General features: G+C 40.4%; 2 protein-coding genes and 1 long non-coding RNA gene across 10 annotated transcripts; 1 reads left to right on the top strand and 2 right to left on the bottom strand.

Annotated features, from left to right (window-relative positions):
• Positions 1 to 38,852: 38,852 nt before the first annotated feature.
• On the bottom strand, positions 38,853 to 70,382 carry LOC142845385 (signal-regulatory protein beta-1-like). 2 transcript variants are annotated; one of them, XM_075963999.1, is made up of 6 exons: positions 70,008 to 70,382; positions 63,151 to 63,501; positions 57,381 to 57,698; positions 56,635 to 56,946; positions 51,154 to 51,268; positions 38,853 to 38,949 (listed from the first exon to the last, which is right to left on the bottom strand). In XM_075963999.1, exons 1-5 carry the CDS (start codon positions 70,078 to 70,080, stop codon positions 51,156 to 51,158), a joined length of 1,167 nt encoding a protein of 388 aa, XP_075820114.1. In that variant the 5' UTR covers positions 70,081 to 70,382; the 3' UTR covers positions 38,853 to 38,949; positions 51,154 to 51,155. The 2 variants fall into 2 exon arrangements, with proteins under 2 accessions (XP_075820114.1, XP_075820115.1); XM_075964000.1 differs by lacking the exon at positions 51,154 to 51,268 and having other exon boundaries at positions 38,864 to 38,949.
• LOC142845386 (signal-regulatory protein beta-1-like) lies at positions 38,860 to 82,907 on the bottom strand. 5 transcript variants are annotated; one of them, XM_075964002.1, is made up of 4 exons: positions 82,746 to 82,907; positions 75,566 to 75,916; positions 74,357 to 74,471; positions 38,860 to 38,949 (listed from the first exon to the last, which is right to left on the bottom strand). In XM_075964002.1, exons 1-3 carry the CDS (start codon positions 82,840 to 82,842, stop codon positions 74,359 to 74,361), a joined length of 561 nt encoding a protein of 186 aa, XP_075820117.1. In that variant the 5' UTR covers positions 82,843 to 82,907; the 3' UTR covers positions 38,860 to 38,949; positions 74,357 to 74,358. The 5 variants fall into 5 exon arrangements, with proteins under 5 accessions (XP_075820117.1, XP_075820121.1, XP_075820119.1 ...); XM_075964006.1 differs by lacking the exon at positions 38,860 to 38,949 and adding an exon at positions 63,044 to 63,110; XM_075964004.1 differs by lacking the exon at positions 38,860 to 38,949 and adding an exon at positions 63,422 to 63,501.
• Positions 82,908 to 84,441: 1,534 nt separating this feature from the next.
• Positions 84,442 to 105,370, top strand: LOC142846907 (uncharacterized). Of its 3 annotated transcripts, none has more exons than XR_012910090.1 (5): positions 84,442 to 84,573; positions 101,531 to 101,704; positions 101,820 to 101,873; positions 103,416 to 103,509; positions 103,806 to 105,370. It is a non-coding gene; the product is annotated as an uncharacterized LOC142846907 (long non-coding RNA). The 3 variants fall into 3 exon arrangements; XR_012910089.1 differs by adding an exon at positions 86,057 to 86,284 and having other exon boundaries at positions 103,416 to 105,370; XR_012910088.1 differs by having other exon boundaries at positions 103,416 to 105,370.
• Positions 105,371 to 144,179: the final 38,809 nt, after the last annotated feature.

Genomic DNA, 144,179 nt, shown 5'->3' with positions numbered 1-144,179 from the left:
TTGGAACTCTGAGGGAATAGGTTTTGGCGGGGCCAGGCATGAGTCTGGGTCCTCAGAGGGATTAGGCCAGAACCAGGACTCTGTGGGTCCAGGTATTGGTCTGGGACATCAAAGGAAATAGGCAGGAGCCTGGAATATCTATGGGTCTGAACGTGAGTCTGGGACCTCTGAGGGAGTAAGCTGGTCCTCTGTAGGTCCGGGCGCACCTGAGCCTGGGACCTCCGAGGCAGTAGACTAGAACCAGAAACCTTTCCAAGTCCAACTCCAACCCAGGGACTTCTGCAGGAGGGAATCCAGATGAGGATTTACATATACAGGTCAAAGCCAGTAACCTAGGCCACATTTGCCCTGAGGCAAGGAACTCCACCTTGGGCAACAAATTCCACAGAACTTGCCCTGAACAAGCTACCTAGAACAGAAAGGGCCTGAGGAAACAAGCTCCACTGGGAGCAGAAGCTGGGAGCAAATCCAGTCCCAGTCCATTTTCTTTAGATTTTCCAATTTTGTGGAGTACACATTTTTGATGTATGGCCTAATGATTTTTTTTTTTGGATTTCCTTGGTGTTACTTGTGATGCCCCCTGTTGGGACCAATTGGACTCCTGGCCTTCAGCTGCTCTTTCCTGCTAGAGTCTTCTGATTGGAGTTACTAAAAGCTGTGCCTTACCTAGAGGATCTAGAGGATGGGATTTTCACCTGTTGGCCATTGACTGCTAGGTATTTAAGCCTCCATGGTGCTATTAAAGAAAGGGCTTTTTTTTTTTTACCAGTGATTAGACGTCCATGTGTCTGTCTGTCTCTGTGTGTGTTTGTGTTTCTCAACCTCCATCCCCTTGCCCAAAGCTTGTGAACTGTATTGTAGCGCATAGAGCGCAGAAGGGGGCGCAGTGCACTGCAGCCTCCTTTTATTTCTTATTTTGTTAATTTTGATCTTTTTTCTCTATCTCCTAGTTAGTTTGGATAAGGGTTTGTCTATCTTGTTGATTTTTTGCATAGAACTCTTTGTTTCATTGATTCTTTGTTTTCTTAATTAACCCAATTAAAAAATGGGGCACTAATCTGAACAGAGAATTCTCAACAGAAGAAATTCAAATGGCCAAAAGACACTTAAGGTCATGCTCAACCTCCTTGGCGATCAGGGAAATGCAAATTAAAACTACTTTGAGATACCATCTTACACCTGTCAGAATGGCTAAAATCAAAAACACCAATGATAGCCTTTGCTGGAGAGGTTGTGGAGTAAGGGGCACACTCATCCATTGCTGGTGGGAATGCAAACTTGTGCAACCACTTTGGAAAGCAGTGTGGCGGTTTCTCAGGAAATTCGGGATCAACCTACCCCAAGATTCAGTAATACCACTCTTGGGAATATACCCAAGAGATGCCCTAGCATATGACAAAAGCATTTGTTCAACTATGTTCATAGCAGCATTATTTGTAATAGCCAGAACCTGGAAACAACCTAGTTGTCCTTCAATGGAAGAATGGATGAAGAAAGTGTGGAATATATACATATTAGAGTACTACTCAGCGGTAAAAAACAATGACTTCGTGAATTTTGCATGCAAATGGATGGAAATAGAAAACACTATCCTGAGTGAGCTATCCCAGACCCAAAAAGATGAACATGGGATGTACTCACTCATAATTGGTTTCTAGCCATAAATAGAGGACATTGAGCATATAATTTGTGATCCTAGAGAAGATAAATAAGAAGGTGAACCCAAAGAAAAACATATAGTCATCTGCCTGGATATGGGAAGTAGACAAGATTGACCAGGCAAAAACTGGAAACTTGGGGGTGAGGTGGCATGGGGCTAAGGGGAAATGGGGTGAGAAACATGAGAAGGGGAGGATGGGGGGATCTTGGAGGAATGGGATGGTTGGGATAAAGGAAGGGTGGATACGGGAGCAGAGAGATATATATCCTAATTAAGGGAGCCATCTTAGGGTTGGCAAGAGACTTGACTCTAGAGGGGCTCGCAGGTGTCCAGGGAGATGTTCCCAGCTAGTACCTTGGGCAACTGAGGAGAGGGATCCTGAAATGACCCTATCCTATAGCCATACTGATGAATATCTTGCATATCACCATAGAACCTTCATCTGGCGATGGATGGAGATAGAGACAGAGACCCACACTGGAGCATGGGACTGAGCTCCCAAGGTCCCAATGAGGAGCAGAAGGAGGGAGAACATGAGCAAAGAAGTCAGGACACAAGGGGTGCACCCACCCACGGAGATAGTGGGGCTGATCTATTGGGAGCTCACCAAGCCCAGCTGGACTGTGACTGAAAAAGCATGGGATAAAACCGGACTCTCTGAATATGGCGGACAATGAGGGCTGCAGAGAAGCCAAGGACAATGGCACTGGGTTTTGATCCTACTTCATGTTCTGGCTTTGTGGGAGCCTAGCCAGTTTGGATGTTCACCTTCCTAGACCAGGATGGAGGGGGGAGGACTTTGGACTTTACACAGGGCAGGGAACAGGGAACCCTTACTGCTCTCCAGACTGGAGAGGGAGGGGGAGAGGAGTGGGGGGAGGGGGGAGTAGGAGGAGGGGGAGGGAAATGGGAGGCTGGGAGGAGGCGGAAATTTTTTTCAATAAAAAAAATAAATAAACAAAAATTAAACTAACAGCTAATATACTTGTAGGAATGCATTCTATAAATTAATAAAAATTGAATATGTTCAAATTACTGAACCACTAGTTCTATAAGACCACACAAATTACAGGACTACTTACTCAATCAAGTTTCTACTTGGAACCAACTATAACCTGCAGACATCAACATCACTGCAGCCATCAGCATTCCATCTATTCTGTGTCAGATGTAGCTTTCCCATTGATGTAGTGTGACTGTGAAATGTACACCCCCAGGCTCAGAGTTTGAACACGTGGCTCATGTAATGATGTGGTGAGCCATTAAGAAGAGAATCTTTCAGAGGTGAGGGCTGGTTCATGGAAGTATGGCACTAGGAGCAGATCTTGGGAGGTAATGCCAGCTTCTGGTACTAGTCTGCCTGAACCCTCTACTTTCTAGACAGACAAGAAGCCACCTGAGAATCTCCCACAGCCACAGGTTTTAGCTGCTCTAGTTTCCATGCCATCCCTGCCACAAGGGATTGCTTCACCTGAGACAGTGAGCCAAAATAAACTTTTTCTGCCAAGTTGTATTTTGTACAGAATGAGAAAAGGAACTAGCACACCTGTAGTTTCTCTTCCCTGCCTCAGTGGTACCCACCTTTGCTTCAAAATTTGCCCCCATTTTTTTTCTCAGCAGTTTCAGGAAACACTGCCTTTGGCCAGCATGTTTACAAGTCATAAAAGGGTTGGACTGAGATGAGTAGATCTGGACTGCACAGTGAGTCTAGACACACACAACTCTGAAACCTTAGGGATACTCAAATTGCTATTCAGACCAAATCTAGTCAAATACTGTAGGATTGTTTTGAAAGGATAAAACTTTATACAGAGTTTCATTATTACTGTTTTATTACTCTGAAATCCTCAGTTTAATTCCCTCCCCAGTCTTCTGTGGGCAAATTGACTGACTTGATTTAGAAAAATGGAGTAATAAGATGATTAAAGGAGTTGTGGATGCAGCTCCGAGGTAGAATGCACACTAAGTGTGCTCTGGTCCCCAGTTTTGATCATTTGCACCAAAAAAAAAAAAAAAAAGCAGAGCAACAGAGAAGAGGGTAATTATCCAACTGTTCTCAAATCAATTGAATTTATGCATGATAAGTTCATGTCCTAAAAACAAAGCAAGTTCTCAATTCAAGTGCTTAAGTGGTTACATAAAAAATATTAAAAGTATAAAATAAAAGTCAGTACAGAAACAATCTAGATAGTCTCAAATATTCTCGATGCAAGCTGTGACTTGGTGCATTGTAATTAATAGTATAATTTGCTAATACAGAATTATTGATATATGGTAATTGTTGATAATATTTGAGTTTTTAGGAAAGTTCAAATATCTATTCTTTCAAATAGATATTTTAAATAAAGTATTTGAGTAGGAAGTAGAATTTTTCCTCAAAAATAATAAATTTTAATAATCCTAGTAATCCCAACACTGAGGCAGGAGAAGCACTAGGCATGAGTTTGAGACCCGTCCAAGACATGTAGACTCTGCCTCAAAATATTTCCCCTGATGCTGATCCTCTGGCTTGGATTTTCTTTCCTTTTTAAATGTACCTGCACAATTGTTACATACTATGACTTAAGCCTTATAGCTAAATTTTATGAAATATGCCCAAAGAGGTTAGCAGAGCACATCAGATCCCCTGGAGCTGTAGCGCACACTTTGGTGAGCCATGCAATGCAGGCAGGTCTGGAAACCTAATCAGGGTCTCTCCAATGTCTTCCATTTCTTTATCAACCAGGAAAATGCTGTGACTTATTTATTTACTTATTTGAGGCAGGGTCATATTATGTAGTCCTGTCTGGCCTAGAACTCAGAAATCTGCCTGCTTCTGAATCGTGAGTGCTATACCTGAACAAAATACTGTAATTTAAAGAAGTAGTGTTTACATTTTGTGAGTACTTACCATTTATTGAAGGACCAGGTATTTAAAAAGAGTTCTCCATTTTCTCCAGGTTCAAAAAGTGACCAAAATAAGCAGCTCAGCTTCTGAACTCCAAGTCAACAGCTTTTTCACTCTTCTATGTGTAGCATGCATTGAGAACTAGTTCCTTAACAGAAGTCTCAGATGCCTCAACCCAGATGCTTCTAGGCCTCTAAAGATGTCCTGCAGACAGTCCTCAACTCCATGAATTGCCCTGATAATAACAGGGAGTGCTTTGTTCAGGAAGTGGGCAGCACGGCTGTTTTTGTACTCCCATTATCAACATTTAAAAACAACATCTACACCATCAAAATGAAGAATATTACCACCATTGTTTCCTATGAAAACACTTGGTGCTTGTGTCAGGGCTTAAGGATTTACATGGGCTCCATTTTAGCTCAGCCAGATGAGATGGAGAAAGTGACGGAACAGAAAATGAAGACCATTTATGAGAGAATTTAAACCCATGAAAATACTTTCCATAAATGTCTTTTTAAATAAAGCATGTTATTAGAAACTACTGAGAATCTACTTTTAAGTGTTTAGGCACTGAACCACAGGAATATGAACCCAATTACAGGAACTATAGCTTAAGCATACCTAATTAACAATGCTATAATAGTCATTAGCAGAATTCTACTCAGAATAGAGAGAGCAAGTGGGAATGAAAATACTGAATTTTCTGCTCTCCTTTTCTGGATGAAGAATAACTATGGCAAATGCAGGATGACAGAATTGATGATGATAAAAAAAACAGAAAGAAATTAGGCCATGGTTAATAAACATGAGCACTCTTTGTCATACACATTAGAAGGATATACAATAAGCCCTTTCCCTAATGGTATACAAACCATAGGTGAATTTAAACAGATGAAGAACATTTTCTATCAATGGCACTGAGTTGTAGGAAAAGTATATATTTGAAATTAAGGGAAATTTTTGTTTGTTTATGTACCACAGCACCAAGAGGTCAGAAGACAACCTTGTGGGATTGGTTCTCCACCTTAACCCTTGCCTTTTATATGACTTCTGGAGATCAATCTCAAGTCAGCAGGTTTGGGAGAATGGATTTTCCCTGCCTGCTTATCTTGCTGGTGTTTTTTCTCCCACTTTTTAAGGAACACCTTCGCATATCTGTCTGGTTGCCAGTGTCAGTGTGATGATAAAAAAACATAAAAACTCATGGTGCTGACAGTAGGTGAAGGGTGCATCCTGCAGACAGCAACAACGTATCCTGTGTATTCTCCATGCATTCCTCATGCCAGATGTTACACTCAGCTCTGGGGTCCCACATGGAAAATGCTCAGCATCCCTACTCTTAGAGGTTTAGTCTTCTTGACTGAGATGCCATATAATACAGTTGACCTCTAAGTGTGACTACTTTAATAAATAAAGTTGGTGTCAGGTATAAACAAAGAATAAGTAATAAATATTTAATTAAAATAAGTAAACACACACACTACCACCACCACCACCTCAACAAAATAAAAGGAATTAACAATCATTGGTTATTAATATCTCTCAATATCAATGGATCCAATTCCCAAATTAAAAGATACAGGATAACAGAATGGAAACAAAAGCAGGATCCATCCTTCTGCTACATATAAGAAACATACCTCTCCATCAAAGGTAGACACTCAAAGCAAAGGGTTGGAAAAATATATTCCAAGCAAATGGACCCAAAATGAAAGTTGAGGTATCTATTCTAATATCTACCAAAATAGACTTTAAATAAAATCAAAAGAGACAGAGGACATTTCATACTCATCAAAGGTAAAATGCACCAAGATGATGTTTCATTTCTTAACATCTAGGCCCCAAATATAAGGGCACATACATTTATTTTTTAAAAAAGTTACTGAAGCCTAAATCACACATCAAACCTCACATATTAATAGTGAGAAACTTCAAATTCCATACTCCTCAATTGACAGATCATCCAGACAGAAACTAAACAAATGAACAACGGAACTAACAGACATTATGGCTCAAGTGGACCCAACAGATATCTACAGAACATTTCATCCAAACGCAAAAGAATATTCTTTCTTCTCAGCACCTTGCTGAGCTCTCCAATGCTGATGATATACTCCATCCTAAAGCAAGTCTAATCAGATACAAGGAAATTGAAATAGCCTCCTGTATCCTATCAGGCCACCACTGATTAAAGCTGGATTTCAAAACAATAGAAGCAATAGAAAGCCTACAAACTCAAGGAAATTGAAAAACTCCGTTGAATGACCAATGGGTCAAGGAAATTAAAGATTCCTAGAATTCAATGAAAATGAATGTATAACACACCCAAATTTATGGGACATGTTGAAAGAGGTGCTAAGAAAAAAGTTAATAGTACTAAGAGCCAAAATAAAGAAATTGGGAAATCTCATAATAGCAACTTATTAACATATTTAAAAGCTCTAGGGGGGAAAAAGCAAACACACTCAAGGAGATTAGATGGCAGGGAATAATCAAACTCAGGGCTGAAATCAATAAAATTAAAAACAAAGTGAACTAAGCTCTTTGAATGTGGGTGACAGTTATGTGGCTTGATCTATTGGGGGGGTGCTAGCAGTGGGGCCAGGACTTATCCTGGGTGCATGAACTGTTTTTGGAGCTCATTCCATATGGTGGGATACCTTTCTCAACCTTGATGCAGGGGCAATGAATTTGGTGTTGCCTCAAGTTTGTATACCAGACTTGTTGACTCCCCAAGGGAGGCCTTGGATAGGGGAAGGTGGAGGTGGGAGAAGGAGAGGGAGGGTAAACTGGGGCTAGTATGTAATTTTTTTAATTAAATTAAAAAAGAAAAGATCTTAAGAGCTCAGTCCGGTGCTCCAATTTGGGTCTCTGTCTCTATCTCCATCCATCGCCAAATGAAGGCTCTAAGGAGGGGGAGAAGAGTGGGAGGAGGGGGAGAAGAGTGGGAGGAGGGGGAGGGAAATGGGAGGCTGGGAGGAGGTGGAAATTTGTTTTTTTTTTTATTCTCCTTTTACCAATAAAAAAAAAAGGAAGAAAAAAAAAACTGTTCTTGAGCACCCATCCTAGCATACAGCAGGGCAGGGTTGGGGGGGGTGCTGGGGGGCTGGGTCATGCATAAGACAGCCCTGCAGAAGGAGCTGGGGGAGGGGGGTTTGTGCTCTCTTCCGGGACAATCCGCCCCTGGATAGCACACACTCACCCGTCCAGATGGAACTCCTCAGCCTTATTTTGTTTTTTAATTTTTTTTCCTCTGCCTCCTCCCAGCCTCCCATTTCCCTCCCCCTCCTCCCACTCCTCTCCCCCTCCCCCCACTCCTCTCCCCCTCCCTCTCCAGTCTGAAGAGCAGTCAGGGTTCCCTGCCCTGTGTAAAGTCCAAAGTCCTCCCCCCTCCATCCTGGTCTAGGAAGGTGAACATCCAAACTGGCTAGGCTCCCACAAAGCCAGAACATGAAGTAGGATCAAAACCCAGTGCCATTGTCCTTGGCTTCTCTGCAGCCCTCATTGTCCGCCATATTCAGAGAGTCCGGTTTTATCCCATGCTTTTTCAGTCACAGTCCAGCTGGCCTTGGTGATCTTGGGGGTGGGGTGGGAGGGGGTAAGGGGAGATGGGGAGAGAAAAGTGAGAAGGGGAGGATAGGGGGAACTTGGGGAAATGGGATGATTGGGATAAAGGAAGGTTGGATAGGGGATCAGGGAAGCACATATCTTAATTAAGGGAGCCATCTTAGGGTTGGCAAGAGACATGGACCTAGAGGGGCTCCCAGGTGCCCAGGGCGATGTCCCCAGTTAGTTCCTGGGGCAGCTGAGGATAGGGAACCTGAAATGACCCTATCCTATAGCCATACTGATGAATATCTTGCATATCACCATAGAACCTTCATCTGGCGATGGATGGAGATAGAGACAGAGACCCACACTGGAGCACCAGACTGAGCTCCCAATGTCCCAATGAGGAGCAGAAGGAGGGAGAACATGAGCAAAGAAGTCAGGACACAAGGGGTGCACCCACCCACAGAGACAGTGGGGCTGGTCTATTAATTTTTGTTTATTAAGCATAGACAAAACATTTTTGTAACAGAGAAAGTAAAAATAAAATAGAAGTTAATTTTCTTCCTTTCTCTGCCTTCCCTTTTATAATATATATTGTGACACTGACTTATAGATACTCTCTGATTGTTCTCTATGGCTCAGGATGTTTGTAATTTATAACTCATGTTTGAATAACAAGCTGTGGCTGACTAATTTTTCCAGTGTGCTATTTGCTTATTTTCTGAAAATGCAGTTTTAACGTACATTCATTTATTGATGTTTTAATGAATTCCCCATAAACCTGGATGCACAAATTTTATGGTATTTCCAGAAAGATTCAGTTGCTTGTCTTTAATGTTATCTTCAAGTTGTCTTATTTGGCTTTCATTTAAGTAGCTTTGATATTAGATAAATGTGTCTGGATCCAGGGCCAAATAGATGTCTAATCAAAAAATTGGAGGACACATTTTATGTTATCCCCAGCTGGGTATTGTCTAGCCTTTCATGTTTAAGTAGTTAACAAATACATCCATTTTATTTAGACTGGGACTACGAAAAGACCATTTGTATTATGTGTCTGTAGAGAACAGCAGAAGCAACCATTTAGGAAGATTTATGAAATTTTATCCTTCTGGAAATTTGATATACCAATAAGTCCATTAACTTTTGCTTGAGACATTTTCCCCCCTGGATTTGTTCATTTTCTTCAGATATCTCACTTGCCCAGTGCTCTTTAGATTCCTTAGCTGAATACCTTTATTCTCCTGAAAAGGCAGAACAAACCCCTTCTCCAACCCTAGTTTCTGGGGGATTCTCTTTGGAAAGTTATATCTGATCAAATGAAAAGTGTTTATTAGTTTTTCTAGGTTAGTTTAGCTTAAGCAGCCATGCTGTTTGATGAACTATCATCTCTTGTAATTAAGAGGTGTCTCTTGTTCAAATTGAATTTTTATCAGTTTTGATGGTATCCATAGCTTTTCTTCTCCTGTGGAAACAAAAGTAAAACCCCTTCCCCAGTATAGCACATGTCCTGGTTTCCATTCTGATCTCAGTACATCTTTAAAGCATATTGGCTGATTTGATTCTGCAATTTTTTCTACTATCCAATATCTCTCCACAGCTATTGTTTCTTTCTCATTAGTATTTAGATAATTCAAAGTTAATAAAGCATTATGCAGTCTCTTTCTGGGAATACTTATCATTCTTTTCTGTTTGTTTAGCATATCCTTTCCCTGTCGCACAGCTTCCAGGTTGTGCTTCTTGCTGCTGAATTCTGGGCTCCTTGCTCTGTGTATGGAATTCATTGCTTTTAATTTGTCAAGCAAGACATATTTGTCAGTATTTAACAAGGCACCAAGGCAGCAAACCAAAGCGATTCATGCCACCCCTGGTTATGGCACTGCCAGTTTGACTCTTCACCATGTGCTACAACTCTGACACCTGCTGGACAATAAAGATTATTACACCTAAAACAATTTACCAAAATATAACAAAGGTAACTATTTCATTAAGAAACAAATCAATAAACTTGAAAGTTATATAATTGCAGACAATATTACCATGCAGAATTTTAATAACCTTTTTGCTGATACTATGGTTTGTATTTTCAAGGCTTATATGGTTATTGTGATACATTTATTGGATAATGGGATTCAGTTTTCTTCTGCATATTATATCCTTAAGAAAATAGTTTGATAACAGAGCCAAGAATGAGGCACTTTTAGAAATGATACAGTCTTTACAGACTAATAATGAACAGCTATCTGGCAGGATTAATACCATCAAAAATCAAAATTTACCTGAAAAATTAATATTATTGAAAAGGATGACATTAATTTCACAGATAAAATTTAATCTATGTCAAAGTGTACTGAGAAATTATCAGAAAGAATTTATCTGTTGAATTTGACAATCAAAATCTGTTAAAAAGTTATGATAGGTTAGCAGATAGAGTATCTCTCCAGGAAGGCAATCTACACACTACTTGATGTCCAAGGATGAGATGTTATCTTTAAAGGAAAAACTTCAGAATCACATGTGCAGGATGAGGACCAGAGGCTATGTGCCTCAATAACATCACTAGAAATATATACAGGCCAGGAAATCCAGCCTTTATGAATGACAGTAGTAAAAAGTTTTGAAACAACTGAAGAAATTATTGGAGCTGATGGACAGGAATTAATATCACCAGTACTCATCAGAGATGACATACCCAGGGTTTTAGTTTATTACCAAGTAACTCTGAAAAAGCATCAAGTTTTAAGTGTCCAAAGGGATCCAAAGAAGGTAGATGGATACCTATAGAAATGAATGAGCTAAAAGAAATTAAGCAAGCAGTAGTATCTTATAGTTACCATTCAGCATTTGTTAGGGAGATGGTAAAGACATGGGCTTCTAGCAATGCAGCTATCCTACATGACTGGCTTCAATTAGTTTTAGCAGTCCTGGATGATGGGCCACAATTACTGTGGAAATGTTATTTGTGAGAAAAGGCAAAAATTATAGAACAACAAAGAAAAGTAAAATGACTTGAGACTTCCTAAGATCAATTTCTTGGTGAGGGCACTTATGCTGGCCAACAGGCTCAAGCTGTTTACAATGAACAAATTTTGTTCCTATGCCACAAAGCAGCCTTAAATGCTTGGGATGGGATTCAAGAACTAGGAAAATGCATTGAATCATATACCAGGGTTAAACAGGGCCTGAGAGAACTCTTTAGTGACTTTTTATAAAGATTAACTAAGGCTGTACAAATAGGAGTAACAGACCCAGATGCTAGATGAGTACTTATTGACTATCTGGCTTTTAAAAATGCCAACTTAGAATGCAAAATGATACTTGTGCTTTTAAAGGTTAGATCAGCACCAGTGGATGAATGAATCCTGCATACAGTGAACATTGAGACATTTGACTACAATACTGAATCTTAGGAGAATCAATTTCCAAAGGAATGAGGAGACAGCAAAATGCCAAATGTTTTAATGGTTGTAGAATAGGGTACCTGAGAAGGGATTGTAGACAAGTAATTTCTAGAAATAGTGTCTCCTTTGGGAATGGCAAAAACAAAAGGTATCAGCCTTCTGGATTATGTAGGAGGTATGCCAAATGGTGACATTGGACCACTGAATGCAGATCAACAAAAGACAGACAAGGCAACCCAATACCATCAGGAAACTCCTTGAGGGCCTTTCACAGGCCCCCAAGTCAAAAGTCATTCCCAGTCACTCTGGAGGACATCTAAAAATTTCAGTACCTGCTGTAGAAGACCATACTGTTCTGGATGAAGGAATAAACATGGAGAATGGATACAAAATTCCAATAGGAAATAAGAAAAGTATATTTTGGCAGACTTCTATAAATTATCAAAGACCAATGCTAAGAATACATATAAATGGCCTTGTAATGGTGGGTTTGACAGACACGGGTACAGATGTGAGTATCATTACTCCAGAATCTTGGCATCTGAATTGGCCTCTTCAAGAGGCAGATGTTCAATTCCTACAAACAGGAACCCTATGTCAAGTGAAACAAAGCATGAGATGGGTTGAATGCATAGGACTAAAAGGACAGAGATGAAGCCTGAGGCCATATGTGGCTAATATCACAGTGAATTTATGGGGTCATGACCTGTGGCAGCAACGGAATACCCAGATTAACATTCCTGCAGTCCTCAAAACTCATATTTCTGGGAAGGATATTATAAGGTACTATAAAAATGGTCACCAGCCATACAGGATATACAAGAACACAAAGCAACTAGCAAATCTTTAGAGGTACCAATGGCCCTACCTTTAAAATGGCTAATTGAGAAACCAAAGAATTCCAAAGAAATAATAGAACTAACAGATGTAATGAATCAAACAGACTTAACAGATACCTATAGAACATTTCATCCAAACAGGAAAGAATGCACCTTCTTCTCAGCAACTCATGGAACCTTCTCAAAAATGGATCACATACTCGGGTAACAAAGCAAACATTCACAGATACAAAAAAAATTGGAGTAATCCCCTTGTCTTATTGGATCACCGTGGAGTAAAGTTAGAATTTAACAACAATACTACCCCCAGAAAGCCTACATACTCATGGAAACTGAACAGTCAACTACTTAACACCCCTGGGTCAAGGAAGAAATAAAGAAATTAAAGTCTTCCTTGAATTCAACAAAAATGAAGAGACAACATACCCAAATAAAATATTAATTTTATTAATTAAACATTAATTTTATTAATTAATTAAATGTTAATTTTATCGATTAATTAAATATTATTTTATTGATTAATTAAAAATTAATATTGACAAAAATATTAATTGAAAAGACATCACAACATCAAGGGCCATGGGGATGCCCAGGATCTGGAGTGCCACCTTTGGCCATTTTGGTGGCCCTGCCCCTCATTTGATGTAGCATTAGAGAGAAATAGCCCTGTTTCACACCAACTTTCAGCACTTGGGAGAGTGGGTCCTGTGCCTCACCTGGGCAGCACAGCAGAGCTGACCTGTTGTTGTGGGGGGGAGCAGTGAATCAGCCCTGAAGGCATAAGAGTGAGAGAGCTAACTTCACTATCTGTCTGTTATTCAGTGATGATGCCCGCCCCCCTTTCCTTGCCACATACTACAGGTGGGAGAGTTGGTCCCTGAGTCATGAGAGTGAGAGAGTTGACTCTGTCTCTCACCAACCGCAGCACTTAGGAGTGTTTGTCTGGGCGACACAATAGAGCTGACCTTATTAGCGGGGATACACAGGTGAGCTGGCCCTGTGAATGTATGTTAGAGATCAGGCTCCACCCCTCATCTGCCATATATGCAGTGGGCAAGGGAGAGATGCCCTCCTCTATCATCCACCTCTTGCTGTCTTTGGTGGTTGAGTGAGCTGGCCCTGAGGTCACAAGAGAGGGAGAGCTGGTCCTTCTCCTCACGAGCTGCAGCATATGGGAGAGTGATTTCTACTCTCCCTCATCTGCCATGTGGTGGCATAGGTAAGGGAAAGGTGTCGTCTCCCCTCCCCTTGTCATCTGTGGTGGGTGGGAGAGTTGGCCATGGGGCTATGAGATCAGGAGAGCTGGCCATGCACCTCACCAACTACAGCACTGGGGAGAGTAGTCCCCACATCTCACCTGGGCAAAACAGTACAGCTGGCCCTGGTGGTGTGAGAGTGGGTGAGGTAGCCTTTAGGGCATGAGTGCAGTCCCTGCTCCTCACTATCTGCTGCAGTGGGTGAGCTAGTCCTGGCAATCCTGGAGCACTTGCCCTGGTGATATCCATGGGGGATAACTGGTGGGCTGACCAACCCAGCTACCACCTAGGGCAAGAACCAGGGCTATGAGTTGGCCCACCCCAACATCCACCTCGTCTATGAACTGTTAGAGCATGTGAAGGAGCTGAACCTGGAAATTTAAAACTGCAGGATCTTCATGACACAAGGCAACAGTAGGATATCCAAGAGGAGTCCCATGAGGGCTTAGGATTGAAGGTGTAGCAAAAACCAGAGGTCTTGAACCAGACCAATGACTCATTGCAGTGAACATTTACAAGTAAAGATGAACTATAGGATATACTGTGTGACTCACTGTGTCACACTACAGACTTTTTGTTGTTTTGTTTGTTAAATTGTTTGTTTTTCTTTTAAATTTTATTTTTTGGGGGGAGATTGCAGGGGCAGAGGGCAGATATGAAGATATGGTGAGATAAATGGGATTAGGATGCATGATGGGAAATCCACAATGAATCAATAAAAAAGTCTAAAACAAAACAACAACAAACAAAACCCACTTAGTTCCTCTATCTTTTCTGAGTCTCCATCACCTCTCCATTTGTCATATACCTCTATATTTGTCATATACATTTGTTACTATAACCTTTTCTCCAAATAGCTTTACTGTCAGTAATTCATTATAATGAGTTGGTCTGATTCAAGACCTCTGGCTTTTGTTACACAATCAATACTGAACCCTCACTGAAACTCCTTTCAGGTATCCTGCTATTGCCTCAAGTCATGGAGATTCTGAAGCTTTGGTTCCGTAGGTCCTGTCCCTTCCTGGTCATAGAAGTTAGGGCAGGCCAACTCAAAACACTGAATGTGTGCCTGGGTGGTAACTGAGTTGGTCAGTTTCGGCCTCTACTAGGATGGCCCCTCTCAGGAGAGGGACTGAGTCAGTTCTTCTGTGACCACACCTTTGGAGTTGTCTCTCCAGTCCTTGTGGTGAGGGCTAGGACTAGCTTTCTCAGAGCCTGGGTCATTGGAACCAGCTCTCTAATGGGGTGGGACCACCTCTCCCACTGCAGCAGCCAGTGAGGTGCAGAGCCAGATCTTTCAGAGCCAGATCTAGGTGGTGCTGGTTCATCATGGTCCTTGGATTTTAATTTCTCCAATGAAATTTAAATGGCATGGTTTGAAAGGCCCCTGGTGGTAACTCAGGGTCATAGATATTAACACAGATCCCAGTCGTAGCAAGATCATGGACCCAGACATGACCCTTGGCAGCAGTTCAGCCTAAACTTCACCATGGAGTTGGGTAGCAGCACAGGCCACTGAGATCAGTACGGCCACAGTGGTGGTATGGCTCTTGGATACCAACATGGCCCCATGCACACAGCATTAGCTAGTAACCGGAGTCATGGACATGCTCACAGATCTTAGCTGTGCTGCTGTGGCCTGTGGCATCAGCTTGGTCCAGGATGTCATCATAGTCCAAGGTGACTGCACAGGCCACTCAAATCAGAGTCTTCCTCACTGCCTTTGCTTATTCTCAGCACATTAACCACTCTGGTTCTCTTTCTCCCCCATTTGTCCACCATATAGTTGCTCATTATAATGGTGCCTGCTCACCCTGTGCCTTAATGGCCTGTGGATGTCTTCTGCCTGCTCAGGTAGGGCAGGGCCAGATAGACTGGTGAATATCTTCAGCCATTCCAGGCCTCTGATGTCCTTTTTTTTTTTTTAATTTTCGAGACAGGGTTTCTCTGTAGCTTTTGGTTCCTGTCCTGGAACTAGCTCTTGTAGACCAGGCTGGCCTCAAACTCACAGGGATCCGCCTGCCTCTGCCTCCCAAGTGCTGGGATTAAAGGTGTGCGCCACCACAGCCCCGCTTCTGATGTCCATTTTAAACTGAAGATTTAAGTGGAAATCAACAAAAAGTCGAGTTTCTCAAGTAAATAGCATTGTAAAAGGGAAGCTATTTGCCTGTAAAGAGGAAGTGGAACAGCCAGGAGAGGAAGGTCAAAACCATTGTTCTTGTTCCACCCTTTCCCACAATCATTGGCTGTCACTGCAGGAAGCTCATGGGAGAGCTCAAACTCTCTGAGTGATGGTGAATCCCATGCACAACTCTTTCACTTGCCCTTAAGGGACCTTGGAGATCTTTGTGCTTCTGTTTCTTTATCCGTGACAGGAGTAACTGGGATGTATGCTCACATGAGGTAAAGCCAGGAGTATTTCCAACACTCTCTGAGAGGACAAGAGTTTATGATATTTAAAACATGTTTCTTAGCATATTTCCTAAAACACAGTGGCTTCCATGAACACTGGATAATCTGTAGAAACAAGAAGATGGGTACAGGATGTGGAACTGGATTTAGAAGTAGATGTATAGCTTTAGATGGATATGGATAGGATACAAATGTTGGAGTAATGATAGGTTATTGTGCCAGATTTCTGTTGCTGCTGCAAATACTTGTGGGAAAACATTTGAAAAAGAACTGACTCTTTAGGCTTGTGGTTCCCGAAGATTCTGCCCACAGTCACTTGGCCTCACTGCAGTGAACGCATGCTGAAGCAGAGCTTCTTGCAGTAAGAACATGTGAGGGACTGATGTTGCTCATCCCATGGTAACAGAAAAAAATGAAGGAATGGATGAGAAACCCACAGAATCTTCAAAGACATGTCCAAAGAGGCACAGTTTTTCTACTGAGGCCCTTTCCCCTAAACTTTGGATCACCTCCTAAAATCATGCCACCACCTCAGGACCAGACCTTTACACATGAGTTTTGGGATATGCTAGACTTGAAGTATAACCTTTGTGTTGAACAACTCCCCAGTACAGAAGCAAATCTCTGAGATAAATCAACTAGCGAAGGGAGAAGCTTTATTACAGTTCTCCACTTTAGAGGCTTCAATCCCTTGGCAGTCTAATAGCTTTGGGTCTGTGTGAGGGTGTTCATCAGAGAGAGTGGTAAAACAAAGCACACTGGGTCATAAACAAGAGAAAGGAGAGAGCAGGGGCTCACAATCTCCCTTAAGAGTCTGCCTCCAACTAAGACCACTCACTTTCCCCTTTCAAGATTTGACAACATTCTACTCTAGGGACCAAGCCTCCATCTCATGACCATTGAGTAACACCCCGGACACCAACTATAACATGACTATTCTTAGTGTTTATTTCTTTATTTCATCTCCTGGACAAGAGGGAACTCCAAGGCACCCGTGGACAGAATGGGTTCTCAAATTTTATTTTGTCAAGAGAGAAGTTTGCTTCCTATAAGAGACTGCAAATAATGAAGCAGTGAGATAGTAAGTGCTGTCCTATGTGAATGTTATGTAGTTTAAAGCATTATTTTGTATAATAGAGAAAGACATTTTAAAACATATCTCTGTGTATGCATCAATATTCATACATAAACACAGATATGGGTATGTACAATCAAGATGAGCAGAAGTAGGTTCTGTCTTTGTAATAGAGAAAGTTATTTTAAGGATTCATTGCCATTTTAAAACAAACATCTCAGGAAAATACTGGGCAAAATGAGAGTATCAGATATACCATTGACAGTGTCTGAATATCTTGGTTGTTCATTAGAGAGAGCTGAAAATTCACGTTGAAGATTAGTGAAGCCCAGATCTCTGAGGACTGTTCCAGAGATCATTGACATGTTGGGTAGCAAATGTGAGGCAGCATTCGACTTTCCTCCTTGAAGAAGTTTTTTTGGGGAAGGGGGTGTTCCTCATAGATTGAGAAGCCTGAGATGTAGTAATAAGGGCGGCGGCAGGACTGCGTCCCCAAAACACCCCAGCCGCCTGCCCGGCTCGGCTAGCTTATGCCCCGAAATAATTACACGGACACTGTATTCATTTAATCACTGCTTGGCCCTTAGCTCTAGCCCTTACTGGCTAATTCTGATATCCCAATCAACCGATCTCTAACAATCTGTGAGCACCGGTCTTACCGGGAAGATTCTAGCCTAAGTCCATCCTGGGTCGGAGCTTCATAGCGTGCGTCTTCCCTGGAGCAGGTAGCATGGCGTCTCTCTGAAGGCGTCTGCTCTGGAGAGGAGAGCTGTCGAGTCTGACCTCACTTCCTCTTCCTCCCGGCATTCTGTTCTGTTTACTCCTCCCACCTAAGGGTGGGCCTATCCAATGGGCCTAGCAGTTTCTTTATTGCTTAGCCAATGAAATCAACAGATTGATATGACACTCCCACATCACTGAGAGAGTGTGTCCTTCACTAAATTTTCTGCATCTTTTTGAGATTATTCTATAGTTGTAAGCTTGATGATCAAATGTGGTTTTTTTTAAAGATAAAAAAAAGAAGAAAAAGAAATTGGAGTTGCACTGGTGGTATTAACTCAATGATAAGTATAAATTTAGTATTTATGAGGTAGTGAATTCAATCCCAGCTCCAGGAAGGAGGTAAAATATAAAGGAAAGAGGGGAAAATAGGAAGGAAAGCACAAGCCTCAAGGTAGCTGGTTTATATTTAAATCTTATCTTTTATACTAAGGTGAGTGATAACAAGAAATTATTCTCTTTGCCTCAGTTTTTCCTCTGGATCAGATTAGTAAGAGCATCTATGATGCAGGGGGCAGTCGCTTGCTTGTCCTAGCTACCCAGAACCGAAATAACCACACAGAAACTGTATTAATTAAATCACTGCTTGGCTCATTATCTTTAGCATCTTATTGACTAACTCTTATATCTTAATTTAACCCATTTCTACTAATCTGTGTATCACCATGTGGCAGTGGTTTACCAGCAAAAATTCAGCATGTCTCTCTGACTCTGACTTTCTCTCTCCCAGCATTCAATCCAATCCTTCCCACCTATCTAAGTTTTGCCCTATCAACAGGCCAAGACAGTTTCTTTATTCATTAACCAAGAAAAGCAACACATAGCCAAAAACCATACCACATCTATAATATTATTTTGGAGAAAATTCACCAAGTTAAAAGCTGTAAGTGCTAAGAGCCTTGTGTGTGTGTGTGTGTGTGTGTGTGTGTGTGTGTGTGTGTGTGTGTGTGGTGGGGCGGGTGGATGGCTCATCTTGTATTGCTGGCACTGGGTGCTGTGTAAGTATGATTTGAATGCTAAAAGTGAGACCCTAACCCTCTAGGTGATATAACAGGCCTCATTGTCACAGAAATTTAAATGCAATTCTCTAAATTTTAAAACTTGGTTTGTTATAAAATCATAAAAAACAATTAGTGCTGTTTGAAGCATCTACCAGCTGCTTCTGGTGCCTTTCTGCAGGTAAAGTTCCCACAGAGAACTCTGGCTCTCAGTTTTCAGATAAGACACTAATCTTCCTGTCTAATCTCCTGTGTTTACCTGGAGCCCATGAATTCTGTGAGCAAGGTTGGATGAAGACAGGGAGAGAGGATTCTATTCCCTGGACATGCACACCTGTGAGATCCAACAGGAAGGGCAGCAACAGGATACTGTGAGGAGTCTGGGTCCAGAAGGAAGGGTCTGGTATTATGGTGACTGAGGGCATCTTCTCTGTAAAGTGTCTATGCTGGTGAGTATTGCAGAGTATTTGTATACTGTGAAGATGCATCTTTGCCAAAGCAACTTCTGATTGAATTAATAAAGAGCTGAAAGGCCAATAACAAGGCAGGAAGAGGTTAAATGGGATTTCAGGGGTGGGAGGGGGAGAGGAGGAGGAGAAATCTAGGTGTGGGAATTTTGACAGTAAACTCAAAAGTGGAATATGCCACACTGAGAAAAGGTAAAAGCCACATGCCAGAATGTAGGTTAATAGAAACTGGTTAATTCAAGTCACAAGAGCTACTTAGGTTTATAGTTTAAGTTATAAGAACAAGTTGGGCCTAAGCTAAGGCAAAGCTTTTCAAATTAATAACAAGCCTCCATGTCATTATTTGCAGGCTGGTGATCCCAATGAGAAATACTGCTATAGGTTAGATCCTATAATATGCTCTGTGGAGAGAAAAAATGATTCCCACCTCATAGAGAGGCTATGTAAGAGGAAAACCACACAGGATACATGGTTGTGCAACAGAAACTAGACAGTGAAGTCAGCTCGAGGGAGAAACTCCTCATGGTGCATTTTCAGATGGACTCAGATGAATGCAGCAAGAAAAGGTCTTTCTCTTTGGAGCCTACCTTAGTCCTACAGGGTTCCTCATTACATCTTGAGGTTTTAGTGTCTCACCATCTGGGACCTAAGTTTAGTAAGTGTGCTTCAAACCCTCAACTCTGAAATCCAAGATGAAGCAGATTTCTGACTTCTTCCATCTCTGTTAAATCCTCAACTGACTCCAGAGTAGTGCTCTGAGGTCAACCTAACACTGGAGTGGGATAATCTCTGATCTTGAAATGATTCTTACTGCTATCTTCTACTGATATAGTAGTAAACAGTACAAATACTGTTTTATGGAACACTTAGTAGTAAATTTATCTGTACCTAACAAAAAATAATTTCCCGATTTCCCTAGGAGAGCAGTTCAGTGAATTTAATAAGCATCTGCTCAACTGTGGGGGTTGTATTTTGTTGGTTATACTGAAGGGGGAATAAGGTAGACAGTTTGTTGAGCATGGAAGATACCATCAGATTGATGACCACCTCTGTTCAGCATGGAAAGCATCTATTCATCTCCCTTGTGTACAAAGGGAATGAGAGAGAGAGAGAGAGAGAGAGAGAGAGAGAGAGAGAGAGAGAGAGAGAGGATAAATGAATGTTTTTATCTACCAAGAGTGTGAGCTGAAGATTAGCACAGGTCAGCCATCCCCCTCAAACTTTGTTTTTTTTTTTTCTCTCCTAGCCTTGCAGGGCTGCTTCTCTGAACCAGGCCTTTAGTTTGATGTTGAAAACATGGACAGTCCTGTGTTGAGAAAGCCAGAGATAATTAATTTCCCAGTTGTTAACTAATCATAAGAGGCACAGACACAGGCGTCCTGTGCAGGCAGAAGTGCTTGTTGGTCCTGAAGTTATGCAGATAGACAGATTAGAGGAAGGAGGGCAAATGTCCATTGTGCAGAGTTCACCATTTGTCTTGTGTGGCTGCTCATTATTAGTGAGCACCTGTGTGACAGACACTGGGCAGCACACAGATCACACATACTGTAATTGTGAATATGTAACTTCCTCCCAAACATTCATCAAACCTTTGAGTATAGAAGGAAGAACGGTCATTTGTAGCTATTTCCCACTCCCATAAGGATTGGTGAGTATTCTCATTTCAAAGATAAGGAAACTGAGGTTGAGGGAAACATGAATCCCTTCCTCCGACATTGTTTTCTAGAGTTCATTTTCTGAGTCCTTGAGCTTCCTTTCCCTTCAACAGAGAGTCTCCCCATTTCTGAAGCACCACCTCTTATCACTCCCATACATTCAGTAAACCCGACTTTGGAATTTTACAGGAATAAAAACTCTTTGGAGCCCAGAAGACAGAAAGAGGTTCCTGTTTTTAGAGGTCTCAGGTTCTCTCCAGGAGCTGCAGAACTCCTCCTGCCTGGAGAGATGCGTGCATGGCAGAACTGCTCTATGGCTGATCTCAGAGAAGACTCACCATAGTGCTGGGAAAGCAGCCTATAGGCCACTGAGTATTGAGGCAGGTCCCTTGGGAGTTGCAGAGAGACATTCTGTGACAGTCACAGAAATGTTTTAATTTGGTGTAAAGCTCCACAATAGACTTTGACCAGTCTATTGTGTTTTCCATGCTTATTCCTGGAGTATACACAGCACGAGGTGTCAGGAGAGGGCTGAGCATGCCTACATTTTGACAAGAATGGTGTGAGGGACAGAGAGTAGGACTGTGAGTCCCACAGCTGGGGTTGAACTGCTCACAAATCAGCATCTCTTTGAGCACCAGTGCCATTCACTGTAGACGGCATCATGCAGTGGGTGCTGATGGTGTCAGTGCTGGCTACCTTGATGCTGTGGTTACTGCCATTCATCTTTGGAACAACCTCAAACACTTAGTGGTTAAACACTGCTTTCCTCTCTGTGTGCCTCAAATTTAACTTCAGGTATTCTGGACATAACTAAAGTTGGAAAGTGGTGTGGTAAGTCCTTCTGTATATGTGTTGCTTTTATTGGTTAATGAATAAAGAAGCTGGCTTGGCCTATGATAGGGCAGAGTACAGCTAGGTGGGGAAAACTAAACTGAATGCTGGGAGAAAGAAGGCAGAGGTGTGAGATGCCATGTAGTCACCCAGGACAGACCAGTCGGAACCTTGCCGGTAAGCCATAGCCATGTGGCAATACACAGATGAATAGAAATGGATTAAATTAGGATGTAAGAGCTAGCCAATAAGAAGCTAGAACTAATAGGCCAAGCAGCAAATTAATACAGTTTCTGTGTGGTTATTTCTGGAGTCTGGGTGGCCAGGAAATGAGCAAGCAGCCTCCTACTACAGGGAAGTATTAATATTTTTAGAATACTAGCACAGCAGATCCTCTCATGCAACCCAAATATTAGATAATGTAATCCAGCATCCAATTCTTGGCATTCTAATTGACAGATTACTATGATCAATTTAAAAAATACATATTTGTCCTTAATCTTTTCTTTTATCATTCAAAATATTTCTCCTAGAATTTACAATGATTACTGTTTGTTTTTACTGAATAACTGCATAAGTTGTATATTGTCAGAATCAATTGAAATTTATTTCCTGCCTTATATCTCTTAAAGGATAGCAAAAATACATTTAAAATGTTCAAAACTGTTAGTTGGACATGAACATTCACCTTTTTAAATAAATGTGTATTTGAAGCACAATTAGAACTTGAAGCCTGCCTCTAGGACAATACTTACCCATTGTGATTTGGAAATATTTACTTACATATCTTCTCTTAAATGGTGATTGAATAATCAGGTATTATTTTTGTTTTATTTTGTTTCTATTTTTGATATCACTCATAATCTGACATACAAGCACTCAATATCATTTTCTGTATAGTAACAGTAAATGGAGGGGCACCAAGGGACCCATTTCCCCACAATCATAAGTTAAACATATTTCATATCCTCCTTCTCTGTCCCTCCTTTCTCATCTCCTGACCCACCTGGGGTTCCCGAGAATGCGCTGTCAACCTGGGAACCTTAGTGTCCTTAGAGTTGATACTTCAAAGTTAGAATGAAGCCATTCCCCCTGTCTCAGTTAAAGGCAAGGAAGGACTTTTCTACAATCAGGATTTAAAAAAACCTGTAAATCTCTCTAAACTGAAATAATCCACCCTCTGACCCAGCTGTTCTCCAGAGTGCTTGTGACGTCTGGACCAGGTGATGGTTGTACAAGGTCACTGATTCTAGCACTGTTTCAGCAGCTAAAATGGAAACAAATGGTGTATTTCCTATCAAAGACCTTATTGTAATAATCTTTCTACTAAAATATGGATCTGTGTTTACCTAGAGGGAAGGGCCAAAACTCTAACTTTCTAATGTTAATGATGCTAAATCACCTTGAATTCGCTGGCTTGTCATAACAGAAATCCATTATAGTTTAGTTTTGAAGATCAAGAATCCAAATTCTGTTTCACTAGTGTGGCAAACTGTATATAACTGACCCCCATAAGGTCACAGGGAGTGGCATTTTTAGGAGATGTGGCTTTGTTGGAGTCAGTGTGGCCTTGTTAAAGGAAGTGTGTCAGTGTGGAGGCAGAATTTGAGGTCTCATATATGCTCAGGTCACACCCAGTGTCTCAGTTCTCTTTCTTATGACTGCAGGATCAAGATATAGCTCCTTCTCCACTGTCTTCTCATTCTCCAGCACCATGTTTGCCTTCACACTGCCATTTCCCAACATGATGCTGATTGACTAAGCCTCTGAAACTGTAAGCCAGACATTAAATGTTTCTTTTATAAGAGTTGCCGTGGTCATAGTGTCTCTTTACAGCAATAGGAACCCTAGCTAAAACAACTAGGAAACCATATAGGAATCATAGAGGTTTGCTGCTCAGGAGCCTTCTGTCTTTTCTTATATTTTTAAGAGCTTGCCTGGCATTCAGCCCCATTTTCTTCTGTCAACTCATCACTCCAGCCCTGAACTTTCTCTATTAAACACTTTTCCCTACTCTTGCTCTTCTACCTCCTTTTTATCCAGATCCTTGTCAGGTATGGGGTCTATACTATGCTATGTTATGCTGTGCTGTAAGAGTTTAGAGGCAGTAGGCCACATTGTTTGTGCAGTCAGGAAGATGAAAAATAAAGGCTGGTGCTCAATTTTCTTTCCTTTTTCCAGCCTGTGACTGTACCTCTCCAATGGCTTTGCTCAACTGAAGGTTGTAATTTTCCTCTGTATTTAAAATCCTTCTGGCAAAACACTAACATATCCTTATTTGTATTTCCATGGTGATTCTGAATCTAATCAAGTTGAAAATGAATATTAATTAAAGAAGACTTTAATATCCTTTTTCTTCAATAGTGCATTCATTCAGAACAAAAACTTGTAAGAGAAGCATCAGATTTAAGAAAAGATTTTACTAATTTAAAGAATACTTCTTTTACTGCAGCTGCAGAACAGACAGCAGAATTCTTTTTTTTACATATATATGTGTGTGATGTATTTACATTTTGTTTGCACATGTGGGATTGCATGTGCACATATATACATGTGCGTGTAGAAGCTAGAGATAGACATTGTATGTATGGGATTGCATGTGCACATATATACATGTGCATGTAGAAGCTAGAGATAAACATTGTGTGTATGGGATTGCATGTGCACATATATACATGTGCGTGTAGAACCTAGAGATAGACATTGTGTGTATGGGATTGCATGTGCACATATATACATGTGCGTGTAGAAGCTAGAGATAGACATTGTATGTATGGGATTGCATGTGCACATATATACATGTGCGTGTAGAAGCTAGAGATAGACATTGTATGTATGGGATTGCATGTGCACATATATACATGTGCGTGTAGAAGCTAGAGATAGACATTGTATGTATGGGATTGCATGTGCACATGTACACATGTGCATGTAGAAGCTAGAGATAGACACTGGCATTTTCCTCAATCACACTCTACATTATTTACTGAGCCACACGGTCTCTTGATAAGCCCAGGGCTTATCTAGCTAGCCAATTTTCCCATGGATTACCTGTCCCTACCTCTTATGAGCTGCCACAGCAGGCTGGTCACCAAACACATACAGCATTTATATAAATTTTGGAGAACCAAATTCTGGTTTCATTTTTGCATGGCAAATGGTTCATCCACTGAAGAATCTACCCAATATTTCATTTCTTTTGGAAATAATCTCTAACTCTTTTGTCCAGCCTAGTCTTGAACTAGTCATCCCCTGTTTTAACTCTGCTAGTGATAAGATTTAGAAGCACATGTCCTTATACTTAGCTATATATTTACCCCTTTAATTCTGTAGCTTAGACATTATAAAATCACAAGCAAGCTTTAGACATTTAGAGTCACTGAAATAATATCATGTACCTCTTTGACTATTATGAAACCAAACTTAAAGTTGAGAATAATCACTACAACAACAAAATATTCAGAGAAAAAGGCAAGCAGATCTCTGTAAATTCAAGGTTAGCCTGATCACTTTCTAACGAACACCTAGGATTGCACAGTGAGGCCTTGTTTCCAAAACCAAACCAAACCAAATAAAACATAACAAAACAAACAAATCTTCAGAAAATTCATGGAGATTTACCAAACTGCTACTGAATACATAATGGGAAATTGAGAGAATATATAAATTTATCGACATTAAAGGACGTGGAAATGAAACAGCCCGACTATTAGGAGACATGGTGAAAGCAGCACTAAAAGGGAAGTTTGGATCAATAAACTTCTCCATAACAAAAACAGAGGCAGGAATTAATCCATAATGACTGGCTGAATTGCAAGAAGAAGACATACATGGAGATAGGCAGAGGAAGGAGTATATGTGAACACAGAGGGAAAGATGTTACCTACAAGGCAGGAAGAGATGCCTAAGAAGACAACCCAGCCAGCATCACCTTCCTAGGATTCCAGGCTAAAGAACTGGGAGGTCAAGGACATGTTTAACCATTGCTTTAGCTCTTAGCCTATGGAACATTACTATGGCAACCCTAGCAACACAGGTACCATTAAACTGAAAATGTGGAACCTTTCACTGTGGTAAGACTCATTGTGGAAAGGGAGGGAGCAGGATAGAGTGCACAGGGAAGAACCACACTGAGGGAAGATGGACCTGAGCAGCTCTAAAGACAATAGATCATTGCCCAGATCTAACACTTATGTCTCAGACCTCACAGCCTAAGTGGGTGAGCATAGAGTGCTGAGGATGGGGTACAGCAGCCCCATCAGTTGCTTCTCAGACAGCTCAGCCTCTGAGGGGGGTTCAGATGTGAGGGATTTTAATATAATTCCTCTGAAAAGGATTTTTTCAAATGAAGCTTTAAAATGTCATTCCTGCTTGAAGCATGATCTTGTTGGATACTTCTGGCTGCCTGCTGTAGCTGAGGAACTTATGGAACCAGTGCTCACAAGGTTCACACAGAGTGCCCTTGCCTCCCCTTCTGCTGAATTGTATGGACAGGATTGTGCTACAGGTAAGGAGGATGAATACTAAAGGGACATGTGTTGTGCCTGAGTCCTAGGACCCCCAAGAAAACCACGTGGAGTCATACTTCCTAATGAAAAAGAAAGGTTTCATTTATTAAGTACGGGCTAGCATGGGTACTCTGCCTCACAGCCCGACACAGCAAATGGAGGGAGAAGGACTCTGTCTATTTTTGTAATGAGTTTATAAAGACAAAAAAATCACAAAACAATCACAAGGTTATAGGCTCAAAACACAAAATTACTTATTGTATATCACAATTGACTAAAGGTGAGGTTAAGATCAGCTGTTAGTTCCTGATAGGCTATTAGTATCTAAGGGGAAAGCGACAGCCCCCCCCCTCTCCTGGTTACATTCTCCAGACATCTGCTGAACCTGTGATAACTACAGGGGCTTCTTGAAATATTGCCCAGCTGATAGGGGAAGTTGAATGGGGGAATAAACTGCAGTCAGCAACTTTATGTAACATAGGTTTCTCTATTATCTAATACTTCCCATAAAGTGGGATCCTACAGCCTTTATTTTATTCCGGGGGCTGGCAGTGGGCTTCAGCTCTTCTGCAGCCTTCAGCTTATCCTGGGGACTGGGGTGTAGTTCACGGTCCCAAAAGGGCCCCGCACAGAAATGGAATCTTTCTCAGCCTTCCACATGCTCACCTGTGAACATCAGGAGTCAGCAGCAGGACACCGTGAGGAGTCTCAGGCCAGGAGTCAGGGTCAGACATCCTGAGATCTGAGGAGTCTGCTCTGTCTGAAGTCTGTGCAGGTAAGAGAACCTATTCTCTTCTGAAGAAAAGAGATGTCTTGGTTCTCTCTGCACACAGTGAATTTGTTGGTGTGAAACAGGAACCAAGTTCATTATTTAGGAGTATTAATGAGGTGGTGTTTGGCCATGACCCAAGCATTCCAAACTTATATAAAATACATGATATCAAATGGCTAATTCTTTATTTTACAAGATGTACTCAATAACTTACATATGAACTTGACACAAGCTAGTGTTGTCTGGGAAAAAAGAATCTCAGCTGGAAAAGTCTCTGTAATATTTTCTTGTTGATAAGACTGTATTGCATTTTCTTGATTGATAGTTGATGCGAGAGGGTCCAGCTCTTTGTGGACAGGTTGCCAAGAAATAAGCCTGAGCAAGTGATAGGCAGCAAGCCAGTAAGCAGCACTTTTTCTTGGCTTCTTCTTCAGTTCCTGTAGTTCTAGGCTTTTGCTTTGAATATTTTCCACAGTTTCCACTGATGACAAGCTGCAATATAGAGGTGTAAGCCAAATAATGTACTTTACAAATGGGTTTTGTCATTATGTTCATGTAATGACAATTCATTCACATCTCCACTTGAAACTGTTAAAAGCCATTTGTCAATTCTACTGCACCCTTGTTAATAAAATCACCCTCTATGTCTATTGTCCCAGTTTAAATTCTGTTTCTGTGATAAAATTACCTGATAACAACAACGTAGCAAAGAAATAGTCTCTTTTGTTTCTCTGTTCCACCTTACAATCTGTCACTGCAGGGAAGCCAAAGTGGCAGGCATTTGAAACAACTCGTCACATAGTGTCATAGTCAAGTGCAGAGAGATAATGAATGCATATCTGGCACATCTCAGCCTACTTTCTATATTCTTCTTATGCCTTCCAGGACCCAAGCATGGGATGGTGAACTCCACAGTGGGATGGATCTTCCCACATCAAAACAGTCTCCCACAGACAACCTGATCTAGAAACTCCTTGTGATTCCTCAGGTGATTCAAGATAGTTTCACATTTACAATGAACACCATCGCATCTCACTTATGCCCTGAAATAATTACACAGAAATTGTATTCTTTTAAACACTGCTTGGCCCATTAGTTTTAACCTCTTATTGGCTAGCTCTTACATATTGATCTAACCCATTTCTAATATTCTGTGTAGCACCACGAGCTGGCTTACCAGGAAAGATCTTAACCTGTGTCTGTCTGGAGTGGGAGAATCATGGCGACTGCCTGACTCGGCTTCTTTCTCCCAGCATTCTGTTCTGTTTACTCTGCCTACCTAATTTTCTGTCCTATCAGGCCAAGCAGTTTTCTTGTTAGTTAACCAATGAGAGCAACAAATAAGATACAAGACCCACCTCCATCAGCCTTTCCTCCAACTCAGAATCTTTACTCCTTTGTGAAAGATTAGCTGTTTGTGTTTCTGAAGTCTAGATTCTGTTCTATTGATCCAGTGGTTCTCAACCTTCCTAATGCTGCAACCCATTAATACAGTTCCTCATTTGTGGAGATTCTAATCATAAAATCATTTTGTTGCTTCTTCATAACTGTAATTTTATTAGTGTTATGAACCATGATGTAAATATCTGAAATACAAAATGTATTTTCATTGTTACAAATTGACCCAAGAGGGTCAATTTTAATGTGAATTTTAATAATTGATCTCTGTTTTTCTTTTCTTACTACTATGATGCTTTTTCTTTTTTATTGTTTTTATTGCACTATACATTTTTCTCTGCTCCCCTCTCTCCCTCCCCTCTCCCCTTCTATCCTCTCCCATGATCTAATTTACTCAGGAGATCTTGTCTTTTTTCTTCTTAGTTAGATCCATGTACATCTCTCTTAAGAGTCCTTCTTGTTGTCTAGGTTCTCTAGGTGGGGTTGTGGATTGTAGGTTGGTTTTTCTTTGCTTTATATCTAAAAGTTACTTATGAGTGAGTAAATATTATATTTGTATTTCTGGGTCTGGGTTACCTCACTCAATATGTTTTTTTTAGATTTATTCATTTGCCTGCAAATTTCAAGATGTTATTATTATTATTATTACTGCTGAGAAGTAATCCATTATGTAAAAGTACCACATTTTCTTTATCCATTCTTTGGTTGAGGGACATCTAGATTGTTTCCAGGTTCTGGCTGTTATGAATAATGCTGCTGTGAACATAGCTAAGCACATGTCCTTGTGGTATGATTGAACTTCTTTTCAGTATATACCCAAAAATGGCATTGCTGGGTCTTGAGGTAGATTGTTTCTTAATTTTCTGGAGAAACACCATACTGATCTCCAAAGCAATTATACAAGCTTTCACTCCCACCAAAAATGCAGGAGTGTTCCCTCTACCACACATCTTTTCCAGCACAAGCTGTCATCAGTACTTTTGATCTTGGCCATTCTTACAGGTGTAAGATGGAATTTCAGAGTTGTTTTGATTTGCATTTCTCTGATGATTAAGGATGTTGAGAATTTCCTTAGGTGCCTTTCAGACATTTGGGATTTGTCTGTTGATAGTTCTCTGTTTAGGTTTGTAACCCATTTTTAAAATTATATTATTTATGGGTTTTTAATGTAAAGTTTCTTTGTATATTTTGGAGATCATTCCTCTGTCCAATGTGGGGTTGATGAAGATAATTGCCCATTCTGTAGGCTGCTGTTTTGTCTTGTTAACAAACTTTACAGAAACTTCTCAGTTTCAGGAGGTGCCATTTATTAATTGTTTTTCTGTGTCTGTGCTACTGTGGTTATATTTAGAAGTGGTCTCCTGTACCAAGGCATTTAAGTGTACTTCCCACTTTCTCTTCTATGAGGTTCAGTGTGGTTGGTTTTATGTTGAGATCTTTGATCCATTTGGACTTGAGTTTTGTGCATGGGGATAGATATGGATCTATTTTCTTTCTTCTACATGTTGATATTCAGTCATGCCAGCACAATTTATTGAATATGCTTTCGTTTTTCCATTTTATATTTTTTTGCTTCTTTGTCAAAAATCAGGCATTCGTAGGTGTGTGGATTGATATCTGAGTATTTGATTTTATTTTATTGGTCCTCCTGTCTGTTTTTATGTCAAAAGAAGGCTATTTTCATTTCTGTAGCTCTGTAGTAAAATTTGAAGTCAGGAATGGTAAAGCCTCCAGAAGTTCCTTTATTGTACAAGATTGTTTTGACTATTCTGGGTTTTTGTTTTCTCATGTGAAGTTGAGAATTTTTCTTTTGAGGTGTGTGAAGAATTTTTCTGGAATTTTTATGGGCATTGCTTTGAATCTGTAGATTGTTTTTGGTAAGACTCTCATTTTATTATGTTAATTCTATCTACCCAAGAGCATTTTCGGATGATCTGGCTGAGATATCTGTGACCCCATTGATTGCCAAGGTTGATTTGGCTGATCTGGCTGACTAGGTGTGTTTCCTCTTCCTCCTTCACCACCTGAAAAAAAGGATGAACTTACCACAATAGAGGACTGGTCTTTAGTCAAGGGGATATGAGTAGCTGTACTCTCCTGCTAGAACCTCCAAACAAGTTCTCCAGGATGCTAACTTTTAAACAAGAATCAAAGTCAGGTAATGTCAAGTCCCAGACTTTGTTCTTCTTTGTATTGCTTTGGATATTGAGGGCTTTTGTTATTTCTCTTGTGAATGTTGAAATCAGCTCATTAATTTTCAACAAATAACTCATTTGGATATTGATTGGGAAACTACAAGGCATCGTATCAATTTCTGTGGTTTACTTCTTATAGTTCAAGTGACTTATTTCATACACTTAGATCTAAATATTTCATTTAAGGCATCAGTGGTACCATTAATATTTACACAGAATACAAATAAAGCTGATTTTTGTAAATCCATCTCTACCCACTTGTTGAACTAATTGTTTCTTAATCTCTAAGACTTGCTTTCTGATAGATTATTTAGAATTTCATGAGAGAAAATCATCTTTAAATGCACAGAGTTTTCTTTCTTTCTTTCTAAACTAAATGTCCTCCCAAACTTTCACCTTTCTCTCTCAATGTCTTCTAGAACCTTGTGGAGTGAGATTAAAGGAAGGAAATTGATAAGTGCTGCATTAAAGAAAAAGACTTGTCTTGGAATTGTTTAAACTAAGAGGGAGTTTGGATTTCAATTCTCTACTTCTCTTACCCATGTCCTCTGACTGTCTCCAGCAATAAATATAACCTACCTTAGATTTATTGACCCGCACAAAAAACATGGTATGGAAAAGAACTGAGATTTTTTTAATTAATTATTTTTACTAGCCTTATAAGACAAAATTACTGAACTCTACTGACTTGGAAAATAACTCAAAATCATTCAGATGTTATCTACATATATCAATATATCACTTCCAAAATTTATGGTGAGTATTTGTTTTCTTTATAGTTGCTTCCAATCTATTGGTTGTTTTCAGCTACTGATTATAACAACAATAACACACACACATCCCCCTCCTCTCTTACAGGTCAGGGATATGGAAATGTACCTAAGATTAAAGTTTGCCTTTAGATTAAATTGTAAAAGGTGATTATACAGAAAGTTCTAGGCATAGTAAAGTTGTTTATAGTGTTTCTTTAAAGCAAGTTAAATGGGCTGAAAAAGTTCAAGGCATAGTAAAGTTGTTTATAGTGTTTCTTTAAAGCAAGTTAAATGGGCTGAAAAAGTTCAAGGCATAGTAAAGTTGTTTATAGTGTTTCTTTAAAGCAAGTTGAATGGGCTGAATACACAGTTGAATTTTGTGGTATTCTTTTTCTGCACAAATAGACATGATGTATGGTCCTCTTAACATGATGGATTACAGAGACTGACCGAAATCTTGAAATCATATCTATTGAAAACAAACACGATTGTCTATGGTGTATAACTTTATATGTTATTAGGTAATACTCATTAATAATTTCCTGTTTTTTAGATAAATAATAAGAAAAAATATTGTGCTCATTTTCTTATCTTTTATACTGTCTTGACTTTCCTATCATGGAAGTAAAATCCCCATACTTAGATATTCTCAGAAAAATTCTATGGAACCATGTTGGGAAAGTTAATGAATGGCAGACCCTGCTATAAACATCCCTGGGGATCTTATCATTAAATAAAACACATGAGGTATGCCAACTTTAAAAAGAGAAGTTTGTGTAACTCACATTTTCAGTGGTTGAAAGTCCAGGACCATGCTGTGAGTTCCTTCTTTGCTATGTAACACATGGCATGCTGAGGTGCATGCAGAGGGAAGTGAATGGATCATTAAATATGAAGCCAGGCAGAGGAAGCTCAGGGACAGTCTTAGGATTTTCTAATAACACTCTTAAGATTCAATTGGTGTCACTCAAGACACAACATGTGATCAGTTCCAAGGGCCTAACGGACTTCATAATAGTATTTCAAAAGGCCCACAATCTCCTCCCACCACCCACGAAACAAGAATGAAGATTCTAGTACAGGAACCTGAGCATCAAGGGATAGGTTAGGTCTATAGCAAGGCCGCACTCACTTATGTGCCACCAACGGTATAATCTAAGAAAGAATTACGAAGACTTTTTTCCTTCGTATGATTCTTTCTACCTCAGGTTCTCCCAAGACTATTTGCCTTTCTCACCTAGGAGCCTCAGGGACAGGGGGTTGGGTCAGGAACTACCAAAATATTGGAGATGCCAGATTTTCTATTTGCCATTCTCCAACTTTTGCTTTATTTCCTTATGTCCTGTTGTACCTTATTTAATGACAACAGTGGAATTTGTCAAACTTTACACATTATTTGGATTCCTTTGTTTTTATCTCATTCTTTTTTTTTATTTTTTATTAAAAATTTCTGCCTCCTCCCCACCTCCACCTCCCATTTCCCTCCCCCTCTCTCGCTCCCCTCCCCCTCCCTTTCCAGCGGGAAGAGCAGTCAGGGTTCCCTGCCCTGTGTGAAGTCCAAGGTCCTTCCCCACTCCATCCAGGTCTAGGAAGGTGAGCATCCAAATAGCCTAGGCTCCCACAAAGCCAGTACATGAAGTAGGATCAAAACCCAGTGCCATTGTCCTTGGCTTCTCAGCAGCCCTCATTGTCCTCCATGTTCAGAGAGTCCGGTTTTATCCCATGCTTTTTTAGACCCAGTCCAGCTGGCCTTGGTGAGTTCCCAATAGATTAGCCCCATTGTCTCAGTGTGTGGTTGCACCCCTCGTGGTCCTGACTTCCTTGCTCATGTTCTCCCTCCTTCTGCTCCTCATTTGGATCTTGGAAGCTCAGTCCGGTGCTCCAATATGGGTCTCTGTCTCTATCTCCTTCCATCCCCAGATGAAGGTTCTATGATGATATGCAAGGTATTCATCAGTATGACTATAGGATAGGGCCATTTCAGGGTCCCTCTCCTCAATGCAACAAATGGTGCTGGCATAACTGGATGTCAATCTGTAGAAGAATGAAAATAGATCCATATCTATCACCATGCACAAAACTCAAGTCCAAATGGATTAAAGACCTCAATATCAGTCTGAGCACACTGAATCTGATAGAAGAGAAAATGGGAAGTACTCTACAACACATGGGCACGGGAGACTACTTTCTACGTATAACCCCAGCAGCACAGACATTAAGGGCAACATTGAATAAATGGGACCTCCTGAAACTGAGAAGTTTCTGTAAAGCAAAGGACACTATCACTAAGACATAAAGGCAACCCACTGACTGGGAGAAGATTATCTCATTCTTAATATTCTTGTTCTGTTTTGCAATACAACCTAGGATGCCATGTTACCTTAACTTGATGTACTTGTTGAGGCTTCTGGTCAGAATTTTCTTAATTTAGATGACTGATAGTTTTGAGAAGTTAAGCAGGTATACAAGAGCATGTTCTTTTAGAATCTCCTCTATGTTTTCTTCATGACTAGAATGAGGTTGTGGTTCATGGTAGCAGAGGAAATCTACCAGATCTCAGACAACAAAACAAAGGTGAATGTGACTGACATAATTTCACATGTTGGTGCTAACTGTGATTGTTGATGAACTGTTGATCACTTAATTCCTTGTAAGTTTTAACCATTATAAAATAATATAACTCCTCTACAACCATCTTAATATTCCTTCCATGCTGCATTTTTGAATCAAGTCACAGTGAGCTCCCAGTACTTAAGAGTGGGGAGCTGTGTTCCTTCAATTCAGGGAGGAGTATGTGCATAAATAATCTGGAACTCTTTTGCAAAAAGGCATTTGTTTCCTCTTGTTTGCTAATTTATTTAACCACTCATATGTATCAGTATTGACTTTTACATGTATTTGATGTTATATTGCTGATTTATTTTGCTTTGTTGCTGAACATTGGCTGCTGAGAACTCTAACTGTTGCTTCTTAGGCTCCCTTTTATTTAGTTAAATCAGTAAGTGTTTCCTTTTTAAAAGCACTTCCTTAGTGCTATACATTGCATATTGTTTTCCTCCCAGAATTCACCTGCTTCAGGCATGAACCCCTTTGAAATAATCATGAAGTGGTGAGAACTTTAAGAGATGAGGTCTAGTAGCTGGTATTTATGTATTCCCAGAATGCCCTGAAGGACCCAATAGATCTTCTCTTTTACACTCTGTTTGCGCTCTGATATCATGAACTGAGTAGCTACCCCTGCTCCATGATCTCCCTATTAAATGCTGCTTTACCATGGGACTATGAGTTCAAAGGAAGGAAGGCCCACTTGACCGTGACCTGAAACATCCAAAGTCTAAGTCCAAAATTAATCTTTCTTCATTATAAGTTCATTATTTCAAGTATTTTGTTATGATGATGGAAATCTGACTGACTCTTAGTTACTGGAAAATATAGACATTTTATGAGATAGAATGCCCTATACTGAACTAGCTGGAGAATACAAGAGATGTGAAGAAATGTCTTATATTTAAGTGCAACATTTAAGAAATTCCAGTAGAGTTAATGACATACTCGTTTATTTATTTACAGGATCACCTAATGTTTATTATATGGGTACCTGTGTTCTGGCCACTGAGGTAGGGTAGCTCTATCTTGAGGAATGACATAAAGCACACATGTCATTGTTGACTTAGTCCACAGACCAACATGTCTATTGAAAGTGTTCAGTGCCATTAATGACCAATCATAACCCTTCTTTCAGGATTTTCTGGCCAAGAGCTGACCACTTTAGATTTGTTAATACTAATACTAACACTGATTATCAATTTGACCTGTTCTATAATAACCTAGGAAATGATTCTCTGGGTATGTTTCTGAAGAATTCTGCAGATTAGGTTACTGCTTGGGCATGCCCATGAAAGATAATTTGATTAGGTTAGTTGAGGTGGAAAGATTAATTCTAAAAGTAGTTGGTAGCATTACCTTGAATACACAATTAATAAAACAGAGGAAGATGAACAGGTATACTTACCCTCTCTTCTTTCTGACCATAGACATGATGTGATCAGGTTCTTCAAGCTATCGCCACCTTGACATTCCCAACAGAATGGACTGAAACTGTGATATACAGGTAAAGTAAACCCTTTCATCCTTAAAATTATTTTGTTGGGGTATTCTATCAGACCATCAGTGAATGGAACTAAGATATTATTTATTTCCAGAAACATAGCAAAATCACAATGCATTGCCTCTTTGTTGCCCAAATTTATATATTGTGGTGTAAGGAAAGATTGGTGACAATGTGGCATTGAGATTAAAAAAAAAGAATAGAGAAAATGAACTATTAAAATATATTGGAAGAAGCAGAAGGGTCATTATATTTAACTTAGTTTTCCAACACATTCTGATAGCTAGAATGAAGCTGGTAGATGATGTAGAATCTGTCACTGATCCTATGACTAGGGCTGAGGGGCAGAGGAGTTGAGTCATGTTCATATTATACAAACAATACAGTGTGTGGCTGCAGGTTGTCCCTGTCTGTGAGAAATTATCATGACTTTCTATCCAGAGTTTAAAATGCTGATTACTTGAGACTGACCTTGATGAGAGTCATTATCTGATGGAATGGCACAAGTACTATAAATCAACACTTTCTCCTCTTTTCAGAGACAAATTTTTAATATTTATCATCTTAAGATAGTCATGCTTATTTAAACTCATTATTGTATGTGGGTAAGTGAAGAAAAAATGACTCAAACTCTGAAATTTCACAGTGTTTGTATGATAAACAGTAGGAATAAGAAAAAAGGTGATTGAGATTCTATGTTGACTTCAGAAAGCATATTTTTATTTTCATGTTTTTGATTGAGGCTATGTGAGGACACTTGGCCAAATAGGAAAAAGAACAAATTTTATTCAGAAATTTAGGATGTAGAAAATAATAGTAAGGTTAAGGGTTTAGTTATAGTGGAATCCAGGAGACAGAAATTGTATAGTGAGGGCCAACCCATGACAATGGATTCCCGACGCCCAGATGCACTCAGAAAGGGACTCTTCATTTGTCAAGAGGAGATCAAAACAATTTCCAAACCTGAGATTAAGACCATGTCATAAGAATAAGTGGTTGACAGTCTGGGCTGGCTGAAGTCATCTACAGACCTGCTTGATGCCATGAAACTAATCTGGGTAAAAGATAACCATGGGCAGCTTGGGTTCTCACAGTTCAGGCTGTCTGAAGGCACCTTCATGTTATGCCATACATGGAGGTGTTAGTTTAGTAAGCAAAGGTATGATGGGAAAATAGAAGAGAAAGAAAAGCAGAACAATACATGTGCTGTAGAAAGAAGCAGATTGAAGAAGCAAAGACCACATGAGGAACTAATGATGTGGGCTGCTTGCTACCTGGGATCAGGGTGATTCAGGGCCCAGACTGTGTTGAGGATCATGTCTGGGTCCTGTGGTCTTACTGCAGCCAGCCAGTGTCTGTGTTGACACCCATGACTCATATTGCCACAAAAGGCCACAAGAATGCGAAAAGTCTTTTCTGCCACCTGTGGCCATTTTAGTGCCCAAAGACCATTCTGTCAATGTGGTCATGCCGATCTGAATGAACTGTACTGTCACCCAGTGCCATATAGGCCCAGGCTGTGGTATAGGGCCATGTCTAGGTCTGTGGCCCCATTGCAGTCAGAGTCTGTGTTGATGTCTGTGGCTCCTGAATCCACTGAAGGCCATGCCAATGCCTGGGATTCTGAGATGCTACCTGGGGCCATGTTTGTGTCAAAGGGCCATACAACCACTTGGGTGATACCTTTCTGCACTGACTTTTGGGGCTATGGTGATATCCAGGCTCAGACTGCTGCCAAGGACAATGTCTGGGTCCATGTTATTACCACAGCCAGGGTCTATGTTGGTATGCATGGCTCATGGATGCCTGAGTATACAAGCCACAACCTATGGCTGTGTTGGTGTCTGGGGCTGTGCTGCCATAGGGATCATGCTGATCTGAGTGGCTTGTACTGCCACATGGGGCCATGGTTGCCCAACTCTGGGCTGCTGTCAAGAGCCATGTCTGACTCCCTGGCTCTACAGCAGCCAGAGTCTGAATTGATGTGTGTAGCTCCTGTTACCACCTAGGGCTATGAGGATGAGACCATGTTGGGCAAACCTACTGTTATGGTTACATTGATTTGGGTGGTGTGTAGTTAACTAATATTTTGCAGGGTTTTCTTCTCAGGATGGGGGAGTTCTGCAAGGGTGATGAGCGGATATGGAAATACTGAGAAGTGAGCAGGATTAAGGTGCATGATGTGAAATTCTTATATAATCAATCATGAGTAATGCTAAAAAAGAAAAAAGGTTGAAACTGAACAGGATGTTTAGGGCAAAAAGACCTCTAAGAAATAACTAGTTTCTTCTTTGTCTAGAAGCTCCAAATGGCCTTGAATCTCTTGGAAGCCTTGCTCTTTTCAAAGGTCAGAGATAATAAAAGTGTTTAGAGGCTCTGATGCTTACTTCATTCCAAAGTAATTTTAGGGTTACAATTTCAGGAAGATGTTAGAGTAGCTATAAAGACTTACTAAAGAAAACTCATGGTTAAGAGAACAGAAACTGTGGCCTGGGTGGAGACCCAGTGTTCAAGGTGGGAAGGGTCCATCACCTAAGCATAGAACCCTCTAAAACCACACCAAAGGGATAAGGAGAATAATTTTTCCTTGAGAGGCATGATGGTGCAGCACACATTCAATTCCTGGACTCTCAAAGCAGAGACAAGAAGATCTTAATGAGCCTTGTATACACAGTAATATATAGGACTGTCAAGGCTATTTAATAAGATTCTATGTCAAAACTTTTCCTCATTAGTTTATATACTACCCATTTCATTCCTAGAATTCTCCCTACCCAGTGCAGTCCCTATATGATATGTTGAGGTCCAGTTGGGTCTGTGTATCTCACGGTGGCCAGATCAGACAGGAACAACTTTTCATTTTTTTCTTTTTTCTTTTGTCTCTTTCATTTGGATTTTGGATGCTCACTGAATCTAAGTATAACTTTTCTGGTACTTTAGGCTCCTTTACTTTTCCTAGAAATGCCCCCTTTACACCATGTGGCAGTTTGTTCATCATATGTCTGACCTCCATGGCTTCTTAAACAGTTTGAGTATATTTCTCCCTTTACTCCTCCATTGTCCTCCTCTGTGAGATTGCTGAGATGTATACTTGCCTGAACTTGGGACATTCCCTCATAACTTGAACAAATTATCTTTGGTCTTTAACTTGAGTACATTTTAAATTTCTTTTATTAATGAGATTAAGAACCCCCCCCCAATAGAATCCAATAACCAAAGCATTACAGCTCTGAGCTATCAATGCTAATGCAGAGGAACAATAGGGAATTCTGAGTTGGAGGTGTCCCCATAATGAAGACATTTGTGCAGATTTCCGCAGCTTTTTACCAAGTCTCAGTCTCTCTAAGAAAGGTGATGTCAGATATTCAGAGTCCAATGTGGCAGAAGATGAAGAGAAGATCTGTGGAAAATGACATATTATTCATTACTCCTTTTACCACTTAGGCATTGTATCTTAGTGCTGCAATATCCCTGGTACTGCTCTTCTCCTGTCCTGAGTGGATGAGATGCCCATGTCACAAAAGTGTCATCCAAGCCCAGTCTCTGAGTTGTATGGTCCTTTTGAGTCTATTCCTTATGATCACGGAGAGAACAAAGCAGAAACAGTCCTTGTTACAGGTATCTGGACCTTCTAAAAATTTATCCATAACGTAGATTATTGTTTCCCATGGACCTTTCCTTCTGCTTTCTATGGTGACCACCAACAGGAGCAGTGAGACCAATACCCCACATCCTACCTCAGGGCCCATGTCATTCACATCCTTTAGGCCTCTTTGGACACCTTTATTGACCCTGAGTAAATCCTTACTGTAGGAGCTTGGGATGTCTCAAAGGGTTCTAAGAGTCTCCTGGGAATCCTCAGCAACATGTCATCAGCACAGATCCTAAATTCGTTTGAAAAATATCTTGGCATTCCTACTGATCCTGCCTCTTCTATGTTAGTTCATAAACTGATATTACCCTGGTGCTTTGAATAAAAAATATTCTTGCAGAATGCTGGGAGGAAAAGGTGAGCAGTAGTGAGGGTGTCCACACCATCCTGCTGAGAGGAAATGCTTAAACAGCAATGCTACAGGCCAAATAAGACCAGACCACAGGGAGGAGAAGTGTGAGCAGCAACTAGGTGAGCCAGGCTAGGCTGCTGGGAGGAGAAATATAAGCAGCAGTGCAACAGGCCAGTCCAGGCCAGATGTCTTGGAGGAGAAGCATAAGTATCAGCATGAAGGGGCAGACTGGGTCAGGCTGCTGGAAGGAGAAGCAGGATCAGTAGTGTGTTGAACTGGGACAGACCACTGGGAAGAAAAGCAGGAGCAGCAATGCAGCAGGCCATGATGGTAGCAGTGGCCTCCAGACATTATCTGATCACCGGTGCTTCAGCTTCAACCCTGCCAACACCAGGAGGTATGACCATCTGAGCCTCAGGCCCATAGACACCTGGAGGAGCAATGACCAAAGGCTCTCCTCTGCCTATACCTGAAGAAGAAATAATGGAGCCACAGCCCCCAATTGGAGGAAAATGGACCCTCCTGAAACACAGGCTCTATCTATTCTGATTGGAGAAAGAGATGGGTAGACAACAGGGTAAGAATACACTCAGCAGCATAAAGACTAAGAGAGCACCACCAGAAACTGGTGGTTCTACAACTGCAAGGCCTGAACATCCCAGCACAGATGTAGCAGAAGAAAATGACCTTAAAAATAACTTTATGAAGATGATTGAGGTACATAAAAAGGGAATAAAAATGGCCTTAAATATATGGAGGAAAAGACAAACAAAAAATTGGAAGAAATCAACAAATTCCTTAAAGAAAACCAAGAAAAAGCAGTCAAACAAGTGAAAAAAAAAAACAGTTCATGACTTGGAAACTGGAATAGAGAGAAAACTAAAATAAACACAAACCAAGGGAAATTGGGAGATGGGAAATCTAGATAAATGATCAGGAACTACAGATGCAAGCATAAACAACAGAATACAAGAGACAAAAGAAAGCATCTCATGCCATGAAGACATGATAGAGGAAATAGATTCATCAGTCAAAGAAAATGCTAAATCCAACAAATTCTTAACACAAAATGTTCAGGAAATATTGGACACTATGAAAAGACTAAACCTAATAATAATAGGAATTAAAGGAGAAGTCAAGCTCAAAGGCACAGAAAATATATTCAACAAAATCACAGGAGAAAACTTTCCCAACCTAAAGAAGGTCATGCCTATAAAAATACAAGAAGCTTACAGAACACCAAATAGACTGGACTAAAAAGAAAGTCCCCTCATCACTCATAATAATCAAAACACTAAAATACAGATTAAGGAAAGAATATTAAGAGCTGCAAATAAAAAAACTAACATATAAAAGCAGACCTATGAGAATTACAGTTAACTGCTCAATAGAAACAATAAAAGTCAGAAGGTCAGAGTCAGGCTTATGCAGACACTAAGAGACCATGGGTGCCAGTCCAGACTACAATATCCAGCAAAGCTTTAATCAACATAGATGGAGAAAACAAGATATTCCATCACAAAATCAGATTAAGCAATATCTATCCACAAATTCAGCCCTACAGAAAGTACTAAATGGTAAACTCCAATCCAAGGAAGTTAGCTACACCCACAAAACACAGGCACTAGATAACCTCACACCAGCAAATTCCAAAGAAGAGAAACACACACTACCACCACCACCAACAACAACAAAAATAAAAATAACAGAAACTAACAATCCCTGATCATTGATATTTCTTAATTTTAATGGACTCAACTCACTATAAAAGGATACATACTACCAGATTAGATACAAAAACAGAATTCATCCTTCTGCTGCATATAAGAAACATGCATCAACTACAAAGAAAGACATTACCTCAGAATAAAGCATTGGGAAAAGATTTTCCAAACAAATGGACCTAAGAAAGAAGCTGTCCTAATATCTAACAAAATAGACTTCAAACTAAAACTAGTCAAATGAGATGAAGAAGGTCTTTTCATATACAACTCAGGAAAAATCCATCAATATGAAGTTTCAATTCTGAACAGTTATACCCCAAATACAAGGGCACCCTTATTTTTAAAAGGAACATTACTAATGCTTAAATCACACATCTAACTTCACACACTAATAATGGGAGACTTCAATATACCACTCTTACCACTGGACAGGTCTGCCAGATAGAAATTTGACAGAGAAATAAAGGATCTAACATATGTCATGACTCAAATGGGCTTAACAGACATCTATAGAACATTTCACCAAAACATTAAAGAATATACCTTCTTCTCAGAACCTCATGAATCTTTCTCTAAAATTGACCACATTCTCAGTAACAAAGCAAATCTCAACAGATACAAAAAAGAAAAAAGAAATAACCTACTGTGTCTTATTGGGCCATCATGGCTTAAAGTTGGAATTCAACAGAAATACTAATTGCAGAAGGCACACAAACTCATGGAAACTTAACAACACTCAACTGAATCACCACTGGATCAATAAAGAAATAAAGAAATTAAAGACTCTCTAAAATTCAATGAAAATGATCATACAATATATCCAAACTTATGTGACACAGTGAAATGTAGGGATAAGTCCCGCCCCTTAGGGGGCGTGTTCGCCTCGGGCTAATGTCTGCCTATAAATTTGGCGAGCGTGCTCCGAGCTGTCGCTTCTACTTTCCTGGTCTCCGCGGGAACGGTGGTTCTGTAAGTCTATTTCTACATTAAAACTATATATATTTTTACAAACTGTATGCATTCGTTTACGCCGCTACATTTTGGCACCCAACATGGGGCTCGAACCCATGACCCTGAGATTAAGAGTCTCATGCTCTACCGACTGAGCTAGCTGGGCAGGCGGCTGGGGTGTTGGGGACGCAGCCCCGCCGCCGCTCATATTACTACAGTGAAAACAGTGCTAAGAGGAGAATTCATAGCAATAAATGTCTACATAAAGAAGCTGGAAAAATCCCACATTAGTGAATTAACAGAACACCTGAAAGCCCTAGAACAAAAAGATGCAAACTCACCCAGAACTACTAGATGACAGGAAATAATCAAACCGAGAGCTAAAATCAACGAAATAGAAACAACAAAAACAATATAAAGAATCAATGAGACAAAGAGTTGGATCTTCAAAAAAATTAACATAATAGACAAAGCTTTATCCAAACTAATGAAAAGGCAGAGAGAGAATACCCAAATTAACAAAATCAGAAATTAAAAGGGGAACATAACAGCAGACATGGAGGAAATCCAGAGAATCATCAGGTCATACTTCATAAACCTGTACTCCACAAAATTGGAAAACTTGAAGGAAATGGAAACTTTTTGGATAAATATCACATACCAAAATTAAATCAAGACTAGTTAAGCAAACTAAATAGACTTATAACCACTAAGGAAATAGAATCAGTTATCAAAAGTCTCCCAAACAAAAAAAGCTCAGGACCAGATGAGTTCAGCAAAAAATTCTACCAGATTTTCAAAGAAGAACTGATATCAACATGTTATAGAATTTAGCTGGTAAACTAAGCTATGAGTCTCATAACTCCCATAACTTTTAATGGCATGCTCTTGTTGTGCCTTGTCAATAGTTCATTTGCAGGACAATTTTTAAAGCTTAGGCTGGCAACAATTGTTCCTTTGGCTTCAGGACATTTCCATAAACACTATACAAGTTCATTTAATAAATGTCTTCAATATTTTGCTTAAAACCGGTAATGAAACCTCAATATTAGAAACAGCTTAACCTATTATATCAAGAGTTACTGCAGGTGTCTCCAATGATTGTTGGCCGTTACTTAAGTAGGGCTTTCAAAAATACACCTTGGCAGCTTCACTCTTCTTCAAGGGTGAGCTTCATTAGAGCTCAGCACTCATCATCCCTTGCAGTTATTTCCTCTTTTAAGATGACTCAAAGCCCCATTTATTAGAACTTTAATGAGAGCAATTCTCTGCTAGTACTACTCTTTGTTGCCATGACTCTGACAAGCACTGCCACTTTAGACTCTTCTTTTTTTAGTATGTAGACTGATGTTATTTCAGATGACACGTTATCCTCAGCCTAGTAGGTAATATAGGGTGCACAAAAATTGAAGAAGCTAAACTGTACAAATAGATGAGCTTTTCCAGGATGCAATGTGTTCTGATATTTGCTGACTCCTTCTAAGCATGAATATAGGTCTATCCCAAGAACTCAATAGTTTATTCTCTAATCCAGTGGTTCTCAGTTTGTGGGGTATGGCCCCTTTTGGGGTCACATATCAATTATCCTGCAATCAGATATTTGAATTACAATTCATAACAGTAGAAAAATGACAATTTATGAAGTAGCAACAAAAATAGTTTTATGATTGGGGTCACCACAACATGAGGAAATGTATTAAAGGGTCACAGTGTTAGGAAGGTTGAGAACCCCTGCTCTTACATGTTTACCGTCTAAGTCTCCATATTCTAAGAACATATTAAAACCAAAGCCACTTATACCTGCAAACTGCTAAAAGCTGCAAGCATTCTTTTCAAATAAGAAAACTTCTGAGATGCAAAGATAAACCTCATTTACAAAATTACTAGAAACCATAAGCTTATTTTATTCTTCACAGTCGATAAAAATACATGCTACCTTAAAGTGAATGTTTTCACTAGAATAACCATGGGGCTATAGTTTCCTTCATTTATTGATTCACAGAAGAAATAATTGCTGAAAAGCTAATGTGTGGTCACTAGGAAGAGCATAGTCTTGGCTCCCAAGAATCTTTCAAATGAATAACCAAGTACAAAATTACAAATCTAAATAAGGAGTATGAATAAGAATAAGAGGTTCTTCTGGGAATTCAAAACATAGATCTCCTATAAGAAGAGAGTAGAGTTAAGAATAGGCTAGAGAAGGTATGGGGAGGGAAAGCAGGGTGCAGACTGACTGAGGGATATACTGGCATAGTTTGATGGGAGATGAAAGTTCTGTAGAATGTGAACAGTTAATGGAATCTATTGTATATTTCTAGGTAGCTGGAGGGGAGCATATTGAATGTTCTTACTACAAATAATTTATACATATTTAGTGATGGGTGTACTAATTGTTCTGATTTGATCATTTCAAAGTGTATATGCATAACACCATATTATGCTACATAAATATATACTTGTATAGAATGCAAATAGAAATAAAAAGTATTCACAAAAAAAGAACTGACACCAATACTCAAATTTTCCAAACAATAGAAACAGAAGGAACATTGCAAAACTCTTTTTACAAGGTGACAGTTATCTTGATACCCAAACCACACAAAGATATAACTAAGAAAAAAATTACAGACCAATCTCCCTCATGAACATTGTTGCAAAAATACTCAATAAAATACTGGCAAATCGAATATGAGAACACATCAGAAAAATTATCCACCATGACCAAGTAGGCTTCAACCTAGAGATGCAGGGATGGTTCAACAAATGAAGATCCCTCAATATAACCCACCATATAAACAAAATGAGAGGCAGGCAGATCTCTGTGAGTTTAAGGCCAGCCTGGTCTACAGAGTGAGTGCTAGGACAAGCTCCAAAGCTACAGAGAAACCCTGTCTAAATAAATAAATAAACAAACAAGCAAGCAAAGTGAAAAAAACTATATGATCATCTTATTTGATGCTGAAAAAGCCTTGGACAAAATTCAACACCCCGTTATGATAAAGGTCTTGGAAAGAGCTGGGATACAAGGAATATACCTGAACATAATAAAGGCAACATAAAAAAAAGTTAAGAGCTAACTTCAAACTGAATGGAGAGAAACTCAAAGTGATCCTACTGAAGCCAGGAGCAAGACAAGGCCATCTATTCTCTTTATATCTTCTCAATATAGTACTTGAAGTTCTGGCTAGAACAATAAGGCAAAAATGGAGATAAAGGGAACTCAAATTAGAAACAAAGTCAAACTTTCACTCTTAGCTGATGATATGATAGTACACATAAGTGACCCCAAAAATACAACCAAGGAACTCCTACAATTAATAAACAACTTTAGTAGTATATCATGATATAAGATTAGCTTAATAAAAATCAATAGCCCTCCTATACACAGATGATAAGTTGTCTGAGAAAGAAATTAGAGAAATGTCACCTTTTACAATAGCCACAAATGACATAAAGTATCTTGGGGTAACTGTAACAAAACAAGTGAAAGACCTGTATAAAAAAAAACTTTAAATCTTATTTGTAGAAGACATCAAAAAATGGAAAAATCTCCCAAGCTCTTGTATAGGTAGGGTTAACATAAATAAAATGGCAATCTTACCAAGACCAGTCTACAGATTCAATGAAATGCCCATCAAATCCCATAAAATTCTACACAGACCTCAAAAACAATACTCTACTTCATATGGAAAAACAAAACACCCAGAATAGCCAAAACAATTTTGTATAATAAAGAAACTTCTGGAGGCATCAACCATCCTTGACTTCAAACTTTAGTATAGAGCTACAGTAATAAAAACAGCTTGATATTGACATAAAAACAGACAGGAGGACCAATGGAATTAAATTGAAGGCCCGGATATCAATCTACACATGTATAAACATCTGATTTTTTGACAAAGAAGCTAAAATTATAAAATGAAAAAAAGAAAGCATCTTCAACAAATGATACTGGCATGACTGGATAGCGACATGTAGAAGAATGAAAGTAGACCCATGTTTATCTCCATGCACAAAACTCAAGTCCAAATGGATCAAAAAACTCAATGTTAAACCAACCACACTGAACCTCACAGAAGAGAAAGTGGGAAGTAACCTGGAACACATAGACACAGGAGACCACTTCCTAAATATAACTCCAGTAGCACAGATACTGAGAGAAATAATTAATTAATGGGACCTCTTGAAACTGAGAAGCTTCTGTACTGCAAAGGACATGGTCAATAAGAAAAAATGGTAGCCTACAGAATGGAAAAGGATCTTTTCCAACCTCACATCTGATGGAGGATTGATCTCCAAAATATACATCTCAAGAAACTAGATGTTAAAAGAACAAAAAAACCAATTAAAAAATTAGACTACATACCTAAATAGAGAACTCTTAACAGAGGAATCTCAAAAAGCCAAAAGCCACTTAAGGAAATGCTCAATATCCTTAGCCATCAGAGAAATGCACATCAAAACAACTCTGATATACCATCTTATACCTGTCAGAATGGCCAAGATCCAAAATGACTGATAAAAACTTGTGCTGGAGAGGATGTGGAGTAAGGGCAATACTCCCTCATTGCTGGTGGGAGTGCAAGCTTGTACAATTTCTTTGGAAATCAGTATGGCAATCTCTCAGAAAATTAGGAATTGTTCTATTTCAGAAATACCACTCTTAGGCATATACCCAAAGGATGCTCAATCATACTACAACGACATTTTCTTAACCATGTTCATCACATGATTTGTAATATTATTTGTAATAGCCAGACCTGGAAACAATCTTGATGCTTCTCAACTGAAGAATGGATAAGGAAAATGTGGTACATTTACACAATGGAGTACTACTCAGTAGTTAAAAAAATGACATTTTGAAATTTGCAGACACATAGATAGAATTATAAAAAAACATACTGAGTGAGATAATCCAGACCCAGAAAGACAAATATAATATGTACTCACTCATAAGTGGCTTTTAGATATAAAGCAAAGAATAACCAGCCTACAGTCTACAACCTCAGTGAACCTAGACAACAAAGAAAACTCTAAGAGAGAAATACATGAATCTGCCTAGAATGGAGAAAAAGACAAGATTTCCTAAGTCAACTGGGAGCATGGGTAGGGGCAGAGGGTGAGAGTGAAAGGGGAGAAAGGAGGAAGGAAGGGGAGTGGGGAATATATATATATATATATATATATGTGTGTGTGTGTGTGTGTGTGTGTGTGTGTGTGTGTATCAATTAAAAGCAATAAAATATAAAAATATTTCAAAGTCAAGTGCCTATGAGCCTGAGATAGATAGTAAAGGAACAGATAACTCCAAGGTTACTATTAGGAAAAATGGTAGAATGATACAAATTGAAAGAGTTCATGTAAAAAAAATCTATTGGAATATGATCTAGTGGTGTAGGAGGGTCTTCTTCCTATGTGTTTTTTTCATTGGTTAAATGAAAAGACTGCCTTGGCTTTTTGATAGGACAGCAGCTTAGATAGGCAGAGTAGACAAAACAGAATGCTGGGAGAAAGAAGGCAGAGGCAGAGAGCTGCCTGCTATGAAGCTGCCAGGTCAGACATGCTGAATCTTTCACAGTAAGCCACGAGCTTGTGGTGACATGCAGAGTATTAGAAATGGGTTGAATCAAGATGTGAGAGTTAGCCAGTAAGAGGCTAGAACTAATGGGCCAGGCAGTGTTTAAATGAATACAATTTGTGTGTTGTTATTTTGGGGTATAAGCTAGCCAGGGAGCTAGGTGGTGGGAAGTAACCCACCGCTCCTTTTACTACAGAGTGGTAACGAACTCCATGTAAAGCCTGAGAGGGCTTGAAAAGAAATTCTAAACACACACACACACACACACACACACACACACACACACACACACAGAGAGAGTTTAATACAGCTTTTTGCTGCTTGCTAGGATGTGCTGCAGAGAGATTTCCTAACTCAGCAACTGTACCAAAAAAAACATCCATGCAGTTTTAAAACACTGCTTCCTGGGCCCTGCCTGAGCCCTGACGCTGGTGCAAACTCTGGCTATGGTGTATTTGTGGGCCTGGGTGTTTGTGTGTCCGCTCAGGATTGGGAGGAAAGTAGCTGAGACCATGCCCGTGGCTCAGCTCTTCCTGCCTAGGCAGACTACAAAATCAGGGTTGGGCAGGCGGGAGAGCATGGTGGATTCCTGCTGCCATAGAGAGATGTTTCCAGGCTGCGCAGTGCTCTGTGTGGCAGATTTGGCTGTAACTCAGAAAGAAAGAGTTTATGTGTTACACACTCAGTCTCAGAGTTAAAGTGCTGAGTGTGACTCCTACCTGGCGGCCTCAGAGCTAGCATAAATGGTATGTCCACCATTTTGAAATTGGAGAGATGTAGAGCCAACATCCAGAACAGCCTGCCACTCCATGGCTCAGAGGCACAACTGACTCAGAGGTACACGTGGCTCTGCCATGTTGGACTGGGCGGGACAAGCCCACAGTACCTGTTTTTGACCAAGGAATGTCACAGATTAGATTCTTAAGCACATAGCAATTTAAAAGTGCAAAGCAAAATTGTTCCTGGACATTAAGAATTACAGACAATGCAATAGGACAGATTCAGACGTAAAAGACCTCTAAATGGATCATAGTGTAAGACATACATAGGCTTGGGAGAGAGAAGAAAAAGAACATAGAGAATAAAATTAACGCCTTAAAAAGGGGGTAAAGTCTTTAAAGGGACAGAGTACAGATAGTTATAGATTAAAAGAAATAAAGAAAAATAAACCACGTAATGGTGGAGAATAAACAGAGAGTCTGGATTATGTATATTGTGTTTTCTTTGATTTTTTTTTGACTGTGAAAGAGCTAAGTACAGAGAGCTATTTCATTGTATGGGCTGCTAGGCTAAACCACCATGAATATTATTATTAAAGTATTATGACTTCAGAATTTGGGTCTAAGGATATGATCCTTTAGAAAAGAGGTTCTTTTGTTTTCACAGAAGATGAGACCCTGTGGATTCCTTCTAGACCAATATGGTATGGTAGACCATGCCTTTCTGAAAGATCACTGTGAACACCTTCAGAAAATTACTTCACTCAACTGCCAGCTGAGATGAACCTAGCACACAGGTTATACCATGAAAGACCTAAATAACAGTGACTCCATACAGCACGAAGCAGTTTGGAGAGAAAAAATAATGCCCATATTCCCAAATATTGTTTATAAATGTTCTTTTACATTTAAAGGGGGATATGATATAGATATGAATAATTTACATTGGTATAAAGTTTGCTTTGTTGATATAAATTTAAGGTCAATCTTGTTATATGCATATTTCTAATCTTGATTAAGGTATTGTGATTGAGTAGTTCATTTAAAAATGTAATGTATAATTAGAAAATATAGGTTGTTAATGGATAATCATCTATGATAGTCAAGTTTGTAGTCATGTTAGATTTTCTAGATGTGCATAGATATATTTCAGATAGGCATTCTTCATATCTTTCAAAGACTACAGAATATGGCACTTAATGTTTTAATAAATTAGGGCTTTTCATGACAATGAGACATGTCTGCTCCTGGCAGCACCAATCTATTTCAAGAGGAAGATGGGCATCGAAGAGGCTCCTTATGGAGTTGGTTAGCCATTTGGGCAAGAAACTGTTCTTGCCTGGACTGTTGCATAAACTGGACACAAAGAACCTGCAGAGAGATGACTGCTAAACTTGCCTAAAGGTGAGATGATCTTTCGGGGTTCCTGATTCATGAAAGAGTCTGCAAAGACATTCTGCAGGATTCAAAAGAAAGTGACTGGACTGTCTTTGAAATGTCCTGCTTCATGGAAGAGTCTGCTGGATACTACGGACCTGAAGACCGAAGATGGATGCCTCTATGGTACAAAAGAACTTTGGGTGACTGTCCAAACAGTGAGATGTCTCTGTCATTTCTAGAGTTTTGGAAATTGCTCACTTCTTGTTTACTTAGGTAATATTATATCTTTCTGGAGTCTTTGATGGAGTTGAAGAATAAATAGATGGTTATAGTTTTCCATTGTTATGATAAAAGATATAATAAATCTAAATATTGTAATTGTAATTTTTGCTTGATAACTTTTGTTATATGTAATTTTACTATGTTTTAGTGAAATCCTTTCTTTTAACTGAAAAAGGAGAAATGGTGTAGAAGGGTCGTTTTCATTGGTTAAATAAAAAGATTGCCTTGGCCTTTTGATAGGACAGCAGCTTAGGCGGAGTAGACAGAACAGAATGCTGGGAGAAAGGAGGCAGATGCAGAGAGCCATCTGCCATGAAGCTGCCATGTCAGACATGCTGACTCTTTCCCAGTAAGCCATGAGCTCGTGGTGACATACAGATTATTAGAAATGGGTTGAATCAAGATGTGAGAATTAGCCAGGCTAGACCTAATGGGCCAGGCAGTGTTTAAATGAATACAATTTGTGTGTTGTTATTTTGGGGTATAAGCTAGCCAGGGAGCCGGGTGGCAGGAAGCAGCCAACCGCTCCTTTTACTATAATCTAGTACACAGGGGGAGCTTAAAATGTACTGTTAGTAAGTATGTTATTAAAATTTTCTTTCCCTCAAAAAATAAATACTCTCTATATTCTAGGATATATTAATACTTCTTTTCCAGTCAGTGTTACTTTTTGGTGAGGTTTAGGTAGTACAGCCCTTTCAGAGAAAGTATGTCAAGAAGGTGAGCTTTGATATTAAAAAGACTTGTCACACTTCCAGTTTATTTTCTATATTTCATGCTCTCCATCAAGGATGTGAGCTCTTAGCTCCCTGATCTGCCTTCCAAGCTTCTCAGACTTGATGGACTCATATGCTGCTGGAACAGTAAGACCATATTACCCCCTTTTTTCTATATATTGTTTTCATCGTGCTATGTTGTCATGTTAACAGATAGTAACAAATACCCACTCCATCCCTCCTAACTTACTCTTAGGCCTTCTGCTTCTTGTGTATGTAGATGGCAGAGGCACCAATTGCCAGTAGCAGCTTGGGTCCAAGAAGCACCGCTACAATGATTTTAGCAGTATCTGATGTCTTCAGTTCTGGAAATCAAGTGGTAGGAGGAACAGAGAGGGCACAAGGAGTTTATCATCAGAGACCTTTACCTGAGCCATTTGTGCACTCCCAAGCCCATCAAAATTCTGAGGAGTTTGAATCTCTGCCCTATCCCAGCTTCAATACTTCAAAGAAGAAGATGCAGTAAAGAGATTTCTAGTTTTCCAATGGTTCTACCACAGGTCACCAAGTTGCCCTTCTAGAAAGATTGGGTAAGAATTTGTACTCAATGCCACATATCACTTATTTTTATGAACAAAAGTTTCCAAAAAGAAGCTGAACTTCAAACTATACCTTTTGTAATTATTATTAACTGTTTGGAATTTAATGAATTGGAGAGTTTGGCATGTTGAAAGTCCAGAGCCAAATTATCTGGGGCCATATTCAACCCTCTTAATAGCCATATCTTTCTTTCCTCTGTACTTGACATAACAGCTTTGTGAGAATTCAATTAATTTGAATGTACAAGCAGAATATTAGTTTTCCTTTATAATGTGTTAACTTAGCAAATTCCACCAGCCAAGATACCAAGGGTGTCATTAGATGACGTCTGAAACCTCTACCAGGGTTCTCTGCTGTATTGTAACCCACCTCTTCCGTGTTTCTATCAATGCAATGCAAAAGTGTCTTAACTTATGGCTTTCTGTTTTGTTCCTGAAAAAATTGCTTAAAACGTTCTTTTACAGTGACCTTTAAGGTGACCTAAATCTGTGTTCCTGGACCTTGATCATTCATATTTTGGTCTAGAATGAACTATTGTGGTTTAAGGATTACTATTTACTCTTCATTGTGGAAGCTGATCTGTAGGTAGGCTCACAAGGTTAGTGGGATTCAGAGAAGCTTTTCACTGCTGGTATTTAGGATGATCCCTGGAACACTGTCCTTGGACAAAACAGGCTCAGTCTCTCAGTTGCTCAGCAATAGCTTTGACAGTACATGCACACAAAGATGGTCCATTGGAAGAAAGATACCTTGTTTATATAAAAGCATCCTGAAAGAAATCCAGATTTGTGTCATAATGGAGCCTGGTGAATTGGCAAACAGCCTGATCAAAGCACTTGCTGAAAACATGCAGATGAAGGATCAAGACTCTATAGATGAGTCTATGAGAATAGATGTCATGGTTTGGTGCCTCAGCCATTATACAGCCCATGTCCACCCCGGTGTAGATGCCTTCTAAAATTTTTCTCTTGTTCAGGAAGTGGTGTTTGTAATTTAGAAATTAATCAAAGGTTAAAATTTAGTTTTAGGAATAGAAATAGGCTGACTAGGTTGTGCATTGGTTATAGTAATTGCCTAACATGTAAGGTTAGTTGGATTCCTAGGTTCAATCCTTAGCACAACAGCTACTACAACAACAACAATAACAATAACAACAACAGCAACAACAAACACTTTAGTAACCATTGCCTATAATATTAATACTAGCAAGATGTAAATAAAAGAATCATATGTGTGAGTATTACTAGCCCAGGTTTCCTGTGACACTCTCTATAATAGGTAGTTGTAAATGTCCACTACCTCAAGCTAAACTTTCTTAGGAAGAATATTTCTGCTAAGGAATTGTATAGATATGGCTGACCTGTTAGTGTTATCTGTGGCAGATTACCTTGATTGTTACTTGAGATGGTAAAGACCACTATGAGTGTGTGTGTGTGGCACCATTTCATTAGACATAGGGTTCTACACCATGTAAGAAGAGTAAAGAAAGTTAGGTGAACATCACACAGCAAACAGATAATTATGGTTACATTTGTTTTTCTGCTTTCGACTGTGGGTATGATGTTTGAGTTCTTGAATCGAGTTTCCTTGTGTATCCTGGAATTACAAAATAAACAACACATTTCTTTACCTGAGTTTAAAATAAAACTATAACATTTCCTGAAAACACAAACAAACAAACAACAACAAAAATAACACAAACAAGAATGAAATGGTTTTAATGGGGCCGTAGGAAGAAGCAGATACCCAACTTGATGCAACAGAGTTTAGTTATGAATTCTATTGCCTCTTTCCTCCTCTTCATCCTGAAAGAATTCTCAGTGGCCATCCCATGACTCAGCTCTCTGAGGAGTTGCTGTGTCTTTTCTTGTCTATGCATGGTGTAGGAGGTCCTTCTGTCTATGTGTTGCTTTCATTGGTTGAATAAAGAAAGTGCCTTGTCATTTTGATAGGGCAGAATTTAGGAAGGTGGAGAAGACAGAATTGAATTCTGGGAGAAAGAAAGCAGAGCGAGAAAACCGCCATGGAACTGCCAGAATCAGACATGCTGAATCTTTTCTGGTAAGTCACGACCTCATGGTAATATACAGATTACTAGAAATGGGTTAAATCAAGATGTGAGAGTTAGTCAATAAGAGGCTAGAGATAATGGGCCAGGCAGTGTTTAAATTAATATACTTTCTGTGTGATTATTTCAGGTGTAAGCTAGCAGGGCAGCAGGGATGACAAGCAGCCCACTGCTCCTGTTACACTTGCTCTATGATCTCGTGGATCTCTCAGCTACACCTCCTGTTTCACACCTGGTTTGATATCCACAGTGTTCTGGAAATGTCTGCCTTCCTACATTCACCATAGAATATTTCCTTGGAATTCTGACATGGAAGAGTTGTCTGGATAATACACTTAAATAAGAGAATTTGGAATTTGATTACTAAACTGTCTGGCACTGAAGATCCCAACTCTATTGGCCATTGTTCCCAGGGCTTGTGGTAGAGGTATAATTATTTAAATTAAACTGGCAGAAAATAGTTATTCATAGAAAGATAAATTCTTTTGCTCCAAGCATTGAAGTGAATTGCCTCATCCCTCAATGAAACCAAAAAGACCAAATTAAATCAGGAACAAGCAGAATGAAGTAAATACTATCCTTAGAATAGCAAGAAATGACTAAGTAAATGTCACATCAAGAGAATAGAATCTCAGCTGCGTGGTGGTGGTGCAAGCCTTTAATCCCAGCACTTGTGAGGTAGAGGCAGGTGGATCTCTGTGAGTCAAGGCCAGCCTGGTCTACAAGAGCTAGTTCCAGGACAGACTTCAAAGCTACAGAGAACCCCTGTCTCAAAAAAAAGAAAACAAAAAAAAAGAAGAAGAAGAATAGAAACTCAACCTGGGCTCTAGGAGGGCAAGTTAAATAAAAGCATTCTTTTCTACAATACAGTTTTTCCTAGCTGAGCAGCAATGTAGTTCACCTTTCTGAGGCTTGACTAAGAAGGAACCACTTTTTCTATTCCTGTTTTCTTCTTTTTTTCAGTGCTTGCCAGAACCCAAGCTTGCTTTATCTGATACTATTGACTTCACTACTATTTTTCTATAGCTTTCTCCCCATTTATTGTTCACCATGTGATTAAATTTTTTGCTGGCTAGAATAGCATGGGAATTTTTTTGTTTGATTGTTTAATTGTTTCTGGTTTTGTTTTCCCATTCTTTTTTTTTTTTTTGGTTTTTTCGAGACAGGGTTTCTCTGTGGCTTTGGAGCCTGTCCTGGAACTCTCTCTGTAGACCAGGCTGGTCTCGAACTCACAGAGATCCGCCTGCCTCTGCCTCCCGAGTGCTGGGATTAAAGGCGTGCGCCACCATTGCCCGGCATTGTTTTCCCATTCTTTTCTACATTACCAAACTCTGAGAATCTGATGAGATTTAGAGTTTACCTGCACAAGGAATGTGTTTTTATTTTTAAACTGTAATTAAATTCTCAATGGACTTCCCATCCTTTGAGTCCATTCTTAAATGAATGGCACTAAGAATCCCATGACAGGATCCCATTTCCTATAGATCATTTGTAGACTCATAAGGCATTTTCCCAAATTTTTGTAGCAATTTTGAAGAGAGAACAGTAGCAAATCAATGAAATATAAACTGAAAAAGTAGATATAATTACTGAATGAATTTTGTTTTTGTAAAAGGTAAATATTGGAAATCTTCCAGAAAGACTGATGAAATAAAAGGGATATGACAAATTTTCCACATCAGTACTGAGAAAGGAGCATTATCATCATTACACACACACTTAGACTTTAAAAGGACAATATGATCATCTAATAAATTTTATAGTAAAAGTTTGAAAACTCACATAAAATAAACAAAAAGTTCTAAACTTATTTGTTATTGGGCAAACTGTGGAAAGTGATATTTTTTTGAAGAACCTAAGTGTTGCAAACAAAAAAGTCTATAAAGTAATTTTGAAAAGACAGTTCATTTGAAATATTGTTGGGATTTATAGTTAATTTCATTGAATATGATGATGGTACTGGATTTGAATGAAGATATTATTACTTACCTGAACACCCACTGTGACTTGCACTTGCAAGTGTATGAGCATACATGACAGATCCATCAGAAGGTATAATTATATAGCTCATATTTTCTGAACTTTGCTGTTCTAACAATGATATAATGGTTATTTGGTTGACCTATCATTTATCCATCAGATAAAGCTCACAACAAAGGCTGTATGACAAGGAACCTGAGGTTTTAAAAAGTCGAGGGAGTTGATGGCCATGCCTGGTGTTTAATGACTGGGAAATAAGACATACTTATATAAAGGGTCCTCAAACTCTAAGTCCTAGGATAGTAACAAGTCAATGAGAAATACTTAACTATAAAAATTTGCCTTAAGCACTCTTGATGACCTTGCTTCCAGGGGCCTTAGATTTCCCCTCATTATGTTAGACCAGATTACATGGTCTCCGGGTAAGAATTCAACATCCCTATTGCTTCTCCACCCCTAAATTCACTGTCTATAAAACTGATGGCTCATTAGGTAATTAATGAAGGGCAAGAAATGACAGCAAAATCGAAAGCTTCATGTAGTATGTGTGGATTCACTGTCTGTATAGATAGATATTTGTCCATTATAACAAAACAGGAGAAAATGAGGCCCCTGGCATGAGCACTCACCATCAAATGAGTTGCCAATCTACAGTAAAACCAGAGATCCTCAGGAGATCTGTTGGAATTACATTCAAGAGGTAGCATAGGACACTGAGCAAGGACCCAGATATTCATAGGAAAGTGTAAAATAGAATGGAGACAGGGAAGGTACTGAAAAGGAAGAAGAAGATGAACATGATATAACAAATGTTAGGGAAAAAAGGCAACAGGTAAGATTCTAGAGTAGGATGATGCCTTCCTGTCTCACTTAATATCTGTGAATGTTAGCACATAAATGGAAAAATGCATGAGACCCATGAGAAGTTGGCAATGATAATTCACTTTAATTTCTACTTAGTTTGTAGATATTAGGATTATCACACAATAATCAAAATGCTACCTTTGGTATTCAAAATACAGGAAAAATTTACAAACAGCCAAGAAGTTTGGGTAGAGACCTTACCAGACATGGTGCTAATACCTTGTTCCCTCTGATATGCACTGACCATCACAGTATGAGTTATTTCTTGTGGCTGTTGATCATGCTCAACTTGGCAGGTGAGTATTATGTTCTCTTCATGGGCAGACAAATTCACTACGTGCCAGCTGGACCAGCTGTAGGTTCCATCCTTGTTTACAGTGAATGTAGAAGGGTCTTCTATATGGGATATATTTCCATTCTCTATCCAGGTCAACCGAAGCTTCGAAGGATAGAACTTATTCACCTGGCAGGTGACACCTATCAGATTCCATACCATTGATGGCTGCTCATTGATCTCCAGTGTGGGTGAAACTGAAACAGTATAATCAAAAGCTGAAACTTCAAAGCCTAAGTAGAGAAAGACCCTAGAAGAGAAGCTGAAGTATGGAGGAACCGTTCTCATTGCAAGTTCATCATGGGGACAGGTTGATTATTTGTGCCAGAGGAGAGCCCCCAAACATAGCTCCTGTCACACAGGTGCACAGGGTGTCACAATAAGTGAAGTAAATTAGCACAACTCCCAGGTGCACTGAGAAAGCAATAACAAAAGTAAAATGGATGAAAATGCCAGGAATTAGTATGTGGCTCCTAATCAGTACAACCGAAATTAAAATAAATACAGTTTCTGTTATGTGATGGTTGCAGTCTATGATTCTCCTGTGTGGTATGCATGAATGCTTCCTGGGAACTATGGTCCAAACTATTCTAAAAGAATGAGAGCGTGAGCTCGTTTCAGAGTCATTTACCTCGAACGATGTCAGATAATTTGGCAGTTTCACGAAGCTGGCCTCCTTGCAAGGTGACATGGGCCACCTCACAGGTGATCTGAGAGTGGACATCCCCAGCACTCAGCACCACATGGGTTGTGCTGGAGATACTGTAGGAGATGCTTTCTCCTTTGGGGTTCACAGTAGTTTGGAAGTGAGAGAGCTCATTTCTGTCTTTGAACCACTTCAATGTGATGTTCCGAGGGTAGAAACCATGGGACTTGCATGTGTAGTTTACTGTCTGCCCAGGAGCAACTTTGGCTGCAGGGCCCAAGACCACAGGAGGAGACGGTTTAGCTGCAAAGGAGCATATAGACGAGGGTGTGATTGTGATGGCCACCACTGTTGACATAACATTGTGAGGAACCTTCATATACATTATCCCCATTGTCATTGTTTGTTGTGGTGCCTGGGATCAATACCAGAGCTTCAGCCATACTAAGAACCTGCTCTGCTCCGTGGTGATAACTGTGACACAGACACAGACATTAACTATTTATCCTTTTTTCTTCATTTTTTTGTTTGTTTGTTTGTTTTTTGGACAGGATTTGTCCTTCTGTTGTGTCCTGTGTTCTTTGGTCTCCATAGTTTAGCAAAGATCCCCACCAGTAAATGAGGAAGGGCAAAGCCTGGTGGAATTCTCAGTCTGGACAAAGGAAGGCAATTATCAATGTATTTTATATTCTCTATCATCTGTTCTATCGGCTTACTCTGGAAATCTAGGGAAAGTATTTTTTAGATTTACGTTTGTAGTAACTCAGGAAATAACATGACAGAAGGGCCACAAAGCTGGAACCCTTCCTGTTTCTCCCAGTCATTTGTTTTTTCTTCTTTTACCTACACACTAATAGATCTCATCTGTGCCAAGCCTGAATTTAACATTGAGAGCTCACTAGTCTGTATCTCTAAATGGGCTTCAGTCAGACTTAGTTTGAGGTTGAAAACAGTGATTACCATCTGCAGAAAAAGCTAAAGGTGGTTCATGTCCTCATTGTTAATCATAAAAGACACAGACAGAAGCTTGTTGAACAGACAGTAACACTTCCTGGTTGAAAACATACATGTGAGTGGACTAGTGGGAGGAAGGCAGTGTGCTGTGCAGATGTCCTGTGCTGAGGTTAGTATGTGTGACAGACTGTATTTGGAAATATCATACACATTTGTATTTCTACATATGTGGCTCCTCAAATGTGCATCAAACCAGGAATGTAATCAAGTGTCTTTAAAGTCAGTCTACCTAAGCATGAGCATGCCTGATGTCCCTCTAGGTTTGAGGGGCCAGTCACTATTTATCAGGAGTTTCTGCCCATCTTGACATTGTTCAGTTTCCAGTGACCAACCCTTTGGTGGGATTAATACCAAATTGCATATGGGTGGACAATTTACACAGGCCAAATGACAAAACTCATCTCACCCCAATAGGTGATTAATTTGAATCTCAATCTTTATCTAATGAATGAGCATCAATGTCCCCTTCCATAAAAACTGAACAAAAATATCACCATAAAAATGAAAATAGAATCCTTTGCGTAAGTATATGTTTGCAAATCCTACGTATCAAGGCAGTTGTTACTAGATGTGAGATCATATATTTATTCTTTGCCACTGTAAGCTGTAGCAAAATCCATAAAGACATAAAATGGCATGCCTCTAGATTGTTCCTGCCTCTACTCTGAAAAACCTATGTAAGGAGCAGAGCCTCTATACTAGTAATTCTCAACCTTTCTAACACTGTAACTTTTAACACAGTTCCTCATGCGGTGGTGATCATCAACCATAAAATTATTTTTGTTACTGCTTCATAACTGTAATTTTACTACTTTTGTAAATCATAATGTAAATATCTGATATGAGACTGTTGTAAAAGTTCTTTTCAACCAGCAGACGGTTTGTGAACCATAGGCTGAGAAACGCTGTTCTGTACCCTGACATCCTCCTCTTTCTTAGGGATCTTCTTACTAAGTTGGCCAGTGACTTTTACAGCACATTCAGGACTGCAAGTACTTCCTCCAGAAGGATTAGTTATATAAAGCAGACGGCCAGGAGATAGTTGAAGGACACAGCTCAGCAACATACTGTGTCATTAAGGCAGAGTTCTCAGTGAAAGAGAGAAAATCAGACCTCAGAAATTGTTTTTCAGTAGTCCTGTGCAATATATGAGAGTTGTGCCCTGAGATTAGAGTTGAACAGCATTCTTCCCTGGTTGGATCTCCTCCCTGAGAAATATCCCAGGCACGTTACGTGGGCTTTAGGGTATTGTGAGCAGTGTGGTGGGCACTGCTATTCTGAAGCATGAGGGATGGTTCTGCCTCAGCTTGGTGATGTAACAGGTCCATTAAGGGACTAATCACAAATATCTCCTGTTGTTTTTAAAAATGTATTTGAGGAAATTTTAAACCCAAGCTGCATATTAGAACATTCTGGAGACACTTAATACTTCAGATGGTCCCATATCGGGCTAAATAAAGAAACACGGATCTTAGATTTATCTGTTTCCCACATTATTCCAAAGACAAATTGTGATGCACCATGCCTGTCTACTCTCTATGCGCCGCCATACCATTCCCGAGCCGGGCAAGGGGCTGGAGATTGAGACACACAAAGACAGACAGAGAGATGAGAGACAGAGACACGGGTCATCCTTGAAGCCAGAATGCCCCAAGAATGCCCCCTTTATTGTGTTCAGGGGCAGTTTATATAGAGATAGCCACGCCCCAGCCAAACGCACCAGAAACCATTTTCCTGCCATCAGGAACTCCTGAGGGTCTGGTGCCCAGAGCAGCTGCAGGCACTCACATCAGGGGAAAACAAGTTGTTTCAGGATCTGGGAATTCACAGCTCCCAACAAGAAAAGTGAAGCCAAGTTGAGAATCACTAACCCCCTACCCCCAAATTAATTGGTAACTAAGGCCTGGAGAGGGAAAGTAAGAATTCAAGGTCACATGACTTCTGAGTAATAAAGCTCACATTGACAAAACATTTCCTACAAGTCAGGAGTTTCTCTTAGTGTGTTATATGACTTCACTCCTTCAATATAGCAGGCCTATATACTGTGCTAGTTGGGAGAGTCTGCCAAGTGAGTCCCCCCTGTGGAGTGTTGACTTCACTCCTTCAGTATAGCAGGTTTCTATACTGTGCTATTTGGGAGAGTCTGCTAAGTGAGCCCCTCTCTGTGGAGAGTTGCCCTGGGCACACATGAGAGAGGAGAGTGCTGGGATGCATATTGGGATGCCTATGCAGACACTGTCTCAGTCCTCTCCCCTGCAGACCACTGCACTCTAGCTGCCTTGGGATGTCACTGATATCACCATCTAGAATGTGTCCATAACATTGACCAGGGAACATAGCTGTTGTCATCACAGAAAGTGATGACATTACCTCCTGATGCTAGTTTCTCAGTAATTTTCGGGGTAGTCATAGAACCCTGGAAAAGTGGGTGTAGGTATCCATGTTCTACAGAAGGGTAAACTGCCATTCAAATCCAGTAAGTTTTCCAAGTTGTACAATGATGATGCCACATGGATTCTGTGGTGCTGCTTTGCCGTGTGATATACAGTGGGCTCAGCATCTCCCTCTAAAGGATCTGTGATCATCACCATGCCACAGATGAGGACCTGCTGTGTCTCAGAGGTCATTTCTGTGTCTCACTTTCATTTACCACAACAAAGTAACTGTTCCCATTTCTGTAATTCTGTCTCTACCTCTTCATCTCTAAAAATCCTACTTGAGGAATTCTTCATCTCTAAGAATCCTACATGAGGAATTCTAGCCAAAATCCCTGTTCCAGATAACTCCAGAAAGGAGGCTCTTTTCCAAGTGACTCCTATACAACCTGCTTTTCTCCTTATTTCATGGATAGACCACATTTTCAAGACTGGACACAAGAGGCAGCTATGTACTATGCTTCTGCTGTTCAGAAAGAATAAGCTATGTAGGAGGAATGCCATGTGTCCTGTGTTACTCTATGAGGCAGGGTAATTTAGTCAAACTTGACTCTTTCTCACCTGCTCACCACTAATGAGACCTCTTTGAACCTCAGAGCTTTCTTCTCTAAAGGGAAGAAGTGACCTGTCCCCTATAGTACATGTTTAGGTAGAAAACAAAATCACAGACATGCAACACATAGCACACTCTGCTATTTCATTTCCCTCTTTTCATCTACTTTCTCATCAAGGGAGTCCTGAGGGACAATGACATGTCAGATAAATCTAGTATCAGTGGAAGTCTGTGGATTGTACATTGACTGAGCCACTTGCTGGTTGTAGTTGTCCAGGCATTGCATTACCTAGAACATTAGTGTCTTTATTTATGGCATCTATAGTGTCAGGATAGTCACTCCTCTTGTCTCTCTCTATTGAGGGGTTGTGAGAAGACTTCCTATACCATACCCAGGTAGGAAAATGGTAGCATCCTTATGAACTAATTCACCTTCAAATGCAGCAGGTCTCCTTCAGAGAGCATGACCTTGTTGCCTGGACTGTTGGTATATAAGTTCCTTCACTGTAGCATTGCTTTAGTGGCAATGAATTGAGACAAATGAAGCATTCATGATCTGGGATCTTTATTAGTTTGTCTCTAGCTGCTGGACTGTGAAGCTTTGTTTACACAGGGAACAGTTCTCACTTTAATATGGAGTGATAGTATGGCCACATTGGTGTAACTTTTCTACCACTACTATTAGCATCTGATGTGAGGAACATTTTGAAACCTTGGGGAACCAATGATAAATGGAAATTATAGTTGAGTTTGAAATATTCTGACTCAGCCTCTCATATGTACCATGCTGCTAAATGGAGATGGCATTCCTTGCTTAGACTGTAAGAATCTGGTCTGGAGTCAGATGTACATTCAAGGCCAGATCCCAGCATCAGCTGGCTATGTAATCATGGACAGGGCACTGGCAAACTGGGTTCACATCTCCAACAGGGATGGACTGAATGATCTTCATGCTATAAAATTGCCAGAATCAAGACTAAGAAATAAGACTTCAGGCTTCTGTCAGGAAGTTCAAAGTGAATGCCCTGATGCCTATGCTGGTGATTGGAGATCGTCTACATGGAGATCAACTCCAGGACTTAACTCTACATTGCATAGAACCTTCAGTGCCTGTGCAAGTAGAATTCAAAATGTTTCCAGAGAGACCCAAGACAAAGATGTAAACCAGGGGTGAGACATTCCACAGTGAATGTGGGCACAACCAATAGATCTCAGTGTGCTGTGGACAAAGAACAAGACAACCATACTGTGCCCTGGGCGTGTCCCTTTTTGCCTTGATTTTATTTTCCTCTTGGGAGGGAGGAGACACACATCTTGGGGAAAGAGCTCATGCTTGCCTGCTTCTTGCTATCTGTTTGACATCTAGAATGGAACCTGGCATACACTAAACCCAGGTTGTTTGGCAGAAAGAAAAGACTTAATTGGGTGAGGTAAGACTCTCTGGAGGCAGTAGGCCAGGTTTGTCGCTGTCCCTGAACAAGGCACCAGCTGTCTTTTTGTAGCCACTAGATAGGGACAGATCGAGAAGCGTAGGTATTGTGAGGCAGACAAGGGTATGGGTTTACCCCAATTTACCAGAAATGGCACTGCTAGCCCATAGCATGTCCTCTCCTCAGTTTCCTTGGCCCACAGCTGGGTAAAGTCACCCTATGAGCATGAGGGTCACAGGCTTGATTCTTCATTGTGATCACAGAATCTTGGACACATTTTGACCTGTTGGAGATATGAGGGAGAAGGACAATGCAGTACTTACCAAGGACATACAGCACTGTGCCTCCCCCAGACAGAAACTCCTTGTCAGAGTCTGCTTTCTGGAACTTCACACAGTAGTAGGTACCAGCATCATCAGTTGTGACATTACTGATGCGGATGGCAAAGTCCAGGTTGTTTCTCTTTGAAGTATCTGTAACACTTGTGACTCTGGGAAACTTCTCTCCTTTGAAACTATATATTAGTTGTCGACTCTGTCCTGTGCCACTGAACCACAAAATGGGCCCCACAGGTAGCTGGGAGGTCACAGTGCAGTTCAGAGTGGCTGACTCTCCAGCACGGACAGAAACTGATTTCTCAGGCTGAATTACTTTCAGTTCCACTGTAGCTGCTCCTGCAGGAAACATCATTTAGTGCTCATCATGATGAGAACCCACAGGCTCCTCTAGTTTGTCATCAAATACTGCTACTTCCTAGACCTCAGCATGAGTTGATCACAGTTCCCCTCACTTGGGCCTCTTAGCAAACGAATGTAACAGATGAGGAAATCAGTCATAGAGACACTGAGTCTTTGACAGTATTTTCATGAATCCCCAGTTCTGTTTGAGATTCTCATGCCACTATCAGCTTGGTTTTCATTTTCTGTACATATGGCATGTTGCACTTATACAATAGTATTGGATGTGATTACATGACTCTTTGAGACCAGTGGGATGTAAACATTAAGTGTGAGTTACAGTTGGTGAGATGTATATTTGATTACCAGATTCAAGGTGAGGCCCCAGGTCAGAGGAGTTGCTTTACCAGGTGGAGTGATAATGCCATAGATATTTCTCAACATGCAATAACATGCACATTAATTAGAGAAATAAAACCCCTGTTTAAGTTATCAGTTTGGTGTCACAGACTTTGGAACTGAAGTTATACATAGTTATAAGTCACCATGTGGGTGTTCAGACTTAAACCTGGGTCCCATGGAAGAATAGCAAGTGGTCTTAAGCCCCAAACCAGCTCTCTGTGGCCCCAACACTATATTAACTTCAAGGATGACATAACAGATTCCTACAAAGTTAATGGCTTGACACAACAGAAAAGTTTTATTTCATGCTTTGGTCAGAAGTTCTAGTTTGGTGTGACGTGGCAGCTACCAAGGGGTCACAGTGCCCCGCCCTCCAGGAGGCCCTGTTTGTTCCCTTGCTCATGATGTTGTCACCTGCGGACACTTTCTCTTGTTGCCTGTTTTCTCATCACAGCACCCTATTTACTCAGTTACTCTAAGTCCCATAGCAGACACATCTGTCTCCTTCTTGCCTGGACTTGGTGATCTTGTAGGACTGCAATGTGCTGCACTGTCCTATCCTACTGGACCAAGATTGTGCAACATTTATTTAAGATATGAAAAGAGCAAAAGGAAAGTAAGGAAAAGTTCTAAAGAAAGTAAAGAGTCTGAATAGCAAAATATAACACGAAACTGAGAGGAAACTATGAGAAGAAACCAAATGATATTGAGGAGTCAACTCATGAGTCAACATATGAGGGGTATATAATTTATTAGTCCCTTGGGCAGGGCCCACATAAGATTTAGCAGGTTAGAAAAAATATCTAATATCATGGAAATGTGTACTATAACATTGCTCAGGCAGCGCCCCAGGGGCAGAGGTACAATAAAGAGAAAAAATTTACGTGTTTGGAGTATAGTGACAAGAACAGTTGGGAAACAACTGTTGTCTAAAACTTTCCTGGTTTATTAAAATATAAGAACTATAAGTCCAACAACTGACTAATTCAGTGTGAGATAAACTCAGAGACACACACCAGCAGACACAAGAATCCAACAGACAAAAGCAGAGTAGAAAGAGAATGCTGAGTGCTGTCTGGATGGAGCATGACTCATCTCCTCCTGCTAAATGATAGGATCACAGCTCTTATCAGAAGTGTTAGCATCCAGGAGGCCGTGAGACAGTGTGTGTAGTCACAGTTCTAAAAGAGAAAACACATCCAGAATTTAAATAAAACCTAGGATTTCACACAATGCAAAACTATGGGATCAACACAAGAGAGAAAACAGGCTTTTTAGTTAAAAATCTGAGATTATTACAATGATTCCTGTTTGGAGATATCAATACCTATACTTCAGGAAATGCTAATGGGTTTCCCTTGTGTTGAAATAAAGAATCCCAGAGAATAAGGCCTAGTTTAGAAGACAATACAACTCTGAGTGTACTCTGAATTTTAAAATCTCATAAAGCATCCCGAGCTCCCAACTTCTACTTAGGCTTTTTGACGATGGTGACTCTAATCTTCTACCTTGTGGTTCTCATTAATAGCCTGAGGGAAGGCCATACACCTGGAGCTGCTAGGAAGGTTGGGAGACACTGCTAGGTCTCAAATAAGAATGTCTGATGTGGAAAATCTGCTTCCCTTGATAACTGAAGCCAAAAGCAAAGTGCAACTTTGTGAAATTAAAACTTGAGTAACAAGTAATAACAAATCTAGCAAGCATGTTGATAGTCTTAGAATACTTACTGATTAAAAATGAAATATTGGAAAAATCATGGGAATGGGGTAGACCATATGAACCTATACAATAATTCACATTTTGGCATAGCTATAGGCAAAATTATATAAATAATTTTCTTAAGGTTTCATAATTTGTTGAACTGGAAATCCTAAGTTCCTAGACCAATTTTTTAAAGAAAAAATTTAGAAAAATCATAAAGATTAATAAGACATAATTAGTTTTTTAGGTTAAGTCCAGAATTTGAAAAATATAGCAACTCTCAAAACTTTGTGGACTGAATTAATATTGTATTTAAAAACAAAGTTGTAACCTAAAAATTTATTGATGAATGGTACCTAAAATGTAGAGACAGAGATGAAACAAAAAGTATACAAGCAGTATGTATGGCTTGCTTTTCCAATAGACATGCTTAAACACGGCACATGAGTAGTAGCCATTACTCTGCAACATTTCTTATTATCAATGATGCTCTAACATATTTAATAAAAACTAAAATGAAATAATGTCTTTGTCACTTAAAAAGTAGTTTGATTCTATAAAAGTAAAATGGTAAATATGAGGAGATTTAAAACTCAATGTCATGTGCCTAGGTCCCACCTTATCTTTGACAAAGAACTAAAGCAGTAGCCAGCTGCTCTTTGAGGCAACCAACTATGAGTGAGAGAGAGAAGGAAGTCATCAAGTGAGTGATAGGACCTTGTGTTTCTGGGAGGAGAGAACAGAAAACTGAACTAATTATCCTGACATCTGTGAATCTGCTTTGAAGAGTGGATTTGAGAATCTCATCAAATTTTTTATGCATGGATAAAGATGATCAGAGCTAGTAGAAGCATCCAGTCCTTCCCAGCTTTAGCAGATTTAGGGAGAACTGAAGTCTGCACAGAAGCTTTGCTTGGGAGAAACTCCATCCTTCTTCTTTGTACCTTCTCTAGAGTCCAGGCTGCTGTAACTGTGTACTATCTAAGCAAGGGAAGAGTATCTGTCTTCACACAGTTAGGGTTGTGGAAGGTAGATAGTTTCATATCCTCATCCATGAGTCCACAGAAATCCCAGAACACTACCATAAGGGTTGCAGCCTCAATATTCAATATATCCAGGGGAACAGCAACAACAGCCATACTGAAGCCTGTCAAGTGCCACGGGATGCAGGAGAAAAATGTTTCAGCAAAGAAAAGAGCACTTTACACAATAGTAAAAGTGAAGGATAGTGGATCAGTTTTGTCCACAGTCTCTACTTCATAGTCAGGACTCAACAAATTCTCCCGTATATGTGATTTGCTCAGTATGCATCTTTCCATGTGACTCACACCCATTTGAAATTGCTGATTGATGTAGAAATAGAAACCTTGTTTCCCATGTGAATGACATTTTCAAATAAAAACTGTTTGCATATAAGGAGGAAGCTGAAGAGCACAGGAGCAGAGACCCACAGACCCTGTGCCCATTTCACCAGCTAAGCTCATGGGATAGAAGAAAGTCTCTGGGAGGAGTGATTGCTAATCCTATGACCTCAGCCAATCCAACTGAATTCAAACCACAGCTCTAGACATTGCCGTCAGGGTTGTTTGTGCTTCTTCTTCTGTGCTGTGGCAGTGTGACACGAGCATTAACCTGACATGTAGGCCCACATGAGGTAGAACAGGGGAGTACATCCTACAGTAGTTGGGACATGGTGAGTGCTCACGCACACGACATTGAAAAGTAATTCCTCAGATAATTTTCTGGGTCATGGATCATTCACTGACACTGGGTATCTGCATGGTGTCATGGAGCTTGGTCAAGATTATGGAGCTGTATCTAGCTCTAGGTATAGATGTACATCTGGTGATAGTTATGGCTTGCTAAATTATCTTTCTATTGATTTGAAAAATAATGGAGGGTGCAAAGAAATAATATTACATCTGACTCCATGTTTCAGAGATTCAGGGATCACAGTGCTGACTGTCTGCATTCATGTGGTCTCAGGGGAGGCAGAACCTCCTCACGAAGACAGAGTATAATGGGGCTCATGTCCACCTTACTTTCTAACACCCAATCATCTCTCACAGTAGTTCCATCAGCTGGGAACAAAGGCTTTAATACATGAATTTTTGGGTGTATATCATACTCCAAGTATGAGATTTTTACTAGACAACTTCACAATACTGAAGTAAATTCCTAAGATAAATTAGCCAATAAAAGCCAAAGTTGTACTAAATATGACAGTTTAGAAATTTCAGTCTGCTGGCTATTCTGTTGCATTGGAGACTGTAGGAAAACAGATGATCATGGTAGGTAGACAGGAATAACCCAAGCAAGGCTGAAGTGTGAATATAAAGACAGAGCAAGGACACACAATGTCTGTCAGTGAAAAATATTCTCCTTTAATGCTGTCATGTGTATTGGTGTTGTCCTTGTTCCTGTAACAGTATATGGACTGAGCAAATTATTTTTATATATTAAGGAATGTGTGTGTTTGTGTGTGTGTGTGTGTTTGAAAGAGAGACAAAAACAGAGACACAGAGGAGATATGCATATGATGGTAGTGAGGGAGAAAGAGAAAGTGAGAACAGTTAAAGAAACAGAGTCAATGAATTAGAGAATGGGACTAGGGAAAAAGATGTAATTATATATTAATTTGAGAAAATAAAAAACAGAAGTTTCAGAAAGTGCTAAAATCTCCAGAAGGTCTTATCAATCATTGCTAGTATCAGCTGCAGCGAGAGTACAGTGAGGACAGATTAAAAGTTTGACTTCTATCATCAGATGACACAATAGCTCCCCTAACCAAAGTGGGGAGCCTGAGGGCTGATAAGCCCTGACCTGAAGTCATCAAGTTTTTCTAATGGACAAAGAAGGAACTGAGGACAAACAACCTTTTAGAATCATGGCAGGGACCACTCAGAGTGTCAATAATTCTTACTGATGAAGGAAACAAAGCTCCCTGGAGAATATCAACAAGATCAGGGATGTGTGAGTACCTGGTATAGATGAATTGCTTACACTCTACATAGGAAAGCCATAGCCCAGTACCTCATAATGTGACTATATTTGAAACAGGGTCTTTAAAGGAGTAAAAGTCAATTAAGGTGGATCTTAACCCAATGTGACTGCTTTCATTTCAAGAAACAAAAGATCCACAGAGATAGTCTGAAGTGAGATCCTGTGTGGAGAGAAGGAGAAGGTAGGATTCACAATAGGAGAGGCATCACGGAAGAAAGTATCTTAGTGGTCATCTTTACCCTTGGTTTCCAGCCTCCAGAGCTGTGCCAAAATGAATGACTATTGATTGTATTGATTACCAGTCTGTGGTACAATGCCGTGGCAACCCTACCAATAAAACACAGGTACTAGTAAGACAGCAGCACTCGGTGAGAAGTTTGTGGTCACACGAGGAAGGAACTGGGGGACAGAATGAGGAAACTTAGTGAGAAGGATGATGATGGCAGAGCACTGCCAGAGACACTTCCCTCTAGATGACGAAGGAACTGGGGGACAGAATGAGGAAACTTAGTGAGAAGGATGATGATGGCAGAGCACTGCCAGAAACACTTCCCTCTAGCCATGTCACCGCCCTTGGCTCAGGAAGTGAGTCGAGGGTGGAGACAGGCCATCCACTGCTTTGGAACTGACATGCTGTCTCTGTTGGGACTCAGAGTTACATGGATTTAAGTGAGATCCTACTAAAGTAAATTTGTCAACTATATTATTAGAAAATTTTAATTATTAATTTTTAATGATTTCCAGATAGAATGTTTCTGGTCACCAGTGGGAACCCATGGACTCACAGAGTAGTACTTCAGATGCTGCCTCTAGAAAATGAACAATGTTCTGTTGTTCACTTGGAACCCTTCAGTTCTCTTCATAGTGAAGGGGACACTAGTCCACTGGAGCATGTGGCTCTAACAGACATTGACCTTCTCCCCAGTTCTTTCTGCTGTGCTAATAACCATCAGATTACATTTCTGAAACTAGTCCCTTAAGGTCTGTTTCAGTATTTGGACAATCCTTCTTCCTGAGGCTGACTGCCAACGTTCTGTTATCAATGTATTAAAATCCAGCAATCAAAAGCCTTCTTGGGCTTACCTAATTAACATGCCCAATTAAGTACCTCTTTCTAACACGGGGTTTCCTATTTTTCCTTTATAAAATGACATTTTCCTATGTGCCACGTATGTCTCCTCTCTATCCAGAGGCAGTACTTTTTTTCTCCAGGACAAATATCCCAACTCCCTATCCCTTTTTCCTTTCCCCTCTTTCTCTGCTTCCTGTCATTGTCTCTTTGGGGTAAATAAATCTTTGTCCTGAGAACTGGGTCTGAGAACTTGACCTTGGGAGTCCTGAGTCAATACTTTCTCCCTCACACAGGAGGTATGGTTGTACTCCTAAGATATGCTCACCTGAGAGTCCCAGCAGTAGGGTCAGCAGCAGGACACCGTGAGGAGTGTGAGGCCAGGAGTTCAGGTCAAGCATGTTGAAAGTGAAAGACTTGTTCAGTGCAGTGTCTGTGCTGGTGAGATTCCGGGTGCTAATCTGCAGATACTAGGTTCTAATCTGGTATATCTTATTTTGCATAAGGGGTGTGACTGTATTGTGCTGAAACAGGAACCATACTGGCTATTTTGAAATAGACACACAGTCTTGCAGGCCGATGGAATAGAGGAATTATTTGTCATGCATTGTAGAGGAACTGAGATATGCCTACCTAGGAAAAGTAATCTTTTCTCCTTCTATAGATTTTATAGAATATATACACACACATATATATGTATGTGTGTGTGTATATATATATATATATATATATATATATATATGGATTTATACTAGATCCACTTAATCTCAAGACATTTTGTTTTATTAACTCTTCAACTGAGATCCAGGAAAAAAGATGTTTTGTCTTAATAACTCTTAAATTGGGATCCAGGAAAAAAATGTTTTCTTTCTTTTTTTTAAAAATATTTATTTATTTATTTGTTATGTATACAATATTCTGTCTGTGTGTATGTCTGCAGGCCAGAAGAGGGCACCAGACCTCACTACAGGTGGTTGTGGGGCCACCATGTGGTTGCTGGGGGAATTGAACTCAGGACCTTTGGAAGAGCAGGCAATGCTCTTAACTGCTGAGCCATCTCTCCAGCCCCTCTTTTTTTTTTTTTTTTTTTTAATAAACAGTGTTTTTCCCTGTAGTCCCGACTGTCCTGGGACTCACTCTGTAAACCAGGCTGGCCTCAGAGATCTACAGTTTTTGCTTCCTTAATGCTGAGATTAAAGACATGTACCACCACTGACCCATCAAAAGGATGCTAAACTCTTAAGTTTAAAATCTTGGATGCTATTTACAGCCTATCATTTCCTCATCCCAAGTGTTAGCTATTGTAAAACATTCAATTATTGGTCTAAAGTAGTGTTGATATGGTGACTAAAATGGTAATATTCTGAATAAGGCAAACGTTAGTCTGTTTTACCCTGACACAGTCAGACCATATCTATAAGACTTTATGCTTTACAAATACACATTTAAACTTGTAGCTGGGCGGTGGTGGCTCATGCCTTTAATCCCAGCACTCGGGTGGCAGAGGCAGGTGGATCTCTGTGAGTTCGAGACCAGCCTGGTCTACAAGAGCTAGTTCCAGGACAGGCTCCAAAACCACAGAGAAACCCTGTCTCGAAAAAACAAAAAAAAAAATACACATAAACTTGTAGGCTTTTTTTCAAGAAGCAACTCTGAAATACTGGAAGAATATCTATCTACAGGAAATGCACATGGGATCCAGAGCCATGCAATTTCAGCAAAGATCTGAAGGGATAACCAGTGAAGAAGTATTTGATGTTATTTTCACTGCAGTGTCATGTTAGATAGATCTAGAACAAAGGCAGAACTGCCCAAAGATAGGACCAGTATCTTAAACAAGAAATTATTCCCTCATCTCATGAAATGTTTTATAAAAAGTAGTTGAGTTATTCTGTCAATATTCTGTAGATTTATAAGTTTTCTTTTAATTCTGTTGTATCACATCTCTGACTTTGGCAATCTGCCTAGGCTTTGGGAGGTTTCTCTAAGGCCCTGATGTATAGAGCAATAACAGAGCTCTTGGGAATACACTTGGGAGAGCTGGTAAAGATGTGGGGCCAGGGCCTTTGGAAAAGGGTTGTTTCAGATTCTCAGAAACCAGGACTTTTTCACAGAAGGTTGAAAACTGGTTCTCCGTCCCAACACCAAGGACTTTGTTTATAATGTACTTGAGTTACCCAGTGTATTTCTTGTGCAACATTGTCTGATTTGCCTCTTTCTGAATTTATATACTTCCTTTTAAAACTGATTTACATTAGCAAGAGACGTGCTATAGAATTATAATTAGCAGCCAGTGCTGGGAATGCTTATTTTAAATGTTGGGTTTATTATTAGGTATATTTTAGTGTTAGGATTAGGGCTAGGGTTATGGTGTAGGTTTTGGTTTATTGTTAGGGTTATGATGAGGTTTAGGGTTTAGTGTTAGGGTTAGGACTAGGGCTTGGATTAGTGTAATAGCTAGGGTGAGGGTTAGGGCTAGGCTTATGGTTTGGGCTAGATCTAAGGTTTGCTGATGATATTATAGTATACATAAGTGACTCCGAAAACAACACTAGGGAACTCCCTATTGAAGGGAAACGCCTTCAGTAATGTAGCAGGATACAAGATTAATTAAAAAAAAATCAGTAGCCCTCCTATATATAGATGACAAGTGGTCTGAGAGAGATATCAGAGAAACATCATCTTTTACAATAGCCACAAATGACAAAGTATCTTAGGGTAACTTTAACAAAACAAGTGAAAGACCCGTATGACAAGATCTTCATACCTCAAAAACATCACTCTACTTCATATAGAAAAACAAAAACCCAGGATAGCCAAAACAATCCAGTATAATAAAGTAACTTCTGGAGGCATCACCACCACTGACTTCAAACTTTAATAGAGAGCTACAGTAATGAAAACCACTTAGTATTGGGAGAAAAACAGACAGTAGAACAAATGGAATCGGATTGAAGCCCTAGATATCAATCTATACACCTATGATCATATGATTTTTGACAAAGGAGCTAAAATTATACAATGGAAAAAAGAAAGCATCTTCAACAAATGGTGCTGATATGACTGGATATTGATTTGTAGAATCCCCATGCACAAAACTCAAGTCCAAATGGATCAAAGACATCAACATAAAACCAACCACACTGAACTTTCTCATAGAAGAGAACGTGGGAAGTAACCTTGAACACATAGGCACAGGAAACCACAAAAAAAAATCCAATTAAAAAATAGAGTACAGACCTAAACAGAGAACTCTCAACATAGGAATCTCAAATGGCTGAAAGACATTTAAGGAAATATCAACATCCTTAGCCATCAGAGAAATGCAAATCAAAACAACTCTGAGATACCATCTTACACCTGTCAGAATGGCCAAGAACAAAAATACTAATGACAACTTATTCTGGAGAGGTTGTGGAGTAAGGGGAACACTCCTCCATTGTTGCTAGGAGTGCAAACTGGTACAATCAGTTTGGAAACCAGTATGGTAATTTCTCAGAAAATTAGGAATTGTTCTATCTCAAGACACAGAAATACCACTCTTAGGTGTATACCCGAAAAATGCTCAATCATACCACAAGGACATTTGCTCAATCATGTTTATAGCAACATTATTCAGAACGTCCAGACCTGGAAACAGTCTCAATGCTCCTCTACTGACGAATGGATAAGGATACATTTACACAATGGAATACTACTCAGTGTTAAAAAAATGACATCTTGAACTTTTCAGAAAAATGGATGGAACTAGAAAAAAAACATACTGATTGAGGTAATCCAGACCTAGAAAGACAATTATAATATGTACTCACTCATAAGTTGCTTTTAGACACAAAGCAAATAATAACCAGTCTACAATCCCCAACCTCAGAGAACCTAGACAACAAAGAAAACCCTAAGAGAGAAATACATGGATCTGACTAGGAAGGTGAAAAAGACAAGATCTCCTAAGTCAACTGAGAGCATGTGAGACAGAGAGGGACAGCAGAAGGGGAGAGAGGAGGAAGGAAAGGGAGTAGAAAATATATATGTAGCCCAATTAAAAGTAATAAAATATAAACAATATTTCAAAGTCAAGTGCCTATGAGCTTGAGATAGATAGTAAAGGATATATATCTAAATTCAAGGTTACCATTCAGGGAAAATAGTGGAATGATACAAAATAAAAGAGTTCATGTAAATAAATCTATTGGAATATTATCTTACACACAGGGAAACTTAAAATGTACTATTAGTAAATACGTTGTTAAAATTTTCTTTCCCTCAAAAAGAGAAACAATCTCCATATTCTAGTGTGTGTGTATGTATATATATATATATATATATATATATATATATATATATATATATATATATATTTGTTTTTCAGTCAGTGTTACTTTTTGGTGAGGTTTAGGCAGTGTAGTCCTTCCAGAGAAAGTATGTTAAGGAGGTGAGCTGCGATATTAAAACGAAGGCTTGTCACACTTCCAGTTTATCCTCTATGTTTCATGATCTTCACCGAGGATGTGAGCTTTCAACTCCCTAATCTGCTTCCACGCTTCTCAGGCTTGATGGACTCATGCCGCTGGAACAGTAAGACCATAGAAACCCTTTATTCTGTAAGTTATTTTCACTGTGCAATGTTGTCATGTCAAGAGATAGTAACTAACACCCCCTCCATCACTCCTAACTTACAGTCAGGCCTTCTGCTTCTTGTACATGTAGATGGCAGAGGCACCGATTACCAGTAGCATTTTGGGTACAAGGAGCAGAGCTACAAGGATTTCAGCAGTATCTGATGTCTTCAGTTCTGGAAATCAAGTGGTAGGAGGAACCATTAGAGAGGACACAAGGAGTTTATCATCAGAGATCTTTACCTGGGTCATTTATGCACCCAAGTCTGCCAAAATTGCCAGAATCAAGACCAAGAAATAAGACTTCAGACCTCTGTCAGGAAGTTCAAAGTGAATGTCCTGATGCTTTTGCTGGTGATTGGATATCATCTACATGGAGACCAACTCCAGGACTGTGATTGGAGATCATCTACATGGAAACTAACTCCAGGACTGTGATTGGAGATCATCTACATGGAGACCAACTCCAGGACTGTGATTGGAGATCATCTACATGGAGACCAAGTTCAGGACTGTGATTGGAGATCATCTACATGGAGACCAACTCCAAGACTGTGATTGGAGATCATCTACATGGAGACCAACTCCAGGACTTAAGTCTACATTGCCCAGAACCTCCAATGCCTGTTTAGGTAGGATACAAATTGTTTCCAGAGAGACCCAAGACAAATGTGTAAACCAATGGTGAGAGATTCCACAGTGAATGTGGGCACAACCAATGGATCTCAGTGTGCTGTGGACAAAGAACAAGTAAGAAAACCATACTGTGCCCTGGGTTTGTCATATCACTTTTTGCCTTGATTTGCTTTTCCTCATAGGATGCAGGAGACACATCTCAGGGAAAGAGCTCATGCTTGCCTGCTTCTTTCTATCTGTTTGACATCTAGAATGGAACCTGGCATACACTAGGCCCAGGTTGTCTGGCAGAAAGAGAAGACTTAATTCGGTAAGGTAATACACTGTGGAGGAGGTAGGCCAGATTTGTCCTGTCACTGAACAAGGCATCAGCTGTAGCCACTAGACTGGGACAGATTGAGAAAGGTAGCTATCGTGAGGGAAACAAGGGTATGGGTTCACCTCCATTTACCAGAAATGGCATTTCTAGCACATAGCATGTCCTCTCCTCAGCTTCCTTGGCCCACAGCTGGGTAAAGTCACCCTATGAGCATGAGGTTCACTTACAGGCTTGCGTTTTCATTGATCACACAATCTTGGACACATTGTGACCAGTTGGAGATATGAGGGGTTAGGAGGACAATGCAGTACTTACCAAGGACATACAGCACTGTGCCTCCCCCAGACAGAAACTCCTTGTCAGAGTCTGCTCTGATGAACTTCACACAGTAGTAGGTACCAGAATCATGAATTGTGACATTACTGATCCGGATGGAAAATTCCAGGGTGTTTCTCTTTGTGGCATCTGTAAGATTTGTTACTCTGGGAAACTTCTCTCCTGTGAAATCATATATTAGTTGCCGACTCTCTCCTTTGCCCCTGAACCACTTCATGGGCCCCAGAGGACGTAGAGAGGTCACAGTGCAGTTCAGAGTGGCTGATTCTCCAGCACGGACAGAAACTGCTTTTTCAGGCTGAATCACCTTCAGGTTTTCTGTAGCTGCTCCTGCAGGAAACATCAATTAGTGCTCATCATGACGGGAACCCACAGGTTCCTCTAGTTTGTCATCAAAAATGTTATAAACTAGACCTCACTTGGGCCTCTTAGCAAACAAATGTAAGAGATGAGGAAATGAGTCACAGAGACACCGAGTCTTTGGCAGTAGTTGCATGAAGCCCCAATATTGTTTGACATTCTCATGCCAGTATTATTTGGTTTTCATTATCTGTGCACATGGCCTGTTGCATTTCTTATACAATAGTACTGGATGTGATTACATGACTCTTTTGAGACCAGTGGGAGGTAAGTGTTAAGTGTGAGGTATAGTTAGTGAGATGTATATTTGATTACTAGATTCTAGGTCAGGTCCCCCAGTCAGGGTGGTTGCTTTACCAGGTGGAGTGATAATGTTATAGATACTTCCCAATATGCAATAACATGTACATTATTTAGAGAAATAAAACCCAGGATTAAGTTAACAGTTTGGTGTCACAGACCTTGGAACTGAAGTTATACTAGTTATAAGTCACCAAGTGGGTGCTTAGACTGAAACCTGGGTCCCATGGAAGAATAGCAAGTGGTCTTAACCCCCAAACCATCTTCTTCTGGCCCCAACATTATATTAACTTCAAGGGTGACAACAGATTCCTACAAAGATAATGGTTTGACACAACATAAAAGTTTTATTTCACGCTTTGGAGGTCAGAAGTTCTAGTTTGGTGTGACGTGGCAGCTACCAAGGGGTCACAGTGCCCCACCCTCCAGGAGGCCCTGTTTGTTCCCTTGCACATGATGTGGTCACGTGGGGACACTCTCTCTTGTTGCCTGTTTTCCCATCTCAGCACCCTATTTACTCAGTTACTCTAAGTCCCATAGCTGACACATCTGTCTCCTTCTTGCCTGGACTTGGTGATCTTGTAGGACTGCATTGTGCTGCACAGTCCTATACTACTGGACCAAGAGTGTGCAACATTCATTTGAGATATGAAATGATCAAAAAGAAAGTAAGGAAAAGTACTAAAGAAGTGAATAGTCTGAATAGCAAAGTATAACATCAAATGGAGAGAAACAATGAGAAGGAACCGAATGGTATTGAGAAGTTGAGGGGTATAACATTTATTATTCCAATGGACAGGGTCCACAGAGAATTTAGCAGGTTAAAAAAAACATCTAAAATCATGGAAATGTGTACCATAACATTACTTAGGCAGCACTGCAGGGGCAGAGGTACAATAAAGAGAAAAAATTTAGCTATTTGGAGTGTAGTTACAAGATTATTGGAAAACAACTGTTGTCTAAAATTTCCTTATTAAAATATAATAACTATAAATCCGCCGGGCAGTGGTGGCGCACACCTTTAATCCCAGCACTCAGGAGGTAGATGCAGGTGGATCTCTCGAGACCAGCCTGGTGTAAAAGAGCTAGTTCCAGGACAGGCTCCAAAGCTGCAGAGAAACCCTGTCTTGAAAAACCAAAAAAAAAAAAAAAAAAAAAAAAAAAAAACCCAAAAAAAAAAAAAAAAAAACTATAAATCCAACAACTAACCTAATTCAGTATGAAATAACTCAGAGACACACACCGGCAGACTCTAGAATCCAAGAGACAAAAGCAGAGTAGAAAGAGAATGCTGAGTGCTGTCTGGATGGAGCATGACTCATCTCCTCCTGCTAAATGATAGGATCACAGCTCTTATCAGAAGTGTTAGCATCCAGGAGGCCGTGAGACAGCGTGTGTACTCACAGTTCTAAAAGATAAAACACATCCAGATTTTAAATAAAACCCAGGATTCCACACAATGCAAAACTACGGGACCAACACAAGAGAGGAAACAGGCTTTGTAGTTAAAAATCTGAGATTATTACAATGATTCCTGTTTGGAGATATCAATACCTATACTTCAGGAAATACTAATGGGTTTCCCTTGTGTTGAAATAAAGAATCCCAGAGAATAAGGCCTAGTTTAGAAGACAATACAACTCTGAGTGTACTCTGAATTTTAAAATCTCATAAAGCATCCCGAGCTCCCAACTTCTACTTAGGCTTTTTGACAATGGTGACTCTAATCTTCTACCTTGTGGTTCTCATTAATAGCCTGAGGGAAGGCCATACACCTGGAGCTGCTAGGAAGGGTGGGAGACACTGCTAGGTCTCAAACAAGAATGTCTGATGTGGAAAATCTGCTTCCTTTGATAACTGAAGCCAAAAGCAAAGGGCAACTTTGTGAAATTAAAACTTGAGTAATGAATAATAACAAATCTAGCAAGCATGTTGATAGTCTTAGAATACTTACTAATTAAAAATGAAATATGGGAAAAATAATGGGAATGGGGTAGACCATATGAGCCTATACAATAATTTACATTTTGGCATAGCTATATGCAAAATTATATAAATAATTTTCTCAATGTTCCATAATTTGTTGAACTGGAAATCCTAAGTTCCTAGACCAAATTTTTTAAGAAAAAATTTAGAAAAATCATAAAGATTAAAAAGACCTAATTAGGTTTTTTTTTGTTTTTTGTTTTTTTTTTTTGGCTTTTTGAGACAGGGTTTCTCTGTGGTTTTGGACCCTGTCCTGGAACTAGCTCTTGTAGACCAGGCTGGTCTCGAACTCACGGAGATCCACCTGACTCTGCCTCCCAAGTGCTGGGATTAAAGGCATGTGCCACCACCGCCGGGCTGACCTAATTAGTTTTTTAGGTTAAGTCCAGAATTTGAAAAATGTAGCAACTCCCAAAACTTCGTGGACTGATTTAATATTGTATTTAAAAAAAAGTTGTAACTTAAAAATGTATTGATCAATGGGACCTAAAATGTAGAGACAGAGATGAAACAAAAAGTATACAAGCAGTATGTATGGCTTGCTTTTCCAATAGACATGCTTAAACACGACACATGAGTAGTAGCCATTACTCTGCAACATTTCTTATTATCAACGATGTTCTAACATATTTAATAAAAACTAAAATGAAATAATGTCTTTGTCACTTAAAATGTAGTTTGATTCTATAAAAGTAAAATGGTAAATATGAGGAGATTTAAAACTCAATGTCATGTGCCAAGGACCCACCTCATTTTTCACAAAGAACTAAAGCAGTAGCCAGCTGCTCTTTGAGGCAACCAACTATGAGTGAGAGAGAGAAGGAAGTCATCAAGTGAGTGCTAGGACCTTGTGTTTCTGGGAGGAGAGAACACAAAACTGAACTAATTATCCTGACATCTGTGAAATCTGCTTTGAAGAGTGGATTTGAGAATCTCATCAAATATTTTTTACATGGATGAAGATGATCAGAGCTAGTAGAAGCATCCAGTCCTTCCCAGCTTTAGCAGATTTAGGGAGAACTGAAGTCTGCACAGAAGCTTTGCTTGGGAGAAACTCCATCCTTCTTCTTTGTACCTTCTCTAGAGTCCAGGCTGCTGTAACTGTGTACTATCTAAGCAAGGGAAGAGTTTCTGACTTCACACAGTTAGGGTTGTGGAAGGTAGATAGTTTCATACCCCCATCCATGAGTCCACAGAAATCACAGAAACACTACCATAAGGGTTGCAGCCTCAATATTCAATATATCCAGGGGAACAGCAACAACAGCCATACTGAAGCCTGTCAAGTGCCACGGGATGCAGGAGAAAATTGTTTCAGCAAAGAAAAGAGCACTTTACATAGGAGTAAAAGTGAAGGATAGTGGATCCGTTTTGTCCACAGTCTCTACTTCATAGTCAGGACTCAACAAATTCTCCCGTATATGTGATTTGCTCAGTGTGCATCTTCCCATGTAACTCACACCCATTTGAAATTGCTGATTGATGTAGAAATAGAAACCTTGTTTCCCATGTGAATGACATTTTCAAATAAAAACTGTTTGCCTGTAAGGAGGAAGCTGAAGAGCACAGGAGCAGAAACCCACAGACCCTGTGCCCATGTCAGCAGCTAAAGCTCATGGGATAGAAGAAAGTCTCTGGGAGGAGTGATTGCTAATCCTATGCCCTCAGTCAATCAGCCTGAATTCAAACCACAGCTCTAGACATTGCCGTCAGGGTTGTTTGTGCTTCTTCTTCTGTGCTGTGGCAGTGTGACACGAGCATTAACCTGACATGTAGGCCCACATGAGGTAGAACAGTGGAGTACATTCTACAGAGGTTGGGACATGGTGAGTGCTCACACACACGACATTGAAAAGTAATTCCTCAGCTCATTTTCTGGGTCATGATCATTCACTGACACTGGGTATCTGCATGGTATCATGGAGCTTGGTCCAGATTACGGAGCTGTATCTAGCTCTAGGTATAGATGTACATCTGGTGATAATTATGGCTTGCTAAACTATATTTCTATTGATTTGAAAAATAATGGAGGGTGCAAAGAAATAATATTACATCTGACTCCATGTTTCAGAGATTCAGGGATCCCAGTACTGACTGTCTCCATTGCTGTTGTCTCAGGGGAGGCAGAACCTCCCCATGAAGACAGAGTATAATGGGGCAATATTGCTCATGTCCACCATACCTTCTAAAACCCAATCATCTCTCACAGTAGTTCCACCAGCTGGGAAAAAAGACTTTAATACACGAATTTTTGGGTATATTTCAGTCTCCAAGTATGAGATTTTTACTAGACAACTTCACAATACTGAAGTAAATTCCTAAGATAAATTAGCCAATAAAAGCCAAAGTTGTACTAAATATCACATTTTAGAATTTTCAGTCTGCTGGCTATTCTGTTGCATTGGAGACTGTAGGAAAACAGATGATCATGGTAGGTAGACAAGAATAATGCAAGCAAGGCTGAAGTGTGAATATAAAGACAGAGCAAGGACACACAATGTCTGTCAGTGAAAAATATTCTCCTTTAATGCTGTCATGTCTATTGGTGTTGTCCTTGTTCCTGTAACAGTATATGGACTAAGCAAATTGTTTTTATATATTTAGGAATGTGTGTGTTTGAAAGAGAGACAAAAACAGAGATACAGAGGAGATATGCATATGAAGGTAGTGAGGGAGAAAGAGAAAGTGAGAACAGTTAAAGAAACAGAGTCAATGAATAAGAGAATGGGACTAGGGAAAAAAAGATGTAATTATATATTAATTTGAGAAATTAAAAAACAAAAGTTTCAGAAAGTGTTAAATCTCCAGAAGGTCTTATAAATCATTGCTAGTATCAGCTGCAGCGAGAGTACAGTGAGGACAGATTAAAAGTTTGACTTCTATCATCAGATGACACAATAGCTCCCCTAACCAAAGTGGGGAGCCTGAGGGCTGATAAGCCCTGACCTGAAGTCATCAAGTTTTTCTAACGGACAAAGAAGGAACTGAGGACAAACAGCCTTTGAGAATCATGGCAGGGACAGTGTCAATAATTCTTATTGATGAAGGGAAACAAAGCTCCCTGGAGAATATCAACAAGATCAGGGATGTGTGAGTAAGTACCTGGTATAGATGAATTGCTTACATTCTACATAGCAAAGCCATAGCCCAGTACCTCATAATGTGACTATATTTGAAACAGGGTCTTTGAAGGAGTAAAAGTCAATTAAGGTGGATCTTAACCCAATGTGACTGCTTTCATTTCAAGAAACAAAAGATCTACAGAGACAGTCTGAAGTGAGATCCTGTGTGGAGAGAAGGAGAAGGTAGGATTCACAATAGGAGAGGCATCACAGAAGAAAGTATCTTAGGGCATCTTGACCCTGGGTTTCCAGCCTCCAGAACTATGACAAAATGAATGACTATTGATTGTATTGATTGCCAGTCTGTGGTACAATGCCGTGGCAACCCTACCAATAAAACACAGGTACTAGTAAGACAGCAGCACTGAGTGGGAAGTTTGTGGTCATACAAGGAAGGAACTGGGGGACAGAATGAGGAAACTTAGTGAGAAGGATGATGATGGCTGCGCACTGCCAGAGACACTTCCCTCTAGATGAAGAAGGAACTGGGGGACAGAATGAGGAAACTTAGTGAGAAGGATGATGATGGTTGCGCACTGCCAGAGACACTTCCCTCTAGCCATGTCACAGCCCTGACTCAGGAAGGGAGCAGAGAGTGCCGAGTGTGGAGACAGGCCATCAACTGGTTGGGAACAGACATGCTGTCTCTGTTGGGACTCAGAGTTATATGGATTTAAGTGAGATTCTACTAAAGTAAATTTGTCAGCCATAATATTAGAAAAATTTAATTATTATTTTTTAATGATTTCCAGATAGAATGTTTCTGGTCACCAGTGGGAACCCATGGACTCACAGAGCAGTACTTCAGATGCTGCCTCTAGAAAATGAACAATGTTCTGTTGTACACCTGGAACCCTAAAGTTCTATTCATAGTGAAGGGGACACTAGCCCATTGCAGCATGTAGCTCTAACAGACATTGACCTTCTCCCCAGTTCTTTCTGCTGTGCTAATAACCATCAGATTACATTCCTGAAGGTAGTCCCCTAAGGTCTGTTCCAGTATTTGGACAATCCCTTTTCCTAAGGCTGACTGCCAACGTTCTGTTATCAATGTATTAAAATCCAGCAATCAAAAGCCTTCTTGGGCTTACCTAATTAACATGCCTCTTTCTAACACGGGGTTTCCTATTTTTCCTTTATAAAATGACATTTTCCTATGTGCCACATCTGTCTCCTCTCTATCCAGAGACAGTACTTTGTCCCTCCAGGACAAATATCCCATCTCCTTTTCCCTGGTTCCCTTCCCCTCTTTCTCTGCTTCCTGTTATTGTCTCTGTGGGGTAAATAAATCTTTGTCCTGAGAACTGGGTCTGAGAACTTGACCTTGGGAGTCCTGAGTCAATACTTTCCCCTTCACAAGGAGATATTGTTGTACTCCTGAGCATGCTCACCTGGGAGTCCCAGCAGTAGGGTCAGCAGCAGGACATCGCGAGGAGTGTGAGGCCAGGAGTCCAAGTCAAGCATGGTGAGAACGAAGGACTTACTCATTGCATTGTCTGTGCTGGTGAGATTCCGGGTGCTAATCTGCAGATACTAGGTTCTAATCTGGTATATCTTATTTTGCATAAGGGGTGTGACTGTATTGTGCTGAAACAGGAACCATACTGGCTATTTTGAAATAGACACACAGTCTTGCAGGCCAATGGAATAGAGGAGATATTTATCATGCATTGTAGAGGAACTGAGATATGCCTACCTAGGAAAAGTAATCTTTTCTCCTTCTATAGAATTTATAGAATACATACACACACACACACACACACACACACATATATGGATTTATACTAGATCCACTTAATCTCAAGACATTTTGTTTTATTAACTCTTCAATTGGGATCCAGGAAAAAAGATGTTTTGTCTTAATATCTCTTCAATTGGGATCCTGGAAAAAGATGTTTTCTTTCTTTTTTTTTGTTTTATAAACAGTGTTTTTTCCCTGTAGTCCCAACTGTCCTGGGACTCACTCTGTAAACCAGGCTGGCCTCAGAGATCTACAGTTTTTGCTTCCTTAATGCTGGGATTAGAGACATGTACCACTACTGACCCATCAAAAGGATGCTGAACTCTTAAGTTTAAAACCTTGGACGCTATTTACAGCCTATCATTTCCTCATCCCATGTTTTAGCTATTGTAAAACATTCAACTATTGGTCTAAAGTAGTGTTGATATCGTGACCAAAAAGGTAATATTCTGAATAAGGCAAACATTAGCTCTGTTGTACCCTGACACAGTCAGACCATATCTATAAGACTTTATGCTTTACAAATACACATTTAAAGTTGTCGGCTTTTTTTCAAGAAGCAAGTATGAAATACTGGAAGAATATCTATCTACAGGAAATGCACATGGGATCCAGAGCCATGAAATTTCAGCAAAGATCTGAAGGGATAACCAGTGAAGAAGTATTTGATGTTATTTTCACTGCAGCGTCATGTTAGATAGATCTAGAACAAAGGCAGAACTGCCCAAAGATAGGACCAGTATCTTAAACAAGAAATTATTCCCTCATCTCATGAAATGTTTTATAAAAAGTAGTTGAGTTATTTTGTCAATATTCTGTAGATTTATATGTTTTCTTTTAATTCCGTGTTATCACATCTCTGACTTTGGCAATCTGCCTAGGCTTTGGGAGGTTTCTCTAAGGCCCTGATGTATAGAGCAATAACAGAGCTCCTGGGAATACACTTGGGAGAGCTGGTAAAGATGTGGGGCCAGGGCCTTTGGAAAAGGGTTGTTTTAGATTCTCAGAAACCAGGACTTTTTCACAGAATGTTGAAAACTGGTTCTCTGTCCCAACACCAAGGACTTTGTTTATAATGTACTTGAGTTACCCAGTGTATTTCTTGTGCAACATTGTCTGATTTGCCTCTTTCTGAATTTGTATACTTCCTTTTAAAACCGATTTACATTAGCAAGAGACTTGCTGTTGAATTATAATTAGCAGCCAGTGCTGGGAATGCTGTGCTGTGAACCTTTTGCTCAACTGGTTCTGTGACTCAGACCTCACTAGCCAATCAGAGCCCCCAGCAGACCCACCAGTCAAATGGGAGGGTTCTTCTGGGAGCCAGGCTTCCAGTTTAGCTCTTCCCGAAGAAATCACCGTTTCTCTCCTCCTCTGCGCCTTGGGCTCTTTTGTCGGGAGAGAGCATTTGAGCTTGTCAGCTGTACCGTGGTGAGTGAGGGGTTGCTCTCCACAGACAGGAAGAGCGGTGTGCCAAGGTGAGTAAGGGGCTAATGTCCCCACGTGTGGAGGAGTGGCTGGGCTTGGCGGGTGAGGGGCCGCTGTTCCCAAACTAGGTAGAGCGGCCTGCTGAGGCTCGCTTCTGGTGTGGTGTGTCCTCCCCTGGCTGGGTGGGAGCCAGTGGACAAACAGAGTTTAATGTGTTCCTGCCTCGTCCTGCCTCGCCCTGCCTCATCCTAAGTAGTTCTAAGTCATCCTTGCAACTCCCTGCTGGCAGCCTCTGAATAACTTCACTGCCTGGGCTATGTCTGCACAGAGCAGAGCTTTGGGAGCCACAAATGTTGGTGCCTATAGTGCTTATATTTTTGCATGTGGAGATATCACCAAATATGCCAAAGTCGGAGACTTGTGGTCTCTCCTGGGTCTTCAGAAGTTCTGCACTTTTAACATTTAGGTTTAGGATTTGTCTGTAGTTAATTTTGTGTGGCTTGTAAAAGGTTTCTCCTGTGTAGAGTAGCACCCCGCTGCTAATCTGTGATGTAAAAGAGTAGAATTGATAATAGAATTAATGGTATAAGGATTTACCAGTTCTTAGGAGACATTAAGTCACACAAAGTGTTAGGTTGTGAGCTTATGCCCCAGTCCTTCACATCTATCCTAGCCACCAAGCCTGGTCTGTACTTCAAATCCCAGCATGCCAGGTCCTGACCCCTCCCTGGGGGTGGGGTCGGGACCCCTCCCCGGGATACTTAAGTCATCCCCCAGAACACGTGCTCTCCCTTTCTTCCTCCTTGGGGTCCCGTTCCTGACTCTTCCCGTTTCCCCCACGGGTGCACAGACCTCCCATTAAACCTGGATATTTCTTAATTTGGCGTGTTTTGATTTGGCTTGATTGGGACTTTTTGCATTGTCACAGTGCTTGCTTAGGAAATATTCCTAACATTTGGAGGCTCCCACCGAGCTAGGGCAGGTCCTTTCCACGTGGCAGGCCTAGTGTTGAAAGCCCCCTAGTCTGTAGGTGGAGCTCTACGCCATGCTTACAACTGGCTTCTGGGCTTCAGCTGCTGCGTCTTGGTGAGTTCCTTTTCTTGTCTATGCTATAGGGTTTGTGGGGGACCCATTCGTACTTATTTTTGTCTTTTTCGGATTTCCATTTGAAGTCGTGAGCTCACGCTGGGAATTCGAGTCAGGTTGCGGTCAATCCTGCAGGATTGGGGTTGGCTGAGGTGGAGATCCGTTTCTATCAGGACTTCAGGCATTCAATCTCTGCAACCCCTTTTGACCTAACAGCCACTTAGGAGGACACTCTGAAATGGATTTAGGCCATGTGGTTGGGCATAGACTCTTAAATGGGCACTTACACTTCAAAGCCAGTTCTGTTTTTGCCCCTGTAAGCCTCTTACAAAAAAAATCGTTTAAATTGAGCCTGACTGATACAAATGAGCAAAACTTACATATATATGGTTTTTTGTCCATTTTTTTTTTGTGTGTGTCTGTTCTCTCTCTCCACCGCCACCTTAGGCCGTCTCACCACCATGCTGCCTGAGGCACTGCCTCCCCCTCCCTTCCTCAAGCCCACACTCCCTACCTCCTCTGGTGGAGCTACATTCATTCCCCAGTCCTTCACATCTATCCCAGCCACCAGGCCTGGTCTGGACTTCAAATCCCAGCATGCCAGGTCCTGACCCCTCCCTGAGCTAGGGCAGGTCTGCTTACAACCTGCTTCTGTGCTTCAGCTGCTGTGTCTTGGTGAGTTCCTTTTCTTGTCTATGCTATAGGGTTTGGGGGGGACCCATTCGTACTTTTGTCGTTTTCGGATTTCCATTTGAAGTTGTGAGCACACGCTGGGAATTTGAGTCAGGTTGCAGTCAATCCTGTGGGATTGGGGTTGACTGAGGTGGAGATCCGTTTCTATTGGGAGGCTGGTCATTCAATCTCCATCTTTTTGACCTAAGAGCCACTTTGGAGGACGCTCTGAAATGGACTTAGGCCACGTGGTTGGCGGAGCTGTGTTGGATATTTATTAATTTGGATTGATTTGATTTGGGAATTTATGCATTGTCAGAGAGCTCACTTAGGAAGTATTAATAACACAAAGTAGAATTTAAGTATTCTATTTTTCTAAATTTTTTTTTTTTATTTTTTGGTTTTTCGAGACAGGGTTTCTCTGTGGTTTTGGAGCCTGTCCCGGAACTAGCTCTGTAGACCAGGCTGGTCTTGAACTCACAGAGATCCGCCTGCTCCTGCCTCCCAAGTGCTGGGATTAAAGGCATGCTCCACCACCGCCCGGCTCTAAATTTTTTTCTAAATATTTTTCTAAATTTATCTTAAATATTGTTCACATTCACTATTGTTATAGCTTTGATGTAAGTTTTTTTTTTTTTGAGTTTTGGCTTTCTCTGTCTTTGAACTCACAGATATCTGCCTGTGCCTGCCTCCCAAATGCTGGGATTAAAGATGTACACCACCACTTTCCAGCAAGAAGTCATATTATGTCAATCTTTGTACTATTTTTTTATAATCTTATTGATCACTCTGAGTGTTTCCACTATGAATGTAGCTTTGTAATCAGCTTTTCTGTTATAAATTGTTGGAAATTGTCTTTGAATTGTGTTCATTTTATGCTGCAAATTTACTATACACAACATCTTTGTTTTGAGGTATCAAGTTCCCAAAAATTAATTATATGCTTCATTATTTACTTTGGTTTTATTTTTCTTCTTGCTGTTAATCTGTGAACTACTTTTCAGTTTATTGGATACAATGTCTTTGCAGGTGGGTTTTGCTGATGTGAGGTTATCTGTTGCTTGAGTTTTTGTGCATGAAGTTAGCTTTGTTGGTTTGGGGTTTTCCTTGTAGTACTTTCTGTAAGGCTGGGTTTGTGGCTATGTGTTGTTTAAATCTGGTTTTGTCATGGAATATCTTGTTTCCTCCATCGATGGTGATTGAAAGGTTTGCTGGGTATAGATATCTTTGCTTGCATCTGTGGTGTCTTAGTGTCTGGAGCACATCTGCCCAGGACCTTCTGGCTTTCTTGGTTTCCATTGATTATTCGGGTGTAATTCTGATACGTTTACCTATATATGTTACTTGACCTTTTTCCTTTGCAGCTCTCAATATTCTTTCTTTATTCTGTATGCTTTGTGTTTTGATTATTATATGGCTAGGGGATTTTTTTTTATCCAATCTATTTGGTGTTCTTTAAGCTTCTTGTACCTTCATAGGGATATCCTTCTTTAAGTTGGGAAAATTTTGCTCTATAATTTTCTTGAATATGTTTTCTATGCCTTTTGTCTCTATTATTCTTAGGTTTGTTCTATTGGTTTTTTCTTTCAGTTTATTTACATGATGTATTATATTAATTGATTTTTGTATGTTGTACCATTCTTGCATTCTGGGATGAAGCTGACTTGATCATGGTGAATTTTTTTGATGTGTTCTTGGATTCAGTTTGCTAGCATTTTATTGAGTATTTCTGCATATCTATGTTCATAAGTGAGATTATTTTTTAATTTTCTTCCTGTGTTGAGTCTTTGTGTGGTTTTGGGATCAGGTTAACTGTAGTCTCATAAAAAAGAGTTTGGCAATGTTCCTTCTGGTTCTATTCTGGGGAACACTCATAGGAGTATAGGAAGTTCTGATAGAACTCAGCATTAAAACCATTTGTCCCTGGGATATTTTTGTTTGTGAGGCTTTGCATGATAGCTTCTATTTCCTTGTAGTTTATAAGTCTATTTAAATTGTTCACCTGGTCTTGATTTAATTTTGGTATATGGTACCTAACCAGAAAACTGTCATTTTCTTTTATGTTTTCTAATTTTGTTTACTTGTCTGCCTGGCAAGAATAAGGATATTCTAAGATACATTCAAATTTCTCCCTTTTTCTAATAGCTACTGAAATAGACACTATGAAATTTGAGTTTCCTTGGGAATTTCACTGTGGAAAAAGACTGACTCCTTCAGGCGAGACCATGTCTACTTAAGAAACATTTACTCCTTATGTGACCACCTTACAGGAGAGACAGGAGGGTTTCAGAGATGGGACTTATATGACTTAGTTATATTAACTTATTTTTGTATAGCCCTTATCATCTATCTAAACCCGTTAGGACCCCAAGGATAAATTAATCACCTTATATCTTCATCACTGTTCCAAATTAGTCACACCAAAAAAATATGTTTATTACTTTTCTTAATAATTTGTTCTTTTTTCTTTTCTATTTTTTATATTAAGTAATATCCTCATTATGAATCTCTGGCTGTGTTGTAACTCAGTGTATAGAGTAGCATCTTGTAGAGAAATCAGAGCTATTTTGCCACGTTATCTCCAGTGTTCCTCAATTATAGTTTGGCACACCACAGACCAATTAATACATTTTTGTTGTTCAAGACAGGGTTCCTTTGTGTATCTTTGTCTGTCCTGCAACTAGCTTTGTATACCATGCTTACCTTGAGTTTATAGAGACCTACCTTTCTCATACTATGTGGTTCAGAATTCTTTTGAACACCTAGTCCTACTTTTGTTGCTCAGTGCTAGAAAGAAAGTCTTGCAACTGCTGCAAGGCTGGGTCTTAAGTGGTAAGTCAGAAGGAAAACTTTGTAGAATGTGACCATAAACCTGTAGTTTAAAAGGTAATAGAACTATGGTGATGTTGATTTTCTTTTGGCAATACATGATTAGAATGCTTCTAACTTTCTGCTCTCACCAGCCACAATGATATGATTCAGTGATGTTTAATTCTAGGGTACAAAAGGAACTACCAAAGTTTCTCATGTGTTCATGTTATTGGGCAGGTAGATAGGGAAGAATCTGTATCTTGTGATATAATCCTTGTGACATGAAGCAGATATTAAATTATTTTCCATAATTTTTTATAACCTCATTGATCACTCTGAGTGTTTCCACTATGAATGTAGCTTTGTAATCTGCTTTTCTGTTATAAATTTTTGGAAATTGCCATCTAATTGTATTCATTTTATGCTGCCAATTTACTATACACAGCATAATGTTCTTCCTTTCTTCCTCTCTCTCTTTCATTTTTCAAAATGTGTTTTAGCTTACAACTTTATATTTCTGCATTTTTAGACTGGACCCTTAATTTCTATATTTTATTCTTATACTTTTCATTATTGAAGAAGGAAGCTCTCTCCTCTCTTTTCCTGCTTGCCCTAGCTCTGGCTACCAAGCTCATTTCTTTACCAGCATTAGAGCCTACTTCCTTGAAATTTTGGTATATACTGAATACCAGCTGAGATATTCAGCCTCATGAACTTAACAACTATTTCTATTGTTTGACAGACATTTTTGGATTACCTGCATCACAGCTTGTAAGTCAGGAACCACTGAGCTGTGTCTTTAATTTTCATTTTTTAAATTTTTATTTCATTAGTTAATTAATTTATTGTTTTTCAAGACAGGATTTCTCTGTAGCTTTGGAGCCTTTCCTGGAACTAGCTTTTGCAGGTTTCTTTCTCTTTCTTTCTTTCTTTCTTTCTTTCTTTCTTTCTTTCTTTTATTTTTTAATTTAGTTTTAGTTTTTCGAGGCAGGGTTTCTCTGCACCTTTGGATCCTGTCCTGAAACTAGCTCTTGTAGATCGATCTATCTATCTATCTATCTATCTATCTATCTATCTATCTATCTATCTATCTATCTATCATCTATTGTCTTTCGAGACAGGGTTTCTCTGTAGCTTTGGATCCTTTCCTGTAACTAGCTCTTTTCCTGTAATTAACTCTCTGTACCTTTACCCATAAAATATACAGGAAAAAAAGCTTTGCTTGCTAACCAGCCCCAGAGGAAGAAATTCCTTCTCACCTGGGTGCCAGCAGATACAGCACCAGGATGTTTAGCTCAGGGAGCCAAATTTCATCCTAATCCTCCCAGTATCTTCCAGGGAGCTGCACAGCCACGCCCCTTCTGAGACACAAGGCACCTGCCTTGTCAGTCAGTCTTTTATCCACCCTGTTAGCCCTAAGAAATGCATGCTTGGTGCCATTGTTCTCACCTATGGGATCGCTAACCACATCTCTGTGGGTATGTAAAGGGGAAACCTTGTGGGATGGGTAGATAGTGAGGAACATTGAGGAGGGCCTTAGAAAGCAGAACATCAGGAGAGCACTAGAGAGAGCACACACAGAAAAAATGGAACTTGATAAAAAGACTTCTGTGAGCTAATTTGTTTTGTTTGCCCTCAGACCTTATTGCAGATGTCACCTACTATAGCAATCCTTCTGAATCCTGAGAGGTCTAGTGGGGCTTAACACCAACATAAACCTCAATAAAAAAAGAAACAAAGGGTTCATCGAACTCATTCTTTGGAGATTTCTGTTTATAGACCTGAGGTAGGGCCTGCACAGATAATTAGAAATACATAAAAACAGGTTTCTCAACAGATAGCTAAAAATTAGGACTAATGATGTTTTTATTTGGCTCATTGTCAAGACAAAATAAGGTAACTTACAAAATTGTGTAGTTTATGACTGCAGTTTAAATAACTGCAGTGGGCCGGGCGGTGGTGGTGCACGCCTTTAATCCCAGCACTCGGGAGGCAGAGGCAGGCGGATCTCTGTGAGTTCGAGACCAGCCTGGTCTACAGAGCTAGTTCCAGGACAGGCTCCAAAACCACAGAGAAACCCTGTCTCGAAAAACCAAAAAAAAAAAAAAAATAACTGCAGTGGTAGTTTTTGATGCATAGTAAGTTATACCCTACCCACAGAAAGAGCTGACCTGAGCTAGGGGGCGTTCACTGAGTCTGGACTGATGATGGGAACCTGCATAGGACCTAACTAGGCCCTCTGAATGTGGGTGACAGTTGTGTGGCTTAGGCAGTCTGTAGGGCCACTGGCAGTTGGACCAGGATTTATCCCTAGTGCTTGAATTGGCTTTTAGGATCCCATTCTCTTTGGAGGGATACCTTGCTAAGCCTAGATACAGGGGTGAGGGCCTTGGTCTTTTCTCAAAGGATGTGCCAGACTTTGTTGACTCCTCTCTCTGGAAGGCTTACCCTCTCTGAGGATTGGATAGAGGGGGCGGTGTCGGGGAGATGAGGGTAGTGGGAGGAGGGGAAGGAATGGGAACTGGGATTGGTATGTAAAATGAGAAAAAAATACTTTAAAAAAGTTATCCCCACCTGGCAGTGGTGGTGCACGCCTTTAATCCCAGCACTTGGGAGGCAGAGGCAGGCGGATCTCTGGGACTTCGAGGCCAGCATAGTCTACAAGAGCTAGTTCCGGGACAGGCACCAAAGGTACAGAGAAATCCTGTCCCAAAAAAACCTAAAAAAAAAAGTTATCCCCAAACACAGTAGTGTTCATAAATAAACATTTACTCTTCATCATCTAAGAGCTGACTGCAGCAGCTCTGCTGTTCTCACTGCCTGTATGATAACAGGCAGGAGTGAGGTGGATAAGCAGCTGTTCCTGTGTGTGTGGACTTCCCATGTTCAAGGCCCCAGCCATGAGGTACCAGGGAGCAAGCTGGTTACAACACCCAGGTGGCTGTTGAAGCTTGGTCACTTAATTAATTACTACATTAATTCTTAATTAATACTAACTACTTACTTAACTAATTACTGTTATAAAACACCATGACCAGAAGCAACTTAGAGAAGCACCCCTCCACTTCCTCCAGCAAGACCACACCTCCTAAACCTCCCCAAACAACATTACTAACTGGGATTCATCTATTCACACATCTGAGTCTACATTCACATTCAAACCACTTGAAATTCTTCTCTGTAATTGACTCTGGACTTCCAGCTTTCCCGTCTGGCCGCCCCTGAAAAGAACTACTTGGATTGCAACCTGCAGCAGTGTGCAGTTAGCTGTGCCTCTGGCTTGTGCACCATAGCCTCTAGCAGTTAGAGGCCAGTTTTGAAGGGATCTAAAAAGACTGTGGTACTGAGAATTAGTAATTAAGGATTAGAGAGTGGTAAACTTGGGGTGCATGTGTTTTCTTGGTTGAAAGAAAAAGAAGGAATGAGCAACTCCATAGCAGATAGGGACTACTTTATAAAAGTTTTGAAGATCCTTTGCTCTCTCTCTCTCTCTCTCTCTCTCTCTCTCTCTCTCTCTCTCTCTCTCTCTCTGTGTGTGTGTGTGTGTGTGTGTGTTTTAACTTTGTTTTTAAAGACAAGAAATCTTTCCTCACTAGTGCAGCATAATTTCATACCCTGGAGCATTGTAGTTTTGGTGAGCCATACAACTTTGCTTATAACACACCAAATGGGCTCAGTTCAAAGCTTGAGATTTAGTGTTTGGTGTTGTAAATGCTTCCGACCCCTTCAGGAAAGATTTATGTGTCAAATAAATTATACTAGGTTAGGTTAAATGGTTTTCAGATTTTTTTTTTAACAGAGGTTTGTGAAATGTCTGAATTTTTCTTTTGTTATCAAAAATGTTGATGCACCTGTCATTGTGAGTGGAATAATTATTTAGTTTAGTGTCTATGTAATTTCTTATACTGCCATGTATTCTTTATGACTCTCCCACAGCTGCCTGACTCCCTATTTAGATCTGTACATAGTTTGAAGGAGCACATCTGTCATCATCCGGCATATAATTAACAGCGTGTGAAGTGATGTTGTCTGAATTGCCACACAGGAATAATGGTTGGGTGATTTGAGGTGACCCCAACTGTCCTTTTCTGAAGGATAGTACATGATGGTTGTTAGTGCACTTCACCCTTCTCATTCAGAAGGAAGCAGCCAAGAGTCTGCATGCCTGGATTTTGTTTCTTTACTATTTAGCATGATAATTTTTTACATTTGTTTTCCTTGTATTCTAAACTAAAACCAGTTTCCACTGGCATTTGTTGACATCACATTGGCTTCAGGCATTTTGCTTATGTAATCTGTAATTGAGTTACCAGGAGCCAGACTCAATCAGAGTGGTAAAGTCATTTAGCTCGGTGGTAAAGTCATTGCTTGGCATGTGTGAGTCCCAGGGTTTAGTCCAGTGCCATGTAAACAAAAACAAAGAGCCAAATCCCAGAGGAACTTATGTATTAGTTGAGTATTTGGCAATGGATGGATTTAAGGTGTTACAAGTCAGAGTCCCTAAAATGTGGTTTGTAAATTTAATGAACTTTGAATTGACAAAAATAAAGCAGCAGTGTTGGTAAGGAAAACTGAAACCCTTGACTTCTCAGTAAGGTTTTTCCTGAATAGAGCCTTGGAAAGAAATGCTTAAGGCACAGAAGCAAAGATGCCAGGAATGCTTCTGTAGATAGTTCCGTCTCCATGGTACCTTGGTTCCTGCTGGTCCCATGCTCTGCCACAGGGTGCACTGGCAGGTGGCAGGTGAGTTCCAACAAGAGTACAAGCCTTGAAATTGTAGTTGGAGGCTTGTAATTGTGGGTAATTGGTTTAGCTCACTGTGCGTGTGTCCTTACCTGGGAAGAGAATAGTAGTAAGAGCCTCCAAGGCTGCTGGCTGCCCACTAGGCTGCTGTTATTTTAACTGTTTCCTTTTGAAGCCAACTGTCAGCAAATCCATTTTTGCTGTTGTTCCTTATGTTTGCCATTTGAGCCTCAGCTTATTCAGAGATCAAATCACTACATTGACTATCCAGAGTAGTTTTTCACTTGAAATGCTAAGATTTATGGGAGAAAAGTGCAATTTATGTAATTAATGCTCAAATCTAGTTCAAGGACTAGTCTCAGTCTTGCCTAGAAGGTTTTAGAAATGCAGTCTCTGGTTCAGCCTTAGCTCTCTTGGAAGGAGGAAGCTGAGGTTGATAGTTTGTATATGCAGTGTCAACATCTGTGACAAGGAAGCTGCAGTTGAACTGCACACAGTGGTTTCAGCTAAATGGTCAGAGTTAGTCAAAGTCTCTGAATTTAGACCACTGTGTGCTGGATAGTTTACTGGCAGCTTGAAATAAGCTAGTCATGTGAGATCCAAGAGAAAATACCTAACATTCCACAGCCCCATGCACCCATCCCCCTTTCACCAGGACTCCCCCATGAGTGAAATAACTAATTAAAGCCTGCTGCAGAAGACACAAATTAAAAAAAAAAAAGCCTTGAGAAAAATTTGAGAACTGCACATTGAAAAAGCAGGAAAACAATTAGTAGTCACACGGATAGGGCCCTGCTTCAGTTAGGGAGCTAGGGGGGCAGCTCCTACTCTGGAATAAATGAAACCTGGGTGAACCTGAACCAGATCTACAAGGAGGAATGGAGAAGTGATGGCCAAAAGCAAAACAAGAACCCAAACTCCAGGAGGAAATTGCCCCAGTGGAGCACTTTGTCCAAATTCCCTGTGACTTACACCAAGGCAATGTGAGCACACAGCCTTTGAGCCGCCCTAGCCTCTGGAGACAAAACATGAGTCCTCCCATTTTCCTAGCCAGCCCAGTGCACATGGTACCAGCAAATGCTGCTGAGTCCTGTGGGAAAATAAACGCTGATTTTCAGGGTCTGACTTATTCCTGAAATACCCTCCCAATACTGTCCTATGTTTTCTGTCTTATTATTTTTATTCATCTTTATATTCCTTACTTTTATTTCTCCCAGACAGCTTTCTGGTTTTGTTTTGTTTGTGGAGACAGAGTGCTAAGAAGCCTAGACTACCCTTGAACTCCTGAAGCTGCAGCTTTAGCTTCCCAGGGTCATGATTATAGTCATGAGGCTCCTGCCTGGCTGACTTACAGTAGTGGGTCTTCCCTCTTCTTCTCTCCAAAAACATTAATGGAATTTGTGCTTTTATCCCTTTTCCTAGAATAATCTAAGCTTTCATACAGAAGAACTAGGTATCCCCATACCAATATCCAGGTGTGTAAGATCTAAACACTTTTTGATGGAAACATGGCAGACAGTCAAAGCATTCTGTGCACTTGTCTGACACTGGATTGCTTCTACTTGGTTTTCTTTTGACACTTGCAACAAAGTTGTTTGAAGTAAATCTAAAGAAAATTGGCCTTCCTAATACAAACTGATACGTGCATTAAAAAATTTAAGGGCCATTTTCACCAATTCCTTTTTTCCAATATCTGGTGCTGACTGAGAAATAAAATGGGTAGCCAAGACTATGGCTCCTATGGTCTCTTGGAACCGATTTTTTAAAAAAATGGCTGGATTTTCATCAGCTAGCTGTGTAATCTCTTGAAGTTTGTCAAAATTAACTACTTTTTCTGAGACCAGTTCCATGGCAAAGAACCATGATGTCTCGCCTCTGTCAGCACTTTGGCCAGGTTGGTAATCCCCGTGTGGTTCTGTGGCCAGCACGGCCACTTCCCCCATAGGGACTGTACTGTCTACCAAACGAGTCTGGTCTGCATATTGTCTCAGTGCTTCCTGAATTTTACTTGGCTCCTCAGGAGTGAGAGTAGAAGCTTGGATGATGTAGTAGTCATTCCAGGTTAGATCATAGGTGTGACAGATAACAAAACTATTTAATAAAAGCAGAAGGATTAGTAAAAAAGGAACATAGCCACTTTTTTTTTTATCAGAGAAATATCTTGAAGAGAAAAGGGAATATTGACTTTCATGGCACCATTGACTCCCACGACTTCCTGAAGAGGGCAGTGAAGGGCAGAGGGTGGGATCTGGTGTAGGAGGAGACAGGGGAGGATTGGGAGGGGCTAGCTCAGTGTGAACAGGGGATCCAAGGATTGGAAGTTGTGGTAGGAGGGGGAGGTAGGGAAGGAGGGGGGAAAGGAAGAAGTTAGGGAGGCGGTAGGTGAGGGTGGGGAAGGAGAGAAATGTGGAGAACATTGCTCGCAGGTGGGGTGGGTAGTGAGGGTTTGAGGGAGTGGGGGAGGGGCCAGTGCCTCTGGCTGCATGGTCCAATTGGAATTATCAGGGTCCCAATTCCCAGTAGACCGGGAATTTGGAGGTGCCGCAGTCCTAGCATCCCAGACCAGTGCTGCAAGACACTGGCTACTGAGGGAGGGCCAGGAGTGCAGAGCCCCAAAGTCATGGATAGTGGAGAGCTCTATCTATTTGTCCCACAGTGACAAAATTTTCTAGGTCTTGAAGGATGGTAAGCTCAAGACTTCCCTCTGGTGGCCAATGCGTCCCATTATCAAGATCTTATTGAGGCCAAATCTTAGTGCATACGAAAATTAGCCATTAGGGACAGATTGTATCAGACAGTCCCAATTTATAAAGATTTTACGGGCGGTGGTGGCGCACGACTTTAATCCCAGCACTCGGGAGGCAGAGGCAGGCGGATCTCTGTGAGTTCGAGACCAGCCTGGTCTACAGAGCTAGTTCCAGGACAGGCTCCAAAACCACAGAGAAACCCTGTCTCGAAAAAAAAAATTGTACGAGGCATTGCAGGGACGATAGCGGATTTGATTTCGAATTGCAAGCTCCCATTTTAAAAGTCTATGCCCAACTGTGTGGCTGAAGACTATTACAGCTCATCTGCCCAGATAGCTCTTAGGCCAGAATGGGGCTGTGAAGATTGAGTGCTAAGTGTCCCTAAAACAAACAAAATTCACCTCAGTGAAAGTCTGTTTTCACCACTAGGATCAGGCTCTTGGCGTGGGCTGTGTCTTCAACAAAAGCCCGGTAATCAATAAAAGTAAACATGAACGGGTGTCCCAAAACCCTATAGCATGGACAAGAAAAAGGGACTCACCAGAACACAGCCGCTGTAGTCCAGGATCCGGTTTTAGCCTGGCATGGATTTCTTTGCTTCTGGCCACCTTGATCTCAAACTCTGAATGTAGCCCTAAGAAACATTTCATCTAATTTCCGTCTTTAGTCTTTTTCTAAATTTTGGTGATCCCTTTAAATGAATCACACTGATTCTTAGCTTATTCAAATCTCTAGACAACAGCTGCCAACATCAGTTTCTACCTCAGTTTACCAAACTGTTTTCATGATTGCAATGCAATATTTCTAAGTTAATTTCCATCTTCAGAATTATATAGTTGAGGGGGTGGTGTTCAGTGGTATAGCACAAACTTAACACGTATGAGGGCTTGAGTTCAATCCCCAATACCAAAAAGGAGAAGAAGGAATTGGTTCTCAATTTAAGGATCCTCAGATCTTAAATCTGGGACAAATGACTGAGGTGCCTATTTAACATATCAAAGCCCACCTGGCTGCCAGGTTGTCCCAGCATCCTTCAGTCCCTATGTGTTCAATGTTGCCCCACCCAACCCTACCCTGAAAGTTTCCCTCTCTCCCTTTCTCCCCTTTCCGCACACAGCCCAGCTCAGTGGGCTGGTCATGTACACCCTGGACTCTGTCATATGCATCTGGCTGTTTGGCTGTTCTCTCCCTCAGATCTACAATAAACCTTCTTCTCCACCATACCTAGGTGCAATCGTGTTCTCCTTTTATTTCTGAGTGGCTCCTAGTAGGTCAAACACTGCAATGACGGCAATATACCCAAAGGTGTATAGGTAATTAACTCAATGGCTTGAACTGTTATGGAATCGAATGTGGATCTAGGAGGTGAATAACCAATTCCCTCACATACACAACTTAATGGGTGGGCACTTTTATTCTTAAAATGTTAGCGGGTCCCGCCAACCTGGCAGAGACAGCTGCCAGAGCCTGGCAGATTCCCAGCAGCAAGTGGCAGGCCCAAGAGGTGATAGCGGGCAGCCAAGCAGTCCGGTGTGAGCCCGATGGGTCCGGAGCCACTAGCAGGTCCCCAGTGCGGAACCTGCATCTGTGGTCTCTTAGTGTCTGCAGCACATCTGACCAGGACCTTCTGGCTTTCTTGGTTTCCATTGAGAAGTTAGGTGTAATTCTGATAGGTCTACCTTTCTATGTTACTTGACCTTTTCTCTTTGCAGCTCATAATATTCTGTCTTTAGTCTATATGTTTTGTGTTTTAATTATTATATGGTGAGGGTACTTTATTTTGGTCTAGTCTATCTTATGTTCTGTAAGCTTCTTCTATCTCTGTAGGGATATCCTTCTTTAAGTTTGTATGATTTTGTTGAATGTGTTTTTTGTGTCTTTGAGCTGGAGTTCTTCTCCTATCCCTATCATTCTTTATCATTTTGTGTTAAGAATTTATTAGATTTAATGTTTTCTTTTGCTGATGAATTAATTTCATATAGCTATCTTCAACCCCTGAGATTCTCTCTTCCAACTTTTCTATTTTGGTCCAATTCTTACAGTGGCTGTCTGAGTCTTTGGTAACTGTTCTTGGTCTGCTCTGTGTCTCAGGCAGCTACTGAGGTCTCCTTTAGCATGCTCTCTTGCCCTGTTCTCCTGGGTTGCTCTCACAGCTTGTGCTTTATAGTTCCCCTCTTTGTTCTCTCAGCAGGAACCTCTCCTGCTGGCTGTCTAGTTAACCCAAGTCAGGTTTGTGAGGACCGCTGCTGGGTTCTGGTCACTCACCTCTTGGTCCTCTCTGTATTGTATTTCAGAGTACCACTGAGGTTGCTGGATAGGTTAATTTTTGTGCATGATGATTTTTGTTGCTTGTGTGGGTCCAGTAGATGGGAGTGGGTATTGGTCCAGCCTACCTGCAGGAAACTCTCCTTTTGGCTATAGAAACTGAGGTAGTCAGAGTATAGGTCCAGAGTTTTGCCTCACTATGGAGGGCCTAGAAAGTGTGGTGTCATACCGGGTGGCTTGTCACTCACCTCTTGGTTCTCTCTGTATGGGAGCAAGCTACTTTCAGAGGTTATGGTTACGGGCCCAAAAACTCCATAAAATAAGGGTAAAATACAAAAATAATCATGAGGGAAACTGACAAAGTCTTTCAAACATGGTTGACCATTTTACCAAAGTCAAAATAATGAGTTTTTCTCCAATGTGGTTCTCTATTGGAACCCATAAGCTCCCATGTCAGATACTTACATGGAGCTGTGTTTGAAAGAATTGTTTGCAAAAGCCCAAGGATCAAATGCCAAAGAGCAGTGCATAGGCTGCACTTAAGTAGGTTGGCACCATCTGTGCTCTGTATGCACTCTACTATGGTGGTTGAACCTCCTCCAGGTCTTCCACTATTTACTTTTTTGGTGCCTCAGTGCCAGTATCCTACAGCCCCCATTTTGCAGTCTCCTCAGGAACATAAAGCTCTTTAGTCTCCATCCCATCAATCCCAAATACTTGTCTGCCTGGCAAGAATAAGGATATTTGAAGATAAATTCAAGTTTCTCCCTTTTTCTAATAGCTACTGAAATAGACACTATGAAATTTGAGTTTCCTTGGGAATTTCACTGTAGAAAAAGACTGACTCCTTCAGGCGAGACCATGTCTACTTAAGAAACATTTACTCCTTATGTGACCACCTTACAGGAGAGACAGGAGGGTTTCAGAGATGGGAATGCTTTCATTATATGACTTAGTTATATTAACTTATTTTTGTATAGCCCTTATCTATCTAAACCTGTTAGGACCCCAAGGATAAATTAATCACCTTATATCTTCATCACTGTTCCAAATTAGTCACACCAAAAAAATATGTTTATTACTTTTCTTAATAATTTGTTCTTTTTTCTTTTCTATTTTTTATATTAAGTAATATCCTCATTATGAATCTCTGGCTGTGTTGTAACTCAGTGTATAGAGTAGCATCTTGTAGAGAAATCAGAGCTATTTTGCCACGTTATCTCCAGTGTTCCTCAATTATAGTTTGTCACACCACAGACCAATTAATACATTTTTGTTGTTCAAGACAGGGTTTCTTTGTGTATCTTTGGCTGTCCTGCAACTAGCTTTGTATACCATGCTTACCTTGAGTTTATAGAGACCTACCTTTCTCATACTATGTGGTTCAGAATTCTTTTGAATACCTAGTCCTGCTTTTGTTGCTCAGTGCTAGAAAGAAAGTCTTGCAACTGCTGCAAGGTTGGGTCTTAAGTGGTAAGTCAGAAGGAAAACTTTGTAGAACGTGACCATAAACCTGTAGTTTAAAAGGTAGTAGAACTATGGTGATGTTGATTTTCTTTTGGCAATACATGATTAGAATGCTTCTAACTTTCTGCTCTCACCAGCCACGATGATATGATTCAGTGATGTTTAATTCTAGGGGACAAAAGGAACTACCAAAATTTCTCATGTGTTCATGTTATTGGGCAGGTAGATAGGGCAGAATCTGTATCTTGTGATATAATCCTTGTGACATGAAGCAGATATTAAATTATTTTCCATAATTTTTTTTATAACCTCATTGATCACTCTGAGTGTTTCCACTATGAATGTAGCTTTGTAATCTGCTTTTCTGTTATAAATTTTTGGAAATTGCCATCTAATTGTATTCATTTTATGCTGCCAATTTACTATACACAGCATAATGTTCTTCCTTTCTTCCTCTCTCTCTTTCATTTTTCAAAATGTGTTTTAGCTTACAACTTTATATTTCTGCATTTTTAGACTGGACCCTTAATTTCTATATTTTATTCTTATACTTTTCATTATTGAAGAAGGAAGCTCTCTCCTCTCTTTTCCTGCTTGCCCTAGCTCTGGCTACCAAGCTTATTTCTTTACCAGCATTAGAGCCTACTTCCTTGAAATTTTGGTATATACTGAATACCAGCTGAGATATTCAGCCTCATGAACTTAACAACTATTTCTATTGTTTGACAGACATTTTTGGATTACCTGCATGACAGCTTGTAAGACATTCTAATAAATCCACTTTCTATATACATTGAGAGATTCATTCTACCATTCCTATTTATGTAGACAACTTTGAATAATGCTGCTGTGGGTTTTTTCACCTGCCCATTGAGGAAGATGTGATAGCATTAGTGCTCATAAACCCTTTGTTCCTATCTCATTATTCTCTACGTATTCAACTTTTCCTGAAGACTACTCTTTATTTTTATCACTTTGACAACAGTTTGTTCTAAATTTCATGAATGAAACTCCAAAGAAATGAAACCATCATGCATATTTCTGGTTGTAGAAAGACTTATTATCTGTTTTTAATCTGTGATCTAGGTCTTGCTTTTCTTTTTTGGTTATCTGAAGTCCCTGTGACATCCAGGTAAAAATTACCTTCAGTTCACCTGACCTCAGTATGGTGTCACATAACAAATATCTCCTTTTGTATCTTTGAATCTCCCATTAGCCAGGCGATGGAGGCTCACGCCTTTAATCCCAGCACTCGGGAGCCAGAGGCAGGCGGATCTCTGTGAGTTCGAGACCAGCCTGGTCTACAGAGCTAGTTCCAGGACAGGCTCCAGGGCAGAGTCAGACAAAAGCAATGTAGCTTGTCTGGAGACAGATGCTGGAACTTTTCAAGGTAAGACAATATACAAATTAATGGAGATGCGTTAATATATGAGTTATCCATAAATATGCTTAAGCTATTGTCCAATGAGCATTCCAAGTAATATGGTTTCTGTCTTATTATTTAGGTCCGGGAAAAAACAAACAGCCTCCCTACCATATCCATCCAGTCCTCAGAGAAGGTAAGGCATTTTGATCTTTTGATGTCTAATTTCTTGAGCTCTTTATATATTTTGGAGATTCCTTTGGACATTAGTTTTGTGCATGTTGATATATATGTATCTAGTTTCATTCCTCTACATGTTGACATACAGTTATGCCAGCACCATTTGTTGAAGATGCTATTTTTATTTCATTGTATAATTTTAGCTTCTTGGTAAAAGTCAGCTGAACTTCTGTGTGGATTACTATCTGGGTCTTTGATTGGATTCCAGTGTGGATTCTAGCTATGAAGTAAAGGGTTGGCTACACTGAGCCAATGGAATGTGTACAAATAGGACCCTGTGTCTTGGAAGAGGAACAGGATATGCTCTGGAAGTATTGGGCCTCACGAGGCCGGGGCGTGAGGCCCAGTATAACTTCCTAAGCCTAACTAGAGCTGGCGTAAGGCCTACTCTAACTTCCTGAGCCTAGCTTGAGTTTGGAGACCTGTCTTAGGCCATGACTTCTGCATGTGAAAGACTCAATACATCCCGATCTAGACCTGCCTCTGCCTAGCTACTACTAGCGTGGACAGAATTTTTTTTTATTGTTTTATATTTTACCATGTGGCTCGTGGTTTGTTACCTCTTTTTTAGATTAAAAAAAAAATACAAATCCAAATTCCCACTCTCTCCTCTCCTCCCATTTCCTTCACACACCCTCCTGCTCCATCCCCATCTACTCCTAAGAGAGAGTAAGACACTTTGCTTTGTGGAAGGTCCAAAGTCCTCCCTACTATTTCTAGGCTGAGCAAGGTATACATCTAAAGAGAACAGGATCCCAAAAGCCAGTAAATGCAGTAGAGATAAATTCCAGTGCCACCACCAGTGGCCCCTCAGTTTGCCTCAGCCATGCAACTGTCAACCTCATTCAGAGGGACTGGTTTGGTCCTGTGCTTGTGCCTTCCCAGTCCAGCTGGAGTTGGTGAGCTCCCATTAGCTCAGGCAAACTGTCTTGGTGGGTGAACCCCTCATGGTCTTGACCTCTTTGCTTATGTTCTCACTCCTTCCACTCTTCAACTGGACCTTGGGAGCTCAGCCCAGTGCTCTGATGTGGGTCTCTGTCTCTGTTTCCATCTGTTGTTGGACGAAGGTTCTATGGCGATATTTAAGATAATCATCAATCTGACTACCAGGGCAAGGCCAATTCAGACACCCTCTCCTCTATTGCTTAGGGTCTTAGCTGGGGTTATCCTCGCCCCCCAGCTTCAGATTGCGGAGGGAGCATTAGGAGGGGACTTGGCTACTTCCGGATTCCGAAGGGAGGTAGCTACTTCCGGAGCCACAGAGGGAGGAGTGGCACACCTATTTCCTGTAAATGTTAACCCAGGTGGTAACTGGTCTAATGCCTTGTACCCTTGGGAAGCTCAGGATCTTAAAGATCTTAAGAAAGCTGTAGCTGAAGATGGGCCAAATTTACCCTGGGTTGAAACCATTCTCCAGGGGCTAGCCCATCAATTTTGTACTGCCGGGGACTGGATAGATCTGGCCAGGGCTGTGATGACAGGATCTCTTTTTCTTAAGTGGGATGCCTACTTTAAAGAAGAATGCCGGGTCCAAGCTGAGTGCAATTGGGCAACTAAACCCACTATCCACATCACTTATGGGATGCTCTCAGGTATGACTGGCAAGTATGCTACGGGCCTCCAGCAGGCAGCCATCCCCCCCTCTGTATCAGGATCAGGTTAGGGCGCTAGGTTTAGCGGCTTGGAAGAAGCTTAAGGAGGGTCCTACTGAAACCCCAGTGTCAGGGATTACCCAGAAGCCGGACAAGGACCTCACATTCTTTATAGAAAGGGTTAACAAAAGCCTTCAGAGAAAATTTTCCCCTGGGGAACTTAGGGACCAGTTTGTTCAAATGCTGGTGTGGGACTGAATGAATGCAGACCATAAACTAGCATGTGCGGGATTTAGGGATCACAGCTTGGAGAAGTAGATCATTGCTTCCTGGGACTTGGGCTTAATATCTCACCAATCAAGGACTGATTCATGGACCAGGCGCCATCTCTCTCTGGGTGATTCCTACGGGACACAGCAGAACTTGGACTTCCCATTTCTGTTTCATGTGGTTTCCCCTTATAATAAATAAAAATATAATTGTTTTACCCTTTAGCTAGCCTGGTTATTTCCTGAATTGAGCTAAATTCAATAGTTGGCTTCCATCGTTTGGGTATAGAATTCTTGGCTCTGATTAGATGCTACTGGCTGACTTCTGTGTCCATGGCCAGTAGCAATGCGCCCTCTGTAGCTGGGCCCAACCAGGACCGTGATGCTAGAGTCCCCAGACTCTGTGCCATTCATTTTGGGTATAGAATCTCAGAGGTTAAGCGTATTGGCTGCTCCTCCAGAGGCTCTGAGTAGCCGCTAGCTGAGGTCCTTCATGTTGCCTCATTAAACACCTCAGACCACACAGTCGTGGAGTGCCAAGGTGCCTGAGGACTTGAAGCTGCTCTGGGTCCAGTTTTTCCATGGTTCCGCTGCTTCTAACACTTTGTCTGCATTTGCTGTTCTAGTGCTCCTGTGGCCGCCGACCAGTCAGGGATAATCTGCAGAGCACACAGTCTGCGTTTTACACTAAATAACTATTTTTAATCTGAGCATATCTTTTAGCATTTAACTCTAAAATCGGATTCAGACCAGCCATGTGGCTCCAAGTGTGCCATGACATCTACTGGCAGGTAACGGTTATTGCATCTACTCCAGCTAAAAATCAACCACAAGTAAGATTCATAATTTGAAATATAAATTATAAATTTATAATTTAAAAGTACAAGATTGCAGACAACTTAACCATTCAGGGTTTCAATAGCTGTTTTATTTATACCATGTATGAAGTCATACAAGACTTATACGATTTTCCTCCTATATCATTATATTTGATTCTGGGGATTAGTTTTGTTCTCTATATTTTCTCCTTAAAAACATGGTTTTATAATAGGGCCAATAAATAATACAGTCTTTACAGACTGACACTGATCAATTAAAAGGAAAATTCGAAACTCTGGAGAAGGATATAAACAATTTGACTAATAAAACCCAGTCAAGGGCTGGAAGGCAATGGAAATGTCCTACTCACAACCTGCCCACTTTCCTTGTACAACTGTAGTCATGGCTAGGAGTGTTCAAGGACAATCATAAATGGGTTCCATTAGCTTTCATTTTAAAAGCCATTGGTGCATGTGGCAGGACTCAGGAGGCAGAGGCGGTGTTGTGCACTTAAGGTTTGATGACAGCCTGGTCTCCATAACAGACATTAAAAAACAGAGTGTCCTTAGGAGCCTATTGGAGTGGAAACATATCTAAAATCCCAGTCCATGAAAGTAGACGTGGGCTTCAGATTTCAACTTTATTCCCAGTGTAGAAAAAGAAACAGAAAATAAAACATCTTTTGTAGGGTATTGAGGCCCACGCTTGTGGAGAGGTAGGAAGATGAGCTAGGTTATGGTTCTGTTGGTTTATGTAGTGACCTGGGCAGTGCTTCTTGTACCTTCCCCAAACCAATAACTTCTAGTCATTTATTCATTCAAAGTTACTGGAACTAGCGCGCGTTAGTGAATCTTCATAGAAAGTGTGAATGATTCCCCCCCCCCCAAAGGATCTCTAAATAAAACAATGCATGGGTCGTTTATAAAAAAATAAACATCCCTTCTAAACCTAGTGCTAAGGTTTTGTATTTCTGCCCTAGGTTGGCCTCGGTCCCCCCCCCTCCGCCCCAGAGGCGGGTTAAGGACGTGCTTGCTGCCTTCGAGTCTCCTTCTGGCTAGCCCCCATGGCTGCGGAGCGCGCGGCCACGCCAGGGAGCCCGCAGCTTCCTCAGCCTGGCGGGCGGGGCCTCCACCAAGAACCGTCCAGTCGCTCGTTGTGCGTCACTGCCCTCTTCCTCACCACCTCCCTCTCTGTGGTTTGTGGTATCCCAAGAGGGACAGAAGGTGTCCTCCCGGGTCCAGGCCCTGCCAGGCGGCCGCGAGCGCGAATGCCCGCAAGCGTGCGCCCGTGGGAGGCGGCTGCGCTCTTCCCTCAGGGGCCCAGCGCTGTGTGAGGATCCCTGGTCAGCCTGGCCGCTCACTGGCCATGGACCGGGCCCGGGAGCGGGCAAGGCGGCGACGGGAACCCGGGACCCCAGGCCGCGCGACACAGCCCCGAGGCGCCTCGCCCACGCTCACGCTCCACCCCATGCCCTCCGGTTCCTTCCTCCATTCTGCGTGCCGGAGAGCAAGCACGGGCTGGACGCGAACCAGGGCAAGCCTCGGGCCGTCCAACTTAGTGCTTCCTGTCCAGCTGCCCGCTCGCTATTTGTGAATTTGTGAGGCGTGGCCGGGCGAAGGAGGCGCTTGGGGGGCGTGGGGCTCCCCAGCTGGCGGCGGTGACGGAGAGGGCGCGCGGGACAATGAGCTGGACAGCTACAAGCCGCGGCTGCCTTTAGCTGGCTGAGCGGGCCCACCGTAGACTGAGGTCGGAAGGCCACCAGCTCGAACGTGCTGCTTGAAGGTAGGAGGGGCGGGCAAAGCTTGGCCGGAGGCAACGCTTGGCAGGCGCAGTGACAGTGGGCTGGGTGCTTCCCCGCCTAGAGCAGGGCAGGTGCTTTCTAGGCAGCCAGGGGGATTAGAGCTCCTCTGTAGTTTGTGTTGGGCCGGGGTGCACACATTCTCTGTCCTTCTCAAGAGATTTGCCTTTTTTTTTTTTTGAAGAAAATTCTAATGAGTAGAGACCAATACAGACAATGGTACCTTTTAAATTAGCCAATTTATTTTTGCTGGAAGGGCAAGCTGTTTGAAAACATGGTCCTCCAGTGAGGCGTAACCCTTGGTGGAGCTCAGCGCAGCACTTGTGCTGTCCCTGTGTTTGGGATCCCACTGTACCCTAGTGCATGGCTGTGGTTTTGACTTGCTCCAGGTTGGCTTTTCTGATTTCACTTACGGCAGAAGTCTCTTGAAATCAAGAGGGGCGATCCAGCATAGCAGGTATCAACCTTGGCTTCATCTTGGACCATACTGGACACTTTTAAAAGTATAGGTGACTGGCCCCACCCACCCCTTAGATATTATGATGTGCATGGTTGGGGTGTGACTTAGGCTTTAAAGTTTTGAAAGTTCCTCAGATGATTTCAGTGTGTAGACAAAATGGAAAAGTAGCTGTGCTTAAAGAATTTTCCACATTTGGTCGACAACGGGGTGAATCAAGGTGAATCTCTCCTGCCTTCTCCCTGAAGAGGATAACTAGGGTCAAGGGAAGCAACAGCAGAGGCCTATTAGAAATTAGTAACCCTGGCACAACAACCATGCTTCACTCAGAAGGACCACTTGGTAATATGTTGGGTCATTCTTGAATTTCTGCAATATTTATTAGTTTTCGGGAAGGGATGGGTGGTTGGTAGTTATGAACCTGATTTTTTGTTCATAACAGCACCCAGAAAGACCAGATACATCCCCTAGTGTGTATGGACTGAATGTGTACATGTAGCTACCTCTCAGACATCTTTCGTAATGCAAAAGTGCATTCCATGTAGCCATAACAACAAGAGGGAGGAAACTGATCTCTGAACTAGGTGGTTTTCTTATTTCAGCATAAGCTTATATTCTAAAGTCATTTTCTCCATTTCACAGGTGAGGAAACCTAAGCAGCATGCATGCCATGATTACTGATTTCTAACAGGCCTCAGTTGATGCTTTCTCTTTTACAGTTCATCTCCAAAGGAAATAAGGTAGCTATTCTGAGGAGTCCTCAAAATGCCTGAGTTTCTCCATTACTTTTAGCAAATGGTACCCTTGCTCTGGCTACAGGACAACACAATTAAAATTGTCTTCTATATAATTTAGCAGTAGAAGGGGCTACCTCACACTTTGCCTTAGAAGTGAGTTTTTGTTTTAAAGACTAAAAGAAGAGGGTAAGGTGTGCTGTAGGTGTGCCAGTAAAATGAAGAAAACATCGTTGAGAGTACCACATTACTTTGTATAGACATATCACTACGTAGCTTCGGCTGTCTTGGTACTCACTATGTAAACCAGGCTTGCCTTGAACTCACAGAGATCCACCTGTCTCCAGTTTTCTGACAACTGATCCTGATAGTTTTTTTGTCTGATCCCCATGTCAGAGCACCAGCACAGTGAAAGGCTCAACACTGTTGTGCAAGCACGTGTCACTCACCTGTCCTCAGGTGATGTACCCACTCCACCTCCAGATGGTTAATAATGCTAGGGTCCTTCTCTGAAGTTATTTTGACAAGGTATTGTTAAGTTAAATTAAACTGCTTCAAAGGAGAGATAAGAACATTTTCTGGGTTAATATAAAGACACATGCTATACATCTAGTCCTAGGGGATGGGTGGCCTTCTGAGTCACTTCTAGTCCAAAAAGGTGGTTGGGAAATTTCCTTGAAGTCTTTCACTTGCCGGTATTTGGAGAATGGTTTATTGGGCAAACACTGACTACACATACAGTCCAAACAATTATACCACATTGTAAATAATGGTACAACAAATGGTTTCTGTGCCTTTGCTGACTTGGTTCAAGAGTTTTTGTACTATAAAATGACTATAATAGAAAATTCAACTTTTTTGTTTACAGTAGAAATCTGTCTAATAGTGTATTTCTCTATTAATTTCATAGTTGAACAGGGTGACATATGCCTGTGATCCCAGAGCTCTGGAGGTACAGGCTGCTGGAGGATCATCAAAAATTTAAGGCTAGCTTGATCTAAATAGTTCCTAGCTTCCAGGAATATATAGAACTTGTCTTTAACATTGAGCCTTGTCGCCACCCCCTTTTTAAAAAGAGTGTTTGTTATGCAAGTGTGGGGAGCAGAATTTGGACCCCCAGAACCCACATAAATGCTGGTGGATATGGAGGCTTGCCTGTAATTCTTGCTTTGTGAGACAGAGTCAGGGATCCCCAGAGCAGCTGACTACTGAGACTAGCTGTATCAGTAAGCTCTGGGGTTAATGGAGAGACATTCCCTACCTCACTTAAAGTGAAAGAGTGATTGAGGACAAGTCCCAGCATCAACCCCAGCCTACCACGTGCATGCACACCATCATGTACATGCATATACCCATATGTGTGCCTGCACATATGCCAAAATGCAAAGACACATATGAAGTTTCAGGTTTCAACTAAAATCATGTGCTCAAATGTTCAGATTTATCTCACTGAACCAGGGTGCTTTCTGATGTAACTTACCTCAGTGAGTACAGTGTTGGCCATGCTGTCAAACCACTCTACTTCATGGGAGTCAGCTGTTAAACAATGTTTCATTTTCTTTGCCTCTTCCATGCTAGCAAACATACTTTAGGAGGTGATTAAAACAAAACTAAAATTGTCTTCAATTAAGACTAGAGAACTTGATTCAAGATTACAAGGCTCCTTCCTAGCCACTGTCCCCTTGAGCTCAGATGACAAAAGAAATTTGCATGGCCCAGTTTTTTTCTCCTACCCTTGACCTTGAAAGTCTCTGGAGACTCAAGCTGGTTTGGTGTAGGACAGTTTTCCTTCAGCATGGTTCCTAAACCAGCTAACTGGTTTATTTAGCTTTCTGGATTAGTATTGCCAAGTGGGCTGTGTGGCTTCCTGTAAATCTGTTTATTCTTGGAAACTCTTGTAGGACTCCATCTCCCAACAGTAAGTGTGGGGAAATCGGGTTGAGTCCGTTGAGCTTGGAGTATCTCTGAAGGTCCATTCGGAATGTCCAGATGAGGGCTTTTAGCACTTTTTCCCACTTGTCATCCCCTTTTGCCTAACATAAGTTATATCACCTGGTTATAGGTATATAAAATGACATAGCATTTACTGAAAGTAAATCATGAAGAAATTTATTTTTTGTTTAAAATTTGTTTTATTACATTTGTTTCTATGTATGTCTGTAAATGTGCATACCATTTTGAAAAAAGGAATGGGAAGATACTGGTTTGGTAAGATCAATTTATGTGCTTTTGCTTACAGGGTAACACTTATTAACATTTTAAGCAAACACACTAAGGAACCTGGAGGCAAAAGCGGATGCAGAGGCCATGAAGGGTGCTGCTTAATAGCTTGCTCATCACAGCTTGCTCAGCCTGCTTTCTTATAGAGCCCAGGACCAGCAGCTCAGGGATGGCACCACTCACAATAGATCCTTCCCCATCAATAGTTAATTGAGAAAATGCCCTACAGCTGAATATTGTGGAGGTTCCATCTTTCCGGATAACTCTAGTTTGTGTGTCAACTTTGATGTAAGACCAGCTAGCACATCCTAATGCTTGTGCTGTAGCCACTTAACTGACGGAGCTGTCTCCATGGTCTGCTATTGGAATATGCATATCAGAATATACATTTAGGGCAATTTAGTTCATTGAGCTCTTTCTTCCTTAGAATATCTTTTACAAATTTAAGATTAATTTTGAAATAATGATAAAATTGTTTCTCAGTCAGCGATAGTCTCCTCCCTCATTTCCTTGCTCATCATCTTCATCTCTTAACAGTATTTTGCCTCACCTGAAGAAAGTCACCAAAATGTATTGCTGGCTCTATGCATGTTCATTAAGCCCATGTGTGTGAAAGAACCTGAAAAGTGGCCCAGTGGATATGTGTCTCCTTAGTTTAGTGATCAAAGTCAGTAGCTGGGAAGTTACACATGAATCTTATAGTGCATTTAAATACTTAGTAGCCTGGCTCCTAGAAATACTTGAGTCGTGGTCTTCAGAATCTTCCAGCAAAATTATGTCTGACACTCACCGCCACCTCCAAGTGCTGGGATTAATGGCATACACCACCATGCCTTGCCTACTTTATTTTTTTTGACTCTGAATAGACCATGTGGAGATTCATAAGGCTATGTCTTCCTCCTCCTCCTCTTTCCCCTTCTTCCCCTTTTCCTCCTCTTCCTTCCCCCAGCCCCTAACTCCCTTCTCCTCTTCCAGGTGCCCAGGCACTTTGACATCAGAGTTACATCTCAGGTCTGCCCTGCTTATTGTTTTCTGTCCTTCAGATATGACCCATTTCCCTCAAGTCTTCTCATTCTTGGAAGGCCTGTCTGTCTGTCTTTCATTTTTGGACGAACACTTGTTTTCTGAACTTTTGTTACTTGTGTGAGTGCTGAATCTAAGTCACAGTCGGTATTGCTTGCCTAAACTTAGGGATAAACTGTGCTGTTAGATCCATGGAAGATTAAGGATGCAGGAGAGGAGAATTGAAGGACCCCAGAGGCTGGGGAACCACTGCTTGGATGAGCCTGTTAATGGGATGCTACACTCATTGCTCCCCAGTTTGTTTGCAGACGTCAACCATCTTTCAGTTTGAAACCATTCCACTAGCCTTATAGTTGCAGTTTATTTATTTGGACAAGAGTCTCATTGTTGTAGTTCTGGCTGACCTGGAACTAAGATACACCTTCTTCTGCCTCCCAAATGCTGGGTTTGAGATGTATATGACCACTCTTGGCTATATTTGATTTTATTTGCTACATAGGAGTTATAGCATGGGGTATTGTGAGCTATCTCAATGCATGTACACAGTGTTAATGATCATGTCACGGTAACTGGTGTATCTATCACCTCCATTTTTTTTTGTTTGTGCTAGGAACTTTCAAAATCCTCTCTGCTATTGACTTGGAAACATTTCACTAAATTTTTGTTAACTGTAGTCATTGTACTACTGTGTTTAACAGTAGAAGTTGTTCCTCATAACAGTAGTTGTTCCTCATAATCCTCATAATTGTGTGGCTGTGCTTCATTTAGAAGTAGTTATTTAGATGTATTTCACAATGGGGTGATGCATACATTTTATCATAAAAACCAACACAAAATTAAAATTCCCATTGTGAACTCTAAGGATATCTTACCCTTGACCAGGTGTGGGGAACTGAAGGCAGGCCATGGATCTGTTAGTTTACACTAGTGCATGAGAACTATTTTTGGTCTCCTCATTAGTAGAATTTCTGTTTTCACATTTAGCTAATTTCTTAGGTCTTAAGACAAACTTCTGTAGTGTCATTTTCTTTGTATTTTTAAAAATAAAGCTTGCTTGAAGCTTGGAAAAGTAAAACAGCCACACTGACCATTCTTACTGACTATGCAGCAAATGACACATACTTTAATCCCAGTAGTTACAATGACATACACCTTAAATCCCAGTAGTTACAATGGCATACACCTTTAATCCCAGTAGCCACACTAGTTTACCATAGAAACCAAACAGTAGTGGTGCATGCCCTTAATCCCAGAATTAGAGATGCTTATAAAATGGGAGGAGACAGCTCTCAGTCACAGTCTCATTCTGAGACTTCCTGGAGGCAGAATCACCATTTTCTGACTGAGGTTAAGGTCAGAGCCAGTGACTGACTGCTTTGCTTTTCTGGTCTTCAGGTTGAACCCTAATACCTGTCTCTGAGTTTTTATTAATCATGCTCCCACTCCTATATCTATATGTGGAAACCTCAGTATATAGACATACCTTTCTTCATATCTGCGTCCACAGTAGCTTCTCTGCACTTTTCCTGGTGGAAAGCATCATAAACCCAACAGTTGGATGTATCTTCAGGAGAGGACTGTGCTTAGTTTTCAGATGGTCATAGAGGTCACCCACCTTATTTTGTGTCCACCGCAGATGGAAGTGACAGGGATGCTCCTTGGGCCTGACACAATATTCCAATATTCCAGACTAGAACCCTGTGTTTCCCTAGGGTGGAATGGCAGAGCTGGGAAGGGCTGTGCTGGCTTAGTCATTTGATTTCTGCTCATCTAGTTGGGGAACTGCTACTGTCTTGAGGCTCAGCTGGGCAATTCTAGCTATTGAGGGATTCTGGGCAAGCCTAACAATCAAGAACACCAGTGGGAAGTAGATTGTGAGCAAATAGGGAGCCAATAAAGAGCCATGAGAGTTGTTTTTCTTCTTTCCTAAATTGTATAGTTGATTTCTACCTCCAGTTCTTATCCCACCTTCCTCTGAAGAGGTAACACTAACTACCATTATGGAATTGTGGTAACTGCTATTGTCTTGAATCCCAGCTAGGTGGTCCTAGCTATTGATGGACTCTGGGTGGCAATAATGAGCCCCAGTAGTAGGAAGTTTACAGGTTCTTTCAGTGTGGGCCCATATTTCGATATGGCACAAAAGCCATTAGCCCGGTTGGAGCTGATCACGTAGCTCTGCAGACAAGCTGTCTCTGCACTTAACAAAAGCCAGGATGCCTGCTCCTAGCTTCTTTTGTTAAAATGTGGATTACCTGAGAAGAAATGTTTGACTGAAGCTGATGACTTAAGAGTTCAGATGTTTGGTGCTTCCTTTCTTTTGTAATTTGGAAGGTGTCTTATAGAGATGCTAATTCAGGGCCTATCTGACGGAGGTGACTTGACCCCAGGCACCTGGTTGCCTAGGTGATGGCATAATGTGTTTTCCCCCCTCCCCGCTCAATTTGGTGTGGGTATATAAAATGTTTGGACAATAAACGGGGGCTATCTGGCCTTTTCCATGATGACTGTGTAAGCTGTGTCGGTTCTTTTCCTCACGACTCTGTTCCAGCCGGGTTAGGGAATCCTAATTTATGTTGGATCCTCAAGGGCCCTGACATAATTGGTGCCCAACAACATGGGGCTAACCACTGAACCCCAAGATTAAAGACAACTGGAGCTGACCACTGAACCCTGAGACGAATGCCAGAGGAAGAAGTAAGAAAAAGGAATACGGTGCTGAATGCCTGTCTGCTGAACCCCAAGAGAAACCGGAGAATGGATGAAGGAGAACGTGAGGCTAATCAGCGCTCCCCAAAAAGCAAGGAAGACATGACCAGACGTGAGAAACCCACAAGAGAAGAAATCAGTGGATGTGTGAGTAGTGAGCGCTCCGAACTAGAGATGTAAAATAGAGAAAGAAATGTAGAAAAGCGGGACAAAATTTAAATTGGGAGTAAAAATTTGTAAATAAGTTAGATGTGGGATAAGGAAAAATTATTCAGTTATATATTTTGGTAACTAAGTTAAAGTGGAGCAGAACAATGGCAGAGTTATTGAGAATCTGCAAGCATGATAGACATAGAATTGTAACTTTTATTGCTTGCTAAAGGGGTAGAAAAGGTGAAGGAAAAATGACTTTTGGCCTAAGAATAACCAAGAGGTGCCACGTGCTCAGTGTAGCCAGTTAATCTAACCCACCTGTAAGTAAAAGGCAATGAGAAGCAAAAGTAAGTTTAGAGAGCAAATTTAACCTCACACAGTCTATAGAACAGAGGATTCAGAAATTCTCCTAATTTTATGATTTACAAGTTAAAATAAAAAAATAGTTAAAAATCTGCTCCCCAGAGCTCAGGAAGGCAGTCTAACAGACAAAGAGAGCCCGTGTTCTACCCCCTGCTGTGCGGGGCAGCTTCAACTGAAAGAAAAAAGCCAGATTTAAATTAAAGTAGCCTCTGAGATAAGCAGGTTTAAATGCTTTTTCATTTCACAATTTTGCCTTTTTGTCAAAAGTCTGCTGTTTGTAGGCAAGTGAATTCTTATCCAAGGTGGATTGATTTCAGTACTGTGCCTCTAGTAAAGTTTAAAGTCAGAGATTGTGATGCATTCAGAAGTTCCTTGATTGTACAGGATTTTAAGATTGTTCAGGCTAGCCTGAGTTTTTGTCTTTTCTCACAAGGTTAAGGATTGTTTTTTCAAAGTCTGTGAAGAATTTTGTTACAAGTTTAATGGGCATTTGCATTAGATCTGTAGATTGCTTTCAATAACATTGTCAATTTTGCTATGATTGGTGCTATCTTTACAAGAGAATAGGAAATCTTTCAATTTTCTGATGGCTTAAATTTCTTCCTTCAGAGATTTAAAGTTCTTGTTATACAAGTTTTTCAATTTGTGTGATTAGAGTTACTCAAAAATATTTATGATATTTATGACTATCTCGTTTATGATATATGTAGAGGAGATACATTTGAGTTGTTTTCAGATTCTGTGTATGATAAAGTAATTCTGCTATAAACATGGTTAAGCATGTGTCCTTGTATAGTTGAGCATCTTTTGTATATATGTCCAGAAGAGATAGCTGAGTTTTAAAATGGTTTGTTGCCTAATTTTCTGAGAATTCAACAGCAGTGCAGGAGTTTCTCTTAAACATAAGTTGTGAGTTTTTGATCTTGGTCATATTACAGAGATAAGATGGAGTCTCAGAGTTGTTTTGATTTGCATTTCTCCAATGGTTAAGGATATTATGTTTGAGCAATTTTTGAATGTTTTCAGTCATTTTAAGTTCATCTATTGAGAGTTTTCAGCTTAGGTCTGTTGCATATTTTTAATGGATTAATTATTCTTTTGGTGACTATTTTCCAGAGTTCTTTGTATATTTTTGAAATGGATTAGTGATTGGTGAGGATATTTTTCTGTTATAGGCTATTATATATTGTTGATTATGTCCGTTGCTATACAGAAGCTTCTCAGTTCAAGAGATCTTATTGTTTCTCAATGTGTATGCCACTGAGATTATGTTAGAATTGTGCCAATGTATTTAAATGTTAATTCTAAAAATTTTTCTTTTATGAGGTTAAATATTGTTGGTTTTATGTTCAGATCTTAAAAAGAAAAGAGAGGAGAAGATGAATTTGGTTCATCTGATGCATTTTGGGTACAGACCATAGGTCCTCAGAGACCAGAACTCACTTTGTTTATAAATGGAAAAAGATTTTCTGGCCTCCTGGATACTGGCGCGATACTTCCATCATAACTGCCAGTCAGTGGCCTTCTAAGTGGCCAAAAACAGACTATTACACAGTTACAAGGAATTGGTCAGACTAGAAATCCTGAACAAAGTAGCAATGAACTGCATTGGGAAGATGAGGAAGGACATGAAGGAACTTTTAAGCCATATATTATTCCCCATTTACCTGTGAACTTATGGGGCAGAGATATCATGTCCAGAATGGGAGTATATAGTCTCCCAGCATGGCTGTTACTAATCAGATGTTTCAACAAGGATTATTACCTAATCAAGGTCTAGGAAAAGATAATAAGGGAAAGATTGATCCTGTCATATCAGACAATAGACCTTCTAGAGCAGGATTAGGGTATTTTTAGGAGAGGTCACTGAAATACCTGCACTCCATGCAGACCCGATAATATGGAAAAATGATGACCCTGTATAGGTGAGTCAGTGGCCTCTAACACAAGAAAAATTGCAAGCTGCCCAATGGTTAGTGCAGGAACAGCTGGATAATGGACATATTTCACCATCTAATTCTCCATGGAACTCTCCAATTTTTGTTATTAAAAAGAAATCGGGAAAGTGGAGATTAATTCAGGATTTTAAAGAGTTAATGCAACATTTCAGGATTCTCTTGTTTCACTCTAAGGAGATGTAAGGATGACCACAAGCAATGCTATGGTGAATGTAGGGGCCCCCCAGAACAGGAAGAGCAGGTTGGCTGAGCTTTCAGATCTGCTTGGACAAGGATGAACCATGAGCCAGACAGGTTCTGTTGTTCTTTGTGGTGACCTGGGTATTGGCCATTGGCCTCTGATCTTTGTTGAGTGTGGGGAAAGCTCTGCTATTCTGGCATGGGAGTCTGTGAGCTTGTAATATTGTTTCCTCATGCTATCTAATTGAGTATTTCTTTAAACACCTAATCCTGCGTCTGCTGCCCAGTGCTGGGTAGCCTTTAGGACTCGGCTTTGACTGGTCTATGAGAAGGAAAAATAAACCAGCTAGAGTGACCTCCAGTCTCTCTGACTTTTCATGTTTGATTGTAGATAAAGAGGGATCTGTGCAGGAATTGAGTGCATAGACAAAGCTTCAAGCTGGTAGATGCACAGTACAGAAAGGGAGAGACAGGACAGTGGTTGAGAACTTTCATACTTCAACAGTTGCTGAGATTAGTAGTGTGGAACTAGGTAATTAATTTTGAGGCCCAGCAGGGTGGTGTTAGCCAGTGAGGGACTCTGGGAAGGCTTAGCAAGCAGGAATAATAGTGTGGGCTAAGTTATAGGTTGTTCTTTTCATGAATCTTTACTGCTTCCCTTGTAGTGACTTGTAAGGAAGACCACAAACTATGCCATGGTGAGTGCAGGGTGTTTAGACAAGGTCTGTTGAGCTGTCATTTCTTCTGGGGTTGTTGAACCATGAGCTAGGCTATGGTTCTGTTGGTCTGTGTAGAGACCTGGTCAGTGTTCCTTGTACTCTGAGCCTCCCAGTGTATGGATTTCCTGGGAAGAGGGAGATTCTTCAGCTCTTGTATTGTAGGATATTATGCTTGTAATATCATTGTCTAGTGTACCCATACGGGCGTCATTTTGGTGTGCAGTGGGATGTCAGATTCGAAACCCAATGTTGTGGTTTAGAATTTCTGAATATTGTATTTTACTTTCAAGTTTGTCTTATAAATGTTTCAAATAGTCTAAAAGGTTGTAGAACTATGGTGATGTTGATTATCTTTTGCAATACATGATGAGAATGGTTCTAACTTTCTGCTCTCTCCAGCCACAATGATATGATTCAGTGATATTTAGTTCTAGGGGACAAAAGGAGCTACCAAAGTTTCTCAGGTGTGTGGAAATGTTGGACTCCAGTGATAAAGGGTATGGAGATTTCATGTACATTGCCCTTTTTATGTGGGTGGGTGATGGGATCTGGTACTGGATCATGGTGCCAGCATTTTAATATGCTGCAGCTTTAAGAGAGACTAGATTTCCTTTCTCTAAAGCTCAGAAACATTGCAGAGATAGAATCTAAGAGCCAGAGAATGGGAAGGAATGCTGGGAAATTCTCTTTTCTGGACATCACCTGGCTGCCGCACTTAGGAAATCACAGCAGTGGGGGTTACTTGAACAAGACCTGCAGAAGACTGGGCCTATTAACTTTCCTTGATGAAAGGAGGAGAGAGGCTCATGAAACCCCACGCCACCCTGACGAGTTATAGGCAGCTAATGGCTGATAGAGGAGGGAAGTCATATTCCATAGCTCTGTAGTGCTGGTAAGCTGACCTAGTTCAAGTAATAGATCCCTACCTATGTTCATGTAAGTGACTCTAATTAAATGTGATAAAGTATGCACACATGAAAAAGACATGAGGACTAGAGAGATAGCCCGGCAGTTAAGAGCACTGGTAGCTCTTCCAGAGAATCTGGGTTCTATTTCCAGTACCCAAATGGTGGCTAACAACTGTCTAACTGCAGTCCCAGGGGATCTGACACCTTCTTCTGGCCTCTGCAAGAATGTGGCAAGCATGTGACACACAGACGTAAAAATAAACAAAATACTTATATACATTAAATAAGTAAATAAATAAAAAGATGAGAAAAAGTATTTGGTAAGAGGGGCATAAGAGAGGACAATGGAAGGGAATGAATTCAAAGTACATTATATGTGTTTATAAGAAACTGAAAGACAAAAGTAGAGACCAGATTTGGTAATATTAGAGTGATCTGGTCACCTTCCCTGCAGCCCCAGGCACCTTTCTGTCTTTCATTCCTGCTTCAGCAAGAGCAACCCCTGCTTTATGAGCTCCAGGTACAGTTATAACCCTGGTCCTTGTTTTCTCTGCCTTCCCGACTTCAGGCATATAGCAACCCCCCAAAATTTGAGCTTGTACAAAGCCATACATTGCCTTAGATTACCCACCCTCTCTAGAAACCTATAGGTTAACCTATAGTAAAGAACTCTCTTTAGTTGGGATTCAAAATAAACCCCTATTGCAGTGACTGATGTTACTAATCTGTCCTTTCTACCTGAAATAAATATCAGCTCCTATTTATACCAACCTGGAACAGAATGGGTGATCAGAAAATTAAAACCAAACAGAAGCATTTCTTGTTTTCTGTGGTACCAGGCAGACCAGAAACAGGAAAGAGTGATGAGTAGGATAGGGCTGTAAGGTCCACGCTTTCTTCATCATAGCTTAGAGTTTCAGTCGAGAGTCTTAGGTGGTGATAAGGCCTGAGTGAACAGTCTCTCTTTCAGCCTTTCACCTGGAGACAGGCTTCCTGGGATGCAGTTCCTCTCATTGTCCTATGGACTCCTATAGTGTTTCTTCCCTGAATGTAGCGTTTTTGCCTAGTCACTGGCGGATCCGATAGTGTTTGTTCCCTGAATGCCTAGTCACTGGTGGAGGAAGAGCCATTGTTAAAAGTGTGATGGAGAGGGCCTTTTCTCTTAGATGACGTGATTGGACCAAACTCACTTTGTTGTTCTGTCTTTGGGATACATTTAAAGTGATTGTTTACAAAAACTTACCTGATTGTTTGAGTCCAACTATTTCTTTTAGGCTTCTCCCACTCCTACTTTATGAGTCTCTTGCCGGGCGGCAGTATAGTAGATGCGTGCTGCCACCATGTGGCTAAATAGTGCAATGACATATTTTACAGTTCTGGAAGGCTGGCTGTCAGGTCTTGAAGCTCAGCAATATACTCTTGAGCTCAGTGAAGCTTAGGGCAGTAATTGTCAGAGTTTTATCTGAATTGTACCTATGGAATTCCTGAATAATCTTACTATTTTCATGTATAAGTTCTCTGCTGGTGCTGGTGCTGTCCTGATAGGTCCATAGTATTGATTCAACTGCCACAGACTCTGCCTTCCTCCCTGTAAAAGTTGATTATACTGTTGAAGAGATGGCCTGTCTCCCTGCAGGGCAATTATTCAAACTGTCTATCCCCTCTTAGTCATTAGGAAGGCTCAAAAGAGCCTGGGGAAATAATAAGAAGACACAAGGCTCTCTGCCACAGTTATCCTGTTCACTGGGTACAATGGGGGCATGGGCAGAGTTAGATTTGGTTCAGTTCTAACTTTGCAAAAACCCTTTCTGCTTTCTTTGCACCTCTAGCTAGCTATTCATTTTTTGGAGGCAGTCTGTGATCAAAGTCTTGTCATGCTTGTTTTCCAGATCTTTCTCCCAAGCTAATGGTTTAAGCAATGAATCCTTTGAACAACTTAAAGTAAAACATGATCTGTGTTACAAAGGTGACGCGTAAATCCAACTACACTTAATCAATAAAAACCAGGAGACAGATATGGGGGTAAAAACCTGGAAGACCAGAGCTTCCTATGCATCTCCTTTCTGCACTTAAAAGGGTGAGATTCTGTCTCTACCCAACCACCACCACTACCACCACCACTGGGCTCCTATGGTCACCTAGTGATTAGCTCCACCCTGGATCTCCAGGCCAGTTTTATTTGTCAGAACACAAACAAAATGCCACACAACACAAATGGAAGGATTTTCATGAGCCTTTTGGAGGGGTATTCCTCACTTGATCAGACAACAGAGCTGATTGATTAGATCAATCAAATCATGCCTGATTTGTAGACCTACTATGTCAGGAGACTGCATTCTAAAAGTCAGCTGAGGAGCTACTGTGTGTGTCTCTGTGTGTGTGTGTGTGGAAGTGTGTGGCACACCCAGTCATTGAGCTGAGATTGCTGTCTCAGAGGAGTTTCCAGATTCGAGGTAGAATGCTTAGGTGTAGCTCACAGACATGAGAGAGACATAGAGTAGGAAACACTACATTCTGAAAAGAGGAGCCATCTGATGTCTTATTCTCCTAACTCTGATGGATCTTGATTACCACAAGACAGCACCTCCCTGGGTCTTAACTTGTGGATGTTTATTGTCTGCTGGAAGTCTATGTGAACTCAAGAAGCAGAAACCTTTCTCCTTGCCTTCTTTCCTGTTTAGGGTCAGAATGAATGAAGTTAGGACATTTTAAAAAACTTGTTATGTCTGGTGCTTACTATGGAATCATATGGCCAGACTTCAATTTGGCTCAGGACTGATGGAGTTCAAGATCATTTGGCACTGGTGGTGGAGAAGCGGCACTCACCACACTCTCTGAGTTTGTTCAGTGACAGAAAGTAAAGGATCCTAGGAGGATAAGCACAGAACAGTAGATCCTAGCCTAGCACGGGACATTTGATTCAGACTTCTGTTTGTTTACCAAAAATGACAATTAGAAAGGTGATGAGGTGTTTGCTTGAGGTCACTGGAAATTTTGTAGCAGTGAAGCTCATAATCTAGGGTTTCAGTCCTTTATCATGTTCTTTCAGAGACAGGGTTTCATACAACCTAAGGTGGCCTGGTATTAAAGCAGAATACTGCTTTAGTATTCGAGATGCTGAGATTGCAAGTGTGAGTCTTTGTACCCAGTTCTGAGTCTTCAGGCATAACTTCAAAAACTTATTTATTATGTGTGCATGTGTGTGCATTTTTGTGGGCATACAAGCACTCATGCACCATAGCATTACATGTTAAAGACAGAAGACAGCGTGTGGGAGTTGGTTCTACCTTGTGGTTTCTGGGGATTAAAATTAGATCTTCATTCTTGGTGACAAGTGTCCTCACCTGCTGAGACATCTTTACAGTCCCCAGTTTTAAACCTTAACCCAGCATTCCCCACTCAATCAGCTCCTGTTTCCATGTGATGTGTCTATTTTACATCTGTGTGTATGCAACCGGATACATCAAGAGCAATGAGTATGTACATAATTACAAATGATCACAAATACTTCGTATGTAAGAGCAAAAATGTGGACACACTCAACATTTTCATCAGCAGGTGGAGGAATAGATTGAGGTCTCATGGGACACTACTCAGAAATGAATATGAATGGGCTGCTATACACCATAGTATGGATAAATTCAGAACAATTACATTGGGTTAAAGTAGTCAGGAACCATTGTGCTGTGCTTTTCAGCACAGTATAACCTTATGGGAGGTGCTCTTGTCACTCAGGCCTCAATAGCCAATCAGGTCCCCTAGGTGACCTGTCAGTCCAGAAGTTTTGCTGGGTCTTTCAGGGCCCAGTTTCAGGCTTTGAAGAGAAGCTGGCACACATGGTTTTGTGTGCTGTGCTATGAGAGTTGCTGCAGGCAGCTGAGCAGGGAGCATGTAAAAGCTGGAAAACCACAACATGGTTAGCTTTGGCTATTCCTAGACTGGGAGGAGGGGCTAGTTGAGCTACAAGAGCCAGTGTGGTTCATCTTCCCCTGGCTATGTGGTAGCGAGTGATCAGATGCAGATTTCATTATATTCTTGCCTGGTCCTGCATCATCCCGCGTGCTTCTCTTGGTCTTTAATGCTCCAGCATGATCTGAGTGGTCCTGCATGTTCTTTGTATCTCCTGGGCCGACTGGCACTCTCCTGACTGTGTCTGTGCAGAGCACTGGGAGCGGGACTGTGCTTTGAAATATCCTTTATGAAATCAGCATGAAATGCCAGCTTGTATCGTCACCGTGTAACACAGATTTGCCAAGGTCGGAGAGCCCTGGTCCCTCTAGTATCTTCCAGAAGTTTTGCACTTTGAACATTTAACATTTAGGTTTAGTATCCATCTAGTTAATTCTGTGGAGCTTGTAAACAGTAGTTCCTTTATAGAGTAGCACTCCATTGCTACTGTGAAGTAGAAGACTAGGATTGATGGTATATGTTCTTAGAAAATATTAAGTCACAATGTAGAATTTAGGTAAGGGGGAGTTGCATCCCAAATCCTCCAAAGGTTAATGGTATGCTAACTGCACATGTTAGAGATTAGTATAAGATATAAATGTTTGTTCCCTAGGATTAACCAGCTGCATTCCCAAAACAAAGGCAACAACCCTGTTTTCCAAACAGCAGAAACACCCATTCCTCCATTAAAAAACCATCCTTTTAATGCTGCTCAAGAGACCATGCCAGTGTCACAACCCCATTAAGTCCTGTTGTGCCATAAAGGTATATTAATTCTAGAACATTGGCATTTCTAGTCTTTATGAAAAGTAATTTTGAGTCAAGGTCTCCTATGTTGATTGAAGTATATTTGAACCCTGTCTGTAGCCCCACAAGGCATTGCCCTTCTTGTCTTCTTGCCTAAACACTCTACCTTGGATTGCATGTCTGCATCACCACAGCATTCTGAAATTGCCAGTTTGAGCACATAGTGGACTGTCCATTGCAGAACAGGGAAAGGATTTGTGTATGGAGCCTGGCTTCTCCATTCAGACCAGAAGAGGAGGAACACTGCTCTGAGAAAACAGATTAGATAATAGCCAGGTCACAGTCTGAACTTGAAGGCAGTGAGCTGCAGGGGTTTCCATTTTAAAGAAGGACTGACTGATGGGGCATGATGAGTGACTTTCTCTATAATTTCCCTGCATGTATTAATTCCTTCCATGTGAGTGAAGACAGACAGAATTGGTGGGTGTGCAAATTAGGGAGGGTAGCTTGAACGACTGAGTATTCAGTTTCCAATGAGCAGATCTATGCAGATATGTACAATCCTGATTGATAAAGTTAAGTCAGCTGAGATGTTTGAGAAACAGGCAATTGAATGCAACTCCATGTGTTAGATTACAGCACTCAGTGGCTAACATTTTACATGGAAGCTGAGCAACCTCTTCCATTGCTGGTCTGGGTCCTCAGAACCCAAGACTTTTCACAGAAGGGTGAAAACTGTGGTTATCAGTTCCAACACCACTGTGGGCTTTGTTTATAATGTTCTTGGTTTACCCAATGTTTTTCTTGTGCAACATTGTCTGATTAGCCCCTTTCTGAATTTGTATACTTCCTTTTAAAACCCAACCCATTGATTTACATTATCAAGAGACTTGCTGTTGAATTTGACTTAGATCTCCAGTCAATCTGGGATAGGTCTATCTTTAGATTAGCAGCCATTGCTGGGAACACTGTGCTGTATACCTTCTGCTCACCTGATTCTGACACTCAGACCTCACTAACCAATCAGAGCCTCCACCAGTCAAATGGGAGGGTTCTTCAGGGAGCCAGGACTCCCTGTTTATCGCTTCCTGAAGAAATCACAGCATCTCTTGTGCACTGTGCCTTGGGCTCCCTTGTGGGGAGAGAGTTTGTCAGCTCGGCAGCTGTACCATGGTGAATGAGTGGTTGCTCTCCACAGATTGGAGGAATGATGGGCCAAGGTGAGTAAGAGGCCAATGTCGCCAGGTAGGGAGGAGTGGCTGGGCTTAATGCACGCGTGGCTGCTCTCCCCACGTTTAGAGGGCTTGGCGGGTCGGGGGCCACTGTCCACAAACTAGGTGGAGTGGCCTGCTGAGGAGTGCAGCTGATCTGTTCAGTCCTGCCCTGATTGGTTGGGAGCCAGTGGACAAACACAGAGTTTAGTGTGTTCCTGCCTTATCCTAAGTAAGTAGCCCTAAGTGATCTTTGCAACTCCCCTTGGCAGTCTCTGAATAACTTCACTGCCTGGGCTGTGTCTGCACTGAGAAGAGCATTGACAGCTGCAAATGGTGGTGGCTGTAGTGCTTATGTTGCCGCATGTGGAGAGATATCACCAAATTTTCCAAACTCGGAGACCACAGTATTTTCGGAAGTTCTGCACTTTTAACATTTATGTTTAGGATCCATTTGTAGTTTTGTGGAGCTTGTAAATGGTTTCTCCTGTGTAGAGTAGCATTCCACTGCTCAATTGAAGTAGAGCATAATTGATAGTAGCATTAATGGTATAAGGATTTACCAGCTCTTAGAAGACATTAAGTCACACAGTAGAATTTAAGTAAGGGAGGGCTGCATCCCAAATTCCCCAAAAATAAGTAGTATGCTAACCATGCCTGTTAGATATTAGTATCATGAGATGCAAATGTTTGTTCACCAAGATTAATAAGCCATTAAGGTACATTCCTATAACAAATGAGACAACCATGATTTACAACCAGCCAAAAGACCCACTTCTCAGTCAAAGACTGGTGCTCAAGGGGCCATTACAGGCTCACAACCTGTGTGCCATGAAAGTATAATAATTCTAGAACAGCTGCATTTTTCAGTTTTTAGAAACGCTGAGTTAACTTTTAAATTAAGGGATGTACATGACTTTTTTGTTGTGCATTGTCCCATACCCTTTCTTGACATGCAAAACTGTCAGTATCAAGGGACTACAGAACTTCAATGAAGACCACCAGAAAGTGGCAGAGAGAAACAATAGGCTAAATGCAAACCCTGGTTTCACTGAAAAACCCTGTTATTGGAAATGGTAACAACAAACAAAGCAATTAGTACCTGAGCTTTACCTCAAGGTTATAAAAATTCTTTTGTTCATGCATAATGCTTGCTTTTTGCTATAAAAAGGGTAGTTTGGAAATCTCCCATCGCCACTGATATAGAAATCCAATCTCAGGTGGTGATCAGATATAACTGATAAGCTTTGTGTGCCCCATGGAGGTTTTTTTTTTCCTTCCTTTTTTTTCTGGAATCAACTTTGCTTCTGGTTTAATAGATTTTAGTGGTCTGCTCCCTCCTCAATAATTGCATGCCACCTGGACCCAACAATAGTAAGCAAAATGTTGTCTAAGTGACCCTAACAGACATCCTATTCTTTATCATAATAGAATGATATCCTTTTATTTTTTTATTTTTATTTTTTATTTTTTGGTTTTTCGAGACAGGGTTTCTCTGTGGCTTTGGGGCCTGTCCTGGAACTAGCTCTGTAGACCAGGCTGGTCTCAAACTCACAGAGAACCACCTGCCTCTGCCTCCCGAGTGCTGGGATTAAAGGCGTGCGCCACCATTGCCCGGCTGAATGATATCCTTTTAGTAGTCACAATATTTTCTACAAAGTTAAAACCTCAGAAGGCTTCAAGTGAATCTCTCCAAAGAATGTGGTGTACTGGATGAGTTATGGTCATTGATTTCTGGTAGTTTGATTTTGATTAGAATTCTGTCATTTCTGTTTAAGAAATTATAGTCTATATTTGTAGCTATGTATTTATGTCTCATTTTTTGAGTGTTGCAATCTATATTGTTAGTTTTATTATTATCTGATTGTTCCTCTGGAAAATGATCGGCCTTCAACAATTTTGTATCTAGAAAATTTCATGTTAAAAGTTCCTTATGTTTTGTTGAAGTTTCTGTGGAGAGTTGGTTTTAGTTTTTTTATTTATTGTTCTTAGAGGCCTTCCTCTTTCCATTCCCTGACATTTCTGTATTTTCCAGTTGCTTTTTGTGCTTTGGCTGTTTAAGTGATTAGATGTGATTAATACATTGACTTTGGATCTTTAAAACCTCCTTGTATATTATTGTCTTTTTCCTAATTAGCCTCACCTGTCAACATGACATTGCCTAGGGTTATCTGAAGAAGCATCAGTTGAGGGTGTGCATAGATGAGAACATCTAATTGCTGCATCTGAGAGAAATTGTATTGATTTAAAGTGTGGGAAGGCTCTTCCACTGAGTTGACAATATCTCTAAGCAAGTGGACTTGCAGAAGAGAACTAGCTTAGCATGAGACCATGACAAATGAGAGAAAAGTAGGAAGCAATGTTTCCCCATGTTTTGTCTTCATTTATTAGCTTGAGTTTCCACCCTAAGCTCCCACAAGGATGGACTGTGATCTAGGGATATCAACCAGATAAATCTCATTATCTAAGTTGCTTTTGGATAGAGTTTAATCACAACAATGGAGAAGAAAATTGGAACAAAAAATGGTACCTCAAATGTACTTTTCTTACTGCAAAGGACTTGAAATTTTTAGGTCTGCCCTTGCTATCCTGAATGGAATTGTTTTATTGTTGTGTTGTTATTTAGCCCTGGGAGGCAACTGATTCATGGCAGCTTTCCTCCCAGCCTCTATGTGCTGGAGTTACATGTCATGTACTCCCATTGACAAAGAGGCAAGTATTTGAATTTTTTTATACATGGTCGTTACTTCTACAACTGGCACTACTTTCTCTTGACACAGTGGCCAGTTATTTTCATTTGCTTTTCTTTGAAAATAGTAAAGCTCATAAACCCTATAAGACCAGAAACAGACAAGTACTTTCTCACCCTATCTCAGAGCTTTTTCAACATTAGCTTTAATTCTTTACCAAGTATCTATATCTTAGGTGCCTTCTGGATACCAAAGAATTTTAATACTGTTCCTTTTACATGTGTGAGTGCAGTTGTATTATGGGTATAAATGACAAGGATTGAGACTTCATCTAGACAGATATAAGTTGTTTTATATATATTATATATATATATATATATATATATATATATATATATATATATATAGTGTCATTGTATATAGTGTCATTCTCCAATTCTTCTGACACCTTTATTTTGAAATCTAATGTTAGATATTAGGATAGCCACAGTTGCTTGTTTCTTGGGTCCTTTTCCATATTTTTTACTCTGAGGTACTGTCTTTTTTTGAGTTTGAGGTAAGTTTCCTGTGTATAACAGATGGCTTATTCTTGTTTTCTTACCTATTCTCGTAGCCTGTGTCATTATATTTGAAATTAGCGCATGTATATTAAGAGATATTAGTGACTAGTTTTTGATAATTACTGTTATTTTTCTCTACTGAAATGATCATATGGTTTCTTTTTCTTTCAGTGTATTTATATAATAGATTTGATTGATGGATTTCCATGTGTTGAACCAGCCCAGTATCTCTGTGATAAAGCCTCCTATTTTTTTGAATCAGGTTTTTCAGTATCTTATTGGGAATTTTTTCGTCGATGTTCATGAGCGAGATTGGTCTTTAATTGTCTATCTTGGTGGCTTTTTATTTTTTCGTTCAGTGTTATGGTACCACTGTTGCTTAATATAAAGCTTTGAAATGACTCTTCTGTTTCTATTATGTGACACACGTTAAGGAGTTTGGGTATCAGCTCTTTGAATTTCTAGTAAAATTATGTAGTAAAACTAATTGGTGCTGTGTTTTTCTTGGTATGTAGGTTTTTTTTGGCTGCTTATATTTCCTCACCACTTCACGATCTATTTACATTGTTCCCTTGGTCTTATTGAAATTTGGTATATGTTATTTATCTAAAAACAAGTCCATTTATTTTACATTCTCCAACTTTGGCATATAGGCCTTTGTGTTAAGATATAATTATTTCTGAATATCTTCAGTGTCTGTTATGTCCCTCATTTCATTACTTATCCTGTTAATTTGTGTGTTCTCTTTCTGTAACTTTTTATTACATTGGATAGCCATTTGTGAATCTTGTTTTTACTCAAATAACCAGTTCTTTGTTTCATTGACTTCTTTGGATTGTTTTCTGTGTTTATATTTTGTTTGTTTGAGTCCTCCATTTGATAATTTCCAGCCTTCTACTCCTGGGTAAGAATGTTTTTTTTTTCTATAGCTCTCAGCTGTGCTTTTAGGTGTCTAATGTGAGCTTTCTCTGTTTTTTTTTATGTGGACACTTAGTAAGATGAATTTTCCTCTTAGCGCTGCTTTCGGTTTGGTTATGTTGTGTCTTTGTTTTCATTGAATTCAGGGAAGACTTTAATTTCTTTATTTCTTCTATGACCCAGGCGTGGTTTAGTAGTTGACTGTTCAGTTTCCATGAGTTTGTCTGCTTTCTGGTATTATAATTGTTGTTATACTCTTAACTTTTATCCATGTTTATCTGATAAAGGCTCATGTGCTTGCAAAATTTTTTGGAATATTTATTTACTTATTAACTATGTATACAGTATTCTGTCTGTATGTGAGTCTCCAGGCCAGAAGAGGGTGCCAGACATCATTACAGATGGTTGTCAGCCACCATGTGATTACTGGGAATTGAACTCACGACCTTTGGAAGATCAGGCAATGTTTTTAACCACTAAGCCATCTAAACAGCCCCCTCCCTTTTTTCTTAATTTTTTTTTTGATTTTTGAAACAGGGTTTCTCTGTAGCTTTTGTTTCCTGTCCTGGAAGTAGCTGTTCTATACCAGGCCTGACTCTAACTCACAGAGATCCTCCTGCCTCCGCAAAATTTTTTTGTGGCATATTAGCTTTACTTTGTTATCAAGTATGTGGTCAATTTTCTAGAGGTTTCTGGAGATGCCGAGGGTATATTTTTTAATATTTGTGTTGATCTACAGATGTCAAGTCCATTTATTTAATTATGTCGATTATTTCTCTTATTTCTCTGTTATGTTTCTGTCTGGTTGACCTGTCCATTGTTGAGATAGTGCTGCAGTCTCCAACTATTAGTGTGGTTTGAGGCATAAATTTATTTCTAGTAATGTGGGTGCGTTTATATTACTGAAATTTATATTTGGTATTCATACTTCATCCCTTGAAATATACCTGCTATGAGTTTAAAGTTTCCATCTTATTCTCTTTTGATTGGTTTAAGTTAGAAGTCATTTTTGTTTCCACAAGTGAGTATTAGACCTTTTTCCTTTGCTGCTCTTAATATTCTTTCTTAATACTGTATCATTTGTGTTTTATGATGTGGTGAGGGTTTCTTCAACTCTATCCATTACCGGTTTGATTCGCTTCTTCTTGGTTTCCTTTCCTAGGGTATCTTTGGATTTTTCATTTCTTCAAAGTTGTTGTTATTCTTCTCTTCCATTTGCTTACAGTTGTTTTTCACATTCTGTTTGATGGACCCTATCTCTTTTCTAATTTTAATTTTAAGGTCTATTTCTTCTTCCTCGGGGTTAGGGTGTTCAAATTTTCCTGTTGTATATTCACTGGATTCTCATACTATCATGTTGTCTTTCACATTTTTGGAGGTATTCTGACATAACAGCATGCACATTTGTACCAATCCTGTTAGGAGAGTCTTGGCTGCTTGGTACGCTCTTTGCTGTGGCTAGCTGTGTGCTTGTGGTTTTTTTCTTGGTCTGCCTTCTCTTAGTTCCCTTAGCCCTGGAGTCTCTTTTATCCACTCCACCCTGGAGTAGGCTGTGATGGTGGACCTCAACACCCTGCAGGTAGATAGGAGTCCTTGGTGGAAAGCTTGGATGGGATAAGGCCACTTGCTGGCCAGGGACATCGCAGACAAAAGGGCGTGCTTGCTTGGGTGCATGCTCAGTGTGATTAAGAAACTACTGCAACAGTTGCCCTCACTACTTTGTCCCCTATGCCCCAGACCCCTTCCATTTTGTATTATGGAGTTCTTATTTCCTCACTTTGTAGCAGACTTGTTGGCAATCATAAATCATAAGAATGAGAATATAAAAATGTTGGTTCTAGAAATGGAAAAGTAAAAGTAAAGAAATGTGGTTTTAACATTAGGAGAATGAAAGCAGAATGTTAGCAGCTTTCTCTTCAGCTTAAGGTGATATGAGAGTCCCATCTGTCTGTGCTGTGAATACTGTTGCTTAATAACAAATCTGTTTCAGATAGTGACTTTGTAGTGTTTGAGCCATTCAGGAAATTGAAAGTCAATGTTGATAGAAAGAAGGCAGAGTCAGAGAGAAGCAATATAGTTAGTATGGAGACAGATGATGGAATTTTACAAGGGAAGACAATATACAGATTAAAGGAGATGGGTTTAATTTATGATATGAGTTACCCATAAATACGCTTAAGCTATTGTCCAATGAGTATTCCAAGTAATATGGTTTCTGTCTTATTATTTAGTTCTGAGCATCCGGAACAAACAAGCAGCCTCCCTACCATATCCATTCAGTCGTCAGAGGAGGTAAGACATTTTCATCTTTTGATGTCTAATTTCTTGAGCTCTTTATATATTTTGGAGATTCCTTTGGACATTAGTTTTTTGGATGTTGATAGATATGTATCTAGTTTCATTTCTCTACATGTTGACATACAGTTATGCCAGCACCATTTGTTGAAGATGCTATCTTTATTTCATTGTATAATTTTAGATTCTTGGTCAAAAATCAGCTGAACTTCTGTGTGGATTACTATCTGTGTCTTTGATTTGATTCCAGTGGTCAAGTCTGTTTTTATGCCAATACCAAGCTGTTTCCAATACTTTATCTTTGTAATGGAGGTTGATGGATTGTCATGCCTCTGGAACTTACTTTCCTGTACAGGATTATGTTGTCCATCATTGGTTTTTTGATATTGATTATTGCTCTTTAAACTGACATTAAGAATTTGTTGTTGTTTTTGTATGGATTCCATTTAATCTACAGATTGCTTTTGGACAGATTGCCATATTTATTATGTTTATTTTCTCTATCTAAGAACATGGGGAGATCTTTCCATTTCCTTGTGTATTTTCAATTTCTCTCACCAAAAGCTAAAAGTTAATTTTGTAGCATGGAGGCCTTAGTGATCTTCTGGGAGGGCTTTTGATCATCATTTTGGAACCACCGTTATGACTGTTAGGTACGGTAAGTCCAACGTAGATAAGCGGCAGTACCTTACTGTGCGCTTCAGTCTCTTGTAGATAAAAAAGGTGCGCACAGATACTTTCATTTTCGGATACTTTCGTTTTCGCCGCACTTCTAAGACGGACGTAGATGAGCCGCGGGTGCCTGCTTGTCATCAAGGGCTCCTAGCAGTCCGTTATCACAGCACTAGAGTCGGTGTTAAAACAAAGACATAAATATTGCCCATCAGACGCTGAAAAAGAGATTCATCGAGTGGCTCACTGGTATGCTTGCTCCGGTAAGGGGCAGGACCTTACTGTGCCCTTCAGTCTCTTGTAGATAAAAGAGCCATGCACAGATACTTTCTTTTTTGCAGCACTTGTAAGACAGACGTAGATAAGCCACGGGTGCCTGCTTGTCATCAAGGGCTCCTAGCAGTCCGTTATCACAGTACTAGAGTCGGTGTTAAAACAAAGACATAAAAATTGCCCATCAGACCCTGAAAAACTTCAAAAAAGATTCATCGAGTGGCTCACTGGTATGCTTGCTACGGTAAGTGGCAGGACCTTACTGTGCCCTTCAGTCTCTTGTAGATAAAAGAGCCAAGCACAGACACTTTAGTTTTCAGGGCACTTGTAAGACGGACGTAGATAAGCCGCAGGTGCCTGCTTGTTATCATGGACTACTCGCAGTTCGTTATCACAGTACTAGAGTCGGTGTTAAAACAAAGACATAAAAATTGCCCATCAGACCCTGAAAAACTTCGAAAAAAGATTCATCGAGTGGCTCCCTGGTATGCTTGCTCCGGTAAGGGGTAGGACCTTACTGTGCGCTTCAGTCTCTTGTAGATAAAAGAGGCGCGCACAGATACTTTGGTTTTCGCAGCACTTGTAAGACGGACGTAGATAAGCCGTGGGTGCCTGCTTGTCATCAAGGGCTCCTAGCAGTCCGTTATCACAGTACTAGAGTCGGTGTTAAAACAAAGACATAAAAATTGCCCATCAGACCCTGAAAAACTTCGAAAAAGATTCATCGAGTGGCTCACTGGTATGCTTGCTCCGCTAAGGGGCAGGACCGTACTGTGCCCTTCAGTCTCTTGTAGATAAAAGAGGCGCGCACAGATACTTTGGTTTTCGCAGCACTTGTAAGACGGACGTAGATAAGCCGCGGGTGCCTGCTTGTCATCAAGGGCTCCAGCAGTCCGTTATCACAGCACTAGAGTAGGTGTTAAATCAAAGACATAAAAATTGCCCATCAGACGCTGAAAAACTTCGAAAAAGATTCATCGAGTGGCTCACTGGTATGTTTGCTACGACTATTATTGCATTATAGTCGACCAACTTCTTTTCATTTTACCTTGGCAGTGTCTTTGCATCTTGTTCAAATTGTTACAGTGGCTGTCTGAGTCTTTGGGAAGTGTTCTTGGTCTGCGCTGTGGTTTGGGGGTCTCATTTCTCCTGCTCTTTTTCTTCCTTTTTACTTTATTGCTCCTTTGGTTTGCAAAACAATATTTTCCCAGCTTCATGTCATCTGCCCCAGGAGGAGCCTGCACTTTGAGCCAGTTCTGTGTCTCCACAATTTTATTGTTTTTATTTTTATTTGAATTCAAATGGTGTTTTAACCATAAAGTATGCAATTATTATGTTTAGTCAAATATAAAACTGATACATAATCAAACATAAAAAAGTATTAGCATGATTACGATAATCATACCACTGTAGGTATGAATAATGATTTGTAAGACTCCCTTAAGATCTAAACCTGCCAAGTTGTCATCAAAAATTTGTTCAATGTTTGAGGGTTATGATTTAACAAAAGTCCTATGTAAGTGAAAATTGAAATATTGAGCAGAGGCATTTCCCAGAAGATAAGCTGGAATATTATTCCATTCCCGTAAAAATCTTTATAATCCAAATTATTAATGCAAATAGTGGTTGAATTCCAATCACAACAAACACAAAGTAATTTAATTAGTTCCTTCCTGCAACGATACAGGTTTTTTTTTGCTTTGGTACATCAATTTCTGTTCAAAGTCGAGCATATATTTAAACCTGCTGAAACCAACTTATGAAAATATGCCATTGCTCTACAAAGTCTTTTGTCTGCAAGGATGTATGTAAAGCGATACTAGCCACATTAGCAGTATCAACAACAGCAACAAGGTCAGGAATTACAGCTCTTACTAAACCTAACATGAACTTTGTTCTTTTCAATATCATATTGAAGAATTCAAGAAAAATATCATCTATAGAATTTTGATACCAAGCATGACCTTAGTTTATAGGCAGCTAAATTTGTGTATGTTGCTCTAATATCATAAGTGATGATGATAAAACTGAATAGAGGAATTAATGCATGACTACAATTGCTAATCGTTAAAACTAATTCCAGTAGGACAATTGATTCTTTCAAAAGAATACATATGATAGCGGCACTGAAGCAGTAACATTACTTCTAAATAAGGTAAATACATAAGTAGAAGTGTATACTGGTGTTCCAAATAATGATCCATTTAAAACCTGAACAGGTTTAACGATAGCTACTATTTGCCAATTATGCATCTGTTTTGCAGCTTTCACTCTGAATAAGGCAATAAGATCATCACTGATTCTTCCATCTCCCCATGCAGACAACAGCTTCCATTTACCGTTTTATTACTGGTTTGATTCATCATTGTACCAATAATCAAATCCGAAGTGGTAATATTCCTTTCAGAACAAGTGTTAATAAAGTCACTATATGTACGACAATTGATCCATTTATTTTGAATTTTTTCCAAATTTTCCGAAAGAAATTTTCCATATAAATGGCTTATATTTTAACATATAATATTTAAAATATGGATATAGAGGATATGCAAATTCATAATGTTCAGTATTATTATCCAAGGTCTCAGTCATGGACTGTGCTCAGAGTCTTTGAGGATGATTGCTAGATTTTCCTATTTTAATAATAGGTTGTGACCACTGCTGAAATCCCATTGAAAACCAAGCACCACTTCCAAATAGTATTGGCTCCCTTTTATCCATATAAGTAAAATTATATGGAGTCCCATCAAAATCATTCAGATGAGTTAAATTATTCCAAGGAGGAGTAAGGAGACTGGCATTGTTATACACTAACACATCAGTATCTACCCAAAAGACAGGCTGAAACATTGTTGGGTTAGGGACATAAGCCCATTAACTTACGTCTGATCCCCGAACTGAAGAGACAGATAGCAGAGCCATCAGGGCCGGAAAATGATGTTCATCCATAACAGCTATTCTGGACTGCTGTATAATAATCTGAACCTAAGATGGCAAGAGATTTCACCCGACCCCATGACGGTTAGGATGAGGACCTATGTCATCAAGGTCGCTTCCATAGAGAGAATTGCCATAGAGAGAATTTGTCTTCTTTGACAGAAGGGCCATCATGAGTCCATTGGAAACCTGTCTTTATTTTCTGCTCTTTTCTTAGTTCTGATCCATAACTGACGCACGTCTTGCAGAGTAACAAGACTATATCTTCTCCCTTTCAGCATTATCAATGCCAGCTGCCATTCATTACCTTGCATTTTTGTCCCCTATTTTTTAAATTCGGCATTTGTGGTGTTATAAAACGTTTCTTTGCGGATTAAGTTATGCGCATGCAGCGTATTTAGGAAATTTTATATAAACAACGCTTGCTGTAAACTGCCTCCTCCATTATTCTAAAAAACACATTAATTCAAAACTTCCTTTTTCCTCTTTTTGATTTTTTTTAATTTGTTTTATTGACTCATGGACACATTTAACAATAGCTTGTTCTTGTGGATTATATTAAATACTTGTAACAGGTGCAATGATATATGATTCACAGAACCTAGGAAATTCTTTAGAATTATATAAGTATGTCCATTATCTGTTTTAGTAAAAGAGGTAACACAGGTGATGGAAAAGGTGTTGTAGAACTTGTGTGTTCTCCAGCTAACGGAGTAGCCCATATAAATGAACAAAGAGTATCTATGGTTACTTAGGGGAATGATAAACGTTCAAATTCTGTAATGAGTAATAACCATTTGCAAAATTTCATTTGATTGAGATCCTTGATGATTAGCCCACTGAGTAATGAAATGGATATGTAACAGATGACAAATTGAAGAATTTAAAATAATTTATTTAGCTTGTTGAAATGGAATTTTATGTTTGACATGTACATTATTATCATTAGTATGTAAATGTTCATGTTCTCCCTGAACAAAGGAAAAGGTACTAATTTATAACGTGAGGATTTTCAAATTTAATATATCCATGCAAATTTGTGTTTTCGTGCATGAGTAAGAGACTTTATTTTGATTTAAGAGTTAAAATGAATTTAAACAAAGTTAACAGAATGCTTACTGGAACGAAGTACGGCATTAAATGTATTTTTAACAATTACTACAATATAAGCTCAGTCACCTACGATATTTAATTCTTGAGGTAAATCTTGCTTGGCTTTTACAACAGCATACAATTAATTTTGTTGTATGGACGAGTAATCTGTAAGTACTACCCAGTACTTATATTCTGTCCAATAATCACTTAGTTTTTCAACCATCATTAAAAATAGTTAATGCATCAGGTGAAGGATTGAAAGCTAAAATTTTTTTTGAAGATTTATTTATTAATTATGTATGCAACATTCTGGCTTGCTTGATGTATGCCCGCACACCAGAAGAGGGCGCCAGATCTCAGTACAGATGGTTGTGAGCCACCATGTGGTTGCTGGTAATTGAACTCAGGAGCTCTTGAAGAGCAGCCAGTGCTCTTCACCTGAGCCATCTCTCCAGCCCCTGAAAGCTACAATATTATTCATTAAAAATGTAAGTACTCCCACAATTTTCTGTGGATAAATGATATTCAAAGTTCCAGTAATAGAAACTGCATGAATTTGTAAAGCTTCTTTAATCTAAAACATGTATTCTACTTATTCTTTTGGAAATGCAAAAATGATAGTAGAAAAGTTTAGACCTGTGAAAGTCAGACATCGTGGTTGAATTCCATAGACTACCATTTGTTTATAACTCGTTGTTTTTGAAAATATATGCTTTTTGTTAATCCATTCAATGGGAAATATATTTTCAGCCGAAGAGCCTGCAGGATATTGATAAGTATCCAATAATAATATTTTAAATGGATTGTTTTTTCAAAAAATCCATTTTCTTAGGATCATGGGCCAAGTTAAGTTCTATGAGCAAATTTAAAAGGAGATCGATGGCAATATAATTCCTGATCCCATTGACAAAGAGGCCATATATTTGATTTTTTTTTATGCATGGTCATTACAGAAAGCAGCTGGCACTACTTTCTGTTTTGACACAGTGGCCAGTTATTTCCATTTGCTTTTCTTTGAGGATAGTAAAACTCAAATTATATAGACCGGAAACAGACAGGTACTTTTTCACCCTATCTCATAGCTTTTTCAGCATTAGCTTTAATTCTTTACCAAGTAGGTGCCTTCTGGATACCAAAGAATTATAAGGCTTTATTATTTCCACACACATTTCTCAATCAGAAAAATAAACGTGAACCCCATGAGTTTGTATTGAATGATTTAGCGTTGCTAGGTACAGAGAAGATTTGGCTTGTCCCATAACCCTGTAATGAGGATTACTTATCTGGTTAATATTTTACACTTCCTAACTTACTCTTTATGGTCCCTGTTCCGGTGACACTTATCAACATCTACTGCATTGTAGACCCTTGATATGGTTGTCTTGTAAATCAGTACACTGGGATGCAGAGTATAAACAACTGCACAATAAGATTTCTTTATTATGGCTTTTTATACATACTCAAAAGCACAACCTCAACTCTGAAACCCCTCTGTACTCACGTACATGGTCATGATAAACTCTTGCCTCTCCTTGCCAGAACAATACCTCAATTAATATCAGTAATAAAAATGAAAATAAGTACATAGAAACAAGGCAACACGTATACAGAAGCAAAGCACTCCTTTGTGACTGGTAGAGTGTGAACACCTGAGCTCAAAAGTCAACTCTATCCATGGTATAGATTCTGAGAGAACATTTGAGAAATAGGCAGAGTTTGCTTTCATCTATGCTTGTTTTCTCATGCAACCGTTTCCCGACTTTGTCTCATTTATACCATGAGTAGCCTGCACTCTAAGGTAGTTTGGTGCATTCATTATTTTCCTTTTTTTTTGATTTTTATTTGTGGTAAAAGGAGTATTAACCATAAAGTATGAAAATTTTCCGCATTTGAAACAAACTGCAACATCATCAAAAATAGAAAGGCATAAGAATGATTGCAATAAGCATACTAACAGAGGTATGATTAATACCTTGTGTGAATCCCTTAGGGTCTAATTTTCCATATTATCCTGTCAATTCATCATCATAAATGTGTGCAATGGTAGAAGAATCTGAATCAGGATATGATTAGGAAAAGCAAGTCCTATATCATCACGCAAGTGCTCAATGAGAGATTGAGAAGCAGCATTGCCCAAAAGATAACGTTGAATAACCTTCTATTCATGTTAAAAATTATTATGAGCTTTATCAGTAATGCCAATAGTTATTGAATTCCAATTACAAGGCAAAGTAATAAGTTCTTGCACAGATAAATATTTCTTTCCCAACCATCCCACAGTTTGCTTAAGTCCATCAATCTCTGTCTGAGGTAGAGCATGTATTTGAGCTTGTTGAGTCCAGTTCTTGATAAACTTTATACTGTTGCCCTACAAAATGCTTTGTTTGCAGGGATGTATGTAAAGCAATACCAGTCACAGAATCATTAGCAGCAACAGCGATAAGGTTAGGAATTACAGCTATTACTAAATCTAACATGCAATTTGTTCTTTTCAATATCTTATTTAGGAATTCTACAACATGATGATCTAGAGAACTTAGAGCCCAAGAATGACCTAGGTTTACAGGCAGCCAAATATGTGTATGTTGCTGTAGTGTCATAAGTGATGAGGATTAAACTTAACAGAGGAATTAATACATGAATATCATAGAAAATCTTTACTACTAATTCCAGTAGTGAAATTGACTCTTCCAGGTTAAAATACATATGTAAGTAAGTAGCACATAGGTAGTAACATTAGTATTACTGAATAAGGCAATTTTACAAGTAGAACCAGATACTGCTGTTCCAAAAATGTGCCCTTAAAGATCTGAACAGGTTTTAAGGCAGCTATCTGTATTGCATTATGGGCTGTGTGGAAGGCAATCAATGCCAGAAAATGGCCTCCTGTTAACTTTTTATTATTGGCTTGATTCATCCTGGTAACATTAAGCAAATCACAAGTTGTGATATTTCAGAACAATTGTTACAAAGTTAACCATATGGGCCCCAATTGACCCATTTGTATTGAAGTATTTTTCCAAATATGCTCAACAATTTTCCAAAAGATGGCTGATGTTTGAAATTGTAATTTGTATAATTTGTACATACAGGTTATGCTGTTTCTTAATTTTCAGTGCCAATATCCCATGCATGATTAATGGGCTATGCTGAGAGCCTCATGTATTTTTTTTAAGTTATTATATCATGGATTGTGTTACTGCATTTATGACTGTTGTACCATCCCTGCATCTCTGGGATGAGGCTGAATTTATTATGTAGGTTTTTAAAATATATTCCTGGATCTGGTCTGCCATCGTATTTTGTTGTTCATGTTCATTACTGAGATTAGTTTTTAATTCTTTCCTCCGTTGATTCTTTGTGTGATTTCGCATCAATCTTACTTCATACTCATAAAACGAGTTCTGGCAATGTTCCTTCTGGTTATATTTTGTGCAACATTTGGAGGAGTACAGGAAGTTCTGATGGAATTCTTCATTAAAACCATTTGGCCCTGGAATATTTGGTTTGCTTTTGATGAGAGCTTCGATTTCCTTTAAGAGTATATGCCTAGGGGGCTGGAGAGATGGCTCAGTGGTTAAGAGCATTTCCTGCTCTTCCAAAGGTCCTGAGTTCAATTCCCAGCAACCACATGGTGGCTCACAACCATTTGTAAAGAGGTCTGGCGCCCTCTTCTGGCCTTCAGGCATACAGACAGAATATTGTATACATAATAAATAAATAAATTTAAAAAAAAATTAAAAAAAAAAGAGTATATGCCTATTTAAATTGCTCATCTAAGCCTTATTTTATTTTAGGTAAATGGTGACTAGCCAGAAAATTGTTCATTTCATTTACGTTTCACAATTTTGTGGAGTACAGGTTTCTGTGGTATGATCTATATTTTTTATAATTTTATAAATTGTATAATTTTATGTTTAAAGTCTATTTCTTGTACTACCTCTGGATTAGGGTGTTCAAATTCTCCTGTTGTAAATTCCCTGGCTTCTCATACTATCATGTTGTCTTTCAAATTGTTGGAGGTATTCTTACATAAATGCATGCACATTTGTACCAATCCTGTTAGGAGAGTCTTGCCTGCTTGGTATGGTCTTTGCTGCAGCTACCTCTGTGCTTGTGGTTTTTTCTTGGTCTGTCTTCTCTTAGTTTTCTTAGCTCTGGAGACTCTTATATCTATTCCACCCTGGAGTAGACTGTGGTGATGTACATCAACACACTCCAGATGGATAGGAGTCCTTGGTGGCAAGCTAGGATGGGATAGAGTATTTTTGCATTCATGTTCATAATTGAGATTAGTTTTTTCTTCCCTTCCTCTTTTGAGTCTTTTTGTTTTCGCATCAATCTTACTGCATAGTCATAAAAAGAGCTCTGGCAATGTTCCTTCTGGTTATATTATGTGCAACACTTAGAGGAGTATAGGAAGTTCTAATGTAATTCATTAGGACCATTTGGCCCTGGGATATTTTGTTTGCTTTTGATGGGAATTGCTCACCTAGGCTTTATTTAATTTATCATTGTACCAATAAGCAAATCAGAAGTGGTAATATTCCTTTCAGAACAAGTGTTAATAAATTCACCATATGTACGACAATTGATCCAGTTATTTTGAATTTTTTCCAAATTTTCCCAAAAGAATTTTTTCAAATAAATAGCTTATATTTTAACATATAATATTTAAAATTTGGATATAGGGGATATCCAAATTCCTGATTTTCAGTATTATTATCCAAGGTCTCAGTAATGCACTGTGCTCAGTCTTCGAGGACGATTGCCAGATTTTCCAGTTTCAATACCAGGTTGTGACCATTGCTGAAATCCCATTGAAAACCAAGTACCATTTCCAAATAGTATTGGCTCCCTTTTATCCATATACGTAAAATTATATGGAGTCCCATCAAAATTATTCAGATAAGTTAAATTATTCCAAGGAGGAGTAAGGATACTGGGAGTGGTATACACCAACACATCAGTATCTACCCAAAACACATGCTGAAACATTGTTGGGTTAGGGACATAAACCCATTAACTTACATCTGATCCCCGATCTGAAGAGACAGATGGCAGAGTGCTCAGGGCCAGAAAATGATGTTCATCCATAACAGGTATTCTGTACTGCTGTATAATAATCAATAACCATATATGCAAGAGATTTCACCGGACCCCATGACGTTTATGATGGATAGGAGTCCTTGGTGGCAAGCTAGGATGGGATAGGGTATTTTTGCATTCATGTTTAATATTGAGATTAAATTTTTATTCTCTTCCTTGGTTGAGTCTTTTTGTTTCCGCCACAATCTTACTGCATAGTCATAAAAAGAGTTCTGGCAATGTTCCTTCTGTTTACATTATGTGCAGCACTTAGAAGAGTATGGCAGTTCTAATGGAATTCTTCATTAATACCATTTGTCCTGGGATATTTTGTTTGCTTTTTATGGGAGCTTCTTTTTCCTTTAAGAGTATATACATATTGAAATTGTTCACCTAGGCATTATTTAATTGATGTAAATGGTACCCACCCAGAAAATTGTCCATTTCATTTATGTTTTACAATTTTGTGCAGTACAGGTTTCTGTGATATGATCTAAGGATTCTGTGGATTTCCGTAGTGTCTGTTGTCATGTATCCCTTTTCATTTCTGATTGTGTTACTTTGGATGTTTTATTCTCATCTTTAATAGGTTGCATAGGGGTTTGTCTATCTTTATTATATAAAATAACCTACTTTTTGTCTCATTGATCTGGTGTATTTTTTATTTGTTTCTACTTAATTTATTTCAGCACTCAATTTGATTATTTTCCGTTTTCCGTTACGTCTGGTCATTTCTGCTTTTTTTTGTTCTAGACCATTCACATGTGTTGTTAATTCACTAGTGTGAGCTTTCTGTTTGAGCTGGGAAGTTTCCTCTTAGCACTGCGTTCATAGTGTTCCACAGGTTTTGGTTCAATCCATGGAACAATTTTTCCCTCTACCTCCATGAGCTCTCAAGTTGTGGCCAGCGAGGTCTTGATCTGTATCATATTCATTAAATCCCTTATGAAAAGTGATTTGCTTCGATGGTATTGAAATTTGTGTTCCCACCCATTCCTGTTTCACGTGGTTCCAGGACTCCAGCTCTTTTGACATCCTACCTTAAAGGCCAGTTTCCCCATCACCACTGAAGAACCAGGTGCTGAATCATTTATTTCATGTCAGATTAGGGCCAAATGTCTTTGAGCTTCAATGTCAATGTGAAATAACTAAATACACTTTTATTGTGAACCACACACCACTAAGGAAAAGATTTCTGCACGGTAGATGTTTGTCAGTCCATTTCTGTGAGTTCAGATTGAACACTTGGGGAAGAGCCCAGGGGTTCTATTTTCTGCATGAACATCCCCAATGATGGGACTGATTAATGCCTGTCAAATGGCAAGCTTTCAACAAATAGTTGATTAAATCGACCTTCCCCAAACCATTAACTTCTCATCATTTATTCATTCAAAGTTACTGCAACTAGCGCATTAGCAAATCTTCATAGCAATTTTAAAGGATTTTTTCCCAAAAGATCTCTAAATAAAACAATGCAAGGGTCGTTTATAAAAAAATAAACATCACGTCTAAACCTAGTGATGTTTTTGTATTTCTGCCTTAGGTTGGCCTTGGTTCCCCCTGGAGAGGGGGGTTAAGGATGTGCTTGCTGCCCTTGAGTCTCCTTCCTTTGTAGTTTTTTGGCTAGCACGGTTACGATAGCCCCGCCCCCCCCCCCCAGCTGCAGAGCACGTGTCCCCGCCCTGGCTCTCCTGGCTCCCGCTGCCTGGAGGGTGGGGCCTCCATGAAAGGTCCTCCCGCTCGTCAAGCTGTGCCGCCCTCTTCCTCACCACCTCCCTCTCCTTGTACTTTGTGGTATCCCAAGAGTGATCCAGGCTCTGCCAGGCAGCCGCAAGCGCAAATGCCTGCAAGTGTGCGCCCGTGGGAGGAGGCTGCGCTCTTCCCTCAGGGGCCCAGCGCAGCGTGAGGATCCTGGTCAGCTTTGCCACTCATTGGCCATGGACCGGTCCTGGCAGCGGGCGAGGTGGCGACGTGAACCCGGGACCCCAGGCCGCGCGACACAGCCATGATGCGCCTCGCCCAAGCTCGCGCTCCACCCCATCCCCTCGGCTTCCTCCGTTTAGCGCGCCAGATAGCGAGTGCGGACTGGACGCGATCCGGGGCAATCCTTGGGCCTTTCAACTTAGTGGTTTCTGGCCCACTGCCCACGCGCTATGTGTGAGGCAGGGCCCGGCCAAGGAGGCACTTAGGGGGCGTGGGGCTCCCCACCTGGCAGCGGTGACGGAGAGGGTGCGCTGAACAATGAGCTGGGCATCTACAAGCCGCCAAGCGCTTTCAGCTGGCCCGTGCTCGGGCCAGGTGTCCCAATGCTTTAAGGCCAGAGCGCCCAGATCATGGTGCACTACGGCTGGGGCTGTGGGGACGTTTCTTCATTAATTTATTTATTTGTGGAGAGCTTTCTCTGAGCAACCGCGATGGCCAGCACCAGGAGCATTGAGCTGGAGCATTTTGAAGAACGGGACAAAAGGCCGCTGCCAGGGTCACGGAGAGGGGCTCCCAGCTCCTCAGGGGGCAGCAGCATCTCTGGCCCCAAGGGCAATGGGCTCATCACCCAGCCTGGAGCACAGTGCACACTGCAGCTTCTACCGCACGCGGACTTTGCAGGCCTTAAGCTTTGAGAAGAAGGCCAAGAAGGCATGCTTCTACTGGAATGGGGACTGCTACTTCAATGGCCTGGTCTTTGCCATCTCCAATGATAGCTTCAGTTCCTTTGATTCGCTTCTCACAGAGCTGACCCTCTCGTTTTCTGACAATGTGAACCTGCCTCAGGGCGTCCGCACAATCTACACCATAGACTGCAGTCGGAAGGTCACCAGCTTGGATGAGCTGCTGGAAGGTAGGAGGGGTGGGCAAGGCTTGGCAGGTGCAGGCAATGCTTGGAAGGTGCAGTGACTGTGGGCTGGGTACTTCCCCGCCTAGAGCGGGGCAGGTGCTTTCTAGGCAGCCAGGGAGATTAGAGCTACTCTGTAGTTTGTGTTGGGCCCGGGTGCACACATTCTCTGTCCTTCTCAAGAGATTTGCCTTTTTTTTTTTGAAGAAAATTCTAATGAGTAGAGACATACAGACAATGGTACCTTTAAAATTAGCCAACTTATTTTTGCTGGAAGGGCAAGCTGTTTGAAAGCATGGTTCTCCAGTGAGGCGCGGGGTAACCCTTGGTGGAGCTCAGTGCAGCACCTGTACCGTCCCCGCGTTTGGGATCCCACTGTACCTTCTTTGCATGGCTGTGGTTCTGACTTGCTCCAGGTTGGCTTTTCTGATTTCACTTACGGCAGAAGTCACTCGAAATCAAGAGGGACGATCCAGCATAGCAGGTATCAACCTTGGCTTCATCTTGGACCATACTGGACACTTTGAAAAGTATAGGTGACTGGCCCCACCCACCCCTTAGATATTATGATGTGCATGGTTGGGGTGTGACTTGAGCGTTTAAGGTTTTGAAAGTTCCTCAGATGATTTCAGTGTGTAGACAAAATGGAAAAGTAGCTGTGCTTAAAGAATTTTCCACATTTGGTCGACAGCAGGGTGAATCAAGATGAATCTCACCTGCCTTCTCCCTGAAGAGGATAACTAGGGTCAAGGGAAGCAACAGCAGAGGCCTATTAGAAATTAGTAGTTCTGGCACAACAACTATGCATCACTCAGAAGGACCACTTGATAATATGTTGGGTCATTCTTGAGTTTCTGCAATATTTATTAGTTTTTGGGAAGGGATGGGTGGTTGGCAGTTATGAACCTGATTTTTAGTTCTAAACAGCACCCAGAAAGACCAGATACATCCCCTAGTGTGTATGTACTGAATGTTTACATGTAGCTACCTCTCAGACATCTTTCGTAATGGAAATAGGGCATGCCATGTAGCCATAACAATAAGAGGGAGGAAACTCATCTCTGAACTAGGTGGTTTTCTTATTTCAGCATAAACT

The sequence above is a fragment of the Microtus pennsylvanicus genome, chromosome 3 (assembly GCF_037038515.1).
Source record: "Microtus pennsylvanicus isolate mMicPen1 chromosome 3, mMicPen1.hap1, whole genome shotgun sequence".
Taxonomy (NCBI): Eukaryota; Metazoa; Chordata; class Mammalia; order Rodentia; family Cricetidae; genus Microtus; species Microtus pennsylvanicus.
Note: the sequence above shows the minus strand (reverse complement) of the source record. Positions and strands in the feature narration are given on the sequence as shown.

Bases quoted from the DNA above. Each gene is read 5' to 3' on its own strand.
- LOC142845385 (XM_075963999.1), bottom strand. From the start codon at position 70,080: ATGCTTGACCTGAACTCCTGGCCTCACACTCCTCACGGTGTCCTGCTG. The intron at 63,502-70,007 runs GTGAGCATATCT...TGTTTCCTGCAG, and splicing joins CCTACTGCTGGGACTCTCAG to GAGCAGCTACAGTGGAACTG. The intron at 56,947-57,380 runs GTAAATGACTCT...ATACTGTTTCAG, and splicing joins ATTATCTGACATCGTTCGAG to TTTCACCCACACTGGAGATC.
- LOC142845386 (XM_075964002.1), bottom strand. From the start codon at position 82,842: ATGAGTAAGTCCTTCGTTCTCACCATGCTTGACTTGGACTCCTGGCCT. The intron at 75,917-82,745 runs GTGAGCATGCTC...TGTTTCCTGCAG, and splicing joins CCTACTGCTGGGACTCCCAG to GAGCAGCTACAGAAAACCTG. The intron at 74,472-75,565 runs GTAAGTACTGCA...CTTGATTTCCAG, and splicing joins CACAGTGCTGTATGTCCTTG to AACTGAAGACATCAGATACT.